Here is a 144,179-nt window from a genome sequence, read left to right on the forward strand (position 1 = left end):
TGGATCAGGGAGTCGCGGATAAATTATGTTGTCACTTTCTCGACGCCGGTTTACAAGTCTCTTATCAAAGCGTTCTGGGATTCCGCAAGCATTGTGCAAGTGGATGGAAAGGATGTTATCAGAGGCCGTGTGAATAATTTGGATGTGATAGTATCTCCGGATATTCTGAATGAAGTGTTACAACTACAAGACCATCTGGACGCTCCAGATTCTATTCCAATCATGTGTACGCGAGGCTACTTGTTACGTATGAAGTGTACAGGAGACATCTTCAGCACTCAAATCAACAAGGGTGATCTGCCGTTACGCTACAAATTTCTGCTACACGTTCTCATTCAGTGCCTTTGCAATAGACGTGCCGGATATGACATGGCTGGCAATGATCTAGTTGGTTTCATGGTGGCGTTGGTGCTAAACAAACCGTTTAGTATCTCAAAATACATCTTCGGCAATATGAAGGAGAACATGACGAGAACTGGAAGTAGAATAACCGGGAACAAGTTTTGGATGTATCCGCGGTTTTTTCAAATGATTATGAATATTCAACATCCTGGTCTTCCTAAAGCCGACAACGATGTTCTGAAGATAGAAGCGATGAACTTCAATTCATTAAGGATAATCAAGAATCTTTCGCACAAAAGATACAAAGAAAGCGATCCTCCAAGAAAGTTGATCGGTGCACTAGGAAACACAGATTACCTTGCTCCTGAAGAAAATAAATGGCGTCACGATGACAGCCAATCCGATGATGAAGAGCCGGAGTTGAAAAGAAGAATGAGTGAAAAGTTGGGTCCAGATCCATTTGATTCGGAGAATGATAGTGATGATGGTGGCGATACAGGTGCCGTTGGTGCATCTAGTGTTGGAACTACTGGTGGTACATCAGCAGGTGGTACATCAGCGGGTGGTGCATCAGCAGGTGATACATCAACCGGTGACGATGACGAGGCTGATTCTGATTCTGATAATGATTATCTAATCAAGCCTGGATACGAAATGTATCTCGATGAACGTGGTGTTAAAAGATTCAGGAAGATTTGACAGGAAGATGATCCAGAATACGTTCCTTCTGATTCTGAAGCGGAACATTTAAAGAAAAGAAAAGCAGAGAAAGCTGCTGAACATCAGAAGAAGAAGAAAGCTCGAAGATACTTGAGTACCTCTGCACGGGAATGTGTTCCTCAAGCACCAGTTCAAGAACCTCCTGTGGTATCTTCAGCTCCTGAAACTCAAACAGTATCTCCTTAGGCTGTTCCACAAAGATCAATGGCTGAAGCAATTAGAGCAACTACTTCTCAGCCTAGTGCTGACCGTCAAAGGATATTCACGGAAATGTCTCAAGACGAGAAGAATAACTTTCTATTCATGCAACTTGAAGCTGCTGTAGATCGTATTCAGAGACAAACTAATTTCATTAAGATCACGAAAAATGATCAGATCAGTCATCAGGTGGACATAGATCGGTAGAAGTCCACTGTTGGCGAACAACAAGCTGTAATACAATGCCAACAAGCTGAGATTGATCAACTTAAGGCTGAAAACGCCCGCTTGAAAGCTGCAGACGAAGAGAGACATAGAAGTAGTTCTATACTTCAAAAGCTGGCTGAAGATCTTAAAAGTAGATGTGACTACATGAAAGAGTGGTACGACTCACGAAATACCACAATACTTGAGGGAGCTAAGAAGATAAATGCTGGCTATGAGTTTCTTCGAACTCGGGTTGCTACTCTGTGGGAGGATCGATGTAAGTAACAAGAAATCATGAAGAAAAGGGATGAGGATCCTGAGGATGAAGGGAATCCTGATCCTTCTACTACATCACAGCCGCTGACAGCCACTACATCTTCCGCAATTATAGTTGTTCAGCCACCAGCAGTTGAATTTACTCAAGGAACCTCTTCTGGAACAGCTGAAGAAGTACAACAGATTGAAGGTACATCTTATGTTCCTAGCAGTGCTGATATTGCATTGCAGGTTATTCATCCATTCACTAGGGAATTGCTTGAAGAAGGTGAAATTGTCGAGGATCTCTCACATCAGCAATTGATTAATCTAAATGCAATGAGAGATATTGATGACGATGAGATTGAAAAGATGCCTAGTGAGCCGGAATCTACTAATGTTGAAAACATTGAAGAAATTGTCTTCGAGGGAAATGTGAAGAAGTCTTCGTATGTTCGACAAGATGGAACTGAATTCGCCCCGTTTGATGAGGATTGGCTAAAGGAAAATGTAGAAAACATTGATGAACATCTAAAGAACCGTGACACATCAGAAAATGCGACGAATGCGTTCTCCGCGTGGCACCAACGGTTCATGTCAAAGGTTTCGAAGCCCGTTCCAGAGGCTGCTCAAGTTGACTACTTACGGTTTGAGAAAGCGAAGCCTAGTGGGCGAATCCTATGTTGGATGTTTGTGAAGGAAATACATTGCGTTGCCATTAAGCGGGAGTTTGGAATCCAGTACTTTCGGTCGTTGCTGAGCATTCTATCTTTGCCATTTTATGATGTGGCCGCATTGACAAAGATAGAGCTCATAAATCGCTCAAAATATGATGGTGCAACGTTATTCGAGCGACTGATTAAGTTGAGCAAGAAGTCTGGGTGGAAAGATAAGTCGTACAAACCTCAGTTCCCCATCTATCAACAAATCAAGTTTACGCTTGATCCGGCAACCGACACTGGCAGATACAAGCGTGTTTATGAGCCAGCGAAAGTGGTGGAAAAGATACCCTTGATGCCAATGAGGCAAGACTTTCTTGGTGAAATGCGATTATGGTGTTATGATTACGACACACATGAGGCAGTGATCGTTTTTAATGGCGATCAAGAAAATTTCAGGATGCTGGATCCGATGTGGATCGTCAACATGTCCGCATCCGACATTAACAAGTTATACCGGCATGACATTTTCTATGAAGACAAGGACGCGCATCAGGCGTTAAAATTTCAGCGCGTCGCTTGTTTCTGCTACTATTGGGGAATACATTCGGGCAGTTCGTGGTCCGAACGACACTGAAGAAAGAAGATTTGAAGACCGAAGACGAGTAACAGACAAGGGGGAGTTTGTTGATGCACTTTTGTGTCTGTCACTAGTCTTGTAATTACGATGTATTTTGTACGGTCTTTTATCGATTATCGAGTCTGTATTTGCCAACGACAAGTCGGATATCCTCCTATCCGCTCGTGTCTGACTTGTTTGTCTCCTTTTGTTGTGTAATGATCTATGAACAATGCATGTTGCATGTAAGGGTAGTTCTGTCAATATGTAAGTGTTTATTTGTTGCATGTTGTTTGCTGTCTGTTTGCAGCAAACAACTGAGCTTTTGCAGCCATCGACGAAACAGGCTGTGTTTCGTCGAACACTTATCGACAAAACAGGCTTGTGATCATTCTATTCTGTTTCGTCATGATCAGCGATGAAACAGACTTGTTTCATCGCCTAATGGGCCTCTCATGGGCCAGTGTATTGGCCCAGTTCTGTTTCGTCGAGACCATGTGAGTTTCATCGAGATCATTGGCCCAGCTACTATATAAACACCCTCTGTTTAGTTTAGAACTGGGAGAGAGATGAGAGCATACCCTTAGTGTCACTCTGTCAAAACTGTGTTTGTATCAATTTGTATTCTCATCCAGTTTAATCAATAGATTGTGGTTCATTGGTTAAACCGTCTCGTTACTTTCTTACATATTTGATTTGGCTTAGTTACGTGGATTCCGCACACGTGATTTTGTTTGCTATAAACAAGTATTAGGTTGTGTTATCGATCCTCCGATTTCGGGACCTACAAACAGGACCCTCGTCTTGTTAAACAATGGGAAATGAAGCAGAAAAAGAAACAAAGGAATGAAATTGAAAAGGTTTTAAACCAGAGGTTATCCAAACACAGTCTGTTAAGTTAGAAGTTAAAATTGAAAAACAAAAACAAATTTGGAAACCAAAATCAGAAACTGTTTCAGGGGGAGCTACATCAATTCCAAATCATCGAGAAATGGACGTCACAATTCTCGATGATGATGGACGGCCCAAGTCTGTGAAGGCTTGGGTCCCCCTCTCCAACTAATCTCTAAGTGAGTGTACACGATGTTCCAGGAGGAACTATTGATAGTCGTAGGATTGTTGATAGTGGAGCGTCCATGCACAAGATCGGCGACATAAGGCTCCGAATTATATTGTTACATCTAGGAGAATATTGTTGCCTTTGATTGAGAGAGAGGAGAAAAGAAGACAAAAATGTCAGATGACGGTGAAAGAATAATGGTGAATGAAGTTGATAACTTCGACAAGAAAATTCATGAGCATCAAATTGTAATGTTTAAGGCTTTGATCGGGTCAAGAGGATAGATTCAAACGAATTGTACGCGCCTGCGCACGTCTCAAGATTTCAATTATTCATGTCTTATATCTTCCACAAGAAGTTCAAAGTCAACAAGATGAATGTGCAATGTACATCTCTTCACAGTGTGATTGAAGAAAATGTGTTTGTTGATCAAACCAACCGGGTGTGAGGATACCTTGGAGTGGATTGAACAACCACACACTACTTCTAAAGGAGAAAGACGAAGACCATTGCTGGTGCAAAAGCATGTGGAATACATCATGCATGGATCGACCAACGATGATGTGTACAAGCTTTCCCACATGCTCCATTTGCCACTTACCAGCCGGACCCTGAGGTTTATCATCTTGTTGTTGTGAAGAGATTTTTGAGTTAATTGAGGCAGCTACAAAATCGACCTTGAAATCCACACCCGGTGGATATCTAGGTTGGGAGAGCCCTCAGATTTCTACCAATGCACGATGTAGTTGCAGGATTACGGTTTTAAATTTCTAATCTCTCCTATTCTTTCGGTATTTAAGTTGCTTGATGAATTACTAACATCTCGTACAACACTCTTTGACCAGACACATTGATCTCGAATATCACCTCACACGTGATTGTTTCAATATGAAACCCGTCAATGTTGTTTTGGTCCACACTGATTACCAAAAGTGCCATCTCAGTTTTTTCAAAATTCGCTAAATCATTTCTAATTAAATTAATTTTGTTAAACGGTATCGAGGTAAAACATGAGTGAATCAACATCGGAAAAATCATATTTGTACATATTTATTTGTGTTTTCTTAATTTCTCGTACTTTTTGCATTTTAGGGGGGGTAAATTCAAAAAAATAAAAAAGCTTTGAAAAATTTCAAAAATACAAAACATTGAAAAATTTCAAAAACACAAAAACAATAGAAAAACAAAAATGAGTTTCCTGGCGAGAAAAAGAGAAAATGATATATATCAGTGGTCTGTCAAAATATCTTTAAACTTAAAATGAAAAATGATAAGCAGCTCTATATAAGATGTATCGGTAGGTTCACAATCATTTTAAAGTGTGCAGAGTAATATAAACCTAAATTGACTGAAGACTGTGTGGGAACCGCTCATTGGCATATGGTCTTGGTACCGAAATTTCATTTGATAGATTGCCGAGGTTTTGAGATATGTGGTCTTTATGCTGTTTATCATCTGGGTATCATGGTTGTTTCTTTTACTGAAAACAATGGGGACGCAAGTCTAGAACTTCCATGATACCATACATACGTGTACATATCATACAAACATGTATATAATACATGATGCATACAACCTCAATAAGTGATAAACAATCACATGTCCCATTCAATAAGTGATAATATATCACAGCCTTTAAGCGGGAGTCAGGTTCATCACTTTGTCGGTACGATGGTACTAACCTGTTCACGGACTTGCTCTTGTGCCCTGCATGCATCGAATATCAAGTTCCTCATCAATAAGTGATTTAATCACATAGGGCATGTATTCATCCAAAAATAAGTGAGCATCTTACATCATATACGTTGAAAACAGATGATAAATGGTATACTCACCAGTAAGATGAACTCTCGTGCATACCTTGATACGAGAATGTGTCGTGTGTGGATGAACACCAGTCGGTAAGTATAAATCATACCTTAACGTATCCTCTAGTCGCGAGTACATCTGATAAGTTGAGCTTAAGTGGAAAACAATACCGATAATCGTTGTATGATGCTTATCTTAATGTTATCTAGCTGAACAACAAGAACGTTTTGGCATGACTGTACACTAATATGATTCTCTTACCCTAGAAACTCGCAAAAAGAATGTCTGTAAATATTTATTTATTAATTTCAATTTCTGCATCTCTGTATATATTTATTTACTGCTTTCCGTCTTTAAATTTGAAATATGCAAAAATTCCAAAAAGATTTTAGGTGTGTTTTAATATAAAATTTATAAAACCCAAAAAGATTTTATTTCTATCTTATTTTCGATTGTACGATGTTGGATCTCGAGTATATCCTACCTAAATCCTGATTCTAAGCCGGAAAACGATTGCATCTTCATAAACAGTCGAAGTTTAACAAGTTTTGAAAGTTAAAATTTCAAAATTGATCAAATTTTTAAAACTTTCAAACTGTTGTCGGTCGGTGTTCGATTGAGAGTTGGTCTCATGTGTATCGTTTGTTTATTTAGACTATATTTCAAGCGGTTGTTCTCATTACGCGTTTAACTCTGTTGCGTGTGCAGATGTGGCGTCCAAACCAGCTAAAGGCAAAGAGAACGTGTTAGATGACAAGCTGTGGAATGAAGACACGACATTGATGCAATTAGAGGATCAAGATGATCGAGTTGCAGCTGACCACTCATCAACACCAAAAGGATCTGAAGTATTGAAGATCAAAATATTCACGAGCATCATTCAAGGGGGAGTTTGTTGATACACTCCCTGTTTGTGAAATGTGAAGACTTTGAAGATCCTACAACATGAAGAGCGAACCTTCACCAGCAACATCCAAGGGGGAGTTTGTTGATGCAATTTTGTGTGGATGTGGCTCGATTCGGTTCAGCTCAAGACCGACATCGCGACATTCCTCCGTCGTGCGCCCCAGAGATCTCGACACACGAAGCACGAAGAGCCGCGAACCGTCATCTCCATGACATCACCATGACGATGTCATGTGAATAACTTGCATGCAAGAATTGAGTTTTTGTAGAGTCTGCCATGCAAACAGTCATGTTTCATGGGCCTTTTGGACGTATACTCAACCTCATTGGGCCTGAAATCAATTAGAAGTCCATGCATTTCCTGAACTACGAAGATTCAAACATTCTTCATCCATTTCACATTCCGACGAAGAATCCATGCAACGAAGATTCCATGTGACGAAGAGTAACTAGTGTTCGTCCAAATGATGTCAACGAAGAATGGATTGTTTGTATGATTGTTCACCACGAAGAATCAGTCTTCGTGGTGATAGATTGTTCGCCGAAGTCTCACACGAAGAATCCATATTCTTCGTGGGTTACCATTCTTTGTGGGCTTCCTGTTCAGGCCCAGTTCCATTCTTCATAGGGTCTAGATAAGGTTTGGTGTATAAAAAGCATGTTGCAAACAAAAGATAAGGTGGAGAGAGAACTGAGTGAACATTAGAGAGTTTTATTGTATTTCTTATTGTAATATCATTCTGTATCGAAACTCTGTTGATATTGATTCACTTGTGTTTAAACGTTCAATATTTGTGTTGTGTTTATCTCTCGCTTGGTTTGTGTTGCAACGAGGATTCCGCACTCGTTCTGGCACCCGAAACAAGAAATCATCTAAGTCCGACGATCCGTATCGGGACCTACAAATGTACCATTTCATACAAGTTTGTTCTCTCATATTAGATTGCTATTTATATGAATTGTAACTACTCTTTGGAACTTGTGTCTCCCAATAATAACTAATGCAAAAGATAACTTTTAAAACTTAATTAAACCCTAAGAAGAAAAAGAAGAGATACCATTTGATTAATTTTTATTTTGCGAGCATAATGTTATAAGGAGTAGCAGGAACTAAATTACTATGTATAGTTTAATAAATTAATTATATAGATTTTGCTATGATTTTATCCCTACTAAACTTTTACGAGCATTTTATGATTCTAGAAATAAAAAAAAAGAATAAAAATAAAACAAATTTTTTGTAGACCTTACCATGGATAGTATGAAAAAGTCTCTAACACAACCCAAAATAGTATGAATAACAATATGGATCATGAATGAGAAAATAATGAATAATGATAAAATGGTAAGAAAATATATTTATACCTTACGATGGTGTGATCCAAAGCAATGGCGCTTGTGATAATACGATGCAACTCTAAAAACAAGTCGTGCTGATAACGTGTTTGAAACAACTAGCCTATTAACATTATAGAGATAAGAAAGAGGGATTGGGGAAATGGATATCTTATTAATGTATATAATGGATCACATATGCCTCTATTTATAGGCTTACAAGAAAGGAGTTAAGTACATAGAGAGATGGGAGTTAAGTATATGTAAAGTCATAGTATAATGATAAATCCTAATGGATAGTCACACAATAAATGGATAATAATTCATTACAAAATTGTTTTATTTAAAAGAAAATACTATAGAGACGGCAATGCGTAATGGGGCGTGGAATCCTCTATTCACGCCCACCACCGCCACCCCCATAGGCAGGCATTAATGTGACAATTTTGATTTGGATTGTGATTTAAATCATGGGTCAAGAATTTTGAATGCCAAGGATATGACCGTTGGCAACGGTCATTTCATTAAAATTTCGTTTTTTGCCTATTTAAACCCATTATTTAACCACTCTTGATTTAAATCACCTGTTAAGAATTTTGAATGCCAAGGATATGACCGGATATGACCGTTGGCAGTCATTTGGTTCAAAATTCCTTTCTATACCTATTTGAAAATTTCTACAGACAATTCTTCTACACATTCTACACTCTTATACACTTCTATATACACATTCTCTACAAAAAAAAAAACTACATGAAGATGTAACCCTATGGAAATCCATACAACCCCGTTTTTCTGGATCACCCTACCACCGCACCGAACACCCAAATGCCGTTAAATTATTTGATTAGTCCGGATTTTTCTGAAAAAAAATGTCAACATTTTGAATCACAATCTTTTTAGCATGATACAAAACATGCTGATGTACGCTTTGGGTTTCCAACAAAACGCAGGCTCAAACACAACTACCCACAAGTGTTCCCGGACACAACCAGAGGTGGTGCCTGAGACGCCATCGGACAACGCGGGAGCGTCACAACCTCGCAGATCGTCATACAAGAAAAAAATCCCTACGACCCAAAGGTCAAGAAAACACATACGGAGTGGTCAACAACGAAGAATAAGCTTTGGCTCGTGCTTGGCTCGATGTATCCAAGGACCCTTTAGTTGGTAAATAATTTTCTTATTATTTATATATTTTTTGTGTTTTCCATCATTAAAACTAGGGTGAATTGCATATATAAGGGGAAATATGCAATTTTGATTTAGGCTTGGGTAAATATGCAATTGTGAGTCTTTTATAAGGGGAAATATGCAATTCTTCCTTAAAGGTATTTCTTAATAGTTTTATTTTGTATTGTTTTATAACATTGTAATACCGTACACCAGATCAAAGAAGGAGCAAGTGGAGGGATATGCGGGTGTAAGTAACCAAATACAAAATAACATATACAACTCGATGATGACTAACCACGGGAGTAGGCAAGACGACACTCACATCAAACAAGAGGCTTTGGTTGAATTCCAAGCAACGAAAGAGTTGTTCGACTACATTAAACCTTGGAATCTCTAAAGGAATTGCTCTAGGCCAGGTTGTTAATCCAGGTCCGAGTTTTCCCGTTCTGTTTGTTTGGCGTCAAGCGACTGGAAATGATACACATATTCTTTTCTTGGCGAGTATCCAGGCTTTCATGCAATTCCAGAGATGTTACTCCTTCCTACCTTTCACGAGTGCATGTTTTTTGTCTTGATCATGCTCACGAAGTAGAACAACCACTCTGCTCAGTTGCTGGAGTTCATATGCTACTTCTTTGTCATCAAGGCACAGTTTTCTCTTATGAAGTTGGTTGGGTTGACTCGCTTTCTTCATTTTTTTATTTATATACATGTAATAAGAGTACCGAATATGGTTTGGGAGGATTTATGCATTAAAGGTACATACTAGGCTACTTTTAACATTATTTTTAACTTGTTTTCTGTTTTAGCGGTGCGTTTTTTACATGTTTGATCAAAGCTTCAATCTCTAGTCAAACATGTGTCTAAATTGTCTAACATATTTCTTTTTTTTTTTGAAATGTCAACTTCATAATCTAACATATTTCTTTAACTGACACATAAATGTACACTATTTGCTGATTTTCCAGAGACAAATGATGGAGCAAGAGTAATGGGCAAAGAATTGGGAATTTCTGATGATATGTGGACCCGTATTGAATATAAAGGTATTATAGAACAAGATAAGACATTGGGCGGTTAAATTGGGGATTGAAATTTTCTACAGTGCTAAACTTGGTTGCTGTGCATTCAATAGGAAACAAATGCCTTATAATGCAGTTATTTATAATGCATTTAGACAAGATTCTCCATCCAATGACCAATCAGGCCGGCACAAAAAGATTATTGTGGCGGGTAGATGATGTGGGAAAGTATGGATGTCTAATCAAGTTCATCCTATGTTAATAGTAAAAGATGACGATGATGATTATCACTCTGAGTTCAGCCATGGTAAGTAAAATGACTTTAACTCTTTTGTTGGGAAACATAAGTTCACAAAACAGTAAAAGATTTTAATTTTTTTTGTTAAAAATAGGTTTCAACAGCGCCGAAGCAGTGAACATGGGGACACCAGGATGGCTGCGAGTAGCGAGAGATGCCGCAATCAGAAGAGTTTCTATTGACATTGCTCCCATAGTTTCTGACTCACAGCTGCTGTATGATCTAGCAATGCCATTGTCTTCAAGGTTCAACTAATTCACTAACTGTGACCAAATATTTTATATATGTGTCGATCTGGGTTGGTGTTTTCTGAAACAGGTCAAATCCTTTTAAGTGAACCAATATCTCTTTTAAGGAATTCAGCCTCTTAAAAAATATTCAGATTATTATTGTAAAAATTGATGCAAATAACATGTTAGGTAATTTTATTAAATAAGAATAGATTATTATGACAATAGTTTTACTTTGGTCATAAATAATAATCCATGTCTTTTTTAATAGAAAAAAAATTAAAAGGGACAAAAAGGTTTTTAAAGGTCAACCTGACCCAACCTGAATGACCCGTCCATTTTCCTATCACTACTAGTCTTCCCTAGATCTAAAAGAACGCTCAAAGGTTTTGCGTTTTTACGTTTTCCTGTAAACAAAAAGGCAAAAACCTGAATCACAAAGTTCTTGACTGAGTTATGCATAAAGGTTTTTACGCTTAAAGGTTTACGAATGAAGGAGATGCCTTCGTCAAACGAACTTTTGTGCAAGATGTTATGCATAGCAATGAGCCTCTAGATACACTTGGGAAAGGATCCCCAATCACCCTTCTTTCAGATGATGCTTTAAAATGTTTAGTTCCCCATGGTTTTAATTTGAATGTTGATGATAGTGTTGTTGATAGAAGACCAAAAAGAAATTTTGATTCTTCACACGGTCAACCCAACAAGAAGGCTCACCCTGCAAGTATATTTTCATGTGTTACTTGCGGGTCCCGATGCTATTCGTGTGTAGCCATTGTACAACCATCAAAACCTGCACATTATCTCATGTTGAATGAGTATTTAAATGTATTAATTCCTGGACTTTCTTCAGGTATGCAATTATTAATGCAAAATGTCAAACTCAGAAAAATACTTTTCGAGGAGGCCCGTTTTGTATACTTGAGATTGCTTTGTATTGCGTTTCTTGATAAGTTTTTTGCTTATGTAAAAGGGAAATTATTGAAGAGCAGTTCAAGTACTCAAGAGCAAAAAGACATTCCAGCACTTAAACTTTTGGCTTCGGCTTATCGTGATTCTTCTTACTCTGAAGAATGCTCGGAACCCACCAAGCTTGTTTTGGAATCTAACCATTCTTTAATCAGCATAAGGCCAATGAATTCATCAGCCCATGAAAAAGACTCTTCAAGATTGCATGTTTTTTTGTCTTGATCATGCTTGTGAAGTAGAGCAACGGCTCCGCTCAATCGGTGGAGTTCATATGTTGCTTCTTTGTCATCAAGGTACATTCTCTTTAATAAAAAAGTGTTGCTTGATGACAAAGAAGCAACATATGAACTCCACCAAATGAGCGGAGCCGTTGCTCTACTTTACGAGCATGATCAAGACAAAAAAATGCCATCCTAAAGAGTTATTTTCACGGGCTGATGAATTCATTGGCCTTATGCCGATTAAAGAATGGTTAGATTCCAAAACAAGCTTTGTTGGTTCAGAGCATTCTTCAGATTCAGAAGAATCACCATAAGCCAAAGCCAAAGGTTCAAGTGCTGGAATGTCTTTTTGTTCTCGAGTACTTGAATTGCTTTTCAATAATTTCCCTTTTACATAAGCAAAAAACTTATCAAGAAACGCGATACAAAGCAATCTCAAGTATACAAAATGGGCTTCCTCAAAAAGTATTTTTCTAAGTTTGACATTTTGCATCGGTAAAGGCATACCTGAAGAAAGTCCGGGATCTAATACATTTAAATCCTCATTCGACATGAGATAATGTGCAGCTGTTTTTGATGGCTGTACAATGGCTAGACACGAATAGCATGGGGACCCGCAAGTAACACATGAAAAAATACTTGCAGGGTGAGCCTTCTTGTTGGGTTGACCATATGAAGAATCAAATATTCTTTTTGGTCTTCTATCAACAACACTATCATCAATATTCAAATTAAAACCATGGGGAACTAAACTTTTTAAAGCATCTTCTGAAAGAAGAGTGATTGGGCACCCATTCCCGAGTGCATCAAGAAGCTCATTACTATGCATATCATCTTGCACAAAAGTTCGTTTCACGAAGGCATCTCCTTCACTCGTAAACCTCTCTCTCAGTCGGGAACTTTGTGATTCAGGCCTTTTGCCTTTTTGTTTACAGCAAAACATAAAAATGCAAAAGCTTTAAGCGTTAGGGAAGACTAGTAGAGTAGCAACATGGATGGGTCATTCAGGTTGGGTCAAGTTGACCTTCAAAAACCTTTTTGTCCGTTTTAATTTTTTTCTATTAATAACATATGGGTTATTATTTATGACAAAATTAAAAGTATTTTCATAAAAATCGATTCTTATTTAATAAAATGACATACCATGTTATATATATGCATCAGGTATTACAATAATAACCTGAATATTTTTTTTTAAGAAGTTGAATTCATTAAAATACGATATTGGCTCACTTTAAAACGATTTAACCTGTTTTAGATAAACACCAACCCAGATCGACACATATATAAAATACTTGGTCACAATTAGTGAATTAGTTGAACCTTGAAGACAATGCCATTGCTAGATGTTGATGCACTTTTGTGTCTGTCACTAGTCTTGTAATTACGATGTATTTTGTACGGTCTTTGGTCGTTTATCGAGTCTGTATTTGCCGTCGACCAAGTCGGATATCCTCCTATCCGCTTGTGTCTGACTTGTTTGTCTCCTTTTTGTAGGACCGTGTTTCGGGACCGAAACCGTGATTAGTGTGAGATCGGTTCAAGACGGGAGATATTAGAGATGGATAAACACACTTCTTTGTATTAATCGGTAGTATAACATTACAAATCGGCCCGATTATATGATAACCGAACTAATACCAAAGGAGTATACATCCGGGGAGAGACCAAGTGGTGATCTCTCCCCCACACAATAGAACTCACAAGGAACTCTCAAATGAGCTCCTCTGTCTCACAACTCTCTCCAGTGAAAATGAAAGACAAGGGTGGTATTTATACCCACACCCATTTCACTTGCACACACACACGGTCAAACACATAACCCTCTCGTTTGACCACTTCAAACGAGCGGGTCAATACACATTCGTTTGACCGTTTCACTAACTGTTACATATTCAACGTAAAATAAAATCTAATCTATTCGACAAGCATCGGACACAAAATCTGCATCAACAAATTCCCCCTTGTCCGTTGCTGTCGAATGCTGAAAATGCAACTGCAATCGATCTTCAGTCAAGTATTTATCTTCTCTGTGTTAACAAATTCCCCCTTGACCGATAATCCAGGTAAGTAGTATCTTGACGCTCCTTGTATAATAGTTCCCCCTCAAAGTACGCGTATCCACGTTGGGTGTTGTGCAATTTCCTCACAAGGCTCAATTGACCGATCTTCCGCTGATCTTCCAATACTCCAACCGGCATTTGATAAGGGTTCCAATCTTTAAAAACTGCATCAAGTCTTGATCTGTCATAAGACAAACTATTTCATACAAGCATACTACATTGATAGAGATTCCTCGTGAACTGTCTTCTGTAAACCGTCTTTGTGGAATCTTTATTCCACGCCGAACCATTTGTATCACCAGAAAATCACAAACTCTACCACCTGTGATTGCGTTTAGAAATTTACCGGAGAAATTCAACATATGAAAAATTTTTTATCCCCCCATTTCTTTGGTAAGATATCTAAACCTTAACAGATTCTCTCCACTTCAAAGAAACTGTCGTCAATTTCACATAACAGATTCTCTCCACTGAGTAGAATTTATCTTCAAATGTTCACCAATTCCCTCCACTGAGCGGAACTGTAATCAATCTTCATTGAATGTTCTTGGTTGTTCGAAAAATCATGAAAATGACTTTCTTCTTTGCATATTCTAGTTAAATAAGAACGTCCCCTGGTACCCCGTAGGATCCGACTTGTATCCCTCCAAAGACTTTGTGAACTCGTTAGGACCGGTATTGACATTCCAGGTTCATTTGTTCGTTTTCAAATGCGAGAATATGACAATAAACAAAATGCTTTCGAACATTTGCGAATAACCGATAACAATCATAAACATTGACATGCGGAAGTGAACATACCATTTTGGTTTTTTGGACCATAGTAGTCAAGTCACCAAAATTTGACGTTTGCATCGGTAACCGTGACTACCCCACATTTTTTTTAAATATCATCATCATGCTGCTTCATCCCGCGCGCTCCCGAACCCGTACAAATTTGACGTTGACATTTAGAAGCGCGATTCAACTAACCTTTGCGAACACCCGCTCCCACTCCGCAAATAACCCAACTTCCATCAATGAGTTAACCACCATTATCACATTTCCTCCATGTGTGTCTAGATATTATTATTATTATTATTATTATTATTATTATTATTATTATTATTATTATTATTATTATTATTATTATTATTATTATTATTATTATTATTATTATTAATAAAGAAGGCCCACAAGGAAATTTATAAGACACATATGCCATCATTTTGAGTGGACCCAAAAGAAAACTAGCTGCAAAATCACATGTTCCTGTCGACATGTAACTTGTTTAAATAGCCATTTCATCAAAAGGCATCCAATGAGACCCAAAAGTCAAGGACCCTAGGTGCCATCTTAAGGGTGTAAGGGGTGCTCACCTAATAGGTGAGTCCCCCCTCTTACACGTAACCAACCAGAATAAGCCACGTCAACTCCCCTCTAACACTCCCCTAATACCCCTTTTTGATGGCGGCACTCCCCTATTAGGGGAGTTGGTTTCGAAAGTTGTGCCATCTTCGAAAGATGGTTTCGAAAGTTGTGCCATCTTCGAAAGATGGTTTCCAAAGATGGTCTCCCTCGAAAGTTGTGCCATCTTCACGCGGTGAACCCACACCCAATTCACACCCCGATTCGGGACCCCGCAGTGATGGCGGCGGTGTTCCCGATCGGGGAAACCCATCACCGAAACCACTCCCCGAGAACGCCCCGTACACCCTAATAGATAAAACAACTATTCAGCCTATATGTCACTGCAACACACAATCACCAACCCACTTTTTCTGCAATATACCAGCTCAAACCCACTTTATTTTATTTTTTTTATTTAATTTTCTTTTTTGGTTTGATCCACATCCCTCGATTCCACCTTCAAAGAGCCCATCAATGTACATCTTTAATATACCCCAAAAGTCAACAACCCTATATTACCTTTTTCAAGAATTTACCAGCTAACTTTCATTGTCAGCCGCTAACATCATTTTTGTCTTCCTCTTCACACTTCTATCAAATCTCCTTCAACCTTTTCGATATTCAACAACCAAAACCCCCAAATAAAAAATCCAACATACTGCCGATATCACCTTCCATTCTCCTTCATCTTCCTCCTCTCACTCACTATTAATTTGCGAAGAACAATATCCACAGCCCATCACCGAATTGAAGTCCATGATTCAAAACCCCAATTTCATTAAGCAGCCGCTTCTGTGTCTTCTTCTACAGCGATACATAACCATCAAACAGTCAAACCCTCAAACAAAATTGCAGCCGCCACCATCATCGACGAAAGTCGACGAAACAAGGAAGCCGACGAAACAGGATATTCAGGAGTTTCGTGGGGGGCGTTTCGTCATGTCATGTGCAGGGGAAGTGGGGTTTCGTCAGAAACCCTAAAATTTCTTAACAGCCGTCAAGAACATCTCAAGAACACAGCCACTGTTTATTCTGCAAATCTGACCAAACACGCCTAAAAAATGATAACGGATGATGAAAACTTCTTAAACTTGGTGTGAAACATGAAACCCAACACTCGCACATGATCTGTTTCATCTAGACCCGAATATTTCGGTCCAGATCTGGGGTTTTCTCATTTTCACCCAACTTTACATCTTGAACAAAAAGCACAGAATCACAGATCTAGAGCACACGTGACTTAGTAAACGGTTAAATTTACTAAATCGGGCACCATGGCTCTGATACCAATTGTAGGACCGGCTAGGAGGATCTAGTCGCCTAATCCTTGTATACTAACCACCCCGGTTGTGCGGAATCCAACCGAGATAGCAAACCGAGATAGAACACGCAAATAAACAACACACAAGATTCACCGATTAACACCTCTGTATTAATACGTATGAAAGTCAGTTACAAACCAATGTTTACAAATCTATTCTGTAAACTCTCTCTCAGTGTGTGTGTTCTGTGCTCTCTCTATGCTCTCTCCTCAGAGTCTTATGTTCTGTGACTAGAGACTGTCTATTTATACTCACAGACACCACGAAATGGAACTAGCTTGGCGAAACACAATCCCAATCGACGAATCACAAGTATTAACGATGAAACATGTTTATAGTCCACAAAACTATCCAGTTTCGTCGACCCTCCTATGTTCCGTCGCCAATATAGGCTTTGGCCCAACTGTTGAGGCCCATCAAGTGTTTCGCCGAAGGTTTAAGCCCATGTGCTTGTTTTGCCTAGTTTGTTTCAGCCCAAAGACTAAAACAAAGTCCTTTATGCATCTTGGTCCAACATTGATCTTGTACACGATGGAGGAAAGTCGCGTCCTTGATCCAATCATGTCGCGTCGAGTCGCGTCCACAAACATGTATGAACACAAAACAATCAAGATTTTCAAGGTTTTAACAAGGTTTTTCCAGAAAAAGTATGATTTTTTTTTCAAAGCTCAAAATCAAGAAAAAACACAAGAAAATCAACTTGGTTTTAACAAGGAATCGAGCCAAACGCTCTAATACCAATTGTAGGTCCACCCGGGGGATCGAGTAACCTCTATTCCCTGTTTTCCGACAAACCCGAAAGTGCGGAATCCAAACAGGTAAGTTAAACCAAGTGACGAACACGTAAAACACAAGATTCACCGATTAACACTCCATTGTATTAATCTAGAAAACGGTTACAATACAATGTTTACAAGATGCTCTCATAAACTCTCAGTGTGTGTGTGTTTACAGTGTTCGCTCTCAAATCTATTCAGACTTGTCTAATGTGTTCTGTCTGTTATCTGTGTATATATACTGAAACACTACGACGAAACACATCACAGTCGACGAAACAAGTGTTACGTCGACGAAACACAATAATCATTCATCAAAGTCGACGAAACAGTGTTTTGTTGGTGCACTTGTGTCTGTACTTTGTCTGTATTCGGTCTGTATGTAAACGATGTCCTTGGTAGTCTGTAATTTGACCAAGTCATCTATCCTCCTAGTTTGACTTGGCCAATATGTTGAAAGATGTCTGTCTGTATCGAAGGATAGCCTCGAAGGATATTGTTGATCCTTCGAGGTGCTCGAAAGATATGCTTCGAATATTAGACCTCGAAGGATCATCCTTCGAGGTCAATGCTCATCTTTCGAACATGTTGTGATCGATAGATGATCCTTCGGACCATCTATCGGATCCTTCGAGCAGACCTGCTGTGTTTGGGTATATATACCCATGCAATGTGTTGAGTTCAGCAGACACACAGACAGAAAGATACCGAGAGATAGAGAGTCTTCTTGAGAGCATTCTGTCCGGAACTCACACACACACTTTGAGAGTTTATAGAACATTTCTGTAAACATTGAGCTTGTAACCGAACCCTCATTGCATTAATACAAGTTGTGTTAATCGGTGAACTTGTGTGTTTGTTTCTCTACTTGCTACTAACTCGGTTTGCTTGCTAGCTTGGATTCCGCACTCGCTAGTAGGTTTGTATAACAAGGTTTAGGTTCGTAATCCTCCGCGAAAAGGGACCTACAAGTGGTATCAGAGCCTCGCTCTTTACCTTGTTTAAAACCGGGTTTTTCAAGTTCTTGGTGTGTTTGAACACTAGGTTTAGCACCCGTTTTGGTGGTTTTTCTTGCTTTTCTAAACTGGAAAACGGTTTCTAAACCTTCGGGAGTGTTTAAAGTTGGGTTGGGTAACTTGGAAATTGGTTTTTAAGTGACTTTGTAATTTCCGGTCATATCTCCGGTTGTTATTCCGGTGACTGGTTTTAGGATAAGGTTTCCTTTTTGGGCAAATTATCTTTCAAAATCTTGGTTGGTGGGAAAGTTGTCAGCCTGCCATACTCTTTGCCGAAAGTTGACCTTACCTACCCATCACCTTTCCACCAACCCGTCACATCTGTGTCAGTGTGTCAGTGCACATTCGAAAGATATCCTTCGACTTCGAAAGATATCCTTCGACATCGAAAGACCATCTTTCGATCAAGGAAGGCTCGAAAGATTATCATCCTTCGACCCATCCTTCGAAGTGTGAAACATATCCTTCGATAAAGGAATCTTTTCGAAAGATAAGTGTCCGAAAGATAGGGATTTATCTCGAAAGATAAAGATCTTTCAAGTGTGAATCTTTCGAGATTTTCAATCTTTCGAAGCCATTGCTCGAAAGTCAACAGTGATCTTTCGAACACTGTTGATCATTCGAACAAGTGTGATCCTTCGAAAGACAGATATACGAAAGATAAGGATATTTAACTCGAAAGATAAGGATCTTTCAAAAGAGAATCCTTCGAGTTCTTGAATCTTTCGAAATTATTGTTCAAGACTCAACAGTAATCTTTCGAGTACTGTTGATCCTTCGAACAATAGTTGATCTTTCGATTGTGGTCAGTTTATTGCTAACAAGTTTCTGTGATCTCAGATCTTTCGACCAGGTTTCTTCGGCTGTGTGATCTTTCGGAGTATTCAGTTAGCATTTATTTTGCTCATTAATCATGAATCCGAGTTGGTGGAATCCTGCTCCAGATAGTGGTAAATATACAAGTTCAGGAGTTACTCCTTCATGGTGGGGTACACCGGCTCCTGATAGTGGAAAGTACACGTGTACAAGTCTATCACCATCATGGGCCGAATCTCCAGTATCTACATCTTCACAAGCAAATGCTTTACCATCAAATCAATGGGCATTAGTAACGGGTCAAACTCCGAGTGTACAAAGTATATTATTAAGCGAAAGCGAAACAGGAAGTTTGAATCGACCCCCAAAACTGATGAGTTTGAATGAATATCCAGGATGGGCTGAGAGGTTTAAAACATATGTTCTTGGTCAAAATACGGAACTGTGGATACGTTTCACCACAGATTTCGATCAAGCCATAGAGGTTGCTGCTTCAGAGACTGCGTCATTTGCTGATCTTCCCGAAGATAAAAAGAAAACGTATGATCTGGAAAAGAAAGCATACGCCATTCTCACCTAGGCTTTGAGCAAGGATATTTATCACCAGTTTGTCAGCTTCAAGACAACTAAGAAGTTGTGGGACGGGTTGAAAACAAGAGGAGTAGGGAATGAAGCAACACGTCAGCTGCGTCATGATCTACTCAAGAAAGAATTTGACAGCTTCGCTTGCATGGATAAGGAGTCTCTGGGAGACATGACAAGTCGTTTCTATCACCTGCTTACTGAGTTGAACAATTTTGGAGTTACAACAACTCAAGCAGAGGTGGTAAAGAAATTTGCTGATGCCTTACCTCCTCAATGGAGTAGTTTCTTGGAAATCCTTAAGTATAACGGAGCGTTGAGAACTACAAGTTTTAACGACTTCGTGCAGCTTTTGGAAAACAAGGATCAGGAGGAAACCTTAAAGGCGAAGAGAGTTCCATTGCCACAGAATCCAGAAATGTATTATGGAACTTCCAGCTCTTCGTCTGCAAGAACTGGTTCACATGCTCCAATTCAAACGGCGTTTGTCACAAGCACAGATTGTTTTGGCAATCCAATACAAGTTCCTGTTAAGCCGCCTCCCACCACAGATATATTTGGAAATCCAATCCAACCACCTCCACCTCCTCCTGCTCAACAACAACGTGCATGTTATGGAGGAACATCATCTGCTGATCAACAATCAAAGCCAAATACAGTACAGCTCGACACTTCAAGCTTTTCCAAAGTCAGTGTAGAAGTAGCCAAGGAACACATGGAGCTACTTAACACTATAGTGAGCGCGTACTGTGGGTTGATAGAAGGTCAGATTGGCAACATTAATCTGACACAGGAAGACTATCGGCAGATAGATAAAGAAGAGATGGACTTGATGGATATCAAGTGGGCCTTTGCAAGTGCAGTGAGAAGAGCAAAGGATTGGATGGAAAGTACGGGAATAACCAGCTTGGAAAGTAAGAGAGACACCAAGTATGGGTTCGATAAACAAGCAGTAAGGTGCTTCAACTGTGGTGAACGGGGTCACTTCAAGAGGGAATGTGCAAAGCCAGCACAGCATGGAAACCAGAACCCCTTCAGAAACCAGGGCAACCAGCAGAACCAGAACAGGAATAATGAACGTACATTAGTGCCTGTCAACAATCAAGCAAACCGGGCACTTGTAGTTCAAATGGATGAAGGTTGCGACTGGTCAATCCAGTTTGGTGGTGATGCTCCTAATGGTACAGCTTGCTTTGCTCAAGTTGTGAAGGATGTAGTTAACACCAGTGGTGGAGAATCTTCCGCCAGTGGTGGTGAATCTTCTGAAGATGAAGACTCTTCTGGGTACAGCAGGAGTGTTGATGAAGATTCATCTGGGTCAGACCAGTGGTGGTGAATCTTCTGAAGATGAAGACTCTTCTGGGTACAGCAGGAGTGTTGATGAAGATTCATCTGGGTCAGACGATGAGAATGTGGGTGAGACATCTGGTGTCTCAGTTGATGCTGATATTGATGAACGTTTGGATGAAGCTGCAGCACTAAGTGTTGGAAGATCTGTTCTGATGGATCAAGCTGCTTGTACTTCGTCTTCTCTCCATTCAGCCTTTATGGCTAATGTCGACAGTTCTTCAAGTCAGGTATGTGTCGATGAACCCATTGCTGTAAACTGTGATAACTGTGATAGCTTGCAGGCTAAATGTGTTAAGTTAGAGGCAAACATGTCTGAGTTGCAAGCCAAACATGATGCTTTACAAGTTAGTTTGTTTGACTTGCAAGACAAACATGATTCCTTGAATGATGAGTGGTGTGCATTGCAAAGCAAACACGAGGCTTTGCAAGAAAAATATGATGTGACATTCATCCACAATCAGAAGTTGACTGTGGATCTTTCAAAATGCACAGAAGCCAATATGTTTTATGAAAACCATGAAAAAGAATTTAAGTCAATGATTGAGACATTAAAGAAAGATAAAACTGAATTGACTAAAATGGTTTCCAGAAAACAAACGGACATTAATTTGTACATATCTCGCCTTGAGATGATGCAAAAGGAAATGGCTTGTGTCAAAACAGAAAGTGATGCGATCCAGCTTAAGCTAGACAGCTATTTAAGCTCTAGCTATGTGTTGGATCACATCATTGACGTTCAGAAAGAAAAACGGGATGTCACATGCATAGGTTACAAAAAATGTCCACCGCCAGTCAGACACAATTATGATGCCATGCCTGATGAGGAGGATAGAGTGTTCTTCGAACCATCTGTTCCTCTTGATGTGAAGGAGTTTGCAGCAGGACTCGGATACCAGAAAGAAGTATCCTCAGATTCAAATGTGTCAGCAGATACATCTGTAACTGCTGAACAGAAACAGGATCCTCCAGTTGAGATTGAGGATGCTGATTCTTCAGATGATGAATCTGATGATGCTGCTCCAGCAAAGTCTGATGCGGTAGTCAAAAATGAGGACATACCTCTTGAGAATCACATTCTATGTGATCCCCCTGCCACACCCGCTAAGACTGTTGCAACTGAGTCCTCGTCTGAGAAGGAGTCGGAGAGTGTGACCTTGCTGTACACTTTGGTTGGTGATGATAAAATTTACTCAGACAAAGATTTTCCTATTAAGAACGTTAATCAATCCTTAATCGATAAAGTCTTTGAAAATTCGACAAGTAAGTTTCTGGGGAAGAAAGGACCACATGTTACAGTTACGCAGTGTCCTCCAATCCCAAGGGCTGAAGTTCGAAAACAATTTGGCAACAAGAAATTACCAGCAATGCCAAAACAGCAAAATCACACCAAGCCCAAAGGAAAGGCACCGGCTCAAGTCCAGAAGAAGCCGAATCAAAAGAAGAAGAAAAGTGTTAACTTTGTGAAATCGACGGGAACGGACAAAATTGAAACGTTTGAAAATAAATCTAACTTAGATTTTGTCAAGAAAGCTACTGTTTTGAAAAGAAATGAACAAAACAGTTCGCAGCCTAGTACCTCGGGTTCACAAAGTTCAACATCATCGGCTAAGAGAACACATGATTCTTTGAGGTATGTTGAACGAAGATCATGTTTTGAGTGTGGAACAATTGGGCATATAATTCGAAATTGCCCTTATCTTCATAAGCAAAAAGGAAAGGTTGATGATCCCCGTGGCAAGACTGACCGTAAGCCATCTGTTTCCACAAAACAAGATCCCCGACTTGTAAAAGAAAGGGAGAAGAAGCAGAAACGCCAACAGGTCAAAAGGATTGAAAAAGCAATTAAAACCGATGTGGTTCAAAAACAATCTGTTTCTGTAAAATCAACAAATTCAAAAACTTCAAACTGTAATGAAGTTAAAATTTTAAAGAATGACACTGATAAAACAAAACAGACATGGAAACCTAAATCGGTTACTGAATCAGGGGGACCATCACAATTTACAAATCATCAAAGACAAGAAGTTATTGTCATTGATGAAAATGGAAGACCCAAGACCACAATGGCTTGGGTCCCACTCTCCAACTAATCTCTGAGTGAGTGTGCAGGAAGTTCCAGGAGGAACTATTGATAGTCTTAAAATTGTTGATAGTGGAATGTCCTTGCACAAGATAGGCGACAGAAGAAATTGTTGCCTTTGATGGAGAGAGAGGAAAGAAAAAGAAAATTTGGATGAATGAAGTTGCAAAATTCGACCAAATGAAGAACGTGTCAAAATTTGGTCATTATGGTTTTTGATCGGGTCCACAGGAACGAATGAAGTGAAATGTGTGTCGATGCCTTGGCGTGGATTGAACATCCGCACACCATTTCTGAAAGAGAAAGTCAAAGACCTTCGCTGGTGAAATGTGGAAGACCAGCCGGACCCGGAGGTTTATGAGCTTGTTGCTGTCAAGAGACTTTTCAGTAGTTACAAATTCGACCTTGAAGTCCACACCGGGTGGATATCCAGTTGGGAGAGTGCTTAGACTCCTTGCAATGCACGGAACAGTTGCAGGATACGCCTTTAACTTCTTAATCTCTCCTATACGTGTCGATATTTAAGCTACTTTGTGAATTATTATTATCTCGAACAGCACTCTTTGACCTGACACATTGATCTCGAATATCACCTCACACGTGATTGTTTCTATATGAAACTCATCAATGTTGTCATGGTCCGCACCGCTTACCGACATGCCAACTCATTTTTCCAAAATTTGTTAAATCTTTTCTGATAAAACTTAATTTTGGTAAACGGCATTAAGGTCAAGCACTAGAGTAAACCAACATCGGAAAATCATTTTTGAAAATATCTTTGTGTGTTTTAAATTTATCTTAGTTTGTTGATTTTAGGGGGAGTAAATCCAAAAATCAGAAAATCCAAAAACATCGAAAAATTCAAAAACACAAAAACAATAGAAAATCAAAAATGAGTTTCCTGGCGAGCAAAAGAGAAAGTGATAGTACATCAGTGGTCTATCCAAGCCTCTTTAAACCTTAAATGAAAAACGATAAGCAGCTCTATATAAGATGTATCGGTAGGCTCACAATCATTTTAAAGTGTGCAGGGTGATATAAATCTTAATCGACTGAAGACCAGGTGGGAACCATTCATTGGCATATGGTCTTAGTACCGAAATTTCGTTTGATAGATTGCCGAGGTTCTGAGATATTCGGTCTTTATGCTGCTTATCATCTGGGTATCATGGTTGTATCTTTTACCGAAAAATAACGGGGACGCAAGTCTAGATCTTCCATGATACTATACATACGTGTACATATTACATACTGCATTCGACCTCAATAAGTGATAAACAATCACATGTCCATACAAATAAGTGATAAAATATCACATTTATCCGGGTGTCAAGTTTGTCTCTCTGCTGTACGAAAGTACTGACCTGTTCACGGACTTGCACCTGTGCCCTCATGCATACGAAAATCAAGTTCCTCATCAATAAGTGATTATATCACATAGGACTTGTTTTCAAATCAAAATAAGTGAGTATCTCACAGCTTATACGGTCAAACAGATGATAATCGTTATACTCACCGGTAAGATGAACTCTCGTGCATACCTTGATACGGGAATGTGTCGTGATGTGGATGAACACCGGTCGGTAAGTATAAATCATACATTAACGTATCCTCTAAACATGATTACATCTGATAAGTTGAGCTTAAGTGGACAACAATACCGATAATTGTTATAGGATGCTTATCTTAATGTTAACTAACTGAACAACAAGAGTGTTTTGGCATGACCGTACACTGATATGATTCTCTTACCCTCGAAACTCGCAAAAAGAATGTCTGTATATATTTATTTACTGCTTAACTTTTATTGTGTTTCTTTTAAACAGTTTCGTCGTTTGGTGCATATCAGCACGACATTAGCGGTGATGTCGTTTGATAACACTCAAAGGATATTAAAATTGTTGTCTTTTAATTTCAAAAACACACCTAAAATCTGTGTTTTAATATAAACTTTATAAAAGCCAAAAAGATTTTATTTCTGCTTTATTTTCGATCGTACGATGTTGGAGCTCAAGTCTTCGTTACCTGAAACCTGACTGAAAACCGAACTGACTAAATCTTCATAAACGGTCAAAATATTGCATGTTTGAAAGTTAAGGTCTAAAAATTGACAAATTTAAACTTTCAAACTGTCGGACGGTGTTTGATTATGACATGGTCATTCGTGTGTCATGTGTGTATGTTAACTATATTCCAAGCAGTTGTTCTCATTACGCGTTTAGATTTCTTGCATGTGCAGATTCTAAAGGCTGGGAGAACATAGTCGATGACAAGCTTTGGAATGAAGACACGACGAGAAGGCGCTCAAAAGATGAAGATGATCGAGTTGCCGCTGGCCATCATCAACACCACAAGGATCTCACTTCATAAAGATAAAGTCTTTTCACGAGCATAACTCAAGGGGGAGCTTATGTTAAGGGGGAGTTTGTCAACACACTTCTTACATGATACGGGTAGTTTGTTGATACACTCTCTGCTTTCAAGACGTGAAGACTTTAAAGATCCTCCGACTTTGAAGACTTGAAAGGACATCAGAGTTTTGAGAACTCGAAGACCCAAGACCGTCGAAGTTCGAGACGAGTCTACAACTATAGAAGATAAAGACAAAGCTACAGCCAAGGGGGAGTTTGTTGGTGCACTTGTGTCTGTACTTTGTCTGTATTCGGTCTGTATGTAAACGATGTCCTTGGTAGTCTGTAATTTGACCAAGTCATCTATCCTCCTAGTTTGACTTGGCGAATATGTTGAAAGATGTCTGTCTGTATCGAAGGATAGCCTCGAAGGATATTGTTGATCCTTCGAGGTGCTCGAAAGATATGCTTCGAATATTAGACCTCGAAGGATCATCCTTCGAGGTCAATGCTCATCTTTCGAACATGTTGTGATCGATAGATGATCCTTCGGACCATCTATCGGATCCTTCGAGCAGACCTGCTGTGTTTGGGTATATATACCCATGCAATGTGTTGAGTTCAGCAGACACACAGACAGAAAGATACCGAGAGATAGAGAGTCTTCTTGAGAGCATTCTGTCCGGAACTCACACACACACTTTGAGAGTTTATAGAACATTTCTGTAAACATTGAGCTTGTAACCGAACCCTCATTGCATTAATACAAGTTGTGTTAATCGGTGAACTTGTGTGTTTGTTTCTCTACTTGCTACTAACTCGGTTTGCTTGCTAGCTTGGATTCCGCACTCGCTAGTAGGTTTGTATAACAAGGTTTAGGTTCGTAATCCTCCGCGAAAAGGGACCTACATGTTTCGTCGACATACATGTTGACTAATATAGGGGTCCGGCCCAGTTGAAGTTCTGGCCCAAATGTAATGGCCCAACATTCATTCTGCGTTCAAGTTGATTGGCCCAAGTTTTACGTACATTTTGATACATCAACTTGTGAAGATTAGCCAACTTATGACATCATCATGACATCATCATGATGATGTCATGATGATGTGGCGGCGGGAAACGGCTCGGGGCGCTTCGTGCTTCGCGTGTCGAACTCTGGGGCGCACGACGGAGGAATGTCGTGACATCGGGCTTGAGCCGAACCTAACCGTGTCGAAACCAAGTCAAACCGAGCCGAGTCGGGTCCACACAATGTGTACCAACATTTTTCTCAAGTTAATTTTCTTTTCATTTGTATATGGCATTAATTCTTCTGGGCTCTAATTCTTTATTTGCATGATTTGTCATCCTAAAAACTTTCACTTGTAGGCGACAGTCTCGGAGCTCTGGTATGTAGATAGTCCCTTCGTTCTGATTACATCAAGGCGTTTGCTCTTGATAAGGCTGATGAAATGCTTTCAATGGGATTCAAGGATCAGGTATATATGGTCAAATTACATTTTAATAGGAATAATCAGTGCCTAACAAGTGGTTTTTCTTGTTCCAGATCTATGATATCTTCCGGTTGTTGCCATCAAAGGTTCATGTTGATTTGTTCTCGGCAGCAAACCAAGTTAGGATTCTTGTGAAGCATGATGAACTCACTTTGGAAGGTATTAAAAAGTTCTATTTGAATGTGGAGAAAGAAGACTGGAAGTATGAAACACTCTGTAACCTTTTCGAGACGTTTATGTTTGTCTTTTTAGACATATACGCATGTTAGTTTGTGGTTTAAAAACACTAGAACTTGCGTTATGTATTAATTTTCGAAGTACGGTGAATTTAAAGTAGGTTTTTTTACTCTTTTCTATATATTTTTTTGGTGATTTTTCATGCAATTTTCAGCAAAAAGAAGAAAAAAAAAACAATTTTATACAGTAAATTAAATTTTCCAGTTTTTGTTTAATTTTTTTATAAATACTTTGTTACAAATGCGTTGCAAATTCTTTAAGAAATGGCGTAGGAAATGTGTTACAAATAAATTTCCAACACATATTTTCGCTGCAAACACGTCACAAATCTTATGCAAAAGTAATTAAAGAATCGTAGGAAATGCGTTACAAATTTCCAACACAATATTTCGGTTGCAAATAAGTTGAAATTTGCGTAGTAAATGCGTTGCAAAAAGTTTTCAATGGGGCTTTTTCCAACATTAGGTTTTTGTTACAAATGCGTTGCAAATTCAGATCTGCGACGCATTTGTGACGGAAAAACATGTTGAAAAGTTCCATTTTTCTAGTAGTGATTGTGTTCTGATTTGTGTTAGGATTTATAGAGGGAAAATGGTGAAAACAGAGGCCGGGTACAAAAGTGGTTTTGGGAAAAAGAGTCCGGTTTTCAGGATTAATATGTGTTTTTTGATGTCACCCCTTCAATGCAATGTGTTTTTGATCACCGATTATTTGTTTAGGAGGTGAGGATCATTATAGATGAGGAATATGGTGTATATGAATTGGATTTGTGTAGATGGTTGATAGGATTAAAATCGAATTCTAATTATATGTATCAGATAATTGAGAAAACTAATGTTGTATTTAAGTGTTTGATTTTGATTCCGATTTTCATGTTGATGTTGGTTTTGGTTTTGGTTTGATGTGGAAGGAATGGAAAGTTTTGATATTATGGAAGAATAGACGATTATCTTCCAGATTTTTAGTATAAACAAAGTCACCGTAAATATTCAATAATTTACAATTGTTTATATAAACCCTATGAACGTTTGACGTTGTTGAATGACCAGAGTAACAATGAAATACGTTATGATTGAAAGTAGTTATGGACGTTGAATGCTAGGATTTGTTAGAGTTGTGTAGTTTTGTTCTCATAGGAGTAGCTTTGATCTAGATTTTTAATTAATACTTTCTTTAGAGAACTAAGAGTTGTATGTATTCTTGTGCTTTTCAATTTTTTTTCCCAAGTGAAGACCCATTCGTTTTTCCATAAAAAAATGAGAGAATTGAGATCAACACTTTCCATTTTTTTGTTCCTTCTTTTATGCTGAATTATACACTTTACATGTTGTTTTAATGTGGCCCTGCTTGTTTTTATTTCTGTTGAATAATGTGTACGCTTGTTCTGGTTAAAGAGGTTAAAATATATACTTATTTTTTCCAGCTTAATAAATTTTTTTTTCTATGTGATCTTAACACCTTGACTTGGGACAACGTAAGTCTAATGGGCTTTTATAAAGCCAACTTGAGTGACCATGCTGATGTATTTTGTTAGTATATCAGCTAGAGTATGTCAAACCATTCTATGGCAAATTCTTTCATGATACAAAGCTGGTGTTATTTTGACCGCTCCATTGAGTAAGTGGGAGGTATTCTCTAACAATTCGAGCAAGGATAAGAGTTCTAGAAAAACTAATAAGCTCAAATACCATGCTAAGAAAGATAAGTATCTTGTCAAACAGAGAGATGAATTCAGAAAGGCAAACTGAATCAAAAGGTGAAAAACAAAATTCTCCTGAGCTTGATCGATTGATTGACGATGATGTGGCAATTCTTGCTGGTGAGTATGTGATGTAAAAGAGAGAGCCAGCAACAACACATGCTGATTTAGTGTATGTTCATGAATCCGGACCGAAACCATAATTAGTGAGTGATTATGTTCAAGACAGGAGAGATTAGAGACAAATAAACAACTTCTTTGCATTAATCCCGTTGTATAACATTACAAAGCGGCCCGATTATAAGATAATCGAACAATACCAAAGGAGTATACATCCGGGGAGAGACCAAGTGGTGATCTCTCCCCCAAACACTAAGACTTTCCACTAAACTCTCTGCACTCTCACAAAGAGCTCTCTCTCTCTCTCTCTCTCTCTCTCTCTCTCTCTCTCTCTCTCTCATTTGCAAATGAACCAAAGGGTTGCTATTTATAGCCACACCCCTTTGTCTTGCAAACACACACGGTCAAACAAATAACCCTCTCGTTTGACCACTTCAAACGAGCGGGTGAATACACGTTCGTTTGACCGTTACACTAACTATTACATAATCAGCATAAAATAATACTAATTTATTCGAACAACATCGGACACGAAAACTGCACCAACAAATTCCCCCTTGTCCGTTGCTGCCGAATGCTGAAAATGCAAATGCAATCGATATTCAGTCAAATATTTGTTGATGTCATCTTCTCTATGTTAACAAATTCCCCCTTGACCCATGATCCAGGTAAGTAGTATCTTCACTTGAATCTTCATACCAAACCCTTGAAGCTTTTCATATAGCATTTCCCCCTCAAAGTACGTGTATCTGGTTGGGTGTTGTGCAATTTCCTCGCAAGGCTAAATTGACCGATCTTCCGCTAATCTTCCAATACTCCAACTCCAACTGGCATTTGATAAGGGTTCCATTCTTTAAAACTGCATCAAGTCTTGATCTTGTCATAAGAGCTCCATTTCATTCAAGCATACTACATAGGTAGAGATTTCTGGTGAACTGTCTTCTGTAAACCATCTTTGTGGAATCGACCAAGTAATACACTTTGATCTTCAGCATCAACACTCAGGAAGTCAGCTAGACCGAGTATATCACTTGCAAGCTCAACCAGCATGCTTAGTTGAACTACATCCAGATCTCACTGTCTCGCCTTTGTGAAGTTGACCAAGTAATGCACTACGGATTTTCAGCATCAGTACTCAGGATGTCAGCTTGACCAAGTACATTGTTTGCAAACTCAACGAATTGAATTACACCCAGATCCCTGTAAATTCTCATAAAGATTCCCCAGGTCTTCAGTGAACAACGCTTTGAAACTACTGTAGACTTTAGAAACCTGTATGTTTCCATGCAAAATTAAAATCCTCAAATATGTGTCTATGCAAAACATTCCTCGCAGAACCTTTGGTATCACTAGAAAAACACAAACTCCACCACCTGTGATTGCGTTTAGAAATTTACCGAAGAAATTCCAGAACATATGAAAATTTTTATCCCCCCACTTCTTTGGTAAAATCTCCAAACCTTAACAAATTCCCTCCTCTGAGCGGAACTGTCGTCAACTTCACTAAACAAATTCTCTCTACTGAGCAGAATCTGTTAAACATTCACGGTTTTTCTAAAAATCACCAAAGAAACTTTCTTCTTTACATATTCTAGTTGATAATGAAAGTCCCCTAGCCCTGTAGGATCCGACTTGTATCCCCCCAAAGTTCTGCTAACACCTAATCTAAAAGCTTCCATCATAGGCATAACTCTTCGACTTTGTGAACTCGTTAGGACCGGTCTTGGCTCTCTAGGTTCCTCCAATCGTTACCAAATGCGAGAATATGACAATAAACAAAATTCTTTCGAGCATTTACGCACATCGATAACAAAAACAAATTTTCACATGCGGAAGAAAATATACCGTTTTTGGCCCATAATAGTCGCGTCACCAATTTTGACATTTGCATCGGTAACCGTGACTACCCCATGTTTAAGAAAAATCAAGTTTTCATCATGCCTTCATCATCCCGCGCGCTTCCGAACCCGTACGAATTTGACGTTGAAAATTAACTCAAATATCTTTCGCGAACACCAGACCCCACTTAGCAACTCACGAATAGAGACGGGTCTACGACTCCATGTCTCATCATTGTCAACACTCAAGAATAATAGGCCCAATAAACTGTTTTGTCATTTCCTTAAACCTAAACTTCAAGTGAAACTTCAGCAGCGACCTTACTCCTTTAACCCTACGAAAATATTCTCCATACAAATCGAAAACCCAGTTGTGAGCATGTCAGGGCAAGCCCATGAATAACATTCTCATCAATCATCTGAGACTTCCATGCGTGGCCCATTAAAATACTTTTAACACCAATTACTTATGGACCGACTAGGAAGTTTATGGGCCACATGGAGATCAAGGGCCACTAAATATGACAAGTAATTAAATAAACTTTTTTAACCCACGAAGACCTACTGGCCCACGAACACTACAAGTCTAGGGCCACTAACTTAGGCCGACAAACACTAAAGTACGAAGACTTATTGATTCTTCGTTGTTTGAATAAATCAATCTTTTTACTGTTTGGTCCCACGAAAACCTGAAGTGTTGAAAGTCCACGAAGACCTGAAAGTGCGTCAGTGGATTTGAGTCTTCGTCCACAAGAAGGAGTCTTTGTCGCTTATGCATTCTTCGTCACAAGGATTCTTCGTCGACATCAATCCTTGACGAACAATGGAGTCTTTGACAAAGGAGACTCTTCGTCACAATGGAGTTGGACGAACAATGGAGGCTTTGTGACTAAGAGTGTTTGTCACCTGAGGAGTCTTCATGGATATCAGTGAGTCTTCGCCGGAATAGACATGGACGGACATTGAGGCAGTTTTCGTCGCATCAGGGATTCTTCGTCATCATTTTCGACGAACAGTGGAGTCTTCGGCAAAGAAGACTCTTCGTAATAAATGGGGTCTTCATGGGGAGAGACTCTTCGTCCAATAAGGAGTCTTCGTTGGGGAGTCTTCGCCAAGGAGGGGTTCTTCGCTGGTCACTTTTGGGTCCAGATCTGAAGAAACCCTATCTTCTCTTAACAGCCGCCACCAGACATCAAGAACACAACAAATTATTTACTTGCAAATCAGATGAAAAGGCTTCAAAACAAGATGAAAAACTTGATTTTCTGGTGTTAAACAACAAACTCAACCTTCGGTAAGAACCGATTCACTTCAGATCTGTATATCTTGGTCCAAATCCGGGTTTTCTTCATGGTTCCACTGGTTCCACTATTTTACATCTTGAACAAAAATCACAAACATCACAGATCTAGAGCACATGTGACTTAGCAAACTGTTAGATTCACTAAATCGGGCACCATGGCTCTGATACCAATTGTAGGTTCATGAATCCAGACCGAAACCGTGATTAGTGAGTGATTATGTTCAAGACAGGAGAGATTAGAGACAAATAAACAACTTCTTTGTATTAATCCGGTTGTATAACATTACAAAGCGGCCCGATTACAAGATAATCGAACAATACCAAAGGAGTATACATCCGTGGAGAGACCAAGTGGTGATCTCTCCGACAAACCCTAAGACTTTCCACTAAACTCTCTACACTCTCACAAATAGCTCTCTCTCTCTCTCTCTCTCTCTCATTTGCAAATGAACCAAAGGGTTGCTATTTATAGCCACACCCCTTTGTCTTGCAAACATACACGGTCAAACAAATAACCCTCTCATTTGACCACTTCAAACGAACGGGTCAATACACGTTCGTTTGACCGTTTCACTAACTATTACATAATCAGCATAAAATAAAACTTATCTATTCGAAGAGCATTGGACACAAAAACCGCACCAACATTTAGCTTCAAAGATTCAACTGGAAAAGGTACAAGTATGATAGACACATGTATTGTCCTTGAATTTGGAGACCATGCTTTTCAGACCATCAAGGACCTGGTTGATGATGTTGATGACAAGAGATGGTGGACAGAAGGGCAAGTTCTGGTTCTAATGTTTGATAAACTAACGGAAACGAGTACCACGTTTTAAATTGTCGTCTCGCAGCGTCGCGCGGGTTTTCGACTAGTGTGTATATATATATATATATATATATATATATATATATATATATGTAGAGGGAGAGAGAGAGAAAGTGTAAAATACAATAGCCCTTAACGTGCGACCAGTACGCGACAAAAAAATAACATGCGTAATTGTTGATACAACATGGTGATTAGTGTTCATTTCAATTAGCCTAGGATTAATCAATTTCATCCAATTCATCGAATTAGCCTAGGATTGATCAGTTTCAGTTCAAATTGGCCATTGTTCGGTCAATTTCATCGAATTGTGTTCAAACTCATCTTTGATTTTGAAAATTGTCATAAAAAATGACGACTCAAACAATGATCGTAGAACAGAGGATGCAAGTCCATGACAAAGCTTTGATTCGATTGGAGTCAGAGGGCGGTAACAAAGGTTTCAGATCGTATAACAGCGGAAGCATAAGTTAAACAGTTCAAACAAAAGTTTAAAGTTCATGATTATTATAGACAGAACCAACACAGTTAACACGACCACTACACTCCCAAGCTGCAAGCTCCTGCTATCACTGAGTACCTACAAAGCATGCAGTAGGGTATCAACATAAAGTTGGCGAGTTCACGAGTCGTCCAGTTTTAATTCCCTAAAACTTGTGTTTGTGTTAAGTTACTCATTTATATCATGCCATGGGGAGCTACCCCATATGTAAGTTACTAAACTTCATAATACCGAATACTTTGTGACCTCTTGTTTTGTCATTGCCCCGTTTATCAATGTCTATCATCATTGACGGTTTACCAATGTCTATCATCATGATCGATCCTCTCCAGGCATGGTGTGAGGTTGGTGAAACCTAAATAGCGCTATCAACTAATAACCCGTTCGCCAGGCCCCGACTACTAATCGGTATAGAAAGTAGGGACTTCGTGATAGAGTTTCGTTTAGTACACTTGTTGCATCTAATATAAATAGTAATTAACCGTATTCCAAACCAGGAATAGTAAGCAATCCCAAACCTAGGAAAGTGTCGTTTGTTCCGTTTCCCAAGCACCGGGAACGCGTGATTTTAGTAAAGTGTGTGAACTCACCTTGGTTTGTTCGGTAGGTTATTTACTTGTTCAAAACAACTTTGTTCAATCACATCCTATTATAGTTACCATGTCCAATTAGATTCGTATACAAGAATTCATGTATTCATGCATGTAATTACACAAGTATCATATAAAACATACGGATCTCATACAGTTTCATATAATCAGCCCAACATTTAAACAGTAACTCAACGGCCCAAGGTATAACTTGGATTGTGCGGGCCAAACAGTTTAAAGCCTATTATAAGAGTGTGTGATTGGTATATAAGTGTGCGGCCTGATGATTATTTAGTCAAGCAATCCAGTGTGCGGCCCAAGAGTGTGTGTGGCCCACCAGCAAGTATGCAGCCTGCTTGCTGGTGTGCGGTCATGCAATCCCTGGCTGCACTAGGTGTTTTATGGGTTGTACAATACTGTTTGGTTCTCATAGTTTGCGAACCCGCATGAATCAGTGATACATTATGCATCAGGGTTTGTACAAGAGGGGTGTGCGGTTTCTGGTGTGCGACTTTGCACCACCTCCTTGTACGTTATGCAGCAGCATTTGCACCATCACAGTGTATGACCACTGTTGATTGTGCGGTGTCTTATGAATGAGTTGTTCCTTATGCAACGTGTGTTGTACCCCTTTATGGGTGTGCGGTATCACTCATTCCAAACAGCAATGTGTTCCAGATTTTTGGATTAAAACAAATAAGACAAATTAACATTCCATGTTCTTAGGTGATGCGGGTCCAAGTGTAGAGGAGCCGGCCATCTTGTATTTGGAGGCCCAAGATCGTGTGACAAAAGGGGCTTCACTAAAATGGTTCTAACTTGGGCTACGGGGTCCCTTTTAGGCGTGCGACCAGGCGAAACTATCATGAGAGCGAGCTCCATCTTGCTGCAAATGGCCTATGGCGGCTTGGGTCATCGTCCGGGCTAAAAAACTCTTATTTCTATTAGTTATTTACCTTTTTATGTTTTTTGAAGTGTTTTGGGCATTTTGTTTTTGGGCTTGTGTTTGGCCCATGGCCTTTTTGTGGCCCATTTTGAATTTATGTCATTATTTATATGTTTCTCTTGTAAGTTGAAAGATCAGACATCAATTTTGAATTTACTCAATTTTCACTTCAAATTTTGTGCCCTCTGGGTTGAATTTTGGGGGTTTGGGGAAGATCAACATGGGTATTCGCAGAATCAATGTGTTTTGCTCTTCATTACAGTAACACACGATACATCACTAGGGTTCAAGCCTCAATCAATCAAAACACATACTTTCAGGAATTTCTGAATTCAAGTTTTGTCAATCATTCTATCCGGTAATCAGATTAATCCTATTAATTCATGAATGACATATTTAATCATTTTTCATTCCACAAGATCATCCACACAAAAATCCCCTAAGCAATTATCAGTACAACTATCTTAGCCACACTAAAACATCTTTCATCATTCTATCAAGAACAAGTCATGGTTTCGTGAATCAAAATGCCTTCTTCCATCTAACATCTTTTCATATCATAAATTCACCAAGGACATGATTATAAGCCCCAATGATTTAACAGTTCATCACAAATCTCCTTTATGTCCATTTCAAAACCCGTTTATGAAGTGTTGCACCTTTGTCTAAAACATCAAGCATATAATTAGAAATTATGCAATTAGATCTATGAATTTCTTAACATTTCTAGTTGAGTTTATCATGCTCCTAATCCACATTTGATCATTGTGACAAATCATATCATTCATGAATCATCAAACAATCACACAAAAATTCACCATGTATAGTTACTCAAATAAGATTAGTACACTAAGCAAAGGACGTAAGGCACGAGAGTGTGAAAAAATAATGAAGATAAAGCTTCCAAGCAACAGTCCCTAGTTGTCTCGAAGGTTGATGATGCTGCCGTCGGAACAAAAGAGAAGGAAGGGTTTTGATTTGTTTTTAAGGTTTTTCTTGAGAGAGAAAGTAGGAGATAGAGAGAGAGAATGTTCTAGATTCAGCCGCCAATGATTAGGAGAACTATCCTTCTAGGGTTTGCTACCCTCACATATTTATATTCATGGGAATGTGCCGCATGCCCCACAAGACTGTGCGGTCCATTCATTAGGGTTAGAGTGGTGTGTGGCCATGGGAGTGTACGAGTGTATTGTACGGATCATTATACATATAAGATAATACTATCAATCACACATAATTCATATAATCCACACAACAGTTATCAAATAAGTTTCATTCATTAATTTCACATAATTATAGCAAACAAGAAACGTGTAGGAAAACCAGAAGTGTCATATTATCCCCATGTTCGAAGAAATTCTGAGATACTAGGTCGTTATATCTGATTATTATTTGAGGTATTATACTTAGTCTTCTGATTTTACATCGGCAATGGCCTAGACCTCGTGTAATACTTTGCTAAGCGCTTCGTTTGTGCGCAAACCCTCCAGGTGGATTTCTTTTCTGCCTAATAGCCAACACTGAATGATCTGTTCAAAGCTTGTCACCACCAGGTGAACAACTGAAAAATATGTGTTACCGTTGGGTACATAAAACTGAAAAAGAAATGCCAAAGTGCGGCAAAAGATACCAAACTGTAGGTACACCACCTAATTTCGAGCCTTCGTCTCTCTGTCGGTGTGGTGGCACTAACCTGAGCTCTCAAGGTTTCGCAATTTTAGCCGGATATAGATAATATATACTTGGATATACTCACCTGTAAGATGTAATTTTTGGTAGTCTTGATACGGGAGTATATTCTGAGGTGGGTAACACAGTTACATCAGTTAATAAGACACTTAAATGCATATCTCGAAAATAGTGTTCGAACACATGCTAAAGGTTAATTGGACAAGTATATCGTTAAACATCTTGAACTGTCATTATCATTCTTTGTGCTTAAACTCGTTAAATGGATACTGACTGTGATAGATTTTGACAGATAAGCCGATATGATCTTCTTGTCTGTGTTTTCACAAAAATATAATGCTTGTAAATATCTTCGTTTTCATTTCCGTTTCGAATATTGAAAAATTACAAAAAGTTTGGTGTGTTTTGATATAAAGTTTGAAAAATACAAAAAAAAATTTATTTCTCATTTCAATGAGTGGGCTTTATATTTTTAACCATACTCAAAAAAAGGTTTTACAATATTTAAAACGGGTTAAAAACCATCCGGTGAGGTAATTTAAAATAAGTATTTTAATAAAAGCATTTGGTCTTGCTAAGTTGTTCTAAGTGTATGGTGTCCGTGTGGGAAATGTTTGTTCCAAGTGGTTTGATATCTTTCTATGTATGAATTACTTAGAAAGTTTCTAAACATTTATGGTTTAGGTCTGAACGTTCTAATATGTTTAAATGAAGTTTTGAGTTTGACAAGCTATTTTAGATTATTTGAATGAAGACAAGAAGCTCGCTTTACAGTGTACTCGAGTTGTTCGATGCTGTGTGAAGAACAAGGCCGGAGCGGGAAACGGCTTCTTGAAGATGTGTTGATGATAAAAGCTAGATGCTGCTACTCGGAGATCCCACATGTATAAGGGGGAGACTGTAAATGTGACAACCCGAGCTTTCAAGGTTAGAATCGCCTAATCCCGTAACACTTGACTCGTATCGATACACTTCATATTTCGTTCTACGCTGTAATTAGGTGTGTGTTATGTGAGATGGACAAACGTGATTTGATTGTGTATGGTTGTTATTTTGTTAAAGTGATAGATGTTAGGTGGGTGTATTTTATAAATTCCGACCACAAGCTAATCCGGGTCACACACCTCCACTTCATTCACACACACCCGCACCCTTGTGTCTATCGATGGGTATGTTTGTCATTTTTGTGATTCACATACTTGGTTAGCTTTGATTGTGTACTATGAACTATCTTAATTGTGATGGTTTGGAGGTTCTGTGATTTTGTGGAATGTTACCATGAAATCGGAAGTCACATTAATATCTAATTGATGGGTTAGGGTTCATGTTAAAATTGGTGAATACAATTAAATGATGAATCTGACTCTATAACTTGATCTTAATGTTGGTACCCTAGAGTTGTTCATGCACAAATTATTGGTGATTATCTTGAACAATCCAAGACCACAACTACTAAATGTTATGCATAAGTTAGATTGGAATGATGATTGAATGTTCATTGTTCATTGTAATTGTGGTAATAATGGATATGAGTTGATTTCGAATGTTGATAACGAAACTGTTAAGGAAGAATTAAAGTTTGTAGATTTAATGTTTATAACTGATTAGCTCGGGTTTGTGGGGTGTTTTACGGGAAAGACAGAAGTGTTTGACTGGGGTCAATCGCACACAAGTGAGCCCCGCACACTCCATCCCACATGCACGTCTGATCGCACATTAACGTGGGATGTGGAGTGATGTGGGCCGGGCCATACATGGATCGCACAAATAAAACACGTTGCACACTCATGTCCTGATCGCACACTTGGATAAGGTCGCACACTTCTAGTTGGGCCGATGGTATTGGGCCGTACACAACACCAATGGGCTGTAGGCCTTTTCACACATACAATCTGAACTGTACGAATATAATTGGGTCGCACACTTATCTGAGCTTTATGTTTCTTGAATCGCACACAGTGAATAAACTGCCATGCTATGTGCTTAAATGTTTGTAGAAGGTATGTGGTGGAAATTACTAGTTAAGATGTGTTAGAAAGTTGATATGTATTGTTTGTATGATACTTGCTTAATGTGTGCAAAAATAATGTCATTTAAGTGAATGCGAAACTGACTGTCATTGGTAACCACATTAGGGTTTGGTTGACCAACTTGGAACAAGTAACATAACATACCGAGCAATCTAAGGTGAGTTCACTACACTCTTTACAAGCATGCGTCCAGTGGGGACAAACGAACAAACGAACAAACATTTCATCCCTGTAGGCGATACTTTACAAACCCATATCCTTGTAGGAGATATGAGGCAGATTTCAGTTATTGTTGATGTTGGATAATACACTCACTTCTATCACTCAAGTCCCATCTTACTACCGAACTAGTTACTTGTAGGGCAACGAGGTTATTAGTTGATAGCACTATTAGGTTTGGCACACTCACGACGTACCTGGATAGGACGAGCATGAACTAATGACCTTAACCACATGACCTATGTTTGATAGAGCATTGGGGAAGGGCAAACAACAGCCTTCTTGCGGTGTCAAGTTATTATCAACACGTCTTAAAACTAAACACTTTGTAACCAAACGTTTTGCAAAACTGTGAACTCGCCAGCGTTAGCCTGTTTTGCTAACGCTGATACACTTTTTCTGCATGCTTGTAGGTCGATAGGTACATCTATGTGGAACTTGCTGTCTGGGATGTTGGAGTTGTCATGGGTCGAGATACATCAAAACACGAAACCGGACTAAATGGTTACATACATCTGGGCTTGGAATTAATTAGTATGGAATATTGCTTCCGCTAAACACGTTTAGTTATAATTAATGTTTTGTTATACTTTATTTTATTGAATGAAAACTTTTATTTAAATCTTGTTATGAGTTCAATGTGATTGGTGGCTAGATCCTGGCACGTCACACGCCTCGCGGGGGTTTCCGCTTGTGGTATTTTTGGGGGTGTGACAGTTTGGTATCAGAGCCACTGGTTATAACTAGTGTACACTTACGTATTACATTGCATGTGATTGCACACTTAGCACTACAATATGAAGTCATGTGTTACTTGCCTATGTTATGTGATTGATAGCGTGACATTTCCTCTAGACTTTCGTGATCCATGTTTTGTGATGTCTTTTGTCTTGCTATTCGAATCTGAGGAACCTTTTAGCACGAGTTAAGAGGAGCTGAGATAAACACGCAAATCATATTATCATTATGTGTGCACACATAATAATAATGCGAGGTGCATGTGAGTCCCAGTGAGGCTTAACAAGTGTAGAGGGGGTTCTGTTCCATTATCCGACCTAAAGAGAAACACAACATTCTATAGGAGTCATAGCGATGATTGCCTCCTATTCAAACTTAATCCTTTCACTTCCCTCTCAATCCTTACAAATCTCGAAGATATTGAGTGTTACTCGAAAACTTATCCGAACATTTGGAAAACTGATTAAGAATGTTAGGTGTTAGTGCCAACGTCTCAGAATTAGTTATTGAATCTTCGAATGCATAGTCTATGCTTTCCTCACTTTTCTCGTTCTCTTGAACTCAAAAATGGGCGCCTTAGATCAAGAAGTATGGTCACCTCTATAAATCTCAAACAACTTATTGCGCATTATGCATTTGGCTCATAAGATAGGTGGACAAGAAGTTGGATGTGGTGCATCATCGAACATAGTATCATGACGGCTCTGATTACTAACAGCGAACGCAAGTAGAGTGACGTCAACCGAGTCTCAAACCCTAGTCAGCAACCTTAGGGAGTCGACTATTACCAATCAATCGGGGCATAAACTTTGGCAATCGACCGGAGTATGGGATGTGTAATTACTAGCGCCATCGGCAATACCCTAGGACGTGTCAAGAAATGTGAAAAGGTGAACCGTTTTTGGTGAAAGATCACAGGGCTCTGTTTACAAAGCAACAACATCAGAGGCAACAACCATGGCAACAACAAGCTACTTGTAATCGTTACCTTCTACTTGGGAACGAGGGTGACTTCGACAAGGAATGGCTGTTGTTAAGTCAAGGCACCAACAACCATGGGAACAATAATAGTACTGGGAATCCTTGTAACAATGACAACAACGGTGGAAGTCATGCTCGAGGAAGAGCATTTAATATTGGCGTGGGTGACGCCAGATTTGTTAGCAACATAGTGATCTGTACGTTTTTGTGATTAATCTCTTCGCCTCTATTCTGTTCAACCCCGACACCTCTTGAGACCAGATACGTTGTAGAATTGGCTAATTGCAAGTTAATTGAAGCCTCACACGTTCACGTAGGGTGCAAAATTGATCTCTTGAGTCAAGTGTATGACATTGACCTTCTTCCTGTTACTCTTGGTAGCTTCTATATAGCTATGGGTATGGATTAGTTGTTCAAACATCGAGCGGAAAGTCTTCGTAAAAAGAAAAATTGCATGTATACCTCTCCGTGGTGGAGATTCACTGACTGTTAGTATCATCTCAGCTATGAACACCCAGAAGTGTGTATAGAAGGATTATCCTGCTATTCTAGCGCCCGTTACCAATACTCAGCCCAAAGAAAGGAGAACTGAGGATCTACCAGTTGTTCGTGATTTTGCTGATGTGTTTCCCGAAAACTTCTAGGTTTACCTCCACATCGTCAAGTGGAATATCAGATTGATCTCACATCAAAAGCAGCCCTGATTTCTCGTACTCCTTATCGTCTTGCACCAGGAGAGTTGTAACAACTGTCTAATTAACCTTAGGAACTGTTGGACAGGGGTTTTATCCGATCTAGTTCTTCGCCATAGGGAGCCCCACTCCTATTGTGGAGAGGAAACACAGGTCCTTCCGTACGTGTAGCGACTACCGTGGACTCAACAAGGTGACGGTCAAGAACCGTTTTCCTCTACCTCGCATCGACGATCTGTTTGACCATCTGCTAGGGTCAAGCTTCTATTAAAAAATCGACATAGGGTCGGGCTATCATCAGATGTGAGTCTGGGTGGAGGATGTTCCTAAAATAGCCTTCCGAACACGGTACGACCATTACGGGTTTCTTGTCATTCCATTCGAGTTGACCAACGCACCAGCATGTTTATGGATCTCATGAACCGTGTGTGTAAACCATGTCTCGACGACTTTGTCACTCATGTTTATCGACGACATTTTGGTCTACCCTAAGAGTAAGGAGGACCACGAGCGGCACTTGTTTCTTATCTTGGAGCTCCTAAGAAAGGAGCAGCTTTACGCAAAAATTCACTAAGTGTGACTTACGGATTCGAGAAGTACACTTCCTTGGTCACATAGTGAATGAATTGGGAATACACGTGGATCCTGGTAGAATCGATTATATAAGAAACTGGTCGGCATCGAAGAATCCTTCAGGGGTGCGGCAATTTCTTGATCTCGCTAGGTACTGCCGCAGATTCATCAAGGGATTTTCGAAGATCGCTTTAACACAGAAGGGTGTTGTATGTTCGTGGGGGAACAAAATGGGAGAACGTCTTTCAGCATTTGAAACCAAACTCGGCAATGCACTGAATATTGTCCTTAACCAATGGTACAGGTTATTTTGTGGTGTACTGTGTTGTTTCGATTCAGGGTCTCGGTTGCGTGCTGATGCAACACAGGAAAATGATAGCTTACGCTCCTTGATCGTTGAAGATCTATGAGAGGAATTACACGACTCACGACTTGGAGTTGGGAGCCGTGGTCTTCGCGTTGAAACTCTGGAGGCATTACTTGTACGGTATTAAATGAACTATTTATACCGACCACAAGAGCCTCTAGCATATCTCTGACAAGGAGGAGTTGAACACGTGACGACGTCGCTCGGTGAAACTCTTTAACGATTACGACTGTGAAATTAAGTATCAACTGGGAAGAGCCAACGTTGTAGTTAAAATCAAGGAAACCAAACTTAAATGTGTACGAGCCTTGCATCTCATCATTCACTTCAATTTGCCTGACCAGATTCGTTCTGCCTAAACTGAAGCATTGAAGGAGAAAAATCTTAGGGCTGAAGCCATGCGAGGTATAGAGAAGCAGCTTGTAACGAAATCGGACAGTTCGCTATTCCATGGAGCGAATATGGATCCCTTTATACGATAACCTAAGGGAGCTTGTGTTGGACGAAGCACACAAGTCCTGATACTCTATTCGTCCAGATTCTGAAAAGATATATGAGGATCTAAAAGTCATGTATTGGTGGCTGGGCATGAAGGCCCACCTAGCTACTTATGTGAGCAAATGCTTGACTTGTGCGAAAGTCAAGATGGAATACCAAAATCCATCCAGTTTGTTCCAACAACCAAAAATACCCATGTGGAAATGGGAACAGATTGCCACGGAGTTTCGGCACTAGTCTACCTGTAACTCAAAACGGAAACGATACCATTCGGGTGATTGTTGATCGTCTATACTGCATATACTTGAAAGAAGTGGTCTCTACACACGGAGTTCCAACTTCTATTATCACCCTCAGACAGATGGTCGAAGTGAGCGAACCATCCAAACACTTGAAGACATGCTGCAAGCATGTGCGATCGATTTTGGGTAAGGGTTGGGGAAGGCACTTGCCATTGGTAGAGTTTTCCTACAACCACAATTACCATTCTAGTATCCAGACATCCCCGTTCGAGGCATTGTACGGGCGGAAATGCCGATCCCCTCTTTGTTGGGCTAAAGTGGGTGATAGCCAAATTACGGGTCCAAAACATGTACTTGAAACCTCTGAGAAGGTTGTCCAGATCAGAAAGCGTACAGCGGCAGCGCGTGATCGCCAGAAAAGCTACGCTGAAAAGCGTAGGAAACCCTTGGAGTTCGCTATGGGCGATCGTGCTATGTTGAAGGTTTCACCCTGGAAGGGTACGGTGCGTTTTGGGAAGCGCAACAAGCCTAATCCACGTCACGTTGGGCCATTTAAAATTTTGGAAAGGATCGGTAGAGTGGCTTACAAACTCGAGTTACCCAATGAATTGGGTAAGTCCACGATGTCTTTCATGTCTCAAATCTAAAGAAGTGTTTGTCCGATGAAACACTTTTAGTACCGTTCAAAAGCCGAAGATCTATGAAAATTTACAATTTGTCGAGGGACCTATCGAAATCATGCACCAGGAAGTTAGGATCCGTGAGCATAGCCGAATTACGATCATGAGAGTTCGTTCGAACTCAAGATGTGGACCTGAATTCACGTGGGAACGCGAGGACCTTATGAAGCTCAAGTATCTCCACTTGTTCAAAACTGCAGACTCAAATCCTGATGCAACTTCCCTTTCAAGTTGGGGTGATGTGGCACTCGAGGAAAATCCACAGTCATCCTGATTCGTCACTTCACTTTTATTAGACTGCTTATCAAATTTCGTCATGAAATTTCTTTCAAGTTGGGGATGATGTGACAACCCGAACTTTCAAGGTCAGAATCGCCTAATCTCGTAACACTTAACTTGTATCGTTACTCTTCATGTTCCATTCTACGCTTAATTAGGTGTGTGTTATGTGAGATGGACAAACGTGATTTGATTGTGTATGATTGTTATTTTGTTAAAGTGCTAGATGTTAGGTGGTTGTATATTATAAATTCCGTCCATACGCTAATCCGGGTCGCACACCTCCCCTTCAGTCGCACGCGCCCGTACCCTTGTGTCTCTTTGGGCTCTCGGCTCGGTAGTTCTCAGCCCAAACCAAGCCCACCCCATCTCCTCCTTTTCCTTGTATGCGTGAATGCATGTAGAGGGTCACACAACCTCTTTCAAAACAATTGCAAACCCTAAAGATCCCCTCCCACTTCGACGACAGCTCTCCTCACTGAAACTCTTCGATTGGGAGCATCATCTACCTTAGTCGCTTGGAAGCATCATCTACCTTGGTCGCTATTATTCTACCTCTATCGATCGGTATGTTTGTCATTTTTGTGATTCACATACTTTGTTAGCTTTGATTGTGTACTATGAACTATCTTGATTGTGATGGTGTGGAATGTTATTGACCTGTACGAATAGCATACAATTTAGCGTTTAGTCTATTGTTTGAGTGATGTTAAATAGAATGAAGGAATGTGGTAATTAACTTCATTGTATGATGTTAGGAGGACTGATATGAATCGATTTGGATGCTAATGATTACCACGAAATCGGAAGTCACTTATAATGTCTAATTGATGGGTTAGGGTTTGTGTTAAAATTGGTGAATATAATTAAATGATGAATACAATTAAATGATGAATCTGGCTCTATAACTTGATCTTAATGTTGGTACCCTAGAGTTGTTCATGAGCAAATTATTGGTGATTATCTTGAATAAACCATGACCTTAGCTACTAAATGTTATGCATAAGTTAGATTGGAATGATGATTGAATGTTCATTGTAATTGTGGTAATAATGGATATGAGTTGATTTCGAATGTTGATAATGCAACTGTTAAGGAAGAATTAAAGTTCGTGGATTTAATGTTTATAACTAATTGGCTCGGGTTAGTGGGGTGTTTTACGGGAAAGACGGAAGTGTTTGACTGGGGTCAATCGCACACTGGTGAGCCTCGCACACTCAGTCCCACGTGCACGTCCCAAACCGCACATCCTTGCACTGTGCGTAAACTAGGCATGTTGCACACCAGAGTTGTGGTCGCACACTTCTGTCCGATCACACATTAACGTAGGCTATGGAGTGATGTGGGCCGGGCCATACATGGATCACACAAATAAAACACGTCACACACTCATGTCCTGATCGCACACTTGCTTAAGGTCGCACACTTCAAGTTGAGCTGGTGGTATTGGGCCGTACACAACACCAATGGGCTGCAGACCTTTTCACACATACAATCTGAACTGTACGAATATAATCAGGCCACACACTTATCTGAGCTTTATGTTTCTTGAATCGCACACTATGAATAAACTGCCATGCTATGTGCTTAAATGTTAGTAGAAGGTATGTGGTGGAAATTACTAGTTAAGATGTGTTAGAAAGTTGATATGTGTTGTTTGTATGATACTTGCTTAATGTGTGTAAAAATAATGTAATTTAAGTGAATGAGAAACTGACTATCATTGGTAACCACGTTAGGGTTTGGTTGACCAACTTAGAACAAGTAACATAACATACCGAGCAATCTAATGTGAGTTCACTACACTCTTTACAAGCATGCGTCCAGTGGGGACAAATGAACAAACAAACAAACATTTCATCCCTCTAGGGGATACTTTACAAACCCATATCCTTGTAGGGGATTTGAGGCAGATTTCAGTTAATGTTGATGTTGGATAATACACTCATTTCTATCACTCTAGTCCCATCTTACTACCGAACTAGTTGCTTGTAGGGCAACAGGGGTTATTAGTTGATAGCGCTATTAGGCTTGGCACCCTCACGACGTACCTGGATAGGACGAGCGTGAACTAATGACCTTAACCACATGACGAATGTTTGACATAGAATTGGGGAAGGGCAAACAACAGCCGTCTTGCGGTATCGAGTTATTATCAACATGTCATAAAACTAAACACTTGGTTACCAAACGTTTTGCAAAACTGTGAACTCGCCAGGGTTATGCTTATGCTGATACACTTTTTCTGCATGCTTGCAGGTCGATAGGTACATCTATGTGGAACTTGCTGTCTGGGATGCTGGAGAGGTCATGGGTCGAGATACATGGAAACACGAAACGAGACTAAATGGGTACATACATTTGGGCTTGGAATTGATGAAACATTGAATATTGTTTCCGTTTAACACATTGAGTTATAATTAATGTTTTGTAATACTTTATTCTAATGAATGAAAACTTTTATTTGAAATCTTGTTATGAGTTCGATGTGATTGGTGGCTAGATCCTGGTACGTCACACGCCTCACCGGGGTTTCTGTGACACCCGACATTTCAGGCTGTACCGTACAACTGTAACACGTGTTGGGAATAGATAAAAGGTTGTATTTGACTGATTATGTTGTTTACATATGATATTTAATGAGTTTGTAAATTTAAACCTTGGTAAGAATTATGTTGGCAATTTTAAGATAACGCTTATCGTGTAATAGTTAAAATGCGAAACCAACGTAGGTGACCACCCGATCAGTGTTAAAATCCTAAAAATAGTCTGTTATGATTAGAATAATAATTTTAATCATATTCTTGAGGAAAAATAAAGTAAAATACTTAGAAACTCTATTTTTCGAGTTTGAGCGGGTACCGCGCGATACTACGCGTATTAGACAAAATACTGTCAACGCAGCCAGTCAAGGCAACAGTCAAGGCAACTGGTAATCATTTTAGTAATAATTTTGTGTGATTATTTTTATAGAATGACAAAAATAATTTAAAACGCACTAAAACTAGATTAAAACGCTAAATAAAATACCCGGTATCCAGTAAAATACCTGTTTTTAACACCAATTTACATATATATATATATATATATATATATATATATATATATATATATATATAGGGGAAGTTTCAAATGAAAACCACTAGTTATTGTGAAAACTCGAAAACTAATTAAAAAAAGCCAAAAAAACATACAATTTTTTTTTTGTTTTTTTGCAAACCAAATTTCGCAGGTTTTTTTATATAAAAAAATTTCAAAAAAAAAAATTGTGTAGTGCACATGTGTATGTGTACTACACATGTGTATTATTACACATGTGCACTACACAAATATTTTTTTTTTTTGAAAAAAGTTTTTTTTATATATAAAAACCAGCGATTTTTATAAAAAAATTGAAAAAAAAAATTTTTTGTGTGTTTTTTAGGCTTTTTTAGTTAGTTTTCGAGTTTTCACAATAAAAGTGGTTTTCATTTGAACCATCCCCTATATTTATATATATATATATATATATATATATATATATATATATATATATATATATATACACACATATATATATATATATATGATATTGTGTGTGTATATAGGAGAGAGATGGTAAAGGTGGCGGCTAGGGGAGGTGCCACCCACCTTGAATATGCAAGAGCTTGCCAAGTGGATCATTGTGTCTTGAACCTAATCATTTAAACTTTCTAAACACTCCATTTTAAGAAATCAATATCTAAAAATTCACTCTCTCTCCCTCCCATTACAAAGATCAGCCGAACACCCCCATAACACACACATTCAAAATTTCAAACCATTTCTTGAAGAATCAAAGGCATTCCAAGGTGATTCCAAGCTAATATGGAGGTTTAGAAGTGATTCCAAGAAAGTTCAAGCAAGTACAAGGCCTCATATCATCATCTTTTTCAAAAATCCATTAAGAAATCTTGAAGGTATAAACTAATTTTCAAAATCACGTTCTTGATTTTTAGTGATGCTAAAGATGTTGGAAGGTTTCTCTTGAACTTGGAATTAATCACAAACTTGAAACTAATAATGAATGAGATTTTAAAAAAAGTAAAAATGAGTGTGTATATGTATGTATGTATGGCTAAAAGTTGTATGAGTATGTGTAGTTAGTTATGTTTTGATTTTGATTTTGTTGAATGATTCTTGTTTGACTTGATTCTTGAAAGATGGCTACATGCATGGGTCAAAAAGGTATCATAAAAGAATGTTCTAAAAAGGGTTTTGTGATTTGAGATGAATATGTTAAAAAATGAACTTTTGGAAGTTCATATATGTATGTATATATGTCGTGTATATATATATAGGATATATAGGATTAGGTTCAAACGTGAACAAAATCCCAATAGTGAACTGCGTGAACTGATCTGGGCCCTTGATTTTTATGATCTTGAGATTAAAGTGAGTGGCATGATGGTAATTATTTGGTTATTTTTTTCATTTAATTAAATACAAAAAGGGTATATGTGTAATTTCAATCTTAAATTGATTGCATAAATCTCTCATAAATCAAATCAAGGATTAGGAAAGATATAACGTAATTCAATTATTAAAATAATTATTTGTTTAAATGCGATGTACACATGTGTATTCTGATTTTGTCCTCTTTTTAATGCGATGTACACATGTGTATATCGTCTGTTTATGTGATAACTCAGAATTTTTTTTGTATTGAATGTTGATGTACACCTGTGAATTACTGTACAAATATGTACGATGCTGAGTACACATGTGTATTGTTCTTTTTATATCCAAGTACACATGTGTATACCGTTGAAATATGAAGGTTACGTGGATCTTAAAAATCAAAATTTGAATTCTGGTGATGAAATCTGAAATAAAAATTAAAATTGAAATATGATGATTTGTTGTTTGTTTTGATAATTATCTTATTAATAAATAAACATAATGTTGATAATGAATTTAAATTAGGAAAGATGTAACTTAAATCAATTATTAAAATAATGATTTAAATATAATTTTTTATATAATTATAATCCTACCCTTAACAACTAAAAAGGAAATCAATGATCCATATCTGTTCACGCAGTTCACTCTTGGGAGGTTGTTCACGCTGGAACCCTACCCTATATGTATATATATATATATATATATATATGTATATATATATATAAAAAGCTTTTGTCACGTGTCCATAAATGTAAGAATGTTTGCATTTATGTAAAAATGATTACATGATAATGGAATGGACATGTTTTTGATTTATATGAACATGAAATAAATATGTTCTTTGATGCATTTAAGATCATGTGGGATGATGGTCTTATGATATGGGTGCATTAGATGCACATACTTGGACATGCATGTTGATATGTGATCGTAAAAGGATGAATTTGAGTATGATTTGATAAAAATAAATTTTAATGAGATTCTAAACACTAAAAATAGGAATATTTGAAGTGTTAAAATGGTATAAAACTTTCTCATAAAGTTTACTAGCTTTGCATGTTGTACTTGGTGCGTTAAGTGTTGTAAAATACGTGAAATCGCATGATTTATGTGACTTACACAAAAAATGCACTAATCTGATTATAACCACTATTTTAATTAGTAAATAATATGTATTGTGTTAAAATATCAATTCATTCCGAGTTTGGATGATTATAGTAACGTTTAACGCAAAACTATGTGTTAAAACGGTCAAAAATCAGCTTTTCGAATGATTTTTATAAAACTGATTTAGATCAGTAAGTAGTAAACTGATATTTATAGTTTAAAAATAAGTATTTTAACAAATTTTAAGTGTACTTGGTGTTTGGTTAGTCATACCTGACTTCCGGCGCCCTAAAACGTTACCGAATCACTAAAATACACACTTTTCAATGAACACTAGTATGGGTAAGTTTTAACATGATATTGGAAATTTAGACTATTCATGTATACTTGTGCGTTTTATGCGATAGGAACGGTAAAAATCGCGTTAAATGTGTAACTTGTTTGTCGAGCATTTGATACATATAAGATATTTTATGTATATTTGCCTTAAAAATGACAAAATAGATAAATTAACAAGATTACGCGTGTTTCAATAATAATTTATGTTAACGTTTATGTATATATATTACGACGCGCAAATCGTAGATATATTGCGTATAGACGGGAGTGTTAATGGATTTACATGATAACGGTCACCAATAAAATCGTTCAAGTCGCAAAAATATCAAATATATATATGGACTCTTATATATATATATATATATATATATATATATATATATATATATATATATTAACGTGCCAACATAATCAAAAACCATGATTTTTCGAGAAAATCTCAAAGTTTTGTGAAAATTCTAAGAAGCAGAGAAACTTAGAATTTTTGTGATATATTTATTTATAAATCGTTCCTACATATGATAGGACGTGTACAAATCAAATTGTGGGATTACGATATTTAAAAATACGCACCCAAAGTTGAGTGTCACTAAACCCCTCTTTTTACTGCTTTGTATATGTTTTGGGGGTAGAACGCGCCCAAAAGGGTTTAATAATGTTTTTCGATTAAAACATACCTTTTAATATAAAATATATATTTTCGTTGAAAATATATGGAGTTTGATAAATTATACGTTTCGCGATAAAACGTTTTTGATGAATAAATGTTTGGGGGAAACAATTGTATGGTTAGAACGAATTTGTTTGATCTCAAGAGAATAAGTAACAGCATAGGCTTACATTTCGGTGGGGATTTCAGAGGGATTCGTACAACATCGTATATTAAATTTGTCATATTAGTAGGATATATATATATTGTACGTGAGACAGACATCATATATGGGCTCAATATGGACCCTGCGCCAATGATGTCGTTTAATCGATGAAGTATTGCACACAATGAGTTGTTGGTAGATATGTTAGGTTGACAACCCCATGGTGACCGGTCGCCCCATGTCAAGTCAAACGACGAATTTAAATTCTGGTTATTGTCTAGCATTGATTATCCCTGCATGGTAAATATATAGTTGGTATTGTCTTGCTAACACACAAGTCTGAACGTTGACGCTATGAAATTAATATATAAAACTAGGGAAAATGACTTAGTGTCGAGTTTTCAAAATTTTGACGGATGACCCGTGGATTTTATTAAGGAAGTAAATGGACTTTCTAAAAAAATTATATGGATGTTTTACAAAAAAAAACACATAATTAGAAAGTTTTTCCTTAGGATCAAATTATTTAAATTTGAATATGTGAACTCACCTTCCTTTGTGTTGACACTTGATTTTAAACGTGTTCTACAGGTACTTGAGTTCGGTTTCGAGAATCATGACGTATCTTGTGTTTGTTGATGCATGTTTTGTCACTTATAAATGTTGGACTAACTTTTAAACTTTCTGGGACAAATGTAATAAGATCCGTGCGGATCAAAGACAACTTTATCATGTCATGGTTATGTCGTGTTTTGAGACGCTAAGTTTAAAATCTATGTTTTAAATAAGTAATATTGTCCAACAAAATAATGCATCAAACATCAAGATAGAAATGGGCACCAACTTCCGTTACCACTACGTTTTAAATGCCGCTGCGATGTTTTTGGGGTGTGACAGTTTCCGCTTGTGATATTTTTCGGGGTGTAACAGTAAATGCACCTAAGGTTGATAAATGCTGGATGCTGTCAAAGAATAAATCTTGAGGGACTTGTTCTCCAATTGTTGAAAGTCTATGTGATTAAAAAGCACAAATGCGGACTAGTTTGTCTATAAGGGTGTCCGCATTTGTATTTTAAAGTTGTCAGAACTTATGTTTCTTAGATAGCTTGTCGGGATTTGTTATTTTGGTTTTGTAAGAACTTATAAGTTCTTTGTTTTTGTCCGAATTTGTGGTTTTTGTAATGTCAGTACAGTACTACTACAGTACTACTGACAAGTGAATTTGTATTGTATTGTCCGTATTTAGGTTGTAGACGGACTAAGGTTTGTCTTGTAAGGACTTAAGTGTCCGAACTTGTATGTGTATATACTCTTAGTGAATAGAAATGAATGAAAAAATGTTGATGCATTTTTGTGTCTGTCACTAGTCTTATATGTAAGGTTGTATTTTGTACGGTCTTTATTGATTATCGAGTCTGTATTCGCAGTCGACCAAGTCGGATATCCTCCTATCCGCTTGTGTCTGACTTGTTTGTCTCCTAGTTTATGTATTGGTCGTAAAACTATGCATGTGGCATGTTAAGGGTTTTTCTGTCTTTTACTTGTGTTATTAGTGCCTTCTGTTTCTGCTGCATGTTATTGCAGAAACAGTCATCTGATTGCAGCCTTTGGCGAAACACTTTGTTTCGTCGAATACATGTCGACGAAACAGACTTGGTCTTAATTGTTTCTGTTTCGTCAAAGTGGTCAAGGAATCACATGTGATTCGTTGACTGTTGGGCTTAGTCTTGGGCTTTCTTCTGTTTCGTCAGCCCAGTTTGTGATTCGTCGAGCTTATCAGCCCATCTGCTATATAAGGCACAGATATGTCACAGTTTAGTCTCAGATATGAGAGAAAACCCTTCAAGCTTGTAAACTGTGTTTGTATCAGTTTGTAATATCTCATCCAGTTAATCAAAAGAGTGTGTTTCTTTGGTTAACCATTGTGTGTTATTGTGTTCTATGTTTGATTGGCTTAGTTAAGTGGATTCCGCACACTTAACTTTGTTTGTTATAAAAAGGCTTTGGTAGTGAAAATCGATCCTCCGATTTCGGGACCTACAAGTGGTATCAGAGTAGTGGCTCTTATCCTTGTTTAAAATCAAACATAGTTCGGTTTGGTTGTCTAGTGTTTGTGTTTTGCTCAAAAGTGTTCTTGAAAACTTTATATTTTCTGGAAAAAGAAACCTGAAAAATAGTAGATATTGTTTGTTTGCTAAGAGTTTTACCGAAAACCATACTAGTTTGAGTATTCACATGCTAACTGTTGGTTTTAGTTGAAAGTTTTAGGCATAAATCTGTGTTCGGAAATTATAAAATTCACTGGTTGTTCTTGAGTCTTTCATACCTTCATAATATATTCAAAGTGTTCTTGGGATATTTGCTTTTTAATCCAACTGATAAGGTTGCTTTGTTTTGAAAAGTGTTTGAACATACCCTATTACCCACCATACCTCTACGTTGGTAAGAAAAGCATGTTGAAATTCGTGTGACTTGACAGACTGTGTATAAACAATTCACCTACTTTTACCAACTGACAGCCTTTTTGACGAATCGGATTTCGACGAAACAAAAAGTCAACGAAACAGAAAAGCATTTTGCCAAAGGTCTCTTTGACGAAACTGAAAAGTGTTTCGCCAAAGATCCCTTCGACGAATCAAAAGCATTTCGCCAAAGGTCCCTTCGACGAATCAAAGGTTGTTTCGCCAAAGGTCCCTTTGACGAATCAGACATCTGTTTCTTCAAACTTCTTTGACGAAACAAGATCTGTTTCGTCATCAGTTGTTTCATCAAACTTAATTCTGTTTCGTAGAATGTGTTTCATCGAGAAAGTTGTCATTTTTCAACAGAAGGTTTGCAAGTTCAATATAACATTGTGTTTTCAAGTGCTTGTTCAGGTATTCCTCTAATATACATCAAACATGAGTTGCACAAGTCCATGGGACTGGAGTACGGACCCACGACCAGGTCAAAGTTCAAATCAGACATCTATGGCCTCTTACTTAGCAAACTCCATACCTCAACAACAACCGTCCTTAAGTGCGAGTCAATGGGCCTTGGTATCATATCAAAACCAAAGTATTCAAAATCTACTATTGAGCGAGAGTGAGACGGGTAGCAACAATCGCCCGCCAAAGCTAAATCACATGAATGATTATCCATCATGGAAGGGATGTTTCCATACGTATGTTCAAGGGCAAAGCACTGAACTTTGGACGTGTTTCATTAATGCGGTCAACCCTGCCCTCGAAACAGCAGCATCAACTTCAGCGGGTTATGCTAATATGCTTGAGGATGATAAGAAAGCTTATAACTTGGAGAAAAAGGCGTTTGCCATACTTACACAAGCACTTCACAAAGAAATCTATCATCAATTTGGGTATTGTAAGACAACAAAAAGCCTATGGGATGCATTGGTGGCGAGAGGAGAAGGGAATGCAGCGTCTAGGAAGACTCGCCATGATCTGTTAAAGAAAGAGTTTGAATCATTTCAGTTCTTGGAAAATGAAACCCTAAATGATATGACTTCACGTTTCTATCATTTGATTAGTGAAATGAGTTCTTACAATGTTAATGCTACCCATCAGGAAATGATTGCACGGTTTGCTGATGCTCTACCTCCTAAGTGGAGTCCATTCATTGAGCTTCTGAAACATACGGGTGCACTGGATGCAGCCAATGCCAGTCTCTATGAATTCATTCAGAAGTTAGAACACAAGAATGAAGAAGAAATTAGGAAGGCTAAAAGAATTGCAGCTGCACCTCCTCAGAATACAGAAATGTATTTGCCTGGTTTTGGTCCTTCAGCTAGTTCTAGTTCCGTTCAACAACCGAAGCTTTAAACGGCGTTTGTATCCAATACAAACTCTTCTCCGTTTCAACAGTTCAATCAAGCACAACCACAGTGGGATCAAAGTGCTTATCTTTCACAAACCATTCCTACACCTCAAGTTACAACTGCTCAGCCACAGTTTGATCAAAGCACCTATCTGTCACAGTCAATACCCACACCACAGTCACAACCACAACAACAAGCTCGTTATGCCAACAATCCCCCACCCCACAACCCAAACACGATCAGAGTCGATACTTCAAACCTCTCACAAGTTAGCATTGAAGTAGCAAAGGAGAAAATTCGGTACCATCCTGTCTAACATACGATGATTTCTTCACATCACCCTCGAAGACAATCTCATCAACGTTTTCAACATTTATAGACTCCGGTTCACTTGGGATCTTCTCAACTTCATCATCATTAATGTCTCGCATCGCTTTCAATGTGATCACCTATTGAGGCATGAGATCATCAACAATCTCACCCTCTTCAAGAGATTCTCCGGTAACCGGATGCACAACCTGTAATGCCAAGTCAGCTGAACTAGGGACAGAGGGTGTACCAGCTAAAGCTTCAAGTAATTGTTCTTCACCGACTGTACCGCTGGATGTCCCTTGAGATGACCCAATCACTGACGGCTGATAAACGACTATAGCAGATGATGTACCAGCTGGGGGCTGTTGTGTTGTAGCAGCTGAATAAGGATTCCCTTGATCCTCAGGATCTTCATCCCTTTTCTGCAGAACTTCTTGCTGCTTACACCTATCCTCCCACAAAGTAGCAACTCGTTTACGGAGGAAATCGAAGTTAGCACTCATCTTCCTAGCCCCTTCAAGTGCGAGTCATACCACTCTTTCATGACATCGCATCTATTTCTCAGGTCTTCAGCCAGCTTTTGAAGAACCAAACTCCTTCTATCCCTTTCAGCTTCGGAAGCTTTCAATCTTTCATTCTCAGCTTTAAGAAGATTGATCTCTGCTTGTTGGCGTTGGATAGTAGCTTGTTGTTCACCAACAGCAGATTTCAACATATCAATCTCCACTTGATGACTGATTTGATCATTCTTCGTAATCCGGATAAAATCAGTCTGTCTCGTAATCCGGTCTGCTGCAGCTTCATATTGTGAGAATAGAAAGTTATTCTTTTCTTCTTGAGTCATCTCCGAGAAGATCCTTTGACGTTCACCACTAGGTTGAGAAGTGGTTGCTCTGATTGCAGCAGCCATGGATCGTTGTGGAATAAGCTGCGGAGATACAGTTTGAGCTGCAGGAGGTGACGATACTACAGGTGGTTCTGGAACAGGAGTTTGCGGCATAGATCCTCGTGAGGAGGTACTTAAGTATCTTCGAGACTTCTTCTTTTTCTGATGCTGAGCACACTTTTCTTCTTTCCTTTTTCTTGCACGTTCCGTTTCAGGATCAGAAGGAACATATTCCAGATCATCTTCTTGTCTGATCTTCCTGTACCTTTTTACACCGCGTTCATCCAGATACATTTCGTATCCTGGTTCGAGCAAAAGATCATCATCAGAGTCAGAATCAGCCTCATCATCACCACCGGCTGATGTGTCACCCGCTGACACTCCCCCTGCTGAGGTACCACCCACAGATGTACCACCAGGTGATGTGCCACCAGTAGTTCCTACACTTGATGCACCAACGGCACCAGCATCACCAGCATCACCACCTTCATCACCAACATCATCACTATCCGATTCATCAGACACATCCGGTTCTGGACCAAATTTCTCACTCATCAGCCTTTTTAGCTCAGGCTCTTCATTATCAGACTGACTATCCTCATGACGCCACTTGTTATCTGCAGGAGCAACGTATGCTGTGTTATCAAGAGCACCAAATAACTTTCTTGGAGGAACGGTCTCCTTGTATCTTTTGTGAGCTAGATTCTTGATGATTCTTAACGAATTGAAGTTCATAGCCTCTATTTCAGAAGATCGTTGTCTGCTTTTGGAAGACTCGGATGTTGGACATTCATTATCATTTGTAGAAAACGTGGATACATCCAGTACTTGCTTCCAATGGTCCTGTTCTTTCCAGTTCTTGTCAAGTTCTCTTTCATGTTTCTAAAGATGTACCTTGAAATGCTAAACGGTTTGTTTAGCACTAAGGCAACCATAAAACCCACGAGATCGTTGCCAGCCAAGTCGTAACCGGCCCGTTTATTGCTCAAACACTGGATCAGAACGTGTAGCAGAAATTTGTATCTCAGCGGCAGATCACCTTTGTTAATTTGCGTGCTAAAGATATCTCCGGTGCATTTCATCCGTAATAAACAGCCTCGAGTACACATAATTGGGACAGAATCTGGAGCGTCCGGACTACCTTGTAACTGAAGAACTTCATTTAGAAAATCCGGGGACACGATCACATCCACATTTTCAACGCGTCCACTGATGACTTCCTTCCCATCAACTTGAACAACGTTTGCCGAATCCCAGAACGCCTTAATGAGAGACTTGTACACTGGCGTTGCGAACGTAACAGCATAGTTGATACGAGATTCCCGGATCCACTTAGTGATGTCTTTTAATTCAGTAAGTTTCTCATCCGGATCCAAGTAGGCAATCTGATTATGGCGTTTTTCGGACATTGTTTCCTCCTCTGTTTTGTTTTCCTTCTTTGTTGCCGCCTTCCTTTTACCTTCTTTCGGTGCCATCTACAATTTTAAAACGTCCACAATAAGTAACAATCACTACATATGCATTTAGACATGTATGGATACAAGTTCATGTATCCACTTGATAGACAGACTGTCAAACCATGTCCACTGTGAACAATTTGCAGACTGTAAAATTTTCTAAGGCATGGTCGGCGAAACAGAAAACAATTGACGAAACAGAGGATGGCTTGACGAAACAGAATCAGTTAGTTGACCAAATCTGTTTTGTTGACCACTGTGATTCAACCACTGTGATTCGTCAACTGATCCTTTGACGAAACAGAGATCCATTTGACGAAACAGAACTTGGTTGTTGACCAGTTCTGATTTGTTGACCATTCTGTTTCGCCAAACATATCATTGACGAAACAGAAGAAAGTTTGACCATCTCCGTTTCGTTGACTTATCCTGATTCGTCAAACGTTTGATTCGCCGACTGTGATTCGCCGATTGCGATTCGCCGGAGTTAGGGTTTGAAGATTTGGGCGTTTCGCCGAATGTCAGTTAAATCAGGTGCAGATGATCATAAATCAACAACAAATCAAAGGATAATCTAACAAGGTATAAATCCTGTCCTAAGATTGATAAATTTCTTGTTTTTGGTTAAAAATCCACTTAAAAACCTTCAACTTTCACATGGTTTTCAATCCTCTGTTTTTCATCCAAACCCCAACCCGAATCACAGGCAAAACAAACACAACATGCTTAGATTTAACAGTCATATAAGGTAATGGCAACAAGTTCAAGATCAAAACATGTAATATCAAAAGAAAATCCGGTCACAGAGGGGGTTTCCGATGGTTTCCGGTGAAACCCGACGGTGCCAAATACGAAGACATAACAATGAACAAGATTGCACCTTTGATTTTTGTGAGATTTTGATGAAAATCTGAAGATATGAGTGATTTTGAGGGAAACCGTAGATAGGGGTTTTGAGTGTTTGGAGATGGAGATGAACAGTTAGAACTTGAGTGGTTTGAAAAAAGTAACCAACTATTCTGACATGAAGGACTTTTATACACCGACTCACCTTTTTGGCGAAACAGAACTTGACGAATCACGTTCTGGGCTTTGACGAAACTGAAATTGGGCTTGACTTGGGCCTGAGAATTTAGCCCATGGCGAAACAGATTTTGGGCTTCCTGTTTCGTCAACATCTCGACGAGACAGTCTGTTTCATCAAACACTAAACAGATTTACCAAAGGTTGGCCAAGGCTCACACTTTGACTTTGACCAATTTCTGTTTCGTCAACAGCAGTCTGTTTCGTCAACCATGTTTTTGATTCGTCAACTTCTGTTTCAAAATCACCAAGGCATGAAATATTTTGCATACTGCACATAAGTTTTAGCAATTTACCATTTTGACATTAGTTTGAATTTTCAAATAAAAGGACGATTTATGAAGTAGGTTTCATATGGTACCCGAGGAAAAATCCACGGTCATCCTGATCTGACACTTCGCCGCTCTTGGCTTACTTACCAAATTTTGGGACGAATTTCTTTCAAGTTGGGGATGATGTGACAACCCGAAATTTCAATCCATTAACATAAAATCCGACAACTTTAATTGTTTCATGCAAGTTCATACAATGTTTGTTGAATGTAATGAATATCTTGGCCGGCAACATCATTGAAATCGCATGCAATTCTTGGGCCGATCAATTTGAATTGATACATGAACCGTAATATGATAATAATTCTCACATGTGGTGATTTTAATTGGACCTCATATTGTTAGTGGGCTGTCATAATCAATATTTAAAAAGATCTGACATAATAATTAATAATTGTGAGTAGAGTTTAGTCATAAACCCTAAACATCCCTATTCTTCCTAAGTGTGTGCGGCAGTAGATTCTTTCCCCCTCCTCGAGACATCATCTTGTTCGGTCAAGTTTTTGGTTAGTAAATTCATATTCACGCTAACTGTTAATTGCTAATTGATGGTTTTGTTTGTTTATAAGCTTGATTGATAAAGTATTGGTACGTTCCATAAACATGAGAAACTAGTTGTCATGTTAATCATGTTCTGGTATGATAGATTATGTTAGGGTTCATGCTAGGATTAATGTTGTGTGATGAAACAGTATGCGATGGATCTATGTGTGCGGCTCGATATTAATGTCAATAGGTTAAGATTTCACATGTATGATTTAGTGATGTAAAAACTGGTGGCTATGACTTCTTGATGTATGCATGTAATCGGCCAAGAAAAAAAAACAAGATGAATATTATGTGTTCTTGAATATATGTTAATATAATATGTTGATATGTATTGATAAGTAGCAATCAAAACGTGATTCTAGGATTTGCTTGTAAACTATATGGGATCTAGATAACTGATTGATGCATGATCAACCAATTGGGGTGGTTCGATATTAAGGGTTTTGAGAGGGTGATTAGGGTAATAAGTTGATTACATTAAGAAGAGGAATTGCTTTTAATATTTGATGATGGCTATACATGTGAGTTTTAATCTATAGGGGCATGAGCACGTGAATGAACAGTGGGGTTGAATAATAATTGTACATTCATGACTAAACCAAATATTGGGTAAACAAGTATGGTTATTGCCTTATTGAAATAATAACTTGGACCGATAAACTGGAATCTTGGGCCTGCTGCATAATTGGGTATATTTCGGGTAGGGTGCTTGGGTAAACATGTCATGTGGGTTATGTGATTGGTTCGAGTATAATGTGTGGGCCGGGCACTAATGGGACATACACACACCCACACAAACTAGCATACATTTTATTTATGACCTGTAATTGGGCCGCACTAGTCAAGGAGGATTAATAAATGGGCTGATGCACATGTTCGAGTATTAAGAATTGACTAGTATGTGATGTGTATATATGTGAACTCATGAGGTAGATTGGCTTAGGAACTGATTACATGCTAAAAAGCTACGCGATGATGTTAGGCTCGTATGTTGATTGCTATGACTTGAACTAAATGGGTGCTACTTGAATATTAGAAATGTGTGGTATGTGATTAAGTAATATGTGAGTCAATCATATGCGAGGCATGTAGTATGTATGCACATGAAACTGATTGTTATTGGTACTCATGATAGGGCGTATTTGATCAATTGTAAATCAACTGTAAAACAAGTAACGTAACCTACCGAGCACTCTAAGGTGAGTTCACTGCACTTTTCTAAGCATGCGTCCCGGTGGTTTGGGACATCTGGTAAACGTTTCTGAAGGGAATACTAGGTAAACTGTTTATTTGAGATGTTGGTTATTGAACACATTATAAATCATGTAAGACCCCATACATCTACCGTGTTGCTGAAGAAGCAACGAGGTAGTTAGTTGATAGCGCTATTAGGTTTGGCACCCTCACACCGGGCCGAAAGGACGGGCGTGAACTAATTACCTGGACTTCATGACCAATGCCTAGTTAGAGGCATTGGGGTTGGGCATTCACATCATGTACATATAAGACCCCTTAAATCTATTCAAGGTTGTTTGATACCTTGACATCATGACCAATGCCTAAACGGAGGCATTGGGGTTGGGCATTCACATCTAGTCGCCACATACGGTAATCGAGTAATAACAACATCAAATCAAATTATTGAACTGTTGAACTGTTTATACACATACATGGTAACTAAACGCGTTAACAAAAACTTTGAACTCACCAGCGTCGCGTCGTCTGACACACTTGTTTGCATGCTTGTAGGTCGTTAGATGTCTTGGATTGGAACTTGCTGTCTGGAGTAGCTAGAGTGGTCATGGGTCGACTGGAAGGATTCATGTGATTGAGTTATTGATACTATACGTTGGTTTCGAAATAGTTTAACTTTGGTTTATTAAATTGCTTCCGCTAAACATGTTGGTTTTCATTTAACCTTGTGGATGGTATTTTCATTAATAATTGAGGATTTTATTTATAAACTTGTATGGGTTCAATGTAATTAGTGGCTCGTTGTTGGTACGTCACACGCCTAGCAGGGACATTCCCGAGGTGGTATTTTGGGGGTGTGACAGTTTGGTATCAGAGCTACTGGTTATAGTGAACTTGGTTTTAAAAACGTTTTTATAAAACCAGACTATAACCGAACAAGTTCTGAATACGACCATGACACTCATCTCCAGACTGCAAGGTTCGTCTCTCGTATACTCATTGTATTGCATAACTAGCGAACACTTACGCACGATATTGCATGTGATTGCACGTCTAGCACAACAGTATGAATTCATGTATTACTTGCATGTGTTATGTGACTGATAGAGTGGTATTTCCCTAAACATTCGTGACTCACGTTTTGTGATGCTCTCTGTTTGCTACTCGAGTTTGAGGAACCATTTGACATGAGTTAGGAAGAGCTGAGATGAGCATGCAAATCACAATATTATTATGGGTGCACACATAATAATAATGTGGGGTGCATGCGAGTCCCAGTGAGGCTTAACAAGTGAAGAAGGGGTTCCGCTCTGTTATTTGATTGATGTGACACAACAGTCTATAGGAGTCATAGTAGTGATTAACTCTTACTTAAACATGAACTTTTCACTTCCCACTGAACCCTTACGAATCCCGATGTTATCAAATATTACCTGAACACCCATCAGAATGCCCAACAAACTGTGTAGAATGTTAGGTGCTTGTATGAACGTCCCTGAGTTGGATGTTGTAGCGTCGAATGATTGGTTATTACCTTCCTCACTTATCTTCGTTTGTTGGAGCCTAACACACAGACGTCCTAAATCCCGTAGTGCGATCACTTCTGCAACATTCTGGAAACATACTGTGTTCTACTCAATCAACTTGCAAGAACGATGGACAAGGGAATGAGAATAGTACTTTACCGACCTCAGTATTTGGACGACCCTTATTACTAATAACGGACATCAGCCATTTGACGTCAACCGGATCTTTAACTCTAGCCAGCGGCTCATGGGAGCCGACTCTTACGAATCAATCGGGACATAAGCTATGGCAACTGATCCTGGTGTGGAATGTGTAACTGCCAGCACGAGGAGTAGCGCTTTAGGACGTGGCACGGAAATGTGACAAGATGGATCCTGTTGGTGAAAGATCGTAGGCCTCCGTTTGAAGCAACGACATTAGAAGCAACAATGATGACGACAGCAAGGTACTCGCAAATCATGACTTTCGGTATGGAAATGATGGTGGCTTCGACAGGGAATGGCCGAGGCAAGACGCCAACAACCAAGGGAATAATGACAGTATTGGGAATCCTCGCAACCATAACAACAACACTAGAAGTGGTACCTGTGGTAGGGCATTTATGATTGGTGTAGGCGATGCCAGACATAGTAGCAACATGGTAGCTTGGATGGGTAGCTATTTGCTTCGTCTCTGTTTTGTTTAGCTCTGATGCATCTTGAAACCAAACATGTCGTTGTAATCGGCTGATGGCAGGGCAACTGAAACCTCATATGTTCGTTGGGATGCAAACTCGACCTTGTGGGACAAGTGTTCGACAATCGACCTTCTTTCTGCTACCCTTGATAGTTTTGATACGGTAGTCAGTATGGATTGGTTATCCAGATATCACGCAGATATACCCTGTGAGGGGGAAGTTGTCGTCTATCATAGAGTATTCGAGTGGTGCAAAGGCTTGCATCAAATCAGCAATGAAGGCCAGAAGTGTCCACGGAATGATTACCCCGCTAGGTTAGCACTCGTTATTGATGTTAAGGCTAAGGAAAAGAGGATCAAGGATCCACCCATTGTTCGTGATTCCTCCCTAAGTGCTACTAGAAGAACTATCAGGTTTACCTTCACATCGTCAGGTGGGATATCGGATCGGTATCATGTCAGAGGCAGCCCTAATTACTTGTGCATCTTACCATCTTTCACCAGGAGGGTTGCAAGAACTGTCTAATCAACTACAGGAACTGTTAGGCAGAAGTTTTGTTGGACCTAATTTTCGCTTTGGGAAGCCCCAATTATATCCGTGAAGATAAGCCTTTTTGTGTGTGTACTGATTATCGAGAACTTATCAAGGCGACGGTTGAGAACCGTTTGCTTCGACCATGTATTAACAACCTGTCGACTAGTTGCAAGGGATGAGCTTTTATTCGAAGATTGATTTACGAGCGAACTATCATCAGATGGAAGTCCAAGGGGAGAATGTTCCTGGAACGGCATATCGAACGTAATACGGCCAGTGCAACTTTGTACACCATGACCATCGCGATAATCAACACGCCAGCAGCTTATGGACCCCAAGAATCGACCGTGTTTCTTGATGACGTCTCGGGTCATTTCCTGGAGGAAGGGACATCATGGACGATGTCTGTATCTTATCTTAGAGCTCCTGAGGGAGGAGTCATTACGGGTGAAGACTTGTTAAATGTAACATCTAGATTCGAGAAATGCATTTGCTCATGTAACCAACGAAGTGGGAATACGCGTGGAATGTGCTAGGATCCATTTTGTTAGAAACTGATTGACACCAAAGATTCCTTCGAGGGTACAACAATTTCCTGGTTTCGGTGGATGCTGTTGTAGATTCATCACAGGGTTTTCGAAGATCGCGCAGCTTAACTCACTTGAGCACAGCAGGGTGCTGTGTTCGTGGGAGAGAAAACAGGAGAACGTCTTTTCAGCTTTCGAATCCCAACTCTGCAATGCACAGAGCATTGTCTTCACCCGAGGATGCGGGTGATCTAGTGGTATATTATGATGGTTCGAATCAGAGTCCTAGTTACACACCGACGCAACACGAGAGAGTGATGACTTACGTAATGGAGTTACAAAGAGGAACTGCACGACACACAACCGGCTGTGGAAACCGTGGTCTTTGGATTTACTTGGAGGCATTACTTGGACGGTACCGAATACACTACTTAGACCGATCACAAGGGCCTCCCGTGTACTCTTGTTTCAAAGGAGCTAAAATAGGTAATAGCATCGTTGGATGGAACCCTCAAGTGATTACGACTATGGACCTTAAACACGTATGAGCGTGTAGCTCACCATTGACTCTAACCTACCTGACTAGACTCGCTCAGTTCAAACTAGAGAACTGAAGGAAGAGGAGTTTCAAGTGAACCCATGCGGGGCATGGAGAAGCAACCTTTGGTAGGTCGGGCGATAGGCGCTACCTCCTGGAACGAATGTGGATCTTATTATACGGCAACTGTAGGGAACTCGTGGCGAACAAAGCACACCGACCTCGATATTCTAGTCGTCTGGGTTTTGATAAGAGATATTAGGATCTATAGGATCTTGTACTGATGATCGGGCATGAAGGCCCGCCTAGCTACGCATGTGAATGATGTTGACTTGTGGGAAAGTCAAGGTGGAATATCAGCAACCAGAAAGACCCATATGGAAATGAGAACAGACTACCATGGATTCTGTCACTAGTCTACTTACAACTCGAAACGGAAACAATACCACCTGGGTGATCGTTGATTTCCTCATGTAACCGATACACCCTCTTGCAATCAAGGAAACTGGCGAGTCTTCATAGCTTGTGGATATTCCTCTGAGAGAGGCGGCTATTTAGGCACGAGGTGCCAACTCCTGTATTTATGATTTTGATCTATACCTGATTTATGACAAGCATTACACAAGACTCTTGGCACACGTCTAGACATGAGCAATATTTATCACCTTAGAACAATTGGTCAGAGTAAACGAACCCCCCTTCCCCCCCCCCCCGACACTCGAAGACATGCTGCAAGCATGTGTGGGATTGACTTAGTGTAAGTTGGAAGGACGCATACCTATGACTGTGTTCTACCAAAACTGTTACCATTCTGGTTTAAAGTCAGCTTGTTTCAGGCATTGCATGGATGATAATGCCAATCTCCTCGTGGACTGTGGTGGATGACAACCTAATCACGGGTCCAGGTCTTGCATTCGAAACTCTTGGAAGGACTATTTAAATTGGAGATCGTGTGGCGACAACGCGTGATAACCAGGAAACCTGATAATTTAGAAAACACTCGGAGTTCGCTGCAGGCGAACGTGTCATATTGGGAGTCTCACCCTGGGAGGGTGCGGTACGCCTTGGGAAGTGTGGTAAGATTAACTTACGTTATGTTGGGCCATTCAGAATTCTGGAAACATGTTGGCAAGTGGCGTACAAGCTTGAATTACCTGTCGGGTTGAGTAACGTGCATGATATCATTTATGTCTCAAATCTAAGGCAGTGTTCGTCCGATGAAACGCTTGTGATACCCTTGTTAGAGTCGGAGGTTAATAACAGGTAGCAGTTGTTGAGGAATCTACTGAAATCATGGACCAGGATGTCAAGATTCGTTAACATCGTTGAACTTCAATTGTGAGAGGTCGTTGGATCTCAAGATGTGGACCGGAGTTCACGTGGGAACGCGATGAGCGGAGTAAGCTCTAATATCATCAGTTGTACAGACGGTTGTATCAACTACTGATATCATTGACAAATTTCGGGACGAAATTTCCTTTCAAGTTGGGGATGATGTGATACCCGAGGAAAAATCCACGGTCATCCTGATCTGACACTTCGACGCTCTTGGCTTACTTATCAAATTTCGGGACGAAATTTCTTTCAAGTTGGGGATGATGTGACAACTCGAAATTTCAATCCATTAACATAAAATCCGACAACTTTAATTGTTTCATGCAAGTTCATACAATGTTTGTTGAATGTAATGAATATCTTGGCCGACAACATCATTGAAATCGCATGCAATTCTTGGGCCGATCAATTTGAATTGATACATGAACTGTAATACGATAATAATCTCACATGTGGTGATTTTAATTGGACCTCATATTGTTAGTGGGCTGTCATAAACTATTTATATTAAACTCCTATTGGACCATATTTTAATCCAATTGTGATATCTATCATCTTGGTCCAATCAATATTTAAAAAGATCTGACATAATAATTAATAATTGTGAGTAGAGTTTAGTCATAAACCCTAAACATCCCTATTCTTCCTAAGTGTGTGCGGCAGTAGATTCTTTCCCCCTCCTCGAGACATCATCTTGTTCGGTCAAGTTTTTGGTTAGTAAATTCATATTCACGCTAACTGTTAATTGCTAATTGATGGTTTTGTTTGTTTATAAGCTTGATTGATAAAGTATTGGTACGTTCCATAAACGTGAGAAACTAGTTGTCATGTTAATCATGTTCTGGTATGATAGATTATGTTAGGGTTCATGCTAGGATTAATGTTGTGTGATGAAACAATATGCGATGGATCTATGTGTGCGGCTCGATATTAATGTCAATAGGTTAAGATTTCACATGTATGATTTAGTGATGTAAAAACTGGTGGCTATGACTTCTTGATGTATGCATGTAATCGGCCAAGAAAAAAAACAAGATGAATATTATGTGTTCTTGAATATATGTTAATATAATATGTTGATATGTATTGATAAGTAGCAATCAAAACGTGATTCTAGGATTTGCTTGTAAACTATATGGGATCTAGATAACTGATTGATGCGTGATCAACCAATTGGGGTGGTTCGATATTAAGGGTTTTGAGAGGGTGATTAGGGTAATAAGCTGATTACATTAAGAAGAGGAATTGCTTTTAATATTTGATGATGGCTATACATGTGATTTTTAATCTATAGGGGCATGAGCACGTGAATGAACAGTGGGGTTGAATAATAATTGTACATTCATGACTAAACCAAATATTGGGTAAACAAGCATGGTTATTGCCTTATTGAAATAATAACTTGGACCGATAAACTGGAATCTTGGGCCTGCTGCATAATTGGGTATATTTCGGGTAGGGTGCTTGGGTAAACATGTCATGTGGGTTATGTGATTGGTTAGAGTATAATGTGTGGGCCGGGCACTAATGGGACATACACACACCCACACAAACTAGCATACATTTTATTTATGACCTGTAATTGGGCCGCACTAGTCAAGGAGGATTAATAAATGGGCTGATGCACATGTTCGAGTATTAAGAATTGACTAGTATGTGATGTGTGTATATGTAAACTCATGAGGTAGATTGGCTTAGGAACTGATTACATGCTAAAAAGCTACGCGATGATGTTAGGCTCGTATGTTGATTGCTATGACTTGAACTAAATGGGTGCTACTTGAATATTAGAAATGTGTGGTATGTGATTAAGTAATATGTGAGTCAATCATATGCGAGGCATGTAGTATGTGTGCACATGAAAATGATTGTTATTGGTACTCATGATAGGGCGTATTTGATCAACTGTAAATCAACTGTAAAACAAGTAACGTAAGCTACCGAGCACTCTAAGGTGAGTTCACTGCACTTTTCTAAGCATGCGTCCCGATGGTTTGGGACATCTGGTAAACGTTTCTGAAGGGAATACTGGGTAAACTGTTTATTTGGGATGTTGGTTATTGAACATAGTATAAATCTGTAAGACCCCATACATCTACTGTGTTGCTGAAGAAGCAACGAGGTATTTAGTTGATAGCGCTATTAGGTTTGGCACCCTCACACCGGGCCGAAAGGACGGGCGTGAACTAATTACCTGGCCTTCATGACCAATGCCTAGTTAGAGGCATTGGGGTTGGGCATTCACATCATGTACATATAAGACCCCTTGCATCTATTCAAGGTTGTTTGATACCTTGACATCATGACCAATGCCTAAATGGAGGCATTGGGGTTGGGCATTCACATCTAGTCGCCACATACGGTAATCGAGTAATAACAACACCAAATCAAATTATTGAACTGTTGAACTGTTTTATACACATACCCGGTAACTAAACGCGTTAACAAAAACTTTGAACTCACCAGCGTCGTCTGACACACTTGTCTGCATACTTGTAGGTCGTTAGATGTCTTGGATTGGAACTTGCTGTCTGGAGTAGCTGGAGTGGTCGTGGGTCGACTGGAAGGATTCATGTGATTGGTTTCGAAATAGTTTAACTTTGGTTTATTAAATTGCTTCCGCTGAACATGTTGGTTTTCATTTAACCTTGTGGATGGTATTTTCATTAATAATTGAGGATTTTATTTATAAACTTGTATGGGTTCAATGTAATTAGTGGCTCGTTGTTGGTACGTCACACGCCTAGCAGGGACATTCCCGAGGTGGTATTTTGGGGGTGTGACATTTCAGGCTTCCGGTCATAAACACCAAGCAACATCTTTGGCATAATCAAAAACAAACTTAAATACTACACTACAAGTAAATCTTAAAATGCTGGAAACTAAACTAAATGCAATTGAAATTGACAGGATAAACAACTGTACAGATGCAACTTTTGCGAGTTTCAAGGATAAGGAATCATACCAGCTTACGGTCTTAGTCAACATGATTTGATTTCTGTTTAAAGTTCTTGATAAGTATACTACCTCGATTATCGATATTGTTGTCCACATAAACTCATGCTTATCAAACGTAATCACACTTAGGAGATACGCTTTACGGTAAGAATTATACTTACAAGTCGATGTGAATCCACTTCACGACACATTCCCGTATCAAGGTATGCACAAGAATTCATCTTACCGGTGAGTATACCGATTATCATCTGTTTGACCGTATAAGATGTGAGATACTCACTTATTTTGATTTGAAAACCAAGCCCTATGTGATAGAATCACTTACTGATGAGGAACTTGATTTTCGATGCATGGGGGCACAGGAGCAAGTCCGTGAACAGGTCAGTACTTTCGTACAGCAGAGAGACGAACTTGACTCCTGGAAAAATGTGATATTTTATCACTTATTTATTTGGACATGTGATTGTTTATCACTTATTGAGGTCGGATGCAATATGTACACGTATGTATAGTATCATGGAAGATCTAGACTTGCGTCCCCGTTATTTTTCGGTAAAAGATACAACCATGATACCCAGATGATAAGCAGCATAAAGACCGAATATCTCAGAACCTCGACAATCTATCAAACGAAATTTCGGTACCAAGACCATATGCCAATGAATGGTTCCCACCTGACTTGAAGTCTGTTAGGTTTGTATCATCCTGCACATTTTAGTTTGATTGTGAGCCTACCGATACATCGTTAGAAGAGATACTTATCATTTGTTTAATGATTTTAACAATGTTGATCGACCACACCAGTGAATATCATCACCTTCCTTTGTCCAAGAAACTCATTTTTGGGTTTTCTATTTTTTTTTATTTTTGAATTTTTCAAATGAAAAGACAGAATCATAAAGACATCTTTTTGGAATTTTGAGTTTTTCTAATGTTTTTGTATTTTCTTGAAATTTTCTCCCCCTAAAATGCTAAAAGATTACGAAAAAGAAAATCTTTTTGTATTTTTCGAATTTTGAAAGAAAATATTTACAAAAACAATTAGCCAAAGCGGTTTACTCGGGTATCACCTTAATGCCTTTGACCAAAAGTAGATAATCAAACCGTGATTTATCAAATGCTTTTGTAAACAGGTCGGCACGTTGGTGATCAGTGGGGATATGAACAACATCGATTAATCTTTTGTCAAAACAATCACGTATGAAGTGATATTTAATTTCGATGTGTTTGGTCTTGGAATGCTGCACAGGATTTCTAGTGATCTGTAAGGCAGCATTGTTATCAACAAAAATAGGAGTAGATAGGGATTCAAAACCGTAGTCGCGCATTTGTTGTTGTATCCACAAGACTTGGGAACAACAACTGGAGGCAACAATGTATTCTGCTTCACAGGTTGATGTAGCAACACACGTCTGCTTTTTGCACTGCCACGTAACCAGGCGACTTCCTAAGAACTGACATCCTGCTGTTGTTGATTTGCCGTCAATTTTGCAACCGCCGAAATCAGAATCACTGTATGCAGTCAAATCAAAGCTATCATCCCTAGGGTACCAAAGACCGGTGTCTGGACATCCCTTCAAATAGCGAAAAATCCTTTTTGCAGCTGAAAAATGGGAGGCCTTCGGATTAGCTTGATATCTTGCGAGCAGGCACGTTGGATACATGATGTCAGGCCTCGAAGCAGTAAGATACATGAGAGATCCGATCATAGCACGATAATAGGAGGAGTTGACGCTTTCACCCTTCAAATCCGGAGTAATCCCGTGATTCTGCGAAAGTGGGGTACCAATGGGCGTTGCATCTGACATCTGGAACCGGCTCAAGATGTCACCAACATATTTAGTCTGATGGATGAATATCCCAGACTCGGTTTGCTGAACTTGTAGGCCCAAAAAGAAATTCATCTCCCCCATAGCGCTCATCTCGAACTTTTCCTGCATAATACGCTCGAATTGCCTGCACAAAGACTCGTTAGTAGAACCAAATATGATATCATCAACGTATAATACGCTCGAATTGCCTTGATAAAGAGAGTGCAATCAATAAGACCTCGTCGAAATCCATTCTCCAGAAGATAGTTGGATAGGGTTGCGTACCAAGCTCTTGGTGCTTGATGTAAACCATAAAGAGCTTTGTTAAGCAACCAAACCAGATCGGGATGAACAGGATCTTCGAAACCTGGAGGCTGTTCGACATACACCTCTTCTTGAACTATTCCATGAAGAAAAGCACTTTTGACATCCATCTGGTAGACTTTGAATCCTTTAAATGAAGCGTAAGCAAGAAAGATCTGAATAGCTTCCAGACGAGCAACTGGTGCATAGACTTCATTGTAGTCAATCCCCTCGATTTGACGAAATCCCTGAACGACCAATCTTGCCTTGTTATGAATAACCACTCCACGGTCGTCCTTCTTGCATTTGAAAACCCATCAAGTGCCAATTTTCTTGTAGTTTTCTGGTCTTTCAACAAGCTTCCAAACACCAAGCTTTTGAAATTGCTGCAGTTCCTCCTGCATGGCTTCAACCCAAGCATTATCTTTCAAAGCTTCTTTCCATGATTTTGGTTCTTCTTGTGACACGTAACACGCGAAGGACCAATCATTCTGAAGACCAGATTCTCTAATGGCTGAATACAAACTAGCATTCTGGTTGTTTCTCAGCTGATTACGCGTCTGCACACCGCGTTGGACATCTCCAATAATATTCTGCTGTGGGTGGATATCGTGAATCCTCATTTCAGGATTTTCGGAAACACGAGTATTGATACCCAAATTGTTAAGATTAAGATCAACAACCAGCTCCACACCAGGAATGTGTGTAGAGGTGGATGCATTCCCTTCAGAAGTATCTATATTCTGCCCATGAGGTGTATCAACAGAGGCACCTTGAACAGGAGCAACTGGAGCTGAAGATCCTCCTGCTGCATCATGATATTCATCATCTTCCGAAGACTCATTGTAATCAGCAGCATCTTCAAATACCTCATTCTGTACCGTATTGTTAACCGATGAAGAACCTTGTGGGCCAACAATAACAGGTCTAACAAATGGCGAGTCAGTAGCGTTGTCACTTTCAAATAGCATTCGAGCAGCTGCTGATTCTACGTCAAAGGTCGGCAGATTAAAGGAGTCAAACAGTCCATCATAATCGAACATCCACGGATCACCCGGAGCCCTAACAGGACTTGTGTACCTTTGAACCTTCACCTCACTCCGCAGCTCAACCTTTTTCGTTGCTAGATTCTAGACGCGATAATTGGAGTTGCATATCCAAGGAAGAAACCATCGATAGCTTTAGCCCCAAATTTTCCATCTTGTTCAATCATAGTACATGGAGCACCAAAGGGTTCTAGGTAAGAAAGATCCGGTTTCCTTTTCTGAAGGAGTTCGAAACAAGTTTTGCCATGTCTCTTTACTGTAAGAACTCGGTTTAATGTGTAGCACGCAGTCGACACAGCTTCCCCCCAGAATTGAACAGGGAGTTCCGACTCTACTAACATTGTTCTTGCAGTTTTAATTATCGTTCGATTCTTCCTCTCCGCGACACCATTTTGTTGTGGAGTGTAACGAGAACTGTATTCATGAAGAATGCCTTTAGAAGTACAAAACTCATCCATCACCTGATTCTTGAATTCAGTTCCATTGTCGCTTCGGATTCTTTTAACTTTCATTGAGTAGAGATTCTCCAACATTGTAAGAACATCCTTGAGGATGCCAGGAGTTTCACTCTTGTGTGCCATGAAAGATACCCAAGAAAATCTAGAATAGTCATCTATAACCACTAGACAGTAAACATCTCCGAATGTTGTCTTGTGCTTCATAGGTCCAAAAAGATCCATATGAAGACGTTCGAGAGGCATGCTGACAGTGTTGATTTTCTTCAAAGGGTGAGACTTCTTCGTTTGCTTCCCTTTTTGGCACGAGACACGGATATCTTGTAAATGAAAACCTCTCACTGGCACACCATTCACAAGATTATTTTTCACGAAATGGTTCATCATCCTCAAGTGAATGTGCCCCATTCTTCTGTGCCAAGATATAGACTCCTTTTCTGTGGCTTTCGAGACAAAGCAAGTGACTTGTGCAGATGTTGTAATCGCTTGGCTCATATCGAGGATATAAAGATCATTAACTCTCGGAGCCGATAAGAGAATCCATTCTTGTGGAATTTTGAACCCAGGTTTAAGCACGTAACAACCGGCATCATCAAAATGCACGGTGAACTTTTTATCGCAGATTTGCGACACACTGAGAAGATTATGATGAATTTGACGAACATAATTGATCTTATCGAAGCACACAATACCATTGGAGATACTTCCCTCTCCAGTGATGTATCCGCCTTTGTCTCCCGCAAATGCGACATAGCCTCCTCTAATATTTCTCACGTCATACAGAAGCCGTAAGTCGCCAGTCATGTGCCTGGATGCTCCACTATCAACAATCCAATGACTATTAATAGTTCCTCCTGGAACACCCTGCACATATCGTTAAAAGATCAGTTGAGGATGGGGACCCAAGCCTTAGTGGTCTTGGGTCGTCCCTGAGCATCACGAAAAGTGATCTCGATTTGTTGATGATTCTCAAAAACAGTAGCTCCCCCTGAACTATCACCCATCTTAGGTTTCCAAGTTTGTTTTTGCCTACCAGATTGAGTGTTGTAAACAGCTTTTGAAGCTTCTGGTTTTACTGGTTGTGAAACACTTGGTTCCCTTTTAACTGTTTTAACTTCAGATTTTAAAGCTTTTTCAACAGTTTTTATGTTCTTACGTCGTTGTTTAGTTTCTTGTTCTTTAACTGTCCTTTTATCATGTTTTGGTGAAACTGAACGACGTTGAGGGTGAGCTTTTTCAGGTGGTGCTTTCTCAAGGAATTTATCCTTTGGAGCGTTTGGGCAATTCTTAATGATATGCCCAAATTCCCCAAATTTAAAGCATGTTCTCCTTTCCACAAACTTAGGAGAATTCGTTTGAACAACAGATGTCGAACCCGTGGTACTTGCTTTTTCATCACACCCGTTTGTATGTTGAGTGTAATTGTTATCATTGTTACGTTTTAAGATCGTGACTTGTTGTACAAAATCGATGTTTGATTTGTTTTCAAAGGTCTCAATCTTATCAGTACCCTTTGATGATACGAATTTGACATCTTTTGCTTTCTTTTGAAAGTGAGCTCCTTTTGTTTCCGGTTTCATTTGAGAGACATTAGGCTTTTGAGCTCGCTTGACAGGTTGTTTACCATTAGAAGCACTAGGTTGTTGAGTGGTTGGTGATTTTTGATTACCAAACTGTTTTCTGATCTCAGCCTTAGGAATTGGATCACATTGTGTTACAACAATTCCCGGAAGTGTTTTTCCCAAAAAATTGTTTGTGTTATCTTCAAAGACTTTATCAATCAAATATTGATTGACATTTTCAATTGGAAAATCGCGATCCGAGTAGATTTTATCATCACCAACCAACGTATACAACACAGTACTGCTTTTAACAGCAGACACAGACGTCTTGTCAACTTTGACAGGATCTATCACTTGCTTGACAACTGATGGAACAGCAGGAGTATCAGGATCACAAAGAATGTGATTCTCGAGTGGAATTACTACTCCTTTCATCTTGTCAAGTGATTTATCCTGATCACTTACATCCAATTCTGATTCATCATCCGATGACTCATAGTCCTCGATAATTGGAGGACTTTGTTTCATGGATGCTGAAGTTTCTTGTTGCTTAGAGGATGTGTTTGAAGAACTGTCCGGTTTGAACCCTAGGCCCGTAGAAAATTCCTCAAAATTAAGAGGCACACTGGGTTCATACCGTGGCATGTCCTCTTCATCAGGCATTTTGGTATAATTATGCCTCAAAGGGGGCGGACACTTCTTATATCCTATGCCTTTTGATTTCCCTTCAGTTGTTGAACATCGATGATGTGATCAAGCACAAATCGGGAGTTAGAATAACTTTCCAATTTTTGTTTGATTGCATCATGCTCGCATTGGGCAATGGCTAGTTGCTTCTTGGTTTCCTCCACAATATTAATGTACTCATTTATACTCACTTGTTTATGGTAAACCACTTTGTTCACTTCGGACACACTTTTCTTTAATGTTTCGATTACAGATTTAAATTCTTTTTCGTTCCGAGTTAAAGCCATATTTGCCTCTTTGCATTTAGAAAGTTCAATAACCAAATTTTGATTATGACTATGAAGCTTTTCTAATTCAAGCTTCATATCTGCACATGATTTACAAACACTAGGAGCAGGAGTTTCAGAATTTACCTGACTCGAAGAGGCTGAGACATTTGCCATAAAGGCAGTTTGAAAAGAAAAAGATCCATCTTCAGAAAAGAACTTCTCCATTTCCCTAGATGCAGTAGCAGCCTTCTTGATCAGAATTGATTTCTGACATATGAGTTCATCAGCTTCAGTCAATAAATCCTCAACATCAGACCCTGCTTCCTCCTTCACATCAGGCTCAGATTGATTATCCCCAGAAATAGAGCCTTCTTCATCAGAACTCCCAGAATAACCAGAACTGTCGTCACTTTCAGAAAACTCTTCTTTATGAACATGCTTGATGTAATTGATGATCTTTGCATAACATGTTGTTCCTCCTCCTTGATCACCTTCCCCAAACTGTACAGACCAGTCACATCCTTCATCAGCTTGAACAGTCAAAGCTCGATTGGGATTTGATGGTCCAGACTGGCTCTGATTGCTGTTGACTGCTACAATCCTCCTGTCACGATTCTCTTGTTGGGCATACACATTTGAAGTACTCGTCTGGTTTCTGAAAGGGTTATGATTTCCTTGTTTGGTTGGTCGGGTGCAGTCACGTTTGAAGTGACACTTCTCGCCACAATTGAAACATGTGACAGCATTTATATCAAACCCGTACTTCGTATCTTTCTTTCCTTCCAACGAAGTTCTTCCAGTTCGAGCCATAAAATCTTTTGCCCTTCTAACTGCACTAGCAAAAGCCCATTTGATATCCATTAATTCCATCTCATCCTTGTCGATCTGTTGATAATCTTCATTGGTCATATTGATGTTTCCAATTTGACCTGCCAGCAAGAAGTTCTGCAGATGAAGATCCTGAGGATCAAGGGAATCCTGATTCAGCTGCTACAACACAACAGCCCCCAGCTGGTACATCATCTGCTATAGTCGTTTATCAGCCGTCAGTGATTGGGTCATCTCAAGGGACATCCAGCGGTACAGTCGGTGAAGAACAATTACTTGAAGCTTTAGCTGGTACACCCTCTGTCCCTAGTTCAGCTGACTTGGCATTATAGGTTGTGCATCCGGTTACCGGAGAATCTCTTGAAGAGGGTGAGATTGTTGATGGTCTCACGCCTCAACAGTTGATCACATTGAAAGCGATGCGAGACATTAATGATGATGAAGTTGAGAAGATGCCAAGTGAACCGGAGTCTATAAATGTTGAAAACGTTGATGAGATTGTCTTCGAGGGTGATGTGAAGAAATCATCATATGTTAGACAGGATGGTACCGAATTTGCTCCGTTCGATGAAGACTGGTTGAAAGACAACGTTGAAGATATTGATGAACATCTGAAAAACCGTGATACTTCAGAGAATGCCACGGATGCGTTCGCTGCATGGCGTCAACGGTTTTTGTCTAGGGTTTCAAAGCCTGTTCCAGAGGCTACACAAGTTGACTTCTTACAGCTGGAAAAGGCTAAGCCTAGTGGGCGGATTCTATGTTGGATGTTTGTAAAAGAAATCCATTGTGTTGCAATCAAGCGGGAGTTCGGGATTCAGTATTTTAGGTCGCTGCTGAGCATCTTATCTTTGCCATTTTATGATGTGGCCGCTTTGACAAAGATAGATCTCATAAATCGTTCAAAATATGATGGTGCGACGTTATTTGAACGATTGATTAGAATGAACAAGAAATCGCGGTGGAAAGACAAGTCTTACAAACCTCAGTTCCCCAGGCATCAACAGATAAAGTTCACTCTTGATCCGGAAACCAACACCGGGAGATACAAGCTTGTGTACGAGCCGGCGAGAGTGGTTGAGAAGATTCCGTTAATGCCGATGCAGCATGATTTTCTTGGTGATATGCGCTTATGGTGCTATGATTCAGACACGCATGAGGCAGTTATTGTTTTCAAAGATGATAAAAACTTCAGGATATTGGATCCGATGTGGCTGGTGAATATGTCTGCATCCGACATCACCAAGTTGTACAGGCATGACATCTTTTATGAAGACAAGGACACACACCAGGCACTGAAGTTTCAGCGCGTTGCTTGCTACTGCTATTACAGGGGAATCCATTCGGGGAGTTCCTGGTCCGAATGTCACTGAAGAAGAAAGAAATGAAGACCGAAGACGAGTAATAGACAAGGGGGAGTTTGTTTATTCTTATATATCAAAGAATAAATCTTGAGGGACTTGTTCTCCAATTGTTGAAAGTCTATGTGATTAAAACGCACAAATGCGGACTAGTTTGTCTATAAGGGTGTCCGCATTTGTATTTTAAAGTTGTCAGAACTTATGTTTCTTAGATAGCTTGTCGGGATTTGTTATTTTGGTTTTGTAAGAACTTATAAGTTCTTTGTTTTTGTCCGAATTTGTGGTTTTTGTAATGTCAGTACAGTACTACTACAGTACTACTACTGACAAGTGAATTTGTATTGTATTGTCCGTATTTAGGTTATAGACGGACTAAGGTTTGTCTTGTAAGGACTTAAGTGTCCGAACTTGTATGTGTATATACTCTTAGTGAATAGAAATGAATGAAAAAATGTTGATGCATTTTTGTGTCTGTCACTAGTCTTATATGTAAGGTTGTATTTTGTACCGTCTTTATTGATTATCGAGTCTGTATTCGCAGTCGACCAAGTCGGACATCCTCCTATCCGCTTGTGTCTGACTTGTTTGTCTCCTAGTTTATGTATTGGTCGTAAAACTATGCATGTGGCATGTTAAGGGTATTTCTGTCTTTTACTTGTGTTATTAGTGCCTTCTGTTTTTGCTGCATGTTATTGCAGAAACAGTCATCTGATTGCAGCCTTTGGCGAAACACTCTGTTTCGTTGAATACATGTCGACGAAACAGACTTGGTCTTAGTTGTTTCTGTTTCGTCAAAGTGGTCAACGAATCACATGTGATTCGTTGACTGTTGGGCTTAGTCTTGGGCTTTCTTCTGCTTCGTCAGCCCAGTTTGTGATTCGTCGAGCTTATCAGCCCATCTGCTATATAAGGCACAGATATGTCACAGTTTAGTCTCAGAGATGAGAGAAAACCCTTCAAGCTTGTAAACTGTGTTTGTATCAGTTTGTAATATCTCATCCAGTTAATCAAAAGAGTGTGTTATAAATAACTGCATTATAAGGCATTTGGTTTTTATAGGATGAAGAGCAACCAAGTTTAGCATTGTAGAAAGTATCAATCCTCCATTTAACCGCCCAATCTTGGTTACCGATTGTAGTTTCTTCATCATCCAAAGCCCATTGTATCATGGTCTTATCTTTGTTCTATAATACCTTTATATGCAACATCAATCCATTTAACATCCGAACTTCCCAATTCTTTTCCCATAACTCTTGCTACATCATTTATCTCTGGATAATCTGCAAATAGTATACATTTACTTCACAATTTAGATTTTAGACACGTATGTTCTGACTAGAGGTTGTGGTTTTGATCCGTTTACATGTGAATCAGTTGATTCTTGATTCTGGTTATGTTTGAACTCTAACATATGGCTAATAATAAAACAAATCAAAAAGGTTCAAAGTAACTCGAAATGTAATTTGAATGCATAGATCCTCCCATACCATAATTTTCACGTTAATTACATGTATAAAAGTAAAACATTTCGGTTGCCCACGTAGAGACCTCCCAGGAAGTCACCCATCCTAGTACTACTCCCACCTAAGCACGCATAATTGTGGAGTTTTCATGTGCTCCACAACCAACTAAGACCAAAACGCGTTGGTGATTTAATAGGTAGGGAATGTCTTATAAACCAAAAAACTCTCCTGGCCACGACCAATGTAGGATCTGCCTTGGGTGTCACAATGGTCCATGTTAATCTTCTCGGTATCAATATTGGCATCATTACAATCACCCCGTCTAGGTCATTTTGGTAATGTCCTATTATCTCAGCATATATGTCCTTCTTGCTGGGAGCTATGGTAACAACATGAATATCTTGGTTCTTTTTTCATGTGTGATTGAACATGTTCCTTATAAAACGAAAGTTCATCTACGTTGTTCTACAATCGTTTCAAAGTATACTCAAAATAATGTCTTGCATCATAAAATCACGACTCATTGGAATAGCAGTAGAACAGTTTGGGCAGCATCTTTAGACCATCTATTAAGTATATATTGTTTTTGAAATTCGCTTATGTCCATACTTCTCAAAACATAAAAGATGCGTCTGCATAACAACCCAAATTTCTCAAAACATCATGAACAGTAGTTGGTACAATCAAGTTTCCGAAATGGAACGGAACATAACCTGTAGGATCTGAGTTTGTAATACTTGTTAGTTTAAGTAACTAAGGAACAAACAATTTGTAAATTGTAAAAACTGTTTGTTCCTTGAACTATTATGAATTCAAACATAGTACAATGATTATACAATCTCCCCATAACATGATGAAAGGCCCCAAAACTGGGCACCCTACAGTTGGGTCACATCACATGTAACCAAAATTTGATTGTGAGGTAGAATGCTAATGTGTATGAACGACAATGTGATCAATTTGCAAAATGAAAATGACAATGAACACCGATATTTGTATGAGGAAAAAGCCCTTGATCCTTGATAGATCTCCGGCACAAAAAACCTCAAGTGATCGAAACTACCGATCACCAAGTATATTGAAAAGTAACTAGTAATCAAGTACAACTTCGGAAGACAATGAGCTTAACACAATGAAGACTAGCGTTTGCAGTTTGCGAGAGAGAGAGAGAGAGAGTGTGAGTGTTGTGTGTTCATATGATAGCTTGTATTCTACCTAAAATGAGCCTTATTATCGCCTATAAAAGAGAAATAACAAGATAACAAACAAAGCGAAAATGTGCAAGTATCCCCATGTTCTCCATAACGGCTATACTTGTTCATGCACGTGCCAATTGAGAGCATATTCTCCGATATACCAACATAGACCAAGTCCAATTCGTTAAAACACTTGCGAATTCAAGTTTATACATAGGATATAATTGTAAGTTAATATAAGTAATAATAAGGATCCTTGATCCTCAGACTTCCTGTACCATCCATTAAGGATCAGTGATCCCGGCTAAATCTAAGGATATGTGATCAATAGTATTAAAAATAAATCCCCTAACAATTGCCCCCAAATATGGCGGATATGAAACTAATTTCATCTGCCATATTTCCGTTACAATTGGACTAGTCGTTACTCAAGAAACTAGTCGTTACAGTCTGATGACATCACTGATGGGATAGCCTGCAACGATCATTACGCTATATAGGGACAAGATATAGTTTGAAAAACCATTTAAGAACAAGAATTCCCAATTTAAAACCCATTCCGGAAGCTTATCAGGTATTCTCTCTTCTTCTAATCCTTTATTTTATGTATTCTTCTTCTTCAATCCTACAATGGCCAAGATGGTTACTTGATCCTCCCCAAACAAAAGTCAAGATCTCAATGGTTTACCAAAAAGCCAAAATCTTTTGAAGAATCCTTCCAACGAGTTATGCAGATTCACCGATCCAGAGATGATCGTTTATACACCTGTTTCCCCCTGGGAACAATCTTCCGTCCTTTCGATTCATCCACCAAAAGCGATTATCTCTCACCCGTTTCGGTGTGCTTTCCTACCATACCCTTTCAGATAGGTTATACATACCCATTCCCTGAATTCACCTAGCAATTCTTCACCCTAACTGGCCTGTGCTATAGCCAGGCAATGCCCATGTTATGGAGGGTATTGTACACTATAGACAAATCATCAGTGACAAAGGATTGGACTTCAATCTCTCTGAACTCTCACACATGTACGCCTTAGCATCAAGCTCCAACTTCTTCTGGAAATTCTGCACAGAGTAATCAATGGAAACGCGAAAAAATTGGATACATGAACAACGCCAATGAAAGCATACAACAGATTGTGAAATATTAATTTGAAAAAAAAACAACGAAACAAGCATAAAAGAACAAAACGCCATATCTGTTGTATATGTGTTGCATGATTTGCTGGAACAAAATATGAAAACATCATCAAATATTACTTTGTCCAACAGAATCCACATAAGACGCCATAGATCTGAGAAAGCTTGGAAAGGAGGTAACTACTAATACCAAATCTTTGGAGTTTTATTTGAAACAGATTTAAAATGCGAAATAAGGAGGAAACGTACAAAAGGACAATCGTACCCCTGCATATCATTTAGCGCCCCCTGCCACGTGTTAGGCCAGGATCCGTTCTCACCGTTCTCACACTTTAGGGCATTTTCTCTTGATCTCGTTCCTATATATATATATATATCTGGAGTCATGCCGCGAACTTATTTATTTATACATTTAAGTTAACGGTTAAAATAGTACGACGTGAAGAAAGTAAAATGTAAACATAAACGAACATAAATACATAACTGAGAAAGTAACGATACTAAACGCGAAAAGTACAGGTTGTCACATCATCCCCAAGTTGAAAGAAATTTCATTCTGAAATTTAGCAAGTAGTAGCTGATTCGGTTAGTGCGGTTGAGAAATTTCCTAGGGTGCCACACCTGAGCCTTAGTGGCTTCTCTTTCTTTGGTTGCTTGTTGTTGTGTGTTCACACATTGTATTATCAATTAGCAACACTTTTATGCATTTTGACTTATACCTCTTGCACTCATTTTTTTATGAAGTAAGTGGTTGTATTGTGGGTTATTTTGGATTTGCTCCCTTTGGGTGTTTAAAGGGGCATTTGGCTTTTTCTAGTCTCGTGAGTTTCGTATGAATTTCGTATGGAATCGATTCTCCAATATGTGAATGTTTATAATTACTGTGATGTTGCTCCTCATTTGGCTAGGCAACATCTGTTGCAACCATGAAGCACTTCTAAGTATTAGTCAGTTAACTATTAATATATGTTGCTCCCTAACGGATTTGTTGCTAACTATTAATATATGTGTGTGTATATATATATATATATATACACCCACACAGTATTCTTTGTTGTTTTGCATACTAGCCCGTTGGTTTCTAATTTCGGCTTCGGTTTCTGGGAACCTCTCCAGAAACCTCTCTGAATACCGATTGTTGGACTCAGAGAAAAGACGAATGATGATATCCTCATGTCTTTTTCTTCCTCCTTGTTGATGTGGTCGGAAGCCTTGTTGCTTATTTCGGGGTTGTTGAAAGTTAGATCGTTGATTTAAATTTTGTTGGTTGATATTCAGTTCCCCGTCAACTGCGCCAAAAACATGACTTGAGCGAGGGTGTGTATATTTTTAATATATTTTTAAGTAATTTTTACTCCTTTATCAAACTTTAAATTTATAGAACACGATATAACACTATCACTCTCTACAACACGATAGGGCAAGTGCACCCATTGTTGGCGTAGTATAGTGATGATAAGAAACCGAGGTCATCCAAGGACACAAGAGCTTTTAGTACCGGAATATTATCAATGTCTAATCTAACCAAATTTTTAGAAAATATTTTTAATAAGCAAAATAAAGAAAGAAACTAAGGAAGTGAAAGAAATAAATAGACAAGATAGAATCACTAGGCTCCAACTCATCTTTTAATCCTTTGATGATTTCCGCACCTTGGGTGTTTTAAGAGATTATCTTAGTTATAGTGGCATGTCCCTCTTTTGGAGGCAATGCTACCCTCAGCCATATTTGTCTGATTTAGCAGGGATATAGTCCTGAAAGGTCAAAATATGGAAAGATAATTAAGTAAGTTATTAATGCAAAATGTGGCATGTCCCTCTTTTGGAGGCAACGCTACCCTCGGCCATATTGGTCTGAGTCAGCAGGGATATAGTCCCGCAAGGCCGGTTTAAAGTTTAAATATTAGTTTATTTATAAGGGATTCAAGTCATTCTTACTTCCCCTGATTTGATGCTATCTGGCTCAAAGGAAGTCCTAATAAGCTTGAATCAAGTCCTTGCAGGATCTACACACTCAACGAGGCAAGAACTTTACCCAAACCATCCTTCTAACCCCTTTCCAAGCAGTTAACGCACCTTATATAAACCGTAAAGACACGAATGAGTGAATCAACAAAACATGAAGAGGTGATATGATAAAGTTCACTTTCAATATAAAAAACTAGATATTAAAGTCATTAATACAAACCCAATTAAAAAGTTAACCAAAGCTTCGAAATCAAAAGTAATACATAAATGACTTGTTTGACTTGATTCTTGAAAGATGGTTACATGCATGGGTCAATAAGGTGTCATAAAAGAATGTTCTAAAAAGGGTTTTGTGATTTGAGATGAATATGTTAAAAAATGAACTTTTGGAAGTTCATATATGTATGTATATATGTCGTGTGTGTGTGTGTATATATATATATAGGGGACTGCTAAAATAAAAACCACCTCCAATTGTAAGAACCATGAGAACTTTTTGATCCGGGGAGAGTTGGACCAAAATTTTTTTCACATTTGTAAAAAAAAAATTCAAAAAAAAAAAAATGTCGTGTGTGTAGTTTTGAGCACCACAAGTTTTTGTTTACGGGTACGGTAAATTTTATTTAAAATTTACGGTACACGTAAACACAAACTTGTGGTGCTCAAAACTATAGTCACGCCATTTATTTTTGAAATTTTTTTACAAATGTGTTTATAATACACGCATCTACGTTTATGAAAAAATTTTTTGGTTCAACTCACCCGGTACGGTGTAGTTCTCATGGTTCTTACAACTTGAGGTAGTTTTCATTTTAGCGGTCCCCTACATATATATATATATAGGGAGAGGATCATGAGAAAACTAGATATAAATGAGAAAACTAGAAAACTAACTAAAATCCACTAAAAGGGAGAGGGAGGGAGACTTTTAATGAAGGAGGGGGGACTTTTAATGAAGGAGGGGTAAAATTGGAACAAAAAATATATAAATTTTCAAACATTTCCCATTTCTCCATACGTTATCATTTTAAAACAAAAATGGCACCATAAGATCACAAATTTTCTTATCTTTCATTCAAGTATATTCGATCATATTTTTTATGACATAAAAAAAGATTTATGGTGTCGTCTTGTTTTCTCCACTATTATTATAGTAGTGCACATGTGCAATGTAACATGTACTACAATTGCATTACATGCTTAAAATTAGCTTTTTGAGTCTAGTTTAGCTTTTAGGGTTAGTTTTTTTGGAGGTTTAGGATTAGGATTAGGTTTTTGGGTGTGGGGGGAGGGGGGTTTAGGTTTTTTTTTGGGGGTGGGGGGGGGGGTGGGGGTTTAGGTTTTTTTTCGGGTTTATGTTTAGTGTTTAGTTTTAGGTTTTTGGGGGGTGGGGGGTGGGGGGTTTAGGTTTTTGGGGGTGGGGGGTGGGGGGGTTTAGGTTTTTGGGGGGTGGGGGTGGGGGAGGGGGGTTTAGGTTTTTTTGGGGGGGGGGGGTGGGGGGTTTAGGTTTTTTTCGGGTTTATGTTTAGGGTTTAGTTTTAGGTTTTTGGGGGTTGGGGGGTGGGGGGGGGTTTAGGTTTTTGGGGGGTGGGGGGTGGGGGGGTTAGGCTTTTGGTGGGAGGGTGAATTTAGGTTTTGGGGGGTGGGGGTGGGGGGGGTTTAGGTTTTTGGGGGGTGTCGGTGGGTGGTGGGTTAAGTGGTTTAGTCTTTCCGTATTAGTGCACATGTGCAGTACAACAAAAATTTTTTTTTTTTTTTTTTTTGAAAATTTTTTTCCATACATATAAAGTAGCGATTTTTTATTAAAAAATTGTAAAAAAAAAAAAAAAATTTTTGGTATTTTTTTTGGTTTTTTTTAGGTTTTTTTAGTTAGTTTTTTGGTTTTCTCATTTAAACTAGTTTTCTCATGATCCATCCCCTATATATATATATATATATATATATATATATACATATATACTATATTAATAAGCATATCCAAAGGACTTCTTAAGGTCATAAGAATTTCCTTAAAACACCCCTAAAGCATGATGTACAAGTCTTTTAAGCACCATAAAACATCACTTTCCACTTATACCCTTTTACTCAAATAAACACGGATTGAGATCTACGCCGTCCATTTTAAAAGAAGTACACCACAAGGATTGGGATCTGCATCGTCCATTCAATTTTCAACTCCCGCTCATACCCAATTCCCCATATATCACTGTCTTCTTTTCATTTTTCATTTGCAGAGGATAGAGAGAACAAGAGAGGAGAGAATGTTAGAGAGAGGGAGAAAGAAAGAGGTATACAGGTGAAGATCGGAAGTAGCGTTGTGCTCAAGTATGTGTAATTTTCATCCTAATATCCTTATCACCAGATCTCTAGGTTTTTCTTCACCTTCTTTTTTGGTTATACCAGGTTTATTCTTCCGTCTTAGTTCGCTTTCTCCATAGTGATGGTTGCTGAAGACGAAGCAACGGCGATTAAGGTGGTTAGGCTTTTGGTGGGAGGGTGAATTTAGGTTTTGGGGGGTGGGGGTGGGGGGGGGTTTAGGTTTTTGGGGGGTGTCGGTGGGTGGTGGGTTAAGTGGTTTAGTCTTTCCGTATTAGTGCACATGTGCAGTACAACAAAATTTTTTTTTTTTTTTTTTTTTTTGAAATTTTTTTTCCATACATATAAAGTAGCGATTTTTTATTAAAAATTTGTAAAAAAAAAAAAAAAAATTTTTGGTATTTTTTTTGTTTTTTTTTAGGTTTTTTTAGTTAGTTTTTTGGTTTTCTCATTTAAACTAGTTTTCTCATGATCCATCCCCTATATATATATATATATATATATATATACACATATATACTATATTAATAAGCATATCCAAAGGACTTCTTAAGGTCATAAGAATTTCCTTAAAACACCCCTAAAGCATGATGTACAAGTCTTTTAAGCACCATAAAACATCACTTTCCACTTATACCCTTTTACTCAAATAAACACGGATTGAGATCTACGCCGTCCATTTTAAAAGAAGTACACCACAAGGATTGGGATCTGCATCGTCCATTCAATTTTCAACTCCCGCTCATACCCAATTCCCCATATATCACTGTCTTCTTTTCATTTTTCATTTGCAGAGGATAGAGAGAACAAGAGAGGAGAGAATGTTAGAGAGAGGGAGAAAGAAAGAGGTATACAGGTGAAGATCGGAAGTAGCGTTGTGCTCAAGTATGTGTAATTTTCATCCTAATATCCTTATCACCAGATCTCTAGGTTTTTCTTCACCTTCTTTTTTGGTTATACCAGGTTTATTCTTCCGTCTTAGTTCGCTTTCTCCATAGTGATGGTTGCTGAAGACGAAGCAACGGCGATTAAGGTGGTTTTCGTGGTGGTTCACCGTGGTTGTTGACCACTTGACCTTCCCAACGACTAAGGTTGTCGGCGACGACCTAGGGTTCATAATATGTAAGGTTTCTTATCCAGATCTACTTTCCAACCAGTTCAGATAGAAGTTTGGGTATTTGAAATATCCGTAATCTTAATTTTCTGATTTTAGGTTTAGGATTCAATTACTTTGTTGACGTTTTTCTGTTTTAGAGTAACCAATGTCAGCTTGAAAATTTGCAGCTAGAAAATTTTCTTTTGGAAGCTTGTGGAAACCTAAAAGTTTCAGATTCTGGATTGAGTATTCTTTCTCGACATGTTAGGTTAAGTAAAAGATGTTAACCTTTAATTGTTATTTGTCTTGAATCTTATATTGAATTCTAAATGAGAGAGAGAGAGAAAGAGAGGGAGAGAGGGAGTAAGTCAGAGAGAAAGAGGGAGGGAGATTAGTTTGCTTGGTTGTTTTATTTGATAGCATAAACCAGTTGTTGACTTAACCGGGTAATGCATATTTTGTAGGTTATGATGGGACTACAATCGATTGGGATGATTTGGCTCATGTAAGAACTTGTTTCATGATGTTTTATTTATTACAAGATTGTCGTGTTTTTTTTTTAATTTTTTGTCCGTTGTCGGCGTTTATTGTAGGGTGTTTATAGTTACGGGTATGCACCATATGGTGAGGTTGCGGTAGCCGGCGAAGATGGTGGTGTTGTTTTCTGACAGTTGAGCAGTGGCAACAACGATGAGTAGCGACCACAAGAACTCTCCAACATCACATGTAACTAAATAAGAAGTGGCGGTTTAACGGTTTTTAGGTTAGATCGGAAGGCGGTTGGAGTTTCAGATGCGATACTGGTCAAATAAGGGTTCTAGTGAAATTCCGGCAACCCTGAGGTAAGATCTAACACCTTAGGTCATTTGTCCAATAGCATATCCTAACTACGTCAATGGTCCATTTCTTGTTTTTATTTGACCTCAGATGACTTTAGGCCATCTAGGGTTACTCTGACAGCGGTGGTGACCAGTTCTGGCGACGTCTTCGGCAGCACCCTCGGTGACAATGGTGGCTGTTGTCACCATTATTGAATTTCTAAAATCAAGACTGTTGTGTTGGGTCTTTGTATAATTCACATAATTGGTAATTAGTAACTTTCTTTATATTTATTTCATGGACACCTGTTGCCATTCAGTATGGAACTGGGTGGAACCGGAGAGATCTGATGTTTTTTTTAGCCAAGACTCTGTCAAACTCGGTGACCTGGTTATAAAAGGGCGGGTAAAGATCGAAACATTCTGGTGTTTTTGAGTGAAATGTCTTCATTGATTTCTTATTGGTTATGCGTTTTTATGCAGGATTTTATAGAGGCAACCGGAGAGAGCTTAGCATCACTTTCTTGGCAGCCAAGTTAGATTGTATACTTGATCTTGGACTTCCGGCGATATCTGTTGGGAAAGCTGTACCTGTTTGGTAACTAGGACTCTTGTTTATGTTTCATACTATGCTGATTTTTAGCTAACTTTTTTTAAGTTTTACCTGTTAGAGATAAGATATTACCTAAATTGGTTGCCTACATATGGATTTAAATTGCTACCTCTACATTTTTCCCTTTTTTATAAGTAAAGCAATGATGATGACTGTTGTGGTTAATTAGTGAAAACTTGGTTTAATAGGTTCTAGAGTTAATGTGCAGAATAGGACTTTTTTGGTTTGTATACTAAAATTATCACCAACTACAAAGTCTTTTTTATTAAATCATAATAACTTGTCAAGATTCATTAGTGCTTTTACAATGACTTTGAATTTTAGTGGTTGATTTAGCATTTTGTTTTTAAGGGAAAAAGGTGTTTTTAGCTTTTACTTGTATTGCAAATAAAGACGGTATCTGAATGAATGACATTTAACATGGTTTTTGTAATATTGTTTTCTTTTATCAGGTAGGTGTAGGTATCTGAATGCGTTGACATAGTCACTCAAATAGGCATTGTTCAAGATCTTGATGATAGGCGTCAGGAGCTTCCCCTGGGTATTCTGAAGCAACTTCACAAGTATGGTTCATTCGACTGTTTTGTTTTGTTTTGTTTTTTAATTTTATTTTCATTATGGTTTGTGAATATTTTGCATGTCATGTTATATAGGAAGCATCAACAACAGATTGAAAGGGGGGATTTTTCCGGTTGTTTGAGTCCAACTGCACTGGAATCAGCTGAACTGTTTGTTCATATACCTTTTGGTGAGCAAAAATACAAACACTTAGTTTCTATTAATAATTTATTATGCTATTTGAGCGTTTGATCTCCATTTGTTTATCCTTGCAGGTGCTAGAATGTTTAATAATGACATGATGTTAATAAGAAAACTAGAGGAACGGGAATTACACCAAGCGATCGAACTCAAAGATAGAAGATTAATGAATTTGCAGTTGGCTGATGCAAAACACCGTCTGTTTCAACTGAGTTTATCTCTAGGTGATGTCTTTTCTTCACCAACTCAAATAAAACAAAATCTTGTTTTCCCATCTGATAACAACAATGAAGAACATGTTGAAGGATGAGGGCAATTGCTAAGCTAAAGGATATGTTGGATCTGTTTGCCACCGCCTACTTCACCCCGCCGCACAACTTCTTTGTTGTCGCCACCGTATGCCTTGGTTTTGTTTAGATCGGTGGCATGTGACTCTTTTTCTGTTAGATCTCTTGTCGACACTGTTGTCTTTTCAGATTTCCACCAGACATAGGGTTCCGACAACACTCAAGGAGTTCCGGTAAGGTTCTGTCAATAAGGTTAATTGCAAAGGCACATTAGTTTCCGGGGACTTCAAAAACATTGGTTAGTCACATATGCTTTGTGTTCTTCAGACCTTTCGCTTTAATTAATTTAAAACCAACCAACGATTACATCTATATACAGGATGCAAAAAAATCGGATTTCACGCTTCGTGGTGATAGTCTTTCATGGAAATGAAAGCATATTGGATTTCTGGGAAAAAGTAAGTGTTTTTCTCAGCCACTCATTTCTCCAACAATGGATTTAATCATAATATTGATTCACACATGTATATATACTGCCGTTTTGTGGAGAAGATACTAAGGGTACAACCAATATAATAAAAAAAACTCTTTCTTCTTATAAAAGCTTCAGATCTAAGCTCGGCTTTGCATTCGGCTGCACTCAGAGGTACATCAACTTGCAAGATTAGAATGTTTGATACACACTTTAATAGCAGTATCAGTATCTGGATAGCAAGTGATGTTGATAATCATAATTGTAGGTCATTGAAAAGGATCTATACAACGTCATATCTGAAAAGGTAACACCAGTAGCTATAGCTAGCTGGCGATTTGTGCTTGGAAACTTTAAGAGTGACAGGCATTGATTTGTTAAATGAGATGCAAAGAAGTGGATGTAAACTCTAATTATTTAATGTTCATGTTTAGATTTAAAATTTCTTGTTTTTACATTTTCTGTTTTTTATGTTTTTTTTTTTTTTTTTTGAGAATTTAAATTGAATAGGTTGGTCAATCTATGGGATTTAATTCCCAATCTTTTGTCTTTTTAAAAAAAAAAATCCCAATTCTGTGTGGCTGTGTGATGTTTTTAGCTACTAAACACACCCTATGCAGACTGTTCGTATTGAGTGTTAGCAAATATGCTTACTACCTAGAGCTTGACACACCATCCCACCCCATGTATTTACTATGTTTTTTATTGCCTAATAATATTAATGTGGTGTAATGATGATTGTATTTGAGGGTGTTAGTGTGTTACACATGAAAAGATTTCATGCGATATGATTATGTATTATAATATTTTTATGCATTTTTTGTTCGGGAGCATAAAGATACCCAAAGACCTGAATAAAAACTAACACTGCAGAAAGAGCATGGAGCCATGTCATGGAGAACAGACAGCTACTTGATGGTCCAAACGTACGTCAACGAAGCTACCTGATTGATTGGTTGCTTAAAGCAGTAAAGCGGGCCACACTTTTTTTTTCAGTTGTGTGCTATCGAGGTATATTCTAGATCATCTTTAGATGCAGAGGTATGTTTCTGGTAATTTTCACAATTAGAGTTTTTGATCGGTTCTAAAATTGACCCATTTCCACCTCATTTTGGCAAGAGCAGTGGTGGTGTTGCACGTCACATTCTTTAGTAGTTGCAGAGCACGGAAATTGGTGACTTTGACTCCAAGGGCGATTCAGGGATTATAGAAAATAAGGTATTTATTATTGCTGCTGATATCAATTTTGTATACAAAGTGAACTTTTGACTAAATAAAGTCAAATTTTGTAGGACCGTTTTCGAGACCGAAACCGTGATTAGTGTGAGATAGGTTCAAGACGGGAGAGATTAGAGATGGATAAACAAACACTTCTTTGTATTAATCGGTAATAAAACATTACAAATCGGCCCAGTTACAAGACAACCGAACTAATACCAAAGGAGTATACATCCGGGGAGAGACCAAGTGGTGATCTCTCCCCCACACAATGAAGCTCATAGGGAACTCTCAAATGAGCTCCCCTTCTCTCTATTCTCACCTGTTGCAAGGGTTGGTATTTATACCCACACCCATTTGTCTAGCAAACACACATGGTCAAACAAATAACCCTCTCGTTTGACCGCTTCAAACGAGCGGGTGAATACACGCTCGTTTGACTGTTTCACTAACTATTACAAATTCAGCGTAAAATAATAACTAATCTATTCGACAAGCATCGGACACAAAATCTGCATCAACAAATTCCCCCTTGTCCGTTGCTGTCGAATGCTGAAAATGCAACTGCAATCGATCTTCAGTCAAGTATTCATCTTCTCTGTATTAACAAATTCCCCCTTGACTGATGATCCAGGTAAGTAGTATCTTGACGCTCCTTGTATAATAGTTCCCCCTCAAAGTACGCGTATCCGTGTTGGGTGTTGTGCAATTTCCTCAATTGACCGATCTTCCGCTGATCTTCCAATACTCCAACCGGCATTTGATAAGGGTTCCATTCTTTAAGAACTGCATCAAGTCTTGATCTGTCATAAGAACTCTATTTCATACAAGCATACTACATTGATAGAGATTTCTGGTGAACTGTCTTTCGTAAACCGTCTTTGTGGAATCGACCAAGTAATGCACTTTAATCTTCAGCATCAACACTCAGGAAAGTCAGCTAGACCAAGTGTATCTCTTGCAAGCTCAACCAAACGGCACGCTTAGTTGAACTACATCCAGATCTCATTGTCTCGCCTTTGTGAAGTTGACCACGTAATGCACTATGGATCTTCAGCATCAGTACTCAGGAAGTCAGCTTGACCAAGTACATCGTTTGCAAACTCAACGAATTGAGTTACCCCCAGATCCTCGTAAAATCCCAAAGAAACATCAAACCCAAAACCGAATCCTGCAGGTCTTCAGCCTTGAACTATCAGCTTTCATAAAGATTCCCCCAGGTCTTCAGTAAACAGCGCCTTGAAACTACTGTCGACTTTAGATACCTGTATGTTTCCGTGCAAAACCCTTCACGCTGGCTGGAGAATTAATTAAAATCCTCAAATATGTGTCTGTGCAAAACATTCCATGCCGAACCATTAGTATCACCAGAAAATCACAAACTCTACCACCTGTGATTGCGTTTAGAAATTTACCGAAGAAATTCAACATTTGAAAAAGTTTTATCCCCCCATTTCTTTGGTAAAATCTCGAAACCTTAACAGATTCTCTCCACTTCAAAGAAACTGTCGTCAAATGTTCACCAATTCCCTCCACTGAGCGGAACTGTCATCAATTTTCATTGAATGTTCCCAGTTCCGAAAAATCACGAAAACCACTTTCTTCTTTGCATATTCTAGTTGAATAAGAACGCCCCCTAGTACCCCGTAGGATCTGACTTGTATCCCTCCAAAGACTTTGTGAACTAGTTAGGACCGGTATTGACATTCTAGGTTCATTCATTCGTTACCAAATGCGAGAATATGACAATAAACAAAAAATATTTCTTCGTTGCATATTCTAGTTGATAAAGAAATTTTGCCTAGTACCCCGTAGGATCCGACTTGTATCCCTCCAAAGACTTTGTGAACTCGTTAGGACCGGTATTGACATTCCAGGTTCATAAGTTCGTTTTCAAATGCGAGAATATGACAATAAACAAAATGCTTTCGAACAAGTGTGTTTGAAACAAGTGTGTTCTTGTGTTTTTCAGATTCTTGTTCTTAAAAAAAAAATCATATTTTCTAGAAAAATACTTCAAAAATCAATGGAGCGTCTTTGCACAAGATAGGCGACAGAAGAAATTGTTGCCTTTGATGGAGAGAAGATGAAAAGGGAAACAGAGTTGTCTGTTGAAAGAAATTGATAACTTCGACAAAATGAAAATCAGTTCAAAGTATGAGTGTTAAAGGCTTTGATCGGGTCCCCAGGGTAGATTCAAATCAATATGTACGCACCTGCAGCACGTCTGAAGTTCAAAATCAACAAGATGAACGTGCAGTGTACATTTCTTCGTGGTGTGATTGAAGAAAATGTGTTTGTTGAACAAACCAACCGGGTGTGCGGATGCCTTTACATGGTTTGAACAACCGCACACTACTTCTCAAAGAGAAAGTCAAAGACCTTCGCTGGTGCAATATGCAAGACCAGCCGGAACCAAAGGTTTATGATCTTGTTGCTGTCAAGAGATTCTCAGTAGCTACAAAACAAAAGTCGACTTTGAAGTCCACACCGGGTGGATATCCAGTATGGGAGAACACTCAAAAAATTCCTGGTAATGCACGAAGCGGTTGCAGATTACGGTTTTGAATTTCTAATCTCTCCTATGCTTGTCGATATTTAAGCCGATTTATGAATTATTATCATTTCGTACAGCACTCTTTGGCCTGACACGTTGAACTCGAATATCACCTCACACGTGATTGTTTCACTATGAAACTCGTCAATGTTGTCATGGTCCGCACCGCTTACCGACGTGCCAACTGATTTTTCCAAAATATTCGATAAATCATTTCTGATTAAAATTAATTTTGGTAAACGGCATTGCGGTAAAACATGAGTTAATCCGACATCGGAAAATCATTTTTGTAAATATTTGTTTGTGTTTTCTTAATTTATCTTAGTTTGTTGATTTTAAGGGGAGTAAATCCAAAATTTGAAAAATATAAAAACATCGAAAAATTTCAAAAACACAAAAACAATAGAAAAACAAAAATGAGTTTCCTGGTGAGAAAAAGAGAAAATGATAGTAAATCAGTGGTCTGTCGAAACCTCTTTAAACTGAAATGCAAAATGACAAATGTTTAAGCAGCTCTATAAAAGATGTATCGGTAGGCTCACAATCATTTTAAAGTGTGCAGGGTGATATAAATCTTAATCGACTGAAGACCGAAATTTCGTTTGAGAGATTGCCGAGGTTCTGAGATATTCGGTCTTTATGTTGCTTATCATCTGGGTATCATGGTTGTATCTTTTACCGAAAAACAAACGGGGACGCAAGTCTAGATATTGGATTCGACCTCAATAAGTGATCAAGAATCACATGTCCCTCAAATAAGTGATAATATATCACATTCATCCGGGAGTCAAGTTCGTCTCTTTGCTGTACGAAAGTACTGACCTGTTCACGGACTTGCTCTTGTGCCCTTCATGCATCTGAAAATCAAGTTCCTCATAAATAAGTGATTATATCACATAGGGCTTGTTTTCAATCAAAATAAGTGAGAATCTCACATCATATACGGTCAAACAGATGATAATCGGTATACTCACCGGTAAGATGAACCCTCGTGCATACCTTGATACGGGAATGTGTCGTGTGTGGATGAACAGCGGTCGGTAAGTATAAATCATACACTAATCGTATCCCCTCGCCATGATTACATCTGATAAGTTGAGCTTATGTGGACAACAATACCGATAATTGTTATAGGATGCTTATCTAAACGTTAACTAATTGAACAGAAAGAGCGTTTTGGTGTGACCATACACTAATATGATTCTCTTACCCTCGAAACTCGCAAAAAGAATGTCTGTAAATGTTTATTTACTGCTTTCAGTTTCAGCATCTTTGTATATATTTATTTATTGTTTTCCGTCTTTACATTTGACAAATGAAAAATTCCAAAAAGATTTTAGGTGTGTTTTAATATAAACTTTAAAAATCCAAAAAGATTTTGCTTCTAGTTTTTTTTGAATGACCGATGTTGGAACTCGAGTCTATCCTACCTAAAATCCTGATCGTAAGCCGGAAAAACAATTGCATCTTCATAAATGGTCGAAGTTAACAAGTTTTGAAAGTTAAAGGATTAAAATTGATCATTTTCTAAACTTTCAAACTGTTGTCGGTCGGTAGTTGATTGTAAAATGGTCACACATGTGTCGTTTGTTTATGGAAACTATATTCCAAGCAGTTGTTCTCATTATGCGTTTAGATTTCTTGCATGTGCAGATGCTAAAGGCAAGGAGAACATGTTCGATGACAAGCTTCGGAATAAAGACACGACGTGAAGGCACTCAAAAGATAATGATGATAGAGTTGTCGCTGACCCTTTATCAACACCACAAGGATCTGAAGAATTGACAAGTCAAAAGATTCACGAGCATGACTCAAAGGAGAGTTCATTCTAAGGGGGAGTTTGTTAACACACTTCCTACATGAAAAGGGGAGTTTGTTGATACACTTTCTTCTTATGACGCGTGAAGACTTTGAAGATCCTCCGACATGAAAGACACAGAAGACGAACCATCATAGAAGACGAACCATCACGAGTAGCGTCCAAGGGGGAGTTTGTTGATACACTTTGTGTGGACACGACTCGGCTCGGTTCGACTCGGCTCGGTACGACTTGGTTTCGACACGGTTAGGTCCGGCTCAAGCCCGACGTCACGACATTCCTCCGTCGTGCGCCCCAGAGATTGACACGCGAAGCACAGAGTGCCGCAAGCCAAGTCCCGTTTACACATCATCATGACATCATCATGATGATGTCATAACATTGAGTAAATGGAAGTTGTCAACAAAACAAGTAATCTGGGCCGTAATTCTTTCAACTTGGGCCGTAACTTGTTTATGGACTTTGACTTTCAGTTGGGCTTCATATTAAACGACCAAACAAGAATTATTAATATGTATGTCGACGGAACAGAATGTGTTTCGTCGACTTTGGTGTTTCGTCGTGGCCTTTATGCGTTTCGTCGTAGTCTAGTCTGTGTCTAGTATAAATACCCCTCTCAGTTTCTGTGTGAAATAGATGAGAGACCTGTGAGACTTAGTGAAATTCTGTAAACATTGTTTGTATATGTTTCGGGTTGTACTCATCCCTAATCAATAGACTTTGACTTGCACCGTCACGGGGATTCCGCACCTGTTACCGTGTTCGTGATAAACAAGGATAAGGTTTTCGTTATCAATCCTCCGGAAAAACGGGACCTACATTTTTTCGTTCAAGATACGCCGTTGATACAAAGGTTAATACTTAGGTTTTTTGTTTATTTTATTGTTATTATGTAGTGCTAAAAATATGTCATGTATATATGCATCTTGCATGCATCAAGTACTAAGATTTTGGTGGAGGCTTTGGCATTGGTGGTATTAAGTTGGAATTATACACTTAAAATTGATCTTTTTAAATCACACTTTTGAAAATCAAAATTTCTTTTCTGGAGTAATAGATGGGTCTATGATTCGGTAGCCTTAATCCAATGAATACCAAATTCGGTAGTATTCATGTTACCAGCCGCTTAAAAAACGTACATTTAAATATTATTATGTCGCCTTAACATATATAAGATGAGTCATATCTAGAAGGAGGTAGTAACTATAGGACAAAAAAAGGACAAAATACAATCACATAAAATGGGAAAAAAATGGTCCTACAAACATTCACTCAGAAAAATGGAAAAAAACGACGTAAAACATGGTGCATGTACCAATGCTTAGAAAAAATCTATATGTCGCTACGGTTGTCTTCACTCTCTTCTATCCATCAATACCGGTGTCAGTCCGTTGTCGTACTCGTAATGCTCGTCGTCTTCTTCCTCATCATCTTCTTCTGTCGACGAATCGTCCTTGGTTGGGTTGCCTTTTTTAAGTGGGCAATTCCTTTTATGGTGCTTGTGACAACCCTCATGATTACATGTATCCGTACGATTATTTAATGATAATTAAAGTGCTTGGTGATTGTGTTTAATTACTTAACTGTTTCCGGATTATTTTGTCATACTTACATGTGCTTGTTAACACACTAGTCTTGTGCAAAAAATTGACTAAATGGTCCTGAATGTTTTCCTAAGTGTTAGGAATTAAAAATGTTACAAAAATATATATAAAAAACACTTTAAGAAAGAATTAAACACTTTAACGAAACAGTATCCGACCAAACAACCGGACATTACCCGGGACACCAAATATTTGTCAAACACATTGTGTTATTATTTCTTGGCTAGTTATGGTCCCCATTCACCATAACAGCCACTAAAATATCCCCTAACTAACACATAGAATCATATACTTAGAATTGAACCCCCCCCCCCATGTGCAACCGTCCCCAAGGGACCCCACCAAGATCACCATGATCCTATTAGATCTCCTCATATATTTTGTTTAGATATTATTTGATGGTTGCTTGATCTAGTGAGCAAGATATTAGATATGAAGATCTTTAAGTATGGTGTGTATCTCATTCCATCACCTCATATCTTTCAACTAGATCACACACCTCTCTCTCACTAACTCTCTCTCCCTCTCTCGGCCCTCCCCAAACCACCACCATCACCACCCCAAGTGCACCACATTCATCCATCTTTGAGTTACATTCTAGCATCTAAGGTGATTCAAGAAAGTGCAAGCTTGTGGAGCTTAAAAAGGGCTTTGTTCTTGCTTCTTCCATCATCTTTTCTCATCATCTTCACTAGATTCTACCCTAGCCTTGTGCTGGTAGTAAGCTCTTGACAAAGCCTTGTTCATCTTGTTTCTTGGTTACAAGTTGTAGTATGTTTAGTATGTTCAAATCAATAAAGAAACAAGAACATTAAAAAGATGAAATATGATGTAATAATGTTAGTATGAAGTTGTTTTGATATGTTGTTGATTATTTGCTGATTTACTTGTTAATATTAAGTACTAGAAATGTTGTTGATCACTAAGCATGTTAACGGAACCAATATAACTCGCTTTAGAATGTTAAAAGCTGAAAACAGGGGGCTGTTTGGTGATTACAGCCAACTTCAGTTGGCTGTAACAGGACCTTAATAAAACGAAAACTGTATTTTCTGAAGCCTAGATTTATGTATTATGAAATACGGTTCTAATGGCACCGGAATCATAATTTTTGGACTTGTTTACTATTTTTAAAGTGTCGTTTTATAACAGCAGCTAAAGCTGCATTTTTGCTGCTGAAAATATGTGTTATATTCTTCATCATAACTTGAAACCTGAGTAGAACTAGGTCATGAAATTGGTACTGTAGATGGACACTGATGTCGTAGTAATTGTCCCACTGGAATTTCGTCAATCCGACTTACAATGAATTTTTAACAAATTATTCCGTGGACTGCAGTCAGAAGGTAATGAATCTGATTGCAGTCCGGAAAATGAATTTTTATAAAATACTGGTGATGAACTGGATCTCGAGATTTTTACACAATAATATCGGGATCGTTTAAGGCTTTCTGTAAAAAGTTGGGAATTTTTGGAACAGGTTAACTATTTTATTAAAATGCCCGAAAACAGTCCAGTTTTGGATATTTAAGTTAAAATGACAAAAGTAGTAATTTGCGTATTTAAATGTCGAGTATATTATCTGAGGATGATCTAACAGGTCGTATGTCTATAAAAGTAATATGTGCAATATCGTATGCCTGTTCTTGAGTAGCTATAGGTGGAATGTTGATATGAGCATGAACTATTGATGTGATGCTTGTTATGTGATAGACGCGTGTAGGAACTTTGTGCTTATTTGAAGTCAGTAATAAACTAAGTGGTAATCCTACTAGGACGTGATTGACCGACTTTGACTATTAGCTATATTTGAGAATCTAACTGAGCAAACCGAGGTGAGTTCACACTTTCTACAAGGCAATGGGATTCCCGGTGGTTTGGGAATGGGTTAAAGAATTAAAACAAAATCTACATATCCTCCTTGGGTAGGATATGTACGACCATCCTCCGTAGGTAGGATGCCAATATTAATCCTGCGTATTCTCCTTGGGTAGAACTACGTACGTTCGTCCTCCTTGGGTAGGACAACAACCTTAAAACTTACTAGACAAAACTCTATCATGAAGTCCCTCATTTTATATCGACTTAATCGCCGAGGCCAATGGCGAGCGGGTCATTAGTTAATAGCGCTATTTGGTTTAACAAACCTCACACCGTGCCAGTCAGACGGGCGTGTACTAATGGACTATGGCAAACTGTCAGTGATGATAGACACTGATGTAGGGCACAACTTATTTGCGTTAGTAGTCGATATGGTACGGTCTAGTGGTTCACATGGGGAAGCCCCCACTGATCATGGATATGGTTTGGGTAATAAAGAATGAACTGGTTAATCATACTTTCAACTACGGGGTAACCCCCACGGCAATTACGCCAACGAAAGACAAACCACGTTTTCAGAAACAACTGAAAACCGATCAACCAACTGTGAACTCACTCAACTTTGTTGTTGACTCGTTGTTACATGCCTTACAGGTCGTTAAATGCTTGGAGCTTGCACGAGGAAGGAGTCGTTGTGGGATATGGACTGTTATGTCCCGTGTTTAATAAATAAAATTTATGAACTTATGGAACCTATGTTTTGGTCTATAAACTTATGAACTACGAACTTATGTTTTGAACTTACGATTATGCTTCCGCTGTTTAAGTTAAAATTGGTTAACTAGCTTTTGGTCGCCAGTTGATTGGTGGCTCAATCCTGGTCACGTCACGCCTCCAAGCGTTGGTACTCCGCGTGTGGATTTTTGGGGGTTTGACAGATTGGTATCAGAGCCATTGGTTATCGTGAACTTGGTTTTAAAAGGGGAAAAGCTTTTTGATAAAACCAGACTATAACCAGTACAGTGCTCAATGATCCACAACGACGCTTCGCTCCACGTGCAAGACTCGACAACATAGGTGGTATGATTTATGTTATATTGTCGGTTAGATAGTCCACACTGTGCATTAGCTAACGTGATAACTGCTATTTGAACCTCTTATGCTCACTCTCTGCTGTCGTCCCACACTTACGCACTCTCGCGACACTTTTCTCACTTACGTTGCTACATTGTGAAGATCATGAGCGGACGCGGAGGACGTATCAACCTCACTCAAGCCCAGTTAATGGCTCTGATCAACGAACGAGGTGCTGAGGCACTCGCAGCTGTTCCTGCAGGAGGTATAATCCGCCATATCAACCCATCTTAGGACGTTTAGATCCTACCTTCGCAAACCAACCCTCGTGCTTAACCTTGTCTTTTATTCTCGCACAACAGGTCAGCATGCTCAGCCTCCTGTGTGCACGTTCAAAACCTTCATGGATTGCCGACCTAGTACTTTCAGCGGCACAAAAGGAGCTGTAGGTCTCCTTCACTGGTTCGAAAAGCTCGAGTCTGTTTTCGAAATGTGTGAATGCCCTGAAGATCGTAGAGTGAAATATGCTACTGGAACACTCCAAGGTGCTGCGTTAACCTGGTGTAAAGTACTGCTTGGGTTAGCGGTTGCTAATGCCACCCCATGGAACGGTTTCAAAGAACTGATCAAAGAAGAATACTGCAGTCGTGACGACATCCACAAGCTGGAGGTGGAATTTATCAATTTGAAGATGACGGGGTCTGAGATCGAAGCATACACAAAGAGGTCGAACGAACTAGCTATCTTGTGTCCCACTATGGTGGATCCTCCTATCAAGCGTATCGAGCTGTACCTTAAGGGTTTGGTGCCAGAAATTCAGAGCCACGTGACCTCAGCTAATCTCGGCACCATTTAGCAAATTATCCGGTTGGCTCATCGTCTCACTGATCAGGCAGTTGAGCAGAACAGGCTGCCCAAGCATATTAGCGCTACTACTACTGATGCTCCCAGTGATAATAAGCGCAAGTGGGATGGAAATTCGGGCAAGGGCTCTACTTCAGTTCAGTCTCAGTCCCAGCATCAAAAGATTGATGACCACCAGACTCCTGGTCAGCAATCTTCTGGTAGTCAAGGACAAGGTGGATACCAAGGGAACCACCCCAAGTGCAACCGGTGCAACAAGCATCATAGCGGGCAGCGCCACAAGGGTCGTTGTCTGAGATGTAACAAGTTGGGTCATGAAGCCAAGGATTGCAGGAGACCTCGTCCTGCGAATCAGAATCGTCAACAGCAACAACAAGCTCCACAGAACCACCAGCAGCAGCAACAGCAGGCCAATAAAGAATGCTTTCAGTGTGGCGCTGAAGGCCATTTTAAGAGGAACTGCCCCCAGCTGAACCAGAATCAGAACAACAACAACCAAGGAAATGGGAAAAACAATGGAGGAAACAATGGAGGCAACAACGGGGGTAAAAATAATGGCAATGGCACCCGTGGTCGTGCCTTCGTGATTGGTCAGGGTGATGCAAGGAACGATCCCAACGTTGTGATGGGTAAGTTTCTTCTGGACGACTTCTTTGTTACTGTTTTATTTGATTCGGGTGCCGATACTAGTTATGTGTCCTTAAAAGTTAGCCAAATGCTTAAGTGCACTCCAACACTTCTGAACACCAAACACACAGTAGAACTAGCAAACTGTAAAAGTCTTGAAGCCACACACATAGTTAAGGGCTGTAACCTCGTCCTAGCTGGTCAGACCTTCTCTATCGATCTTATTCCTATCATTCTGGGTAGTTTTGATGTTGTTATTAGGATGGATTGGTTATCTCATCAGCAAGCGGAAATTCTATGCAACGAGAAGATTGTCCGCATCCCTCGTTCTGGTAAAGAACCCCTCGTAATTCGTGGCGACAAGAGTGGTGCTGTTGTGGGCATCATCTCCTTCCATAAGGCCCAGAAGTGGTTCCGAAAGGGCCACACTGCTATCCTAGCCCTCGTTTCTGATACATCCTGGGAAGAAAGGAAGATAGAAGACGTACCTATTGTACGTGATTTTCCTGAGGTATTTCCTGAGGAATTACCTGGTCTTCCGCCTCATCATCAAGTCGAGTTTCAAATCGAGCTAACTCCTGGGGCAGCACCCATAGCCCGTGCGCCTTATCGCTTAGCCCCATCGGAACTAGAGGAATTGTCCACTCAATTGCAAGACCTCTTGGACAAGGGTTTTATTCGCCCTAGCTCTTCGCCTTGGGGAGCTCCAGTGTTATTTGTGAAGAAGAAAGACGGTACATTCAGAATGTGTATTGACTACCGTGAACTCAACAAGGTGACCGTGAAGAATCGTTATCCTCTTCCACGCATTGATGATTTAATCGACCAGTTGCAAGGGTCGAGTTTGTATTCCATGATTAACCCAAGGTCAGGCTATCATCAACTGAGAGTCCAAGATGAGGACGTCTCCAAAACAGCATTCAGAACTCGTTACGACCATTACGAGTTTCTGGTTATACCTTTCGGATTAACGAATGCACCAGCGATCTTCATGGATCTCATGAACCGAGTGTGCAAGCCTTACCTGGATAAATTTGTCATAGTCTTCATCGACGACATCCTGATCTATTCTAAGATTCTGGAGGAACACGAGCAACATCTGAGGCTTATTCTGGAACTTCTTCGGAAAGAGCAGTTGTATGCCAACTTTTCGAAATGTGACTTCTTGCTTCGCGAAGTCCACTCTCTAGGCCATGTGGTAAACAAGGATGGGATTCATGTGGATCCATCTAAGGTTGACTCGATCAAGAACTAGCCTGCACCCCGCACACCAACAGAAATCCGCCAATTCTTGGGTTTGGCAGGATATTACAGAAGGTTTATCATGGATTTCTCAAAGATTGCGCAACCTCTCACTTCACTGACTCAGAAGGGTGTCACCTATCGTTGGGGTGATGCACAGGAATCCACATTCCAGCACTTAAAAGATAGACTTTGTAGCGCGCCTATCCTCTCATTGCCTGAAGGCACAGATGATTTTGTGGTTTATTGTGACGCTTCCATCCAAGGACTTGGTTGCGTGTTGATGCAACGTGACAAGGTTATTGCCTACGCATCGCGCCAACTTAAAGTTTACGAAAGAAACTACACTACACATGACTTGGAATTGGAAGCAGTTGTTTTCGCGCTTAAGATATGGAGACATTACCTGTACGGTACCAAGTGCACCATTTACACCGATCACAGGAGTCTCGAGCATATCTTCAAGCAAAAGGAGTTAAACATGCGACAAGGATGATGGGTCGAGCTCTTGAATGATTACGAATGCGCGATCAAGTATCATCCGGGCAAAGCCAATGTTGTGGCCGATGCTCTCAGTCGAAAGGATACTATACCGAAGCGTGTACATGCGTTACAGCTTACCATCCAATCTAAACTTCCCGCTCAGATTCGCGATGCTCAGGTTGAAGCATTGAAAGTAGAAAACATCAGGGCTGAGTCCCGACAAGGATCAAGACAATGGCTAGAACAAAAGGAAAACGACGCCTACTATGTTAACGGACGCATCTGGGTTCCACTTTATGGAGACTTACGCGAGCTTGTGATGGATGAAGCACATAAGTCTCGTTACTCGGTACATCCTGGTTTGAATAAGATGTACCACGACCTAAAGTCTACATACTGGTGGCCTGGTATGAAAGCCAGCATAGCAACCTATGTCGGTAAATGTTTGACTTGTGCTAGGGTCAAGGTCGAATACCAGAAACCATCAGGCCCACTCCAACAACCAGAGATTCCGAAATGGAAATGGGAGCAAATTTCCATAGATTTTGTTACTGGCCTGCCCAGATCTCAACGCGGCAATGATACCATTTGGGTAATCGTGGATCGACTGACCAAGTCTGCACATTTTCTGGCTATCAAGGAAACGGATAAGTTTTCTACTCTAGCAGACATATACCTAAAGGAAGTGGTATCAAGGCACAGAGTGCCAACCTCCATCATTTCTAAGCGTGACGCGCGTTTTACCTCTAAACTGTGGCAAGCTATGCACAAGTCTTTTGGCTCACGTTTAGATATGAGCACCACTTACCACCCACAGACGGATGGGCAATCTAAACGCACCATCCAGACCCTTGAAGACATGCTTAGGGCATGTGTAATCGATTTTGGAAATGGCTGGGAAAAGCACCTCCCACTAGTGGAGTTTTCGTATAACAACAGCTACCACACCAGCATCCAGGCCGCTCCGTTTGAGGCATTATACGGACGTAAATGCCGATCACCTCTCTGTTGGGAGAGGTTGGTGACAGTCAAATAACTGGCCCAGAACTCGTAGTAGATAAAACCGAGAAGATTGCTCAGATACGACAACGACAGGCGGCAGCTCGTGACCGTCAGAAAAGCTATGCCGATAAGCGAAGAAAGCCACTCGAGTTCCAGGTTGGGGATCGAGTGCTACTCAAAGTCTCACCTTGGAAAGGTGTAGTCCGTTTTGGCAAACGAGGCAAGCTCAATCCGCGTTATGTCGGACCGTTCGAAATCATTGAGAGAATTGGCAAGGTGGCCTACAGGTTGAATCTACCTGAAGAACTCGGCGGAGTTCACAACGTATTCCACGTGTCGAATCTGAAGAAGTGTCTGTCAGATGAGACCCTCATAGTTCCCTTAAAGGAGATCACTATCGGCGACCAGCTGCGATTTGTTAAGGAACCAGTGGAGATTACTGATCGAGATGTTAAGATTCTCAAGCGTACCAAGATACCTCTCGTTTGAGTTTGTTGGGATTCTCGTCGTGGCCCAGAGTATACCTGGGAACGAGAAGACCAAATGAAACTCAAGTACCACCAGCTGTTTAAGAAAAGTGCAACCACTACTGAGACTGAAGCTACTGCAGAATTTTGGGACGAAATTCCAAATCAACGAGGGGATGATGTGACACCCCAGGGAAGCCAGTAAACACCGCAACTTAACTAGCTTCCTCAGTAACCACGTGCTAATTTTCGGGACGAAATTTTATTAACATGGGGAGAATGTGACAACCCTCATGATTACATGTATCCGTACGATTATTTAATGATAATTAAAGTGCTTGGTGACTGTGTTTAATTACTTATCTGTTTCCTGATTATTGTGTTATAGTTACATGTGCTTGTTAACACACTAGTCTTGTGCAGAAAATTGACTAAAAGGTCTTGAATGTTTTCCTAAGTGTTAGGAATTAAAAATGTTACAAAAATATATATAAAAGACACTTTACGAAATAATTAAACACTTTAACGAAACAGTATCCGACCGAACAACCGGACAATACCCGGGACACCAAATATTTGTCAAACACGTTGTGTTATTAGTTTTTGGCTAGTTATGGTCCCCGTTCACCATAACACCCACTAAAATATCCCCTAACTAACACATAGAGTCATATACTTAGAATTGAACTTATAATTACCAACATACCATTCAAAGTTCCATTTAACCCCCCCCCCCCCCATGTGCAACCGTCCCCAAGGGACCCCACCAAGATCACCATGATCCTATTAGATCTCCTCATATATTTTGTTTCAATATTATTTGATGGTTGCTTGATCTAGTGAGCAAGATATTAGATATGAAGATCTTTAAGTATGGTGTGTATCTCATTCCATCACCTCATATCTTTCAACTAGATCACACACCTCTCTCTCACTAACTCTCTCTCCCTCCCTCGGCCCTCCCCAAACCGCCACCATCACCACCCCAAGTCCACCACATTCATCCATCTTTGAGTTACATTCTAGCATCTAAGGTGATTCACGAAAGTGCAAGCTTGTGGAGCTTAAAAAGGGCTTTGTTCTTGCTTTTTCCATCATCTTTTCTCATCATCTTCACTAGATTCTACCCTAGCCTTGTGCTAGTAGTAAGCTCTTGATAAGGTGTCGTATGTTTAGTATGTTCAAATCACTAAAGAAACAAGAACATTAAAAAGATGAAATATGATGTAATAATGTTAGTATGAAGTTGTTTTGATATGTTGCTGATTGTTTGCTGATTTACTTGTTAATATTGAGTACTAGAAATGTTGTTGATCACTAAGCATGTTAACGGAACCAATATAACTCGCTTTAGAATGTTAAAGGCTGAAAACAGGGGGCTCTTTGGTGATTACAGCCAACTTCAGTTGGCTGTAACAGGACCTTAATAAAACGAAAACTGTATTTTCTGAAGCCTAGATTTATGTATTATGAAATACAGTTCTAATGGCACCGGAATCATAGTTTTTGGACTTCGTTTACTATTTTTAAAGTGTCGTTTTGTAACAGCAGCTAAAGCTGCATTTTTGCTGCTGAAAATATGTGTTATATTCTTCAGCATAACTTGAAACCTGAGTAGAACTAGGTCATGAAATTGGTACTGTAGATGGACACTGATGTCGTAGTAATTGTCCCACTGGAATATCGTCAATCCGACTTACAATGAATTTTTAACAAATTATTCCGTGGACTGCAGTCAGAAGGTAATGAATCTGATTGCAGTCTGGAAAATGAATTTTTATAAAATATTGGTAATGAACTGGATCCCGAGATTTTTACACAATAATATTTGGACCGTTTAAGGCTTTCTGTATAAAGTTGGGAATTTTTGGAACAAGTTAACTATTTTTTTAAAATGCCCGAAAACAGCCCAGTTTTGGATATTTAAGTTAAAATGACAAAAGTAGTAATTTGCGTGTTTAAATGCCGAGTATATTATCTGAGGATGATCTAACAGGTCGTATGTCTATAAAAGTAATAGGTGCAATATCGTATGCCTGTTCTTGAGTAGCTATAGGTGGAATGTTGATATGAGCATGAACTATTGATGTGATGCTTGTTATGTGATAGACGCATGTAGGAACTCTGTGCTTATTTGAAGTCACTAATAAACTAAGTGGTAATCCTACTAGGACGTGATTGACCGACTTTGACTGTTAGCTATATTTGAGAATCTAACCGAGCAAACCGAGGTGAGTTCACACTTTCTACAAGGCAATGGGATTCCCGGTGGTTTGGGAATGGGTTAAAGAATTAAAACAAAATCTACAAAATCTACATATCCTCCTTAAGTTAAAATTGGTTAACTAGCTTTTGGTCACCAATTGTATTGAGGTTGGTTTATTTTACTTAATTGTGTTGTTCAATATGATTGGTGGCTCGATCCTGGTCATGTCACGCCTCCAAGCGGTGGTACTCCGCGTGTGGATTTTTGGGGGTGTGACAGTGCTTCCTTACCCTTTTGCCACAAAAATTGAATTTCCTTCTTTATTGCTTTTTCCTTTGTGCCAATTGGTCTTTTATGCTTCCCCAGCTTTGTTATGTATTTTCTTCGGTGCCCTACATGAAACCTCTTTTGGTTCCGCATGCGCAAGAAATTCTTGGTAGACCACAACCTTCTTATTAATTGCAGGAATATATGGAATCTCAGCAAAGATCTTATCTTTTAATGCTTGTACTTGAGCATCAAATACTTTTAAACGCTTTGGTTTAATTTCTATATTAGTTAATAAACTCAACTCTATCGCAAAAGTCCGTACTTACTACCGAACTAGTTGCCGGGGAGGCAACGGGGTATTAGTTGATTGCGCTATTAAGCTTGACAACCTCACACCATACCTCGGAGGACGGGCGTGAACGAATGACCTTCACCACTTGGCCAATGTTGATACTTGGCCAATGTTGATAGGCATTTGTTGATGCACTTACGTCTGTCGACTACGTCTTACATCGAGTCTTAGAGATGAAGAGAGCGGATATGGCACGGAAACCTAGAAAAGTTAGTTTGGAATAGGTTCGCTTATGTAAACATTACTAGATCCGCTTTTGTGTCATAGTCACGATCAGGTTCGCTCTTAGGTTAGGATATAGGTCCGCTTATTCGGCATAGTTGTAGATCCGCTTATATGTGCATGTACATATAAGCGGACCATGGTGGTCTATATATAGGACCATATGAGCGAACCGAGAACGAGTAGTTACGGTGTATTTTGTTCCAGCATGCTGCTGAAGTGCTGTCTGACCTTGTATTCGTGCATTTGATTAATAATACAGCAAGATTAAAGTGAATACAGCTTGAATAGCACCAAATCATTAGTTTCGGCCTCTTGATTTGGATAGAAACTTCTCTGATCGACTCAAACAGGGCCGAAAACGATCCTACAATTGGTATCAGAGCTCAGGAGGAGGAGTTCTTGCCATTTTAGCTGCATTTCTTCTGATTTTCTACACTTTCTTCACTTTTTAAAAAATTTTCACAGTAAAACAAGCTCAAAATCAGACAGTGCACTCGGAATCATGAACTAATAAATCCTTGAAGTTTTCAGATCTAAAATCAACGTTGAAACCAGGATTTTTAGAGGTTTGCTAGTACGGATTTGCGCAAAAGATGATGTCAGCAAGTGACTTGGTTCGCTTTTAGTTACATTGTTGAGTCTGGTTCGCTCGAAATTTTAAGATTGGTCCGCTTTTGTGACAAAATTTCCGGACAGGTTCGCTCCAAATCATCACATTGGTCCGCTCCAATGACATAGACCGGTTCGCTCATTGATCCAATAGTTGGTTCGCTCGAACGGTCCGCGTATTCGTCAGTTCACCCGGTCCGCTTTTTAGTCAACTTATTCGGTTCGCTGTTTTGATCAAATAGTTGGCTCGCTCGTGTGATCAAAACAGGTCCGCTCATAAGGACATTGTGTTCAGTTCGCTTATTTGGACTGTTGTAGATCCTTTCTTGTGACAGCTTCACTTATTTGAAAAAATTTGATTAAGTTTGAAAGTTGTTGTAAATTTTGAACCAATTGAACAATGGGTACTGAATTCTATAACGCTTTTGCAACTCCGACCTCGATCACTCAAAGTGCTTTAATTGAAAACAAAACCGGAACGTCTCAGAAACCACCGAAACTCATGGATATTGACGATTACAACGTGTGGTCTGAACGTTTTGGAAATTGGGTCGAGGCCTATCATCTCGATGCATGGGAACACACTGAAGAGCCATATGTTAAGCCCACAAAGAGCGATGTTGTGAATGGTACTCCATTAACACTTAGAGAGATGAGTACTGCAGATGAAAAGAAATATAGAGATGAGAAATTGATGGTGAGTCTGCTTCAGCAAGCGATAAAAGAAGATATTTTGATACTGCTTCAACATGATGGAACTGCATATTCAATTTGGACAGAGTTGGAAGCAAAGTTTACTGGAAGTAATGATATGCTCAGGAATAAAATGTCTCTCATGAAAAAGGAATTTGATCTGTTTCGGGGATTGAAAAATGAAAGTACCAAGCAAATAATTGATAGATATTGTAACTTGGTGAGAAATATGACGAAACTTGGTGTTAAGAAAGATACTGATGAATTGGTTGAAAAACTTGTAGATGCGCTACCATATGAAACATGGGGAACATTTCTGATGATGTTGCGATCAAACAAAACAGATTATAAGAAAATGACACTGGGAGATTTTATCAAACATCTGGAAGCTCAGGAGATGGAGCAGAGGAAGATCGCTAGGATGAAGAATTATGATGGAGAACCGGATATCAGTTTGTACTACAAGAGTGGTGTCACTGATTCTACAAAGTATTCTCCAAAGATCGAGACTGCTTACAGTGTTAAAGATTCTCCTGAGAAGAAGGCATCTCAAGGATCAAACAACACAAGATTTTCATCATACGATCCTAACATCTCTGTAACTAAGAATGGTAGAAAACTTTAGTGTAACATTGTGTTAAGCCTTGAAAATGATCAAGACTACACTGAAGAAATTGCAAAAAATCAAATGTCTTTGTTAGGGATGATTTTAGAGTCCTATAGTTGTTTTGTTGCAAACGTTTCAGCTTTGGGTTTTGATAAATCTAAAGTTACGTGTTTTCGTTGCAGGGAGAAGGGGCATTTCAAGAGGGAGTGTAAAAATCGTGAAGCTACCGGAGCCCAGAATCCTTTCGGAAACAACGACTATCACAAGAAGGCCATCTATCATCAAATCACACCACCAGCACAGCAACAGGCACAAACTGCTCATGGGAGAGATGTGGTTGATAAAAAGGCATGTGTTGTTAGTCAGGGAAAATATGATAATTTTACTTGGGAAAAGTATCTTTCGAATGACAGCAAAGTGTGTTGGGCTGAACAAGATGATGAGAAGTTGGCTGAAGGTTTTACCTGGGATGATTTTTGCCCGGATCAAGATCTCATGGCCAAAGAGATGTCCAAAAACACTTCGTATGCTTTCTTTGCTAATGCTTATGATTTGAAATGTGCAGAAAAGTCATGGAAGCTGCTGAAGAAAGACGAAGGAAGAACAAAGAAGAGGAAGAAGAGGAAGAGCGATTAAAAGCTTTAAAAGCTGAAGCTAAAGCTGAGAGAAGGAGAAGAGCTGAATTCTTACAACCATACAGGACCGTCAACGAGGTTCCTGAATTTGAAGTGAAAATTGATGCAGAACAAGTTGAAGTTTCAGAAAAGTGTATGAACTGTGATTCGCTGATCAAGCAGAATAATGAGTTATTGCACAATATTCACAAGTTGAAAGAATCGTATGATACGATGAACAGAGAGATTAACAAGTATACAGATTCGAGTGGTGAACAAGCTGAGGCAATGAATACCCTAAAGATTGCGTATCTGAGACAGCTTGATGATGCAAATTTTCACATAAAGAAATGTGCTGATCTGGAGTTGGAACTTGCAACACAAAAGATAGAAACTGAAAAAATTAAGAAATTATTAGACAGCTACTCATGTTCTTCTTTTGTTGTTGACAGGATTTATCCAGTTGTGAAAGATTTGAAGACGTTTGAAGAAGTGATGACTTCTGAAGAAAAGAAATCCGTGACAAAAGATGAAGAAAAGTTGAAGACTTCTGGTAAGAAATCAAGTGTGGTCTATAACAGATGTCCGCCCCCGGTCGAAAATGGATATTCACCTCGAAATCCAAATTCTGAAAGAGTCAATAAAGCAATCAATTTACAATGGGAGTCTGGGCCATCGGATAATTTGCCAGAAAGTATTGATGTTACGTATACGTCATCAGAGACACTGATTATAACAACCCTCGAGAAAACCGACACCCTCATAATATTTCTAAACACCCTAATATATCTTTAAATATTTCAATATGTCTTTATATGTGCCTCGTATGTGAAAACCGAGCCCAAAATACAAAATAACATATAAAATAAATTAAAAACAATAACTATTAAGTTGAGGCGGGCCGCATAGACCCAACCCAACATTTAACGCGGGCCGCGCGGGGATGTAATCCGGAATTGTTTGGGTTTTAAAGATAAAGCGGGCCGCGTGCAAGATTGCTTAAGTCCATGCGGGCCGCGAGCGATCTGGAGTGTGGCACGACCCTGATAGGCCACGTGTCATAACATGCGTTGAACCTAGGTGGTGACCCGGATCAGCTAGCCTAGACCCCTATGCCATGCGGGCCGCGTAAGGCCTGGCCTTAACTTCACGCGGGCCGCGAGGATGTCCGATTTCAGCACTATAAATAGAAGGCAACGGGCCTTCAGTCCGTTCGCTCAACTTCTTTCTTTCTTTCTTAATTTTCTGAATAGTATACACTATACCCGGGCATTATACCCCCTAAAATAGCGAGATTCTGCTACGATGTAAGTATTATAACCCCTGGAGACGTATTAGATACGCTGCCCGATTGATCTAGGGTTCCGTAACGGCTATCGTGGTTCTGCCCGACGTAGTCGTTGGAATGCCGTCTCGGGGAGGGTATTACTAATGTTAAAATGGGTTATTATACTAACACACGTGCATTTGTGTAATTTATAGATTATCTCTAGGAAACCCTTACGAAAAACCTAAAACAGCAATGTGAGTTGATTCACTTTTTGTAAACCTTTTTGTTTACTGTTTTTACAAAACCTCACTTAATTAAATATATATACAAAGCAGTTATTGAGTATTTGTAAAGGATACAATTATAGTGGGTATGTTGGGGTTTTGTATACAAAATTGGTTACTGACGTGGTAACATCCCATATGTTGAGTATGACCGTACCACTGATGTTAATTGTGATGTCTTGGATACAAATGTAATTGCGGATATGCCCTCAATACTGCAAATTGGTTTTTACTTAAACTTGATTAAACTGGGAATCACTCACCAGTATTTCCCACTGACAAAATGTTTTTAAAACGTGTTTCAGGTAACAAAATGTGAAAGCCAAATAGAAGGCAGCTGGACAGCACTGGAGGCTTGGAAAAGTGGCAATAAAGTTACCTAATAATAAAATGGATGTTTTTATTCAAATAAATAGGATTTATTCCTATGAAACGTGTGTATTGAAAACTTGGGTTTTACCCATATGTTTAATGTTATAAAACATGGTGGTTTACTCTGATTAAAATATTTCCTAACTACGGTCCTGATGAAAATTTCCGCTGCCAAATTGGATAAATAAATGTGATACCACCGAAACTGGCTCACGGCCGCCCGCTCCCGGGAACTAGGGATTGGGGGCTGTGACAGAAGGTGGTATCAGAGCTATGCCACTGATTCAGCCATAGAAGTGTTCTGCTGACATCAAAATTCAAAGTGTTAGGAAATAAATTATGGAAATACGTGTATGATTCTATTTCTTGCTATGTGTTATCTGACTATTTGTTAGTTTACAGTATGAGTGACCAAGGACCTTCTGACGCCTATCGTCAACTGTCTGGTTCGCCTAGGAGCGAAGGCACCTCCTCTTCTCAGCCTGCCCTCTCAGGGTATTCTGCTGACACAGAAGAAGGGATCTTTGTGTTTAAGGCTCAGTCTGAAGAGCCATTTCCTCAGAAAAAGAGGGGATGGTTCAGTAGGGGAGCGCACGAGCGTAGGAAAAGAATGAAAAAGTTGCAGGAACAGCGAGTGTTAGCCGCAGCAAAAAGAGAAACTGATGCTTATAATCAGGATATGCTCAATAGGGGTATCGCTAATATCCATATTTTAGCAACCACTGCTGCTGACCCAAACCTGGAACAAATGCTAGCACCACAACCACAAAATCCTGACCAACCCATGGAAGTAGAAGACCAGATAGAAATGCCTGATTACAACCCGGAGGAGATACCTAGGGTACCTGCACCTGATCCTCTAGACCCAAACAATTACGACCCCTGGTGGGACGATGTTAGGGACTACGTGCAACAAAACCCAATACAGGAAAATGTGCCAATGCCCAACTTAGGAGCTTATCCAGGGTTAGATCCTCAAGATCCCTACAACATTAGTGATGCATACGTTAGGGAAATTTTTAGAGAATCCATACCCGTACCAGGCCCCTATGCCTCCGTATCAGGAACCCGTACCTCAGTTTCCAAACCCAGTCCTAGAACCTGCACCCCCAATGAGTGCAGAAAATGTCCAGGAACTTAGGACTTTTGGGGAGGAAATTTTAGAAAGCAGTGATCGTATGCGACAGGTGGGAGAACGCCTCGTATGGAAATACGATGAGCGTAATATGGATTTTTGGATGAATCCATATCAGTAAAGGTGATGGCAGAAACGGTAGTAGTAATAATAATAATAATAAAATAATATATGTGTGTATGTGTTAAAAAAAAAAAAAAAAAAAAACTACGGATGCTTATTATTAGTATTGTAGCTTTACATTTCAACCGGTATTGTAATTTAAATTTCAGTGCTAGTGTGTAATGATGCATACTATATAAATAGAGTAAAAGTCGCAATGCTCGACGTTTTTGGTAAAACGTGCATGTCATGTAATTGGCTATATTCAAATATTAATTGTGATATTAATATTTGGTAAATTGTTTAAAATTCAGATGGCCGACGAAGGAAATCAAGATAATCTGAATAACGATAACCAGAGTAACATTAACGTGGTTAATGCGAATCCGGACAACAATAACAATGGAAACCAAATGGATAATAGTGCCGTTCAACATATAGTGGCACAAGGAATTATAGATGCAATGCCATTTATTATTCAAACGGTTCAAGAAGCGAATAATAAAAGTAAGCATAGCAGTAAACGACCAAGTGAACTGGAACACAGCGTGAACAATGGACCCGTACTTCAAGCGCCCATTCCCAAAAGAAGAAGAACCATGTCATATGGTTGTTCTTACAAGGAATTCTGGTCCTGTAAACCAATAGAATTCTCGGGCAATGAAGGACCCATTGCAGCTCTACGCTGGATGGAGAAAACTGAGGCCGTTTTAAAAATAAGCAAATGTGCTGAAGAAGATAAAATAATGTTTGCTTCAAATCTGTTTAAAAACGCAGCCTTAGAATGGTGGAACACTATCCTCCAGTCAAGAGGAAGTGATAGGATTTATAACATGGAATGGGAGGAATTTAAGAATATGGTAGAAAGGAAATTCTGCCCTCCCAATGAAAAGGAACAAATAGCAAATAAGTTTCTGAATCTAAGAATGACCGGAGTAGACAGTAAGGGTTACACTACCACATTCTTTGAATATGCTAGGATAGTACCTACCCTTGCATCACCTGAACCGGTATTAATCTCCCGTTATATCTGGGGATTAATTGGAGAGATTAGACATGTAGTCAAGGCAGCTAGACCCCAAACCATAGAGGAAGCTGTAGAACTAGCCAATACCTTGACAGATGAGTTAATCCGTACTAGAGAAGAAGACCAGAGGAGAAACCTAACCCAAAGGCTTACCCAAGAATTCCATTCTGGGAATTCCAATCGTAGGAATGTAGGTTCTACCTCTGCACCCTACTGCAAAGCCTGCAGAAAGAAGCATTCTGGAAAATGCTCTACTTACTGTAATTTTTGCAAGGCCCCAGGACACAAGGAAGAGAATTGCAAGAAGAAATCCAGTAATGGAATGTGTTTCAATTGTGGAGAAAAAGGTCACATTAGGACAAACTGTCCGAAATTGGCTCCAGCTGCAACCAACAAAAATCCTAAAAATGCTAGAGCATTCGTGCTAACTGCAGACGAAGCTAGACTAATTCCGGACGTCATTGCTGGTACGTTTTTAGTTAATGATATTTTTGCTAAAGTATTATTTGACTCTGGTGCCAACCAAAGTTTTATTAATACTTCATTTTGCAAACTCCTAAATCAATCATTAACTAAACTACCACAAGAATGTCTAGTAGAAACAGCAAATGGAGAAACCATTAAGATTTCTGAAATCTTGCAAGGAGCGAGAATAGAAATTTTTAATCAAAAATTTATTGCAAACCTTTACCCAATGAATCTAGTAGGATTTGATGTCGTATTAGGAATGGATTGGTTAATAGCCAATAAAGCCAATATCTTATGTGATCAAAAGTCAATACAGATAAAATCACCAAGAGGTGAAAAGATCACAATTAAAGGAAATAAACCATCAAGATCCACTAAATTCATCTCTGTAATGAAAACTGCAAGTTGTATAAGGAAAGGATCTATAGTGTATTTGATTTCTATAATCACTAACACTAAAGGAAAAGAATTAAAAGACATTCCAGTAGTGTCCCAATTTTCAGATGTCTTTCCAGAAGAATTGCCAGGACTACCGCCAGACTGGGAAGTTGAATTCAGAATTCAGCTGTTACCAGGAACAGCACCGATTGCCAAAGCACCTTACCGTTTGGCACCCGCTGAAATGCAAGAACTAAAGAAACAATTAGACGAATTGTTGGAGAAAGGATTTATACAGCCAAGTTCATCGCCATGGGGAGCGCCGATTTTATTTGTTAAAAAGAAGGACGGATCAATGCGTATGTGCATTGACTACCGTGAATTGAACAAAGTTACAATTAAGAATCGGTATCCATTACCGAGGATCGATGATTTGTTTGATCAACTTCAAGGAGCTCAATTTTTCTCTAAGATCGATTTAAGATCAGGATATCATCAATTAAAGGTACAGGAAGAGGATATTCCTAAAACCGCATTCAGAACAAGGTATGGTCATTATGAATTTACTGTGATGCCATTTGGTTTAACCAATGCCCCAGCCGCATTTATGGACATGATGAACCGAATATGTAAGTCATATTTGGATAAATTCATAATTGTTTTCATAGATGATATTCTAATTTACTCTAAAAGTAAAGAAGAGCATGCAAAGCACTTGCATTTACTTTTAAGTCTATTGAGAAAGGAAAAGCTTTATGCTAAATTTTCAAAGTGTGAGTTTTGGTTAGAACAAGTACAATTCCTCGGACATTTAGTTAACCATGAAGGAATTCATGTAGATCCAACAAAGATCGAGGCAATTACCAAATGGAAAACCCCAGAGTCACCAACTGAAGTTAGAAGTTTCTTAGGATTGGCCGGTTATTATAGAAGATTTATTCAAAATTTTTCTAGAATAGCCATTCCTTTAACTAAGTTAACCTGTAAATCTGTTAAGTTTGAATGGGGACCAAAACAAGAAGAAGCCTTTAGAATCCTTAAGCAAAGATTAACCCATACACCCATACTAGCGTTACCAGAAGGAACTGAAGACTTTGTAGTCTTTTGTGATGCTTCTAAGTTAGGTTATGGATGCGTATTGATGCAACGTCAAAAGGTTATAGCTTATGCATCTAGACAGCTTAAGAGTCATGAAGGAAATTATTCCACCCATGATTTGGAATTAGGAGCCATAATTTTTGCCCTTAAGATTTGGAGACATTATCTTTATGGTAGTAAGTTTACCATATTCACGGATCATAAGAGTTTAAGATATGTCTTCGGGCAAAAAGAATTGAATATGAGACAGAGACGCTGGATGGAATTACTTAGTGATTATGATTGTGATATCCAGTATCATGCAGGAAAAGCCAATGTGGTGGCTGATGCTTTAAGTCGAAAATATCACGAAAAGCCAAAAAGGGTACGTTCTCTTAAATTAAATCTACAAGTAGATTTAAACAATCAAATTAGAAAAGCACAAAAATCAGTAATCAAGGAGGATACTGAAAAATTAAAAGGAATGATTAAGGAATTAGAACAAGGAACAGATGGAATTTGGAGGTTCCATAAAAAGAGAATGTGGATACCTAAATTAGGAAATTTACGTCACCGTATATTAGAAGAAACCCATAAGTCTAAATATACGATGCATCCAGGAAGTGATAAAATGTACCAGGATTTAAGGAAAAATTTCTGGTGGATAGGAATGAAAAAGGATGTAGCAGCTTATGTTTCTAAATGTTTAACTTGCTCACAAGTTAAAGCTGAACATCAGAAACCCTCAGGATTGTTACAACAATTAGAAATACCAGTTTGGAAATGGGAATTGATAACAATGGATTTTGTTACCAAATTGCCTAAAACAAGGAAAGGTAATGATACAATCTGGGTGATTGTAGATAGATTAACCAAGTCAGCTCATTTCTTACCAATGAAGGAAACCTTTAGTATGGAACAATTAGCCAAATTGTATGTAAATGAAATTGTTTCATTACATGGCATTCCTTTATCAATTGTTTCTGATAGGGATAGCCGTTTTACCTCTCATTTTTTGTCAAGTTTCCAAAAAGCAATGGGAACCAGGTTAAATCTAAGCACAGCTTATCATCCTCAAACGGACGGACAAAGTGAAAGGACAATTCAGACAATGGAGGACATGCTTAGAGCTTGTGTAATTGATTTTGGAGGTAATTGGGACGAACACTTACCTTTAATAGAATTTTCTTATAATAACAGTTATCACACAAGTATCAATGCTGCACCATTCGAAGCACTTTATGGACGAAAGTGCAGAACCCCAGTCTGTTGGGCAGAAATTGGGGAGGTCCAATTATCTGGACCTGAAGTAGTACAAGAAACAACTGACAAAATCATTCAAGTCAAGGAACGACTGAAAGCAGCACGTGATCGACAAAAGAGTTATGCCGATAACAGACGCAAACCATTAGAATTTCAAGTAGGAGATAAAGTGTTATTAAAAGTCTCTCCCTGGAAAGGAGTGGTAAGATTCATCAAGAGAGGAAAGCTAAGTCCTAGGTATATTGGACCTTTCAAAATTCTTAAAAGAATAGGACCTGTAGCCTATCAGCTAAAACTGCCAGAGGAAATGGCAGGAATACATGATGTATTTCATGTATCTAATCTCAAAAAGTGTTTAGCTGATGAATCACTCGTAGTACCTCTCAAGGATATAGAGGTTAATGAACAACTCAAATTTGTAGAGAAGCCTCTACAGATTGAAGATAGAAAAATTAAAAATCTCAAGCATAAGAGATTAGTTCTGGTCAAAGTGAAGTGGGACTCCAAAAGAGGACCTGAATACACGTGGGAACTGGAATCAGAAATGCAAAAGAAATATCCACACTTGTTCCAGTAGATCTCGAGGACGAGCTCTAAAACAAGGTGGGGAGGATATAACAACCCTCGATAAAACCGACACCCTCATAATATTTCTAAACACCCTAATATATCTTTAAATATTTCAATATGTCTTTATATGTGCCCCGTATGTGAAAACCGAGCCCAAAATACAAAATAACATATAAAATAAATTAAAAACAATAACTATTAAGTTGAGGCGGGCCGCATAGACCCACCCCAACATTTAACACGGTCCGCGCGGGGATGTAATCCGGATTTGTTTGGGTTTTAAAGATAAAGCGGGCCGCGTGCAAGATTGCTTAAGTCCATGAGGGCCGCGAGCGATCTGGAGTGTGGCACGACCCTGAGAGGCCACGTGTCATAACACGCGTTGAACCTAGGTGGTGACCCGGATCAGTTAGCCTAGACCCCTATGCCATGCGGGCCGCGTAAGGCCTGGCCTTAACTTCACGCGGGCCACGAGGATGTCCGATTTCAGCACTATAAATAGAAGGCAACGGGCCTTCAGTCCGTTCGCTCAACTTCTTTCTTTCTTTCTTAATTTTCTGAATAGTATACACTATACCCGGGCATTATACCCCCTAAAATAGCGAGATTCTGCTACGATGTAAGTATCATAACCCCTGGAGACGTATTAGATACGCTGCCCGATTGATCTAGGGTTCCGTAACGGCTGTCGTGGTTCTACCCGACGTAGTCGTTGGAATGCCGTCTCGGGGAGGGTATTACTAATGTTAAAATGGGTTATTATACTAACACACGTGCATTTGTGTAATTTATAGATTATCTCCAGGAAACCCTTACGAAAAACCTAAAACAGCAATGTGAGTTGATTCACTTTTTGTAAACCTTTTTGTTTACTGTTTTTACAAAACCTCACTTAATTAAATATATACAAAGTAGTTATTGAGTATTTGTAAAGGATACAATTATAGTGGGTATGTTGGGGTTTTGTATATAAAATTGGTTACTGGCGTGGTAACATCCCGTATGTTGAGTATGACCGTACCACTGATGTTAATTGTGATGTCTTGGATACAAATGTAATTGCGGATGTGCCCTCAATACTACAAATTGGTTTTTACTTAAACTTGATTAAACTGGGAATCACTCACCAGTATTTCCCACTGACAAAATGTTTTTAAAACGCGTTTCAGGTAACAAAATGTGAAAGCCAAATAGAAGGCAGCTGGACAGCACTGGAGGCTTGGAAAAGTGGCAATAAAGTTACCTAATAATAAAATGGATGTTTTTATTCAAATAAATAGGATTTATTCCTATGAAACGTGTGTATTGAAAACTTGGGTTTTACCCATATGTTTAATGTTATAAAACATGGTGGTTTACTCTGATTAAAATATTTCCTAACTACGGTCCTGATGAAAATTTCCGCTGCCAAATTGGATAAATAAATGTGATACCACCGAAACTGGCTCATGGCCGCCCGCTCCCGGGAACTAGGGATTGGGGGCTGTGACACTGATCATGAGTCAAAGTTGATAAAAAGTGTGGTCGATCAGGTGTTAGATAAAGATGACAGTGAGGAGTCAAATCCGGAGTCCAAAACCGAGTCAAAGTCGACAAATAAAAAGGACAAACGGGTTTATGATAAAGAGTTTTTACTTTCGAAATCTAATTTGAATGATGAATCGGTCAAAGTGGCATATACTTTGAAAGGTTCTGACAAATTATATTCAGATGAAAGTTTTCCAATAAGAAGTGTCAGACTTGAAATGATTCAGAAGGTTTTCAAAATAACAGAAATTAATATTTCTGAAATAAAAGATTTAAATCTTAATAGAAAACCCAAACAGTACACTTCAAGAGATCAACAAAGAATCAACAAGAAAATGGGTTACAATTGTGGTTATAGTTTTCAACAGAAACCAAACCATAATCGTAATTTCAAAAAGAAAGGTCTTGGTTTTGTCCCATCGAAAAACTATAAAAATGAAAAAATGTGTAAACCAAAAACTATGTTTGTTTCAGGGAAAACGTCAGAAGAAGCTGAAAAAGAACAATCATTCAGAAGACAGACAAATCAGGAATTCCTTGCCAAGAAGCAAGAAGAACTAAAGAAGAATGAAGTTCCGAAGAAAATTGAAAAGAGAACCTGTTTTCAATGCAAAATTGCTGGTCATGTGGCAAAGGATTGTCCGAAGACATTCAATCCAAAACAAGAAGTCTCTGGGAAAATGAAAGAAAAAGTTGTTGAAAAGACTGAACTGTCAACCCGGAAGTTCACTGGCTTTGAAAATTCAATCTTTGAAAAGGGAGAATGTTCAAAGAGTGTGTCCAAAAGAACAGAAAATGTGCCAAATCAAAAATGGGTTGTGAAAGGTTCAGGTAATAGTTCTGGTGATGAATCTGATTCCATAAAATCAGAGGAGCCACGTGTTGAGAAAAAGGTTGAAAAGAAAGTTCCGATAGTGGACGATGTGAATTTTCCGCCACTGAATGCTAAAAATTACAAATCCAAAATTTGAAAAGTTGAAATTTCAAATCAATTTTATTCTGACAAGAAGAAATTTGATGTTGAAAAAACTTTCAACGGAAATGTGAAACGTATCTTTGGACAAATGGTCAACGGTAAGGCCAAAAGCATCAGAGATTTTTATGCTTCCAAAGGACGTGTTTACAAGCCTGTTGAAAGTAAAGATAAAGAAGATGTTGTTACACCCAAGGAAGGTCAGGCTTGGGTGGATATATTTTTCAAAGAATAAAAACCTGACTTGCCGGAGATCCCAAGTTGGTATCGTGGATCATGAATCGGCATCCTTCTAAATCTGTGTTTGAGGTTTTGCAGGACTTGCCGGAACTCCCAGGTGTGTAAGCGAGGAGTAGGAATCGGCACCTTGAGAATTCAACCAAAAGATTGTAATTGGTTGAAAAACAGGTTTGAAATGTTTAATTGCAAAATCTACAAGTGGTTGTATGTTTGTGGTTGTTATAAGTGGTTCAGAATGAGAACCAGTTGATTTTACATGTGGTTACATCATGGTCATTAAATTGAACTTGAGTTAACTATTATTCTAAAGATTGATAAAGCAATGTGATGTTTTAATCCCCAATTTTACAAAAGGTAAAAACAACTAAACTTATTTTCCGGAAAAACCATTCTGATTAAAACAAACTTAAGTGTTTTGAAATCATTATGGGAAAATAGTTTGTTATGAGGGGGAGTTCTGATTGTTTAAGCCTAACGGATGGAGAATTGAAGTGTTTCGATATCAGTTGTCATGTTCTGTACAGTTTGTTTTCAATTTTTACTAGATGCATTTGAATTTTAGGGGGAGTAAGAAATTTTAGAAAATCCAAAAACATCCGAAAATTTGAAAAAGACAAAAACATGATAAAACTGAAAAATGAGTTTTGTTGCATAAAAGAGGAAATGATAGTACATCAGTGGACTATCACAACATGCTAAAGAATTGTAAAGCTAAAAGTGATAAACAATCTTACTGTGGATGTGTCAGTAGGTTTTCGCACATTTAGTAAATTGAAACGAGATATAAACCTAAATTCGAACTTGCTTAATTCGTGGGTAACTATTCTTGAATATATGGGTAACCCCCGAAATCTTGTTTGAAAGGTCCCATATTCTGAGATACTAAGTCTTTATACTCAGTGATATCTGGGGTATTATTCCAGGACTTCTGCTGTATGGAAATACTGACCTAGTCCCCGAATAATACTTTCTGCAAAAAGCTTTGAAATACAAGCTCGCCCTCAGCAATTTGATTAAACAATAAAATTGATAATCTTTGCTGTTGTAATAAAAGATCCTCTAAAGGGGACCCACCTAATGTTGAAGCCGTCATCTCTCTGCTGAACGGAAGTTCTGACCTGAGCTCTCACGGTTTCGCATCTACCCCTTTACAGATATCAGCTGTGGTATACTCACCTATAAGACTGAATATTTGGGATCTGGATATGGGAGTATATTCAAGTGGAGTGATACACAATTAAGTTTGAGTTTCTAAAACATTAATATCGTATCTCGAATCAATTGAAGTCTGTGTGAAAATTTAAGTGGACAAACATACTGACAATCTAGGTAAATTGTTTAGAACTTAATATGAATCAAGCTTAACGGTGTTTGTGATATGTTTCATAACTGATATGATCCTCTTGCACAAACTCACAAAAATATTGTCTGTAAATAGTTGTTTTCTGCTTTTGTACTTTCATTTAGAAAATTCAAAAAGATTTTTGGTGTGTTTTAGCATAAATTTTGAAAAATCAAAAAGATTTTCGACAACTGGTGTTGAGATACTGATTTTCAAAATTCAAAGTGCTAAACTTGAAGAACTGGTTTGGGAAGAGTGTATGTGATGATGTTAAATTTTTGTTTGAAAAATGCCAGTAGAATCTTGAATGTATAATCATTAATATAGTTTCTGGTACAAGTTTCTAAAAGTTTGAAAGTTTAATCTTTTAATAGAAACTTATAGTTGGGTAGAGATTGTGCAGGACTTGAGTCAGATCTTGATCCTGAGAGAGAATGGAGACAGGTATCGATCTGGAACTTGATGGGAGCCTATTAATAATCTTGATTTGAAGAATGAAGATGTGAATTCCAGACTACGATCAAAGCTGTTTGAGAGGGGGAGTCTGAAGACACCGTGTCAACATTTGAGAGAGAGGAGTTTGTTGATAATTGAAGAAAGAGAACGAGGATTCTTGGAATGACAGATATTTCAGAGGCAGATTGACGACTGATGAAGATTGTAGATTGACTTGTGCGAAGACTCTATGAAGACTCCGTCAACATTCGAGGGGGAGTCTGTTGATGCACTTACGTCCCCTGAAGACACCGTGTCAACATTTGAGAGAGAGGAGTTTGTTGATAATTGAAGAAAGAGAACGAGGATTCTTGGAATGACAGATATTTCAGAGGCAGATTGACGACTGATGAAGATTGTAGATTGACTTGTGCGAAGACTCTATGAAGACTCCGTCAACATTCGAGGGGGAGTCTGTTGATGCACTTACGTCTGTCGACTACGTCTTACATCGAGTCTTAGAGATGAAGAGATCGGATATGGCACGGAAACCTAGAAAAGTTAGTTTGGAATAGGTTCGCTTATGTAAACATTACTAGATCCGCTTTTGTGTCATAGTCACGATCAGGTTCGCTCTTAGGTTAGGATATAGGTCTGCTTATTCGGCATAGTTGTAGATCCGCTTATATGTGCATGTGCATATAAGCGGACCATGGTTGTCTATATATAGGACCATATGAGCGAACCGAGAACGAGTAGTTACGGTGTATTTTGTTCCGGCATGCTGCTGAAGTGCTGTCTGACCTTGTATTCATGCATTTGACGAAAAATAAAGCAAGATTAAAGTGAATACAACTTGAATAGCACCAAATCATTAGTTTCCGCCTCTTGATTTGGATAGAAACTTCTCTGATCGACTCAAACAGGGCCGAAAACGATCCTACATCATTGATGAGGGCAAACAAACAAACATCACTTGGATATCGAGTTTATTATTAGCATGTCTTTAAACTAAGCATTTACCAAGTTTGCGTTAAACAAAACTGTGAAATCGCCAGCTTTATGCTGATACACTTTTTTTGCATGCTTGCAGGTCGTTAGATATCTTCATGAAACAGAGCTTGCAATCGGGGGAGCTATGGATGTTATGGGTCGTGTCGTTATTAACATATCTGATGTTATGCTATCTTTTGTGAACAAGTTACTTTCAAATACTTAGAATAATTTCAAATGCTTCCGTTGAACGTATTTTGTTTTAACTAGATGTTTTGAATTACACTTTTCACGTTGAATGGGATTTCGAATTTATTATATTACTGTTTGATCAATATTATTGGTGGCTAGATCCTGGTACATCACACGCCTCGTGGTGGTTTCCGCATGTGGTATTTTGGGGGTGTGACAATAGGTGTTATTTTACCAAACCACAGGGACCATCCTGGCATTTTACTCTTATATTTATCTAATGTTTGAATTTTATTATATTTGTGATTTAAATGCAAAATTTATTTTTAATTTAAAAAAAATGGTTCTAGGGTAGTGTTACCAATTAAGGTGTTGTACCAAGTTTTACGTCCAGAACCTGCCGAATGACTGTTGTTTAAGATATCTATGGTACGCTTTCTGGGGCTATGGAAACATTTGTGGAGCAAACATCGCCAATAAGAAGAATATCAAAGGTAGTGTTTTTGGTCTCATCAGTTTTAAAGGGGTTCAATACATGATTATTTTAGAGAAACGACTCCGTTCTATTAGGATTAAGAAAAATAAACTGGTGGTTAACGTAGATAGGTTTACTACGGGGCCGAATGAACAACCTAGAAGATCGGAGAATTAAAAACACCCTTTCGAATTTCCTAAAATGTTTGCTCAGAGAACGAATGATGTTGGGCCTTCGTCAAATGATGGAAATTATTCCGTTGATGCTCTGATGAATAATATCGTTTCGGCGGTTGAAAAGAATGTTATTATTGTGGGCCCTACAACTAATGCATTCGCCGGTTAGCACGAAAGAGCATTGGCCTAGAAGAAGTGTAGATTTTACAGTTCTTAAAACATTTAATGTTCTACGTCTGGAAGCAGGTTTCTCGGACGTGTCTATTCAATATCTTGGAGGACCCAAAGTTCGGCTGCTCTAGATTTCAAGGAGAGAATGGAAACATGGTTCTAGCACTTAGAATCATGCGAAGGTCAGTCTTTAACTTATGAGCGTACTGCGTTGAAGATTCATGGGGTCCCCCTTCACCGTATGCATATATCGGTCATCGAGTCAATCCGGGATCGTTTTAATTTATTCAACCTTCTCAATTCTTGTGGGATGATGATGATCCATCTTTTGATTGCATTAGAGTTTTGATTGGGGACGTGAAAAGGTTAATGAATTGGTCACGTTAAAATAGAAAAACAAATCTTTCAAAATTTGGGTCTCTAAAGAACCCGGTGAATGGATGTCATTTGTTTAAGTAAGGTGGATCATTCATCCCTACATTCAGATCACGATATCGGCTCTTCATTAGATGAATCTGCGAATTTACCGGATCAAGAGTCTATATGTCACACCCCAACCGATGGCGGAAACATCAAGATGGGATGAAATAGATTGCTTGAGACTTCATAACTTGCTAATCGTGACAATAATCTAAATAACAATATTTCATTTCATTCTAAAAAGGAAGTACATAGTCTTGAAAGGTAAAAAATACAACAAGACAATTTCAACATAGTGAAACAAAGGAAATACATAACATAAAAATTTGGGTGCATATCTAGTTCACCCTAACCAATTTCTTCACGTCATCAAGGCTAATTTCCAGCAACATGTATAAAAATAATTTGTCAACACATAATGGTTGGTGAGCATACATGTTTGGTTTACATAGCATATCATAAAAATCTCAATTGAACATGGCAAAATGTATACTAAGTTAAAGTTAGCATGCATAACTATAGGTCAAACCCTTGTGTCCACTGAATACTGTGTGAACCCTCGTCACCAAAGTAAAGGAGACCATAAAAGTTGACCACACAAAGTGTGGGATTACGATATTTAGAAATACTGTACAAATCAAACTGTGGGATTACGATATTTAAAAATACGCACACAAAGTTGAGTGTCCCAAAACCCCTCTTTTTGCTGCTTTGTATATGTTTTGGGGGTAAACAATTGTATGGTTGGAACGAATTTGTTTGATCTCAAGAGAGTAAGTAACAGCATAGGCTTACATTTCGATGGGGATTTCAGGGGGATTCATACAACATCGTATATTAAATTTGTCATATTAGTAGGATATATATATATATATATTGTACGTGAGACAGACATCATATATGGATGTTTTACAAAAAAAAAAAAAAGAAAAAACACATAATTAGAAAGTTTTTCCTTAGGATCAAATTATTTAAATTTGAATATGTGAACTCAACTTCCTTTGTGTTGACACTTGATTTTAAACGTGTCCTACAGGTACCTGAGTTCGGTTTCGAGAATCATGACGTATCTTGTGTTTGTTGATGCATGTTTTGTCACTTATAAATGTTGGACTAACTTTTAAACTTTCTGGGACAAATGTAATAAGATCCGTGCGGATCAAAGACAACTTTATCATGTCATGGTTATGTCGTGTTTTGAGACGCTAAGTTTAAAATCTATGTTTTAAATAAGTAATATTGTCCAACAAAATAATGCATCAAACATCAAGATAGAAATGGGCACCAACTTCCGTCACCACTACGTTTTAAATTCCGCTGGGATGTTTTTGGGGTGTCACAGTTTCCGCTTGTGATATTTTTGGGGGTGTGACAGTAAATGCACCTAAGCTTGATAAATGTTGGATGCTGTCAAGGAATGAATCTTGAGGGACTTGTTCTCCAATCGTTGAAAGTGTATGTGATTAAAAAGCATAAATGCGGACTAGTTTGTCTATAAGGGTGTCCGCATTTGTATTTTAAAGTTGTCAGAACTTGTGTTTCTTAGATAGCTTGTCCGGATTTGTTATTTTGGTTTTGTAAGAACTTATAAGTTCTTTGTTTTTGTCCGAATTTGTGGTTTTTGTAATGTCAGTAAAGTACTACTACAGTACTACTGACAAGTGAATTTGTATTGTATTGTCCATATTTAGGTTATATACGGACTAAGGTTTGTCGTGTAAGGACTTAAGTGTCCGAACTTGTATGTGTATATACTCTTAGTGAATAGAAATGAATGAAAAAATGCTTTTTTGAGAAAACTTCCTGTGCAAGAAGAGAGAGAAACAAACCCTCACTTTTTGTGTTCTTCACTTTGTGTGATTGTGATATGTGAATAATCAGTGTATTCACAGATTGTTTGCTTCCCTCATCTTTTACACCTTCTGTACGAGCTCTACAGTGCGGAGTGCGGTACGAGACACGCGGTGGTTTCCGCACATCGCGTGTTTGTCGGCCGATCTGTGTTTGGTGTGTTCGAGGTGCTTCTCGTTGTAGGAAGACGACCTTACACGCTGAACATGGGAAATTTTAGATAATGTTGGTAAATGTAAACAAATAAAACATTATGCGTTGTATACAAGGAAATTCTTAGAGATTTGTGAATTATTTTTAGGTTTTTTTTTTTTTTTTTTTTTTGTAAATTGTGTTTATAATTTAGTTTTTCGTTATTTAATGTAAAATGTAGCATCTAAGTAAGAATTTTCTACACAATTATGAATTATATATTTTTACATTGTTCAATCCGTGTATCACACGGGTATCTAACCTAGTGTGTGTGTGTGTCTCTCTCCCTCTCTCTCTCTCTCTCCCTCTATATATATATATATATATATATATATATATATATATGAGAGTTATATTATACAGAAAAACAAAACTTAACCATGCGTAATGGATTCACACCCACCGCCACTGCCCCATAGGCATTAATGAGAAAATTTTTGTTTGTATTGTGATTTAAATCACATGTGAAATATTTTGAATGCCAAGGATATGACCGTCATCTAAACCCATTATTTAACCATTTGATTTAAATCACTGGTGAAGAATTTTGAATGCCAATATGACCGTTGGCAACGTTCATTTAAACCCATTATTTAACCATTTCTAATTTAAATCACGTGTGAAGTATTTTGAATGCCAAGGATATGACCGTTGGCAACGTTCATTTAAACCCATTATTTAACCATTCCTAATTTAAATCACTGGTGAAGAATTTTGAATGCCAAGGATATGACCGTTGGCAACGGTCATTTCATTAAAAAAATTCCTTTTCTTACCTATTTAATCATTCTATACTCTTATACAATTCTATATACACTTTCTCCACAAAAAATGCAGGAAGATGTATCCCTATCGAAATCCATACAATCCCGTCCGATCATCCCGACAAGGCCCAACCCGTCAAAAGGCCACCACCTCACAAAACACCCAAAGGCCCCGCTAATTATCCAATTAGTTCGGATTTTTCGAAAATGAAAATATTGACATTTCGAATCAAAATCTTTTTAGCATGATACAAAACATGCCGATGTATGTTTTCGGTTTTCAACAAAAGGTCAATGGTTTTCAACAACAGGCTCACACGCAACAACCCACAGGTGTTCCCGGTTCGTGACCGGAGGTGGTGCTTGAGACCCCACCAGACAAGGCAGGAGCGTCCCAAACTCGGAAAAGGTCATACAAGAAAAAAAAATCCCTATGACCCAAAGGTTAAGAAAACACATATGGTGTGGTCAACAAATGAAGAATATGCCTTGGCTCGTGCTTGGCTCCACGTATCCAAGAATCCTTTAGTTGGTAAATAATTTTTTATTATTTTTTTTGTTTCCCATCATTAAAATTATTTCTTAATACTTATATCTTTTTATTGTTTAAAAACAGCTGTACATTATCTTATGTTGAATGAGGATTTAAATGTATTAGATCCCGGACCTTCTTCAGGTATGCCTTTACAAATGGAAAATGCCAAACTTAGAAAAATATTTTTTAGTGGAGGCCCGTTTTGTATACTTGAGATTGCTTTGTATCGCGCGTTTCTTGATAAGGTTTTTGTTTATGTAAAAGTGAAATTATTGAGGAGCAGTTCAAGTACTCGAAGATCCCGCATGTATCAAGGGCTTTGGATGATGAAGAAACTGCAACTGGTAACCAAGATTGGGCGGTTAAAATGAGGATTGATATTTTCTACTATGCTAAACTTGGTTGCTCTTCATCCTATAAAAAACAAATGCCTTATAATGCCGTTATTTATAATGCATTTAGACAGAACAAGATTAATGTGGCAGGTAGATGGTGTGGGAAAGTATGGACGTCTAATCGAGTTCATCCTTCAGTAGTAGTAGTAACTGATGATGCTGAAGATCATGATGATGCTGAAGATCATGATGATGCTGATGACCGTGATTATGATGATGATAATAATGACAACCAACAAGAAGATCATCAGATAGTTCATGTCTTTCCTAAGATGAATGTGAATCAAGAAAAACATTTGGTGGTTAGAAAAAACACAAGGAAGAGAAAGAGGACCTTCAAAGCTATGTTCATGGAAGTAGAAGCGTCACCACCACCATTGTCGCCGGTAGATTCTGAAAATGACAGTGATTATCATCCTTCTGAATACTCAAAAAGAAGGATCAGCAGCAAGCCTGCTAGAAAACTTGTAGTCAGGACTAAATCAAATCCAAGTGTGTGTTGTTTCAACAAGTGATGAGGAGGAAGAAAGGCAAGAAAGTGTGTGTTGTTTCAACAAGTGATGAGGAGGAAGGAGCATTCAGTTGCGAAATAGACGGCTGCAACATGAGCTTTGACTGTAACCAAGTTCTAAAAACTCACTAACGAGATATCTGTCTCGTAGCAGGATGTGAGAAGCAATTCCTTTCATATTATGATGCTCCTTCCTCCTCGTCAGTTGTTGCAACAACACACACTTTCTTGCCTTCTTTGTTTTGATTCTGATTCATTTTTCGCTTTGATTCAGTCTTGACTTCAAGTTTTCTAGCAGGCTTGCTCCTTATCTTTCTTTCTGAGGATTCAGAGGGATGGTAATTACTGTCATCTTCAGAATCTGCAGGCGACAATGGTGGTGGTGACACCTCTACTTCCATGAACATAGCCTTGAAGGTCCTCTTTCTCTTCCTTGTGCTTGTTCTAACCACCAAATGTTTTTCTTGATTCACATTCATCTTATTAAAGACATGAACTGTTTGGTGATCTTCTTGTTGGTTGTCATTATTATCATCATCATAATCATGGTCAACAGCATCATCATGATCTTCAGCATCATCAGTTACTACTACTACCAAAGGATGAACTCGGTTAGACATCCATACTTTCCCACACCATCTACCTGCCACATTAATCTTGTTGTCTAAATGCATTATAAATAACTGCATTATAAGGCATTTGTTTTTTATAGGATGAAGAGCAACCAAGTTTAGCATTGTAGAAAGTATCAATCCTCCATTTAACCGCCCAATCTTGGTTACTGTTTGTAGTTTCTTCATCATCCAAAGCCCATTGTATCATGGTCTTATCTTTGTTCTGTAATACCCTTATATGCAACATCAATCCATTTAACATCCGAACTTCCCAATTCTTTTCCCATAACTCTTGCTACATCATTTATCTCTGGATAATCTGCAAATAGTATACATTTACTTCACAATTTAGATTTTAGACACGTATGTTCTGACTAGAGGTTGTGGTTTTGATCCGTTTACATGTGAATCGGTTGATTCTTGATTCTGGTTATGTTTGAACTCTAACATATGGCTAATAATAAAACAAATCAAAAAGGTTCAAAGTAACCCGAAATGTAATTTGAATGCATAGATCCTCCCAAACCATAATTGTCACGTTAATTACATGTATAAAAGTAAAACATTTTGGTTGCCCACGTAGAGACCTCCCAGGAGGTCACCCATCCTAGTACTACTCCCACCTAAGCACGCGTAATTGTGGAGTTTTCATGTGCTCCACAGCCAACTAAGACCAAAACGCGTTGGTGATTTAATAGGTAGGGAATGTCTTATAAACCAAAAAAACTCTCCTGGCCACGACCAATGTAGGATCTGCCTTGGGTGTCACAATGGTCCATGCAATCACCCCGTCAAGGTCATTTTGGTAATGTCCTATTATCTCAGCATATATGTCCTTCTTGCTGGGAGCTATGGTAACAACATGAATATCTTGGTTCTTTTTTCATGTACGATTGAACATGTTCCTTATAAAACGAAAGTTCATCTACGTTGTTCTACAATCGTTTCAAAGTATACTCAAAATAATGTCTTGCATCATAAAATCACGACTCATTGGAATAGCAGTAGAACAGTTTGGGCAGCATCTTTAGACCATCTATTAAGTATATATTGTTTTTGAAATTCGCTTATGTCCATACTTCTCGAAACATAAAAGATACGTCTGCATAACAACCCAAATTTCTCAAAACATCATGAGCAGTAGTTGGTACAATCAAGTTTCCGGAATGGAACGGAACTTAACCTGTAGGATCTGAGTTTGCAATACTTGTTAGTTTAAGTAACTAAGGAACAAGCAATTGGTAAATTGTAAAAACTGTTTGTTCCTTGAACTTTTATGAATTCAAACATAGTACAATGATTATACAATCTCCTCATAGCATGATGAAAGGCCCCAAAACTGGGCACCCTACAGTTGGGTCACATCACATGTAACCAAAATTTGATTGAGGTAGAATGCTAATGTGTATGAACGACAATGTGATCAATTTGCAAAATGAAAATGACAATGAACACCGATATTTGTATGAGGAAAAAGCCCTTGATCCTTGATAGATCTCCAGCACAAAAAACCTCGGGTGATCGAAACTACTGATCACCAAGTATATTGAAAAGTAACTAGTAATCAAGTACAACTTCGAAAGACAACCAGCTCAATACAATGAAGACTAGCGTTTGCAGTTTGTGAGAGAGAGAGAGAGAGAGTGTGTGAGTGTTGTGTGTTCATATGATAGCTTGTATTCTTCCTAAAATGAGCCTTATTATCGCCTATAAAAGAGAAATAACAAGATAACAAACAAAGCGAAAATGTGCAAGTATCCCATGTTCTCCATAACGGCTATACTTGTTCATGCACGTGCCAATTGAGAGCATATTCTCCGATATACCAACATAGACCAAGTCCAATTCGTTAAAACACTTGCGAATTCAAGTTTATACATAGGATATAATTGTAAGTTAATATAAGTAATAATAAGGATCCTTGATCCTCAGACTTCCTGTACCATCCATTAAGGATCAGTGATCCCGGCTAAATCTAAGGATATGTGATCAATAGTATTAAAAATAAATCCCCTAACAATTGCCCCCAAATATGGCGGATATGAAACTAATTTTATTTGCCATATTTCCGTTACAATTGGACTAGTAGCTACTCAAGAAACTAGTCGTTACAGTCTGATGACATCACTGATGGGATAGCCTGCAACGATCATTACGCTATATAGGGACAAGATATAGTTTGAAAAACCATTTAAGAACAAGAATTCCCAATTTAAAACCCATTCCGGAAGCTTATCAGGTATTCTCTCTTCTTCTAATCCTTTATTTTTTGTATTCGTCTTCTTCAATCCTACAATGGCCAAGATGGTTACTCGATCCTCAACAAACAAAAGTCAAGATCTCAATGGTTTACCAAAAAGCCAAAATCTGTTGAAGAATCCTTCCAACGAGTTATGCAGATTCACCGATCCAGAGATGATCGTTTATACACCTGTTTCCCCCTGGGAACAATCTTCCGTCCTTTCGATTCATCCACCAAAAGAGATTATCTCTCACCCGTTTCCCGTTTCGGTGCGCTTTCCTACCATACCCTTTCAGATAGGTTATACATACCCATTCCCTGAATTCACCTAGCAATTCTTCACCCTAATTGGCCTGTGCTATAGCCAGGCAATGCCCATGTTATGGAGGGTATTGTACACTATAGACAAATCATTAGTGACAAAGGATTGGACTTCAATCTCTCTGAACTCTCACACATGTACGCCTTAGCATCAAGCTCCAACTTCTTCTGGAAATTCTGCACAGAGTAATCAATGGAAACGCGAAAAAATTGGATACATGAACAACGCCAATGAAAGCATACAACACATTGTGAAATATTAATTTGAAAAAAAAAAACAATGAAACAAGCATAAAAGAACAAAACGCCATATCTGTTGTATATGTGTTGCATGATTTGCTGGAACAAAATATGAAAACATCATCAAATATTACTTTGTCCAACAGAATCCACATAAGACGCCATAGATCTGAGAAAGCTTGGAAAGGAGGTAACTACTAATACGAAATCTTTGGAGTTTTATTTGAAACAGATTTAAAATGCGAAATAAGGAGGAAACGTACAAAAGGACAATCGTACCCCTGCATATCATTTAGCGCCCCCTGCCACGTGTTAGGCCAGGATCCGTTCTCACCGTTCTCACACTTTAGGGCATTTTCTCTTGATCTCGTTCCTCTATATATATATATATATATATATATATATATAGGGGTAAGATCAAATAAAAAGTTTATTTTGCCTAAGTAGGATGAGAAGGAATTTTAACCATTCATTTTTCAAATCAATGGTTAAGATTTAAGATGAAAGTGTAGGAGAAAGAAGCAGAGTGCAAGGGTATGTTGGGAAAATCCTATTTATGGACTTGTTCTCTCCACATTCAAGGAACATGCATATTCCACCCCCATTTTTTAAAGGTTCAAAACTTTTTTATACGACATTATTTTTTCATAAAAATTTCACCGTAAAATCGAGCGTCTTTTTATCTTTAATTTGAGTACCATATTGCTATATAAAATATGACGACTAAAAAAAACCCACTAAAATGTGTTGTATTTCTATGTTGTATAACATTTTTTATGCTGGATTTTTTACTATATTTTTGTGCTAAATTTTTTGTGCTTAATTTTTTTGTCTTGAATTTTTTTTTTCTCAATTTTTTGTGCTGGATTTTTTTGTATTACATTTTTTTGCTGAATTTTTTGGTGCTATATTTTTTGTACTAGATTTTTTTGTGCTATACTTTTTTGTACTACATTTTTTGTGCTATATTTTTATGTACTAGATTTTTATGGTAGATTTTTTTGTACTAGATTTTTTGTTGTGTGTTTAAAAAAAAGGGTGCCACATGTCATTTTCACTCCTATTTATAAGGACCAAAATGCCTTTATTCCTACTTATTAGGGGTGCCACATGTCATCATCACAATCCTTCTTAGGCTACTTAGGCAAAATCCACTTTTAAGTGGATCCTTCCCCTATATATATATATATACATGCATATATATATATATATATGCATGTATGTAAGCTTTTGTCACATGTCCATAAATATAAGAATGTTTGCATTTATGTAAAAATGATTACATGATAATCGAATGGACATGTTTTGATTTATATGAACATGAAATAAATATGCTCTTTAATTCATTTAAGATCATGTAGGATGATGGTCTTATGATATGGGTGCATTAGATGCACATACTTGGACATGCATGTTGATATGTGATCGTAAAAGGATGAATTTGAGTATGATTTGATAAAAATAAATTTTAATCAGATTCTAAACACTAAAAATATGAATATTTGAAGTGTTAAAATGGTATAAAACTTTGTCATAAAGTTTACTAGCTTTGCATGTTGTACTTGGTGCGTTAAGTGTTGTAAAATACGTGAAATCGCATGATTTATGTGACTTACTAAAAAACTACACTAATCTAATTATAACCACTATTTTAATCAGTAAATAATATGTATTGTGTTAAAATATCAAGTCATTCCGAGTTGGGATGATTATAGTAACGTTTAACGCAAAACTATACGTTAAAACGGTCAAAATCGGCTTTTCGAATGATTGTTATAAAACTGATATAGATCAGTAAGTAGTAAACTGATATTTATAGTTTAAAAATAAATATTTTAACTAATTTCAAGTTTACTTGGTGTTTGGTTAGTCATAGGTGACTTCCGACGCCCTAAAACGTTACCGAATCACTAAAATACACACTTTTCAATGAACACTAGTATGGGTAAATTTTGAGTGAACCTTATGTGTTAAAATGTGTTATGTGATTTAAAAATGTGAATATGAAAATATGTTAAGTTTTAACATGATATTGGAAATTTAGACTATGCATGTATACTTGTGTGTTTTATGCGATAGGAACGGTAAAAATCGTGTTAAATGTGTAACTTGTTTGTCAAGCATTTGATACATATAAGATATTTTATGTATATTTGCCTTAAAAACGACAAAATAGATAAGTTAACAAGATTACGCGTGTTTCAATAATAATTTATGTGAACGTCTATGTATATATATTACGACGCGCAAATCGTAGATATAATGCGTATAGACGGGAGTGTTAATGGATTTACATAATAACGGTCACCAATAAAATCGTTCAAGTTGCAAGAATATTAAAAATATATATATATGGACTCATACATATATATATATATATATATTAACGTGGCAACATAATAAAAAATGATGGTTTTTTGAGAAAATTTCAAAGTTTTGTGAAAATTCTAAGAAGCACAGAAACTTAGAATTTTTGTGATATATTGATTTATAAATCGTTCCTACATATAATAGGACGTGTACAAATCAAACTGTGGGATTGCGCTATTTAAAAATACGCACCCAAAGTTGAGTGTCACTAAACACCTCTTTTTACTGCTTTGTATATGTTTTGGGGGTAGAACACGCCAAAAAGGGTTTAATAATGTTTTTCGATTAAAACATACATTTTAATATAAAATATATATTTTTGTTGAAAATATATTGAGTTTGATAAATTATACGTTTCGAGATAAAATGTTTTTGATGAATATATGTTTGTCAGAAAACAATTGTATGGTTGAAACGAATTTGTTTGATCTCAAGAGAGTAAGTAACAGCATAGGCTTACATTTCGGTGGGGATTTCAGGGGATTCGTACAACATATATTAAATTTGTCATATTAGTAGGATATATATATATATATTGTACGTGAGACAGACATCATATATCGTCTCAGTATGGACCCTGCACCAATGATGTTGTTTAATCGATTAAGTATTGCACACGATTAATTGTTGGTAGATATATTAGGTTGACAACCCTGTCGTGACCGGTCGTCCCATGTCAAGTCAAGCGATGAATTTTAATTCTCGTTATTGTTTAACATTGATTATCCCTACATGGTAAATATATAGTTGGTATTGTCTAGCTAACACACAAGTCTAAACGTTGACGCTATGGATTTAATATATAAAACTTGGGAAATGCCTTAATGTCGAGTTTTCAAAATTTCGGCGGATGACCCATGGATTTTATTAAGGAAGTAAATGGACTTTCTAAAAATTATATGGATGTTTTACAAAAAAAAAAACACATAATTAGAAAGTTTTTCCTTAGGATCAAATTATTTAAATTTGAATATGTGAACTCACCTTCCTTTGTGTTGACACTTGATTTTAAACGTGTTCTATAGGTACTTGAGTTCGGTTTCGAGAATCATGATGTATCTTGTGTTTGTTGATGCATGTTTTGTCACTTAAAAATGTTGGACTAGCTTTTAATCTTTCTGGGACAAATGTAATAAGATCCGTGAGGATAAAAGACAACTTTATCATGTCATGCTGATGTCGTGTTTTGAGACGCTGAGTTGAAAATCTATGTTTTAAATAAGTAATATTGTCCAACAAAATAATGCATCAAACATCAAAATAGAAATGGGCACCAACTTCCGTCACCACTACGTTTTAAATTCCGCTGCGACGTTTTTGGGGTGTGACAGTTTCCGCGTGTGATATTTTTGGGGGTGTGACAGTAAATGCACCTAAGGTTGATAAATGCTAGATGCTGCCAAAGAATGAATCTTTAGGGGCTTGTTCTCCAATTGTTGAAAGTCTATGTGATTAAAAAGCACAAATGCGGACTAATTTGTCTATAAGGGTGTCCGCATTTGTATTTGAAAGTTGTCAGAAATTATGTTTCTTAGATAGCTTGTCCGGATTTGTTATTTTGGTTTTGTAAGAACTTGTAAGTTCTTTGTTTTTGTCCGAATTTGTGGTTTTTGTAATGTCAGTACAATACTACTGACAATTGAATTTGTATTGTATTGTCCGTATTTAGGTTATATACGGACTAAGGTTTGTCTTGTAAGGACTTAAGTGTCCGAACTTGTATGTGTATATACTCAGTGAATAGAAATGAATGACAAAAATGCTTTTTCGAGAAAACTTCCTGTGCAAGAAGAGAGAGAAACAAACCCTAACTTTTTGTGTTCTTCACTGTGTGATTGTGATACGTGAATAATCACAGATTGTTTGCTTCCCTCATCTTTTACACCTTCTGCACGAGCTCTACAGTGCGGTATGAGACACGCGGTGGTTTCCGCACATCGCGTGTTTGTCGATCGATGTGTGTTTGGTGTGTTCGAGGTGCTTCTCGTTGTAGGAAGACGACCTTACACGCTGAACGTGGGAAATTTTAGATAATGATGGTAAATGTAAACACATAAAACGTTATATATTGTATACAAGGAAGTTCTTAGAGATTTGTGAATTATTTTTAGGTTTTTTTTTTTTTTTTTGTAAATTGTGTTTATAATTTAATTTTTCATTATTTAATGTAAAATGTAACATCTAAGTAACAATTTTCTACACAATTATGAATTATATATTTTTACATTGTTCTATCCGTGTATCGCACGGGTATCCAACCTAGTGTGTGTCTCTCTCCCTCTGTATATATATATATATATATATATATATATATATATATATATATATATATATATATATATATATATATATATATATATATATATATATATATATATATATATATATATATAGGGTAGGGATATGGTAAAAAGTGTCTAAAATGTAAGAAGGGTAAGAAGTGTTTTAAACCATTGGATATTTGATCTAATGGTTGAGATCAATAGGGTATAAAATGTAAATTGTGTTTTAATTAGAAGGACCTTATGTAAAAATTGAAGGGCAATAGTGACTTTTCCAACATTTCAAATATGGTAACCGTTTCAAAACCACCCATCAAACTCCTAAAGATCAGCGAATTATATGTAACCGCCATCAATCTCCAAAAAAAATCAGCGAATTTCTTCATACTTTAAAACATTCCCAGATTTTTAAAACGTAATCGCAGATTCAAGTCATGGTGTTTTATCTGGAGACATTGTTGATGGCGTGGTGTTTTATCTGGAGACATTATTCATGGCGTAGTGTTTTATAAATACAAAACATTCCCAGATTTTAAAACACCAAGACTAGGATTCAAGTCATGGTGTTTTATCTGGAGACCTTGTTCATAGTGTGGTGTTTTAAACATCTATGATTCAAGTCATGGTGTTTTATCAGGAGACATTATTCATGGCGTGGTGTTTTATCTGGAGACATTGTTCATAGCGTGGTGTTTTATCTGGAGACATTGTTCATGGTGTGGTGTTTTATCTGGAGACATTATTCATGCCGTGGTGTTTTATCTGGAGACATTGTTCATGGCGTGGTGTTTTGTCTCCAGATGTTTAAAACACTATGCCATGAACAATGTCACCAGATAAAACACCACGCCATGATTCAAGTCATGGTGTTTTATCTGGAATCCCCAGCAACCTTCTATGAATATAACACCATACAACTTAATAGAACACCAGAATAAAACACTATGATACACATTAACCTGCATCGCTGGACTCCATTGAAATTGATATAAAACACCAGAATCGAAAAAAGGCGCAGACGTTAAACAACTGGAATGGGGATATCGATTTGATAATCCTTTATGTATTTATAATTAATGATGATTGCAGGAAATTACAAAATTCGTTCAAATCCCTAAACAATCTCATGGACGGTTATTTTTGGATCAGTTATGTTGAATTTGAATTAAATGACAAAAATGTACAATTACAAAACTACCCTTTTGAATTAATTAAGAGGATGGACACTTGTCATTCCAGGAATATTTCTTACACTTCTTACAAATTAGACACTTTGTACAAGATCCTAAACCTATATATATATATTTATATTTATATATATACTAGGTTATAACCCCGTGTATTACACGGGTTGAATAAATGAATTTTATATACCAAATAATAAAACATTATCTTTTTAAAAGCCTTCTTTATTGCACCGGTTGAAGAAATCTAATTTTATATATTAAATAATAAAATATGTTATATCTATAAGAACCATATGTATTGTATGGGTTGAATAAATGTAATATTATATACCAAATAATAAAAAAAAATTATATCTTTAATACCATTGTATTACATGGGTTGAATAAATGTAATATTGTTTACCAAATAATAAAAAAAAGTTATATTTTTAAAAACCCCCGTGTATTACATGGGTTGAATAAATATGATTTTATATACCAAATAATAAAAAAATATATTTATAAAAAACTAATGGGTTTTTTTTATATTTAAAGTAGGATAAGATTGAATATTAATCTGAACTAACGAATTTTTTTATATTTAATGTAGGATAAGATTGAATATTAATCTTTATTTATTTAGTTAATATAAGATTGAAAAATCATATGATTGAATAGGTGGGAGGTTGTATGATGATAAATCGGTTAACCGTACTGAATGATAAAGATAATAGTGATTGTTGAACAAATTAATTAATCGAATTTAACAGAAACATTTGTGACGTTAGGTGGATTTTTTTTAATTATTTGAAAGTTAATATCAACTTTGGAATTCGTATGAATTCTTAATAGATTTGATTAAATATTATTGATAATAAAAATTTATATTAGATTAGATTTTAGATTTGATTAAATATTATTAATAATAAAAATTTGTATTAATTTAGAATTAATATTATAATTATTAGTATTATTAATAATTTTAATCAATTAAATGAGAGAATGACAAGTGTCCCAAAACAGATTTCTTTTATTATATAGTAGGTGTGTGTATATATATATATATATATATAGATTATTATATTTTTGATTAATTTGTATAACGTTAAGAGTTATGACAATATGGACAACAAATATAGCTTATTTGAAAATGTACAAGTTTATCATTTGAGATTAAACGATGACGAAGTGTGAACAAAAAATAAAAATTTGTATTAATTTAGATTAAATATTATTATTATTAGTATTATTAATAATTTTAATCAATTAAATGAGAGAATGACAAGTGTCCCAAAACAGGTTTCTTTTATTATATAGTATAGATATACAAAAAAACAAAACTTAACCATGCGTAATGGATTCACACCCACCGCCACTGTCCCATAGGCATTAATGAGAAATTTTTTGTTTGTATTGTGATTTAAATCACATGTGAAAATATTTTGAATGCAAGGATATGACCGTTACTGTCATCTAAACCCATTATTTAACCATTTGATTTAAATCACTAGTGAAGAATTTTGAATGCCAAGGATATGACCGTTGGCAACGTTTATTTAAACCCATTATTTAACAATTTCTAATTTAAATAACATGTGAAGTATTTTGAATGCCAAGGATATGACCGTTGGCAACGTTCATTTAAACCCATTATTTAACCATTCCTAATTTAAATCACTGGTGAAGAATTTTGAATGCCAAGGATATGACCGTTTGCAACGGTAATTTCTTAAAAAAAATTCCTTTTCTTACCTATTTAATCATTCTACACACAACTTTTATACACATTCTATACTCTTAAGCAATTCTATATACAGTTTCTCCACAAAAAATGCAGGAAGATGTATCCCTATCGAAATCCATACAATCCCGTCCGATCACCCTGACAAGGCCAAACCCGTCAAAAGGCCACCACCTCACAAAACAGCCAAATGCCCCGCTAATTATCCAATTAGTTCGGATATTTCGAAAATGAAAATATTGACATTCGGAATCAAAGTCTTTTTAGCATGATACAAAACATGCCGATGTATGTTTTCGGTTTTCAACAAAAGGTCAATGGTTTTCAACCACAGGCTCACACGCAACAACCCACAAGTGTTCCCGGTTCGTGACCGGAGGTGGTGCTTGAGACCCCACCAGACAAGGCAGGAGCGTCCCAAACTCGGAAAAAGTCATACAAGAAAAAAAATCCGTATGACCCAAAGGTTAAGAAAACACATATGGCGTGGTCAACAAATGAAGAATATGCCTTGGCTTGTGCTTGGCTCCACGTATCCAAGAATCCTTTAGTTGGTAAATAATTTTTTATTATTTTTTTTGTTTCCCATCATTAAAATTATTTCTTAATACTTATATTTTTTTTATTGTTCAAAAACAGCTGCACATTATCTTATGTTGAATGAGGATTTAAATGTGTTAGATCCCGGACCTTCTTCAGGTATGCCTTTACTAATGGAAAATGCCAAAAATAGAAAAAAAAATTTTAGTGGAGGCCCGTTTTGTATACTTGAGATTGCTTTGTATCGCGCGTTTCTTGATATGGTTTTTGTTTATGTAAAAGGGAAATTATTGAGGAGCAGTTCAAGTACTCGAAGATCCCACATGTATCAAGGGCTTTGGATGATGAAGAAACTGTAACTGGTAACCAAGATTGGGCGGTTAAAATGAGGGTTGATATTTTCTACTGTGCTAAACTTGGTTGCTCTTCATCCTACAAAAAACAAATGCCTTATAATGCCGTTATTTATAATGCATTTAGACAGAACAAGATTAATGTGGCAGGTAGATGGTGTGGGAAAGTATGGACGTCTAGTCGAGTTCATCCTTCAGTAGTAGTAGTAACTGATGATGCTGAAGATCATGATGATGCTGATGACCATGATTATGATGATGATAATAATGACAACCAACAAGAAGATCATCAAATAGTTCATGTCTTTCCTAAGATGAATGTGAATCAAGAAAAAACATTTGGTGGTTAGAAAAAGCACAAGGAAGAGAAAGAGGACCTTCCAGGCTATGTTCATGGAAGTAGAAGCGTCACCACCACCATTGTCGCCGGTAGCTTCTGAAAATGACAGTGATTATCATCCTTCTAAATACTCAAAAAGAAGGATCAGCAGCATGCCTGCTAGAAAACTTGTAGTCAGGACTAAATCAAATCCAAAAATGAATCATAATCAAGCAAAGAAAGGCAAGAAAGTGTGTGTTGTTTCAACAAGTGATGAGGAGGAAGGAGCATTCAGTTGCGAAATAGACGGCTGCAACATGAGCTTTGACTGTATCCAAGTTCTAAAAACTCAGGAACGAGATATCTGTCTGGTAGCAGGATGTGAGAAGCAATTCCTTTCATATTATGATGCTCCTTCCTCCCCGTCAGTTGTTGAAACAACACACACTTTCTTGCCTTTCTTTGCTTGATTCTGATTCATTTTTCGCTTTGATTCAGTCTTGACTTCAAGTTTTCTAGCAGGCTTGCTCCTTATCCTTCTTTCTGAGGATTCAGAGGGTTGGTAATTACTGTCATCTTCAGAATCTGCAAGCGACAATGGTGGTGGTGACACCTCTACTTCCATGAACATAGCCTTGAAGGTCCTCTTTCTCTTCCTTGTGCTTGTTCTAACCACCAAATGTTTTTCTTGACTCACATTCATCTTATGAAAGACATGAACGGTTTGGTGATCTTCTTGTTGGTTGTCATTATTATTATCATCATCATAATCATGGTCAACTGCATCATCATGATCTTCAGCATCATCAGTTACTACTACTACCAAAGGATGAACTCGGTTAGACATCCATACTTTCCCACACCATCTACCTGCCACATTAATCTTGTTCTGTCTAAATGCATTATAAATAACTGCATTATAAGGCATTTGTTTTTTATAGGATGAAGAGCAACCAAATTTAGCATTGTAGAAAGTATCAATCCTCCATTTAACCGCCCAATCTTGGTAAACGTTTGTAGTTTCTTCATCATCCAAAGCCCATTGTATCATGGTCTTATCTTTGTTCTGTAATACGTTTATATGCAACATCAATCCATTTAACATCCGAACTTCCCAATTCTTTTCCCATAACTCTTTGTTGGTGCACTTGTGTCTGTACTTTGTCTGTATTCGGTCTGTATGTAAACGATGTCCTTGGTAGTCTGTAAGTTGACCAAGTCAACTATCCTCCTAGTTTGACTTGGCCAATATGTTGAAAGATGTCTGTCTGTATCGAAGGATAGCCTCGAAGGATACTGTTAATCCTTCGAGGTGCTCGAAAGATATGCTTCGAATGTTAGACCTCGAAGGATCATCCTTCGAGGTCCATGCTCATCTTTCGAACATGTTGTGATCGATAGATGATCCTTCGGACCATCTATCGGATCCTTCGAGCAGACCTGCTGTGTTTGGGTATATATACCCATGCAATGTGTTGAGTTCAGTAGACAGACACACAGACAGAAAGATACCGAGAGATAGAGAGTCTTCTTGAGAGCATTCTGTCCAGAACTCACACACACACTTTGAGAGTTTATAGAACATTTCTGTAAACATTGAGCTTGTAACCGAACCCTCATTGCATTAATACAAGTTGTGTTAATCGGTGAACTTGTGTGTTTGTTTCTCTACTTGCTACTAACTCGGTTTGCTTGCTAGCTTGGATTCCGCACTCGCTAGTAGGTTTGTATAACAAGGTTTAGGTTCGTAATCCTCCGCGAAAAGGGACCTACAAGTGGTATCAGAGCTTGGCTCTTTGCTCTTTACCTTGTTTAAAACCGGGTTTTTACAAGTTTTGGTGTGTTGAAACACTTGGTTTTGCACCTGTTTTTACTTAGTTTCTTGCATTTTCTTTGAGTAAAAGCGTGTCTAAACTAACCGGGAGTGTTTAAAGTTGGGTTGGGTAACTTGGAAATTGGTTTTTAAGAAACTTTGTGTTTTCCGGCCAATTTCCGGTGTGTTTCCGGTGACCGGACTTGGTGGATAAGGTTTGCCATTTTTGGGCATTGTTTTTGAAAGTCAAAAAGTTGGTGAAGATCTGTGTGCAGAACATACCTTTCTGCCGAAAGTACTTCACCAACCCATCACCTTTTTCACCAACCTATCACATCAACGTCAGTTGTGTCAGAACCTCTCGAAAGATATCCTTCGACTTCGAAAGATCATCTTTCGATCAAGGAAGGCTCGAAAGATCACCATCCTTCGACCCATCCTTCGAAGTCTGAAACATATCCTTCGATTAAGGAATCTTTTCGAAAGATAAGTGTCCGAAAGATAGGGATTTATCTCGAAAGATAAGGATCTTTCAAGTGTGAATCTTTCGAGATTTTGAATCTTTCGAAGCCAGTGCTCGAAAGTCAACAGTGATCCTTCGAACACTGTTGATCATTCGAACAAGTGTGATTTTTCGAAAGTGAGCTATACGAAAGATAAGGATATTTAACTCGAAAGATAAGGATCTTTCAAAGGAGAATCCTTCGAGTTCTTGAATCTTTCGACATCATTGTTCGAGATTCAACAGTAATCTTTCGAGTACTGTTGATCCTTCGAACAAGTATTGATCTTTCGATTGTGGACAGTTTATTGTTAACAAGTTTCTGTGATTTCAGATCTTTCGGAACAGGGTCCTTCGACTGTGTGTGATCTTTCGGGTGCTCATCATCTTTCGTGACTTGGACATAGAATTTATTTTTCTTGTCAAAGATGAATCCGAGTTGGTGGGGAAATCCGGCTCCAGACAGTGGAAAATACATGAATACCAGTCAATCTCCATCATGGGCCGAATCTCCGGTATCTACATCCTCACAAACAAATGCCACTCCAGCTGGTCAATGGGCGTTTGTTTCAAATCAAACTCCGAGTATTCAAAGTCTTCTACTAAGCGAAAGTGAAACCGGAAGTTTGAACAGGCCTCCAAAGTTGATGCATCTTAATGAATATCCGGGATGGGTTGATCGTTTCCATACATACATTCTTGGTCAAAATACAGAGTTGTGGTTGCGGTTCACTACGGAATTCGATCAAACTATCGAGGTTGCTGCTTCTTCGACAGCTACATTTGCCGATCTTCCTGATGATCAAAAGAAGACGTATGACTTAGAAAAGAAAGCATACGCTATTCTCACTCAAGCACTGAGCAAGGATATTTATCATCAGTTCGTCAGTTTCAAGACTACGAAGAAGCTGTGGGATGCATTGAAGACAAGAGGAGTAGGTAATGAAGCCACACGTCAACTACGACGAGATCTACTGAAGAAAGAATTCGATGGCTTCACATGTATGG

At 38.3% G+C, this 144,179-nt stretch overlaps 1 protein-coding gene across 1 annotated transcript; it reads right to left on the reverse strand.

Moving 5' to 3' along the window:
• Positions 1-55,627: 55,627 nt before the first annotated feature.
• LOC110933476 lies at positions 55,628-56,749 on the reverse strand. Its single transcript, XM_022176696.1, has one exon. It carries the CDS (start codon positions 56,747-56,749, stop codon positions 55,628-55,630), a length of 1,122 nt encoding a protein of 373 aa, XP_022032388.1.
• Between the last annotated feature and the right edge of the window lie 87,430 nt (positions 56,750-144,179).

The sequence above is a fragment of the Helianthus annuus genome, chromosome 2 (genome assembly GCF_002127325.2).
Source record: "Helianthus annuus cultivar XRQ/B chromosome 2, HanXRQr2.0-SUNRISE, whole genome shotgun sequence".
Taxonomy (NCBI): domain Eukaryota; kingdom Viridiplantae; phylum Streptophyta; class Magnoliopsida; order Asterales; family Asteraceae; genus Helianthus; species Helianthus annuus.

Excerpts from the sequence above, each read along its gene's own strand:
- LOC110933476 (XM_022176696.1), bottom strand. The coding sequence starts at position 56,749 with ATGAACTTCAATTCGTTAAGAATCATCAAGAATCTAGCTCACAAAAGA.